Consider the following 108,388-nt stretch of genomic DNA (forward strand, 5'->3'; position numbering starts at 1 on the left):
CATGTCGTTGATTGGCTATTTCCGTTTTGTTCTCAATGAACTTTGAATGAAGCAAGTTGAAAATGAAAGCATCCAAATCCAACACTCAATTGGAAGACTCGGCCTGCGAAACTGGAAAAAGCTTGCTGGACATGAACAAGCTTATTGATTGAGGCCCAAACTTACCATGGGTTGTAGCGCTGCCTTGCCTTTTTGCGCCTGTGACCCTCAGGCCTATTCTAATCGCAAATTCCCGGGGAATGGTTTCGTTTCGGAAGGACTCCCAAAATGCACAAAATTTTGTTTCCATTTGGCTTTAACCAAAAGGCAACAGTTCAAGCTAAAAGAGAGTGACATTTTGGGAACTTTTCAGTTTCGATCCCTTCTCCCGAAAACATTTCACCGAGAGTTTTTGTTTATTATAGGCCCGATACTAGTATGTAAATCCAACAGCGACTTGGTTAGTGTGTTTTTTTTTCACAATCAAAATTGCATATCAGGAAAAATGTTGTAGAAGGAGAGAAAAGGCCTTAGTTTGGAGACGGTTATGGTTGTTCCTCGAAATAGCAAAAATTTTTGTAAGACTTAAATTTTTTCGAGGAGAAAGATCATCACCCGTTGGTATCGGTTTTTTATGAATGACCATATCAGATCCTGTTGAATTCCTCAAGTAAATAATGCGCCTTCCTTTTCCTCAGAAGTTATTAACGAGATCTTTGGCGGTACTGTTGTCGCAGAAGCTAGTTTGCTCCTGAAGCCTCCTGGGCCCCTTATTACAATGTTCACACAAATAGAATTGAAAGTGTCCAAAAGAAATTCATTAAGTTTTACCTTCGATTTCTTCCTCGGTCAAATTTAATTGAATGGCCTTCCTACCCTCAGAACTTAATTCTCTTGAATATCCCATCCCTTTCTGCTCATAGAGAGTTTTTACAGCTTTGCTTCATCGTTGGATTAATGAATGGATCTATTTGATCATTCTCAGTTTTGGGTCGTTTGAGCTTTAACGCGGCCCGTGTCGGGTTAAGAACTAGATTGCCAATACGTCTCAGTTTTAGCAGATCGAACTATGGGTCTAACAGTCCGATTAATCAGTTGATTAATATTTTCAATAAACATTATAACTTAATTGACTCTGTTAACGTAAATTTGAAATCAAAACAGTTTAAAATTAGATTTTTCGTTAATTTTGTAAATTAGAAATTTAATTGTGTTATCTTTTTTTTATATACATACATTCATTTTTTATTATTATTGTTATTTATATTTATTTATATTTATAATTACCTGTAACGTTAGGATTTTAACGTGCTCAATAAATCGATTTGCTAGAAATGAAGCGACTGCATTCGCTGGATGGGTAAACCTACATTCCCTGGAAATTCACACAAGTATAAGAGTTATATTACCCTCGACATCGAGATCCTAACAGTCCCGATTAAAAGTAAGAAGATCTAGATGCAACATATAAACATTTTTTTTTTTAACATTAAAATGTTCTATTCTCATCAAAGTTTTGTTATTTTGGTCGCATCTTCATTTCTGATTATTTTGTAATCCTACATTTTCAGAACTAAAAGAACTACCTACTCAAATTGATCAACTTCAAAAAATATCTCTATGGAGTTTTTTTTTCTGCTTGGACAATGCTAGAGAACTATTTCTTTAAAAACTTAATGGTAAGCAAAGAAGGTCGTTTGTTTGGAACTTATTGAATCCATATCATCAAAAAGTGAATCTTTGCTTAGCCGTTTGGACTCGGCGGTAAATTGTAGGTACCTTCCATTCTTACAAATTAATTACATGCACTCATGAATGGTTGAGAGTTTGCTAGTCTCTATGCCTGGCTCTTTATGGAATTTCGTGCTACAAACTATTATTTAATCATATTGGACAAAAGAATAAAAAAAAATTTTCTTGACATCGAGAATTTTAATGTCTTAAATGCCTTTTCAATTCGTCCATGGACTTATTTGTTATAATCCTATCTCTTCATGTTTTGGAAGATGAAAGAGTACAATATTCAACGGGGTAGATAAAATTCTCAAAGGAATTGAATCTGTTATTTCGGTGTTACCATATCTGTGTCAATAAGTTAAAAGAGCTTAAGTCAATTTTTATCATTTTTCAGTATTAGCAAATGAAATTTGTGGACATGATTTTTTTGTACTTTTTTTGTGATTACTTTTAAACTCTTGCCGTTAGACTAACAATTTTTTTTAGGATATAGGCTTGTTATACCCTTAATATCCATATGTATAGTTTTTCTTGAAAACGTTCGGGACGACCGTTACAATTGAAAAAAAAAATTACTTTGACTTAAGTATACAATTTGGCGGACATTTCAAGGCACAAAACAACTTATGTTACTTAAGCTGTTTTGCAAAATTGGTTTTGGTTCAAAATGCAATTTTTTAAAATGGCTTAAGTCGACATAAGAACACAAATGGTTCACTCGACCACAAGTTTAAAATAGCTTATGTTGACCTAAGCGATGAATATATTTGAATTCAAATTGTCATAAAAGCTTATGTGACGACTTAAGCTGATTTAAAAAAATTTATTCAAATGCAGTTTTTGTTCAAAAAGACTTCATCTACTATGATTTTTTTTAAATTTAACGGTTTATATTTTGCGTAGAGAAATGAGACCCAGACTAAAACAAAGCTGAACAAAAGGTGAACATGTCAAGCAAATAAAATCGATTTTCACTTATGTCGACATAAGCTCTTTTAACTTATTACCACAGTATAGTGCTTGGTAATCTGATAGTTGGATTCCTTAAGCTTTGAGACGCTACAAGACAAGTACTAGAAACTTAAATGTGTAACTCAAGTGCTAACAGCTGAAAAAAGTAAACATATAACAAGCAATTATCGTTTCTGTAAATTCTGTAAGATTAAGTATTTACGTGTATAATACCCTCCTAAAAACACCAATAAACTTTCAATGTATTCAATAGGTTAAGAGATATTAGCTTAAATGGCTAAGTAAAAACTGGCTTCCATTCTTAAACCATTGTATCTATTTTTCTATTGTATAATATTTCTATTTCATTGTATATATCTTTTGGTAGATCTGCATTTCAATTTCCTGCAAAAGCTTCAAATATAAACTAGCGATCTCACCGGTGGTGGCCACGCAAAACAGAAAATTCTACTTCATGAGAGGAGTAATATAGGAATATATACAGCTGTGTTCAAAATAATAGTAGTGCCTGCATCAAAATAACATTTTTTATAATTACGGTGCTTCTACGGTTAAAAATTTAGTTTCTTTGATGTCAAAGTTTGTAACGGTCAATTACTAATAAATGTATCATAGTTTTAAAATGAAAAAGAAGGTTCCAAATAATTTTTCATTGACTTTTGGTTGTTCTTTCTAATTTGACCTGCTCAAAATAATAGTAGTTAAAGTTATTTTTGAAGAATTTTGTTACGGCAGCCTCTGCATCAAAATAAAATTTCGCTAAAAATATTTCTAAATGAATTCAAACGTCCGAGATTCGAGAAGACATAACTCCCTTGTGGTATTAATTTTTTGTAAGGAAACTCAACAAAATAATAATAGATGTATAACACCCCGAAAGGCAAGAAGATGAATTGCTCGCCGTTCCTTGGGCACCTTGAGTTCTTTGAATAGTATGATAAAAGAGGGAATGTGACTGAACTTATTCAAAAATTAGAAACAAGAGAGATGATACAAGATTTGTTCTTCTGCGTATTACCTTCTTTTTCTCGGGATAGCCGGTGGGTTGGGTAAAGATTGTTTGGCATTCGGAGAGCGCCACTCTTGATTTTTGGCGACCTTACATACTTACTGTCTCAGAAGATTCAATGGCGTTGCATTGGAATTGTTTTATTTTGGTTCGATCGGCCTACGGAAGCCCTGGTTTGTGTAGCATATAATGCACCAATCCACAGGACTGTTACACACCAGTTGCTCGTCATTAATTTTCCGACATGAGAAGTGTCTTTGGGACAAGTTTACAAGTTCCATGTGGGCAGGACAACGTGCCGATACTCAAACTCGTCATCGTAGTATTCGTCGGAATAATATATCTCCTTAGGATTTATCTTTGAGCAGCGTCTTGCTAATTCCTGTTCAAGGATAAGCCGACACGTTCTTTTTTGTGTTGTTGCGAATCGGACAAAAACAAAAATAAAACGCAGGTTGTTCAATTGATTTGATAAGTTATTGTGCGGTTTTTTTTAAGGACTTTGGTTCTTTATTACTTATTTTATTTTGTTTCCAAACTAATTAATTAATTTATAAAGGAGAAATAAAAGTATGATTAAAAGGAAATAAAACAACGCTTCGCATCTGTTCAAGTTAATTTTTTTATTTATTCCCAATTAACTGAGAGATGTTTTGACAGATGGAGTTGGAATCAAAAAGTCCGAATGACTCCGAATCGAATGGAAGCATTCAGATTCGAACATGTTTAAGTGGTGGGGATATGAGCTACTTTTGGGGGATACACACAATAAAACAATATTTGTAGGCAATGCTATCCGCAACGGGGGGTTACGTTAAGGGACGGCTCCTACTAAATCGAGGTGCCTCTATACCAACGGAGTTCATGTACGTTACCTGAACAAAGGAATAGTGGTGGTTTTGGTACGTTTAGGTAGCGGTAGGAATGCGAACCAGAAGTACTAGGCATAGTTGCAAACAGATAGTCGGAGTGTCAAAATCAAGTCGTTGAGAGTAAATTGTAAGATACTAGATTTTTTTTAAATTAAAGTTTTCAGTGCTGTAAGTTTATTTTATTTTAGTGTTCTGTACAGGCGGAAAATTCGAAGAAACTTTCGTAAAAAGTTAAGAAACAAAATTCAAAATTGTGTGGTGAGTCCTAAATATTAAGAATTTAAATAAGATAGAGCTATAACCGATAAAAATATAGGGTTCGGGTCAAAGAGGCAGGACGACGACGACGACAGCGTCGCCCGGATGAAGAAGCAACATAAAGGGCACAAAACAAACGTTGAGTCAGGTGCACGAGAAGCTGTAACAAAAAATTAAGTGATGAGTACCTAGAAATAAGTTTAAAAATAAAAAGTGCAAACTCCTAATCTTTTAAAAAAAATATAAAACTAGAAGTAATTGTGAATAATCACTCTATAACAAAACCTAATTTGAACTCCGAAAAAGCCGAGACCGAACCCCACATTTAAAAATTCAAACATTAGTGCGAAAATTCGAAAGTCGAAAGTTCACTTCGAATCGAAATATAAAAACTTAATTCGAAAGCTTTTGGCATCGAGGGCACGAACCCAAAATTACCAAAATCGCCAACCGGATGCCCAGAAGAGCGGCCATCATTGAAAAACGCAACTAGACGTTTAATTTGAATTATTTATTTTGAGCGTTGGCATAATTTTTATTTTAAATTGTTTTTATTTAATGTTTTATTGTTTAAATTTTTTACTTAAGTGATAAGAAACCAAAAGGGTGTTGCGGGTAGGGCGTGACGTCGTCGTACGGGAGCGACAAGGGCGAACCAGTTTCATCCGACGATAGTAGTTTGTTTTTATCACCCCAATTGAGGTGCAAACCCCCCTAAAAAGCGCTTTATAGGTAGGGTAATTAAAATTTGGTGCAAAATTGCAAAGTTGAAAGTTCGGGCGAGGCTGGGCTCGAAACATAGACCCTAAAATTATTGTGTCGCTGAAGTGCGAAGGGGAGAGTGACACTTCTCTGGCTGAATTTAAACTCCAGAGACGTCGACAGCCCCAGTGTGGATGCAAAGGTCCACCGACGAGAGAGTCGACTTGCATCACATCTTGGTAGTTCTTAAAATCTTTTAAATCTTTATATTTAAATCATATTTTCATTTTAAATTGTTTATTTTTGGTCAAATACGTAATTATTGTTGTGATTTTACCTTTTTACCTGTTTTTTTGTTGCATTTAGTGTATACTCAAATGGAGTTACACGGGTGCAAGTCATACTGTACAAATTATATTACTTATTGTTTCTTGTTTTAAATAAAAATGTTTATTATTGTGAGCCACGCCACGTACCGTTTTTGAATGGGACCAAAAGGTTCTAAAATGCTTTGCTAAATAGAAAATTTTACAGGAGGAGTGGAGGGGCCCGCTAAGAATGGACGGTATAGTATGATGGGGTAGCGGTTGATCGGTCCAAGGGGAATCGGACCAAAATGGCCAAACCGATTCCAGGTGTGGTGGGGGAACGGCCCGTCTGCCCCGACATCTGCAGACACCCTCAGAGCCGCAACTATCGTTATGAGATAAAAAGAAAGTTGGCATGATGTTTGTTTTTGTAACGAGGTGAGGCGTACCGGCAAGACAAGATCCCCCCCTAATCCGGCGAGCTTAGCCGTGCTCCGCCAGCATGCCATGGTCTCGTCCGTTGCGCATTCCTATTCCTATCCTATTTCCTTTCAAAAATCCCTATCCTTATCCGATCCGGTCTTCCTTTTTCCCAATCCTTATCCCAAATTCTCATCCTGTTGCCTTGTTACAAATGGCGCCCAACGTAAAGTTCGAAGTTAGTCCTTGTGATTTGTCCTTTGTCCAGTCAAGTCTAGGGGTAGTCACTGACACCATCGAAACATCTTGTAAGTCTTGATTCAGAAAGCTCCAAGCATACTGGATCGAATGCGACAAGATGTTTCGAAGATGTCAATGAAAATCAATAGAATTGACAATGTTAAGTGTTTAAATGCACTTGTTACCGGATTGAAGGTTTCGTATGTCATTGACGGGAAGGTCACAGACGGACCTATCAAATTGTGACGAAAACTTTAATCCGATAGCAAGGGTAGTTAATGTCCTGTGTATGTTTCATTTGCGGTTGCAATCTGAGTCGGAAGGAAACGTAAGTCTTGATCGAGATAGCTTTTGAGAACGCTCGATCAATTGCGACGAAGAATTTCGGTTCAGATGGCAACATCAAATGGAACGTGTGTGTATATATGTCGTTTTTTATGTGTTTTTTTTAAGTTGCGAATACTGAGGGAAAGTTAAAAGAAAAAAGTACACTGCTACTTCACATCATACAACACATCGTCGAAACCAAATGAATACCGTCCAGAGCCGCCCCAAAGCTCCTCCCAAAATTAATGGAAAAACAAAATAATAATAAAATAATAAATTTTTATAAAAATTTTAAACTTTTTAAAAAAATTTTTGTGTGGGTATCGAGTCTTTTGTTCGTATTTCGAGTATTAGTCTATAGAGACTTAATAAATTTCATATAAGTTTTTGGTCATACTAAAATCCAGAAGCAAACTTTGAAAAGAGTTTAATTTTTTTGATAAAATACAAAGAGTGAATTTTGAAGTCCGAAGAAATCGTTTCAGTACCGTTAAGGAATCGTTAAAGAAAAGTCGAAAGTTTAATTTTGCATATTTAACGTTTTTTTTTTTATATTTCAAATTTTAGTTCAATTTTATTTTTTGTTTACGGTGTTGGGTATAGTTAAGTCAAGTTATTTTTGTTGTTAGATTTAGGTGTTCATATATAAAAAAAAAAAAAAAAATAAATAAAAATTTAAAAATACATAAAACAAAACAAAAAAAAAAAAAAAAAAAAAAAAATTTAGAGTTAGAGTTATAGATACTATAGATTCACATTTAGATACTTAGATATAATTTTGGTTTAAGAGTAAATTCTACAAAAAAAAATAAAATTTTAGATATAATTTACATAGGTTAGTTCTTAGGTGTAAGTTTTCTTAAATTATTTACAGATTAATAGTTTTTTTAAGATATATATAAATACATAGCTTTTTTCAAATAATATAGTTTTTTTTATAGTTCTTTTTGTTGTTTTAAAATTGTTAGTGTTGATTGTAGAGCAAAGTTGAGTCGGTTTGTTAAGTTCATGTGGTAATGAGCTCTGAAAAAGAAAAAAGAGATCAGTTAATATACCAGCAAAATCGTGCGACCACTCGCTCTCAGTTAAAAAAATTAGAAAGCAATACTGAAAGAATGCCTATTACTCATTCTCCACCAAAAACAGCCGACCCTAAGTTGAGTGGACAAACAGGGGAAGGGAATCAAGTTCCGATAATGTTTTCCGTACCACCTCCACCAATTCCACTGTCAGGTAGCCAAACGGGCAGTACGGCAGAGACAGTAGTTTCACCAGCCTTCAGTGAGTTGACCATCAACAATGCCAACTCAGGGGGGGGTAACAAACGAGCAAAGGGTGAACACAACTGGGTCCGAAAAGGATTCTGGGAATCAGGGTGATAGGGAAACAGTGTCAAATGAGGGTAATCAAGGGGGCGCAAACGTCAATAACACCGGCGTACCACCCGATTTTATAGCAGCAATAAACCAAGCGGTCATGAGTGCTTGCGAGCGATACACTACCTCAATAAGAAGTGAGTTATCACAGTCTCTGATGGTAGAAATGAGAAAAAACTTTGAAGAGCTAAGTGGTAGGGGTAGTAATACCGCGAGTATGAGAGAGGAAGTAAGAGCTAGTGGTCACGATCAGAATGAATTACCTGCAGCGCAGCCAAATACAGTAGCGAATCCTACGCAATTAAATCCTGCTTCTAGACCTTTTGTTCCGGTAGGAAATCCTAGAGGGGGAAATCAACGGTCTTTCCGCGACACTAGGTCCGAACCTGACTTCCAGGAAGGTGTTGGAGGTATACCACCGCCTCATGGTGGGTACTATCCACCGCCACCATGTAGTTCACACCATCATTTCTGTAGTATGCATGAAAAAAAGTATAGAACGTTAGACAAATGGGGAGTAAATTTTAGTGGAGATTTAGAAAAACTCACGGTAGAAGAATTCATTTTCCAGGTAGAGATGCTCCAGAGTTTTTACGCATGTCCATGGACCGAGGTTCTAAGGGAATTCCGTCTACTTTTATCCGGTGATGCGAAAGAGTGGTATTGGCAATTCCAGCGTGGCTTTTATCGTCCCGATTGGCCACAGCTTCGTGACGCCTTGATGCGCCAATACAAAAATTCGAGATCCGATTATGAGTTAGTTAGGGATATGATGGATCGGAAGCATGGCTCTTCAGAGACATGTGACCAGTACTTCGCCGCAGTAAACCGAATCAGATCTCAGCTCAGAGTACCGATTCCTGAAATAGAGCTGGTACAGATCTTAAAGCGCAACCTGAATAAGAAGTTGAGAGTGCTGGTTTACCCGCAAGCCTTATTCACGCTCGATCAGTTGAGGACTGCGTGTAAGGACGCAGAATATGCGTTTTCCGATATTGATCGGGTCGAAAAAGAAGCTCCGAGGAACCATCGACCACAGGGTCGTTACATGGCCAATGAGCTAGAGTTTGACGATGAGGATGGTTCTCATCAGGATGAACATTTGGCAGCGTTTAAACATCCGGGATCTAGACCGAACACATCTCGTGGGCCAAGCGATTCCAAATCCTTGGATTGTTGGAATTGCAAACAGCTAGGCCACAAATTTAAAAATTGTTTGTCTTCCAATTGGAAGGTGTTCTGCTTCGGGTGTGGAAAAGAGGGAGTAATTTCTCCCAAATGTCCAGTGTGTCATCCGGGAAACCCGTTCAGGAATGCGAGGACGATGGGGGAGTCGTGTTCCACGCAAACAGCCCCATCCAAAGATTAGACACTACGAAAGAAAAACAAATAACAATATTAGATAGAAAGCCTGAAAAGGAGAAACAAATTAATAAAGAAAAAGTCAAACTAAGTGTAATAAAACCTTTACATGTTAGGATAAGAGAATACGAGTTAGCGAGAAATAGAATTTTTAACGGAGATGGTCCAAAGGTTTCGAAAAGAGTACAGAGAACAAGAGATAGGTATAAATTAAGGAAAGATACGCAGAGAAGGATTTCGTCTACCGTTTTGGACATTAATACCGATCCAAGGCCATATGCCAGAGTGACGATAGGAGGTAAGGAGATGCTAGGCTTGCTCGATAGTGGAGCCAGCGTTAGCATTCTCGGAAAAGGATGTAAGGAATTAGTTGAAGCGGCTGGATTTTCGATTCTTCCATATAAGGCAGGGGTCAAAACAGCGGATGGCAAGAATCAAGCCATAGTAGGGAAAGTCCAAACTCAAGTCTCCTATAAAAATATAATTAAAACCGTTACTTTCTTTTTGGTACCAAATTTAGAACAAGAATTGTATCTGGGAGTAGATTTTTGGAAGATTTTCCAGATTGCTCCAAACATCGTCAGTTCTGTTTCGGTTCCGGTAGAAGAAGCAGACAATGTAGATACCCATCCTCTAACACCAGAGCAACGTTTACAATTGGAGACGGTCAAGCAGAAATTTCTTGACTATGACCGTCACGGTCTCGGGAAAACGTCTTTAATGGAACACGTCATCGATACGGGAAATGCTGAGCCTGTCAAGCAGCGTCACTATCCTGTTTCGCCAGCGGTGCAAACCTTATTGTACCAAGAAATAGACCGAATGCTTAAGCTCGGCGTTATAGAGGAAAGTGAGAGTCCTTGGTGCTCGCCTGTTGTCCTTATTAAGAAACCTGGAGTTGACGGTACCATAAAGTATCGTTTTTGTCTGGATTCTCGTAAGGTCAACGAGTTAAGCAAAAAGGACGCAAACCCACTTCCTCATATCGAGGGGCTTATCAGTCGGCTACCCAATACTTATTACATAAGTAGTGTAGATCTCAAGGATGCTTTTTGGCAAATACCGCTGGAGAAAGAGAGTAGGGAGAAAACTGCGTTTGCGGTACCGGGGAGAACCTTATACCAGTTCAAAGTAATGCCTTTTGGGTTGTGCAACGCAGCTCAAAGACTTTGCCGCTTGATGGATAAGGTGATTCCTGCACGACTCAGGGACAACGTTTTCGTGTATTTAGACGACTTATTGATTATTGCACCGGATTTTGAGACTCATGTCACCATGCTGGAAGAAGTAGCTGAATGTTTAAGGAAGGCAAATCTCACCATCAACTTAAAAAAGTCAAAGTTCTGTTTCAAAGAACTAAAGTACTTGGGCTTTATAGTTGGTGGTGGGAAGTTGAAAACCGACCCAGCGAAGGTCGAAGCGGTTGTAAATTTTCCGATGCCGAAAAATCAGAGACAAGTTCGCCGGCTACTTGGACTAGCAGGGTGGTATAGGCGGTTCATAAAAGATTTTTCCAGCTTGACCGCGCCCCTAACTGATACACTGAAAAATAAAAAAGCGAAATTTAAAATGACGGATGAGGCAATTCTGGCATTTGAAGAGCTGAAAAGGGTTTTAACCGAGGCTCCGGTTCTGACTCACCCAGATTTTAAAAAAAGGTTCTACATCCAATGCGATGCTTCTGATACTGGAATCGGAGCAGTTCTGTTTCAGAAAAACGACGAAGAGGGAGAAGTACCTATAGCATATTTCTCACAGAAATTGAATTCGTGTCAGCGGAACTACAGTGTGACCGAGAGGGAATGTATGGCAGCGGTAATGGCGATAAAAAAGTTCCGGCCCTATGTCGAAGGCATGGACTTTACAGTCATTACCGACCACTCAAGCCTCAAATGGTTAATGACCATGAAAGACTTGAGTGGGAGGTTGGCCAGATGGAGTTTGGAGTTGCAGGGTTATGTCTTCGACATAGAGCACCGGAAAGGAACATTAAATGTCGTTCCAGATACACTCTCTCGGGCACACGTAGACAGTATTGAGATTGGAGAGATTGCTCCTTTGGTTGACCTTGATTCAGAAGAATTCGAGTCAGAGGAGTATAAGGATTTGATTCAAGCGATTCGAGATAATCAGGACCAGTTGCCAGATCTTAAAATAGAAGACAATTTTGTTTATAAGCGTTCTTTTGCGGCATGGGTAGAAGAACCGACTTATGAACACAATTGGAGATTATGGGTACCATCGGGATTAACCGATGGAATAGTAAGAAGAGCCCATGATCCACCTCAAGCTTCGCATGGAGGAATCGCGAAAACTCTTTATCGCATTAGGCAATATTTTTACTGGCCAAACATGACCATTCAAATTAAGGATTATGTCTCTAAATGTTCTATATGTAAACAGTGCAAGCCAACTAGTCAAATTTTACGTCCACCTATTACTAGTACCTTCAGTGTAGATCGTCCATTTCAAAAATTGTATGTTGATTTTTTGGGTCCTTACCCAAGATCTAAGTCAGGAAATGCGTATGTGTTTGTAGTGTTAGAACATTTCACGAAATTTGTATTTTTAAAAGCATTACAGTCAGCGAATACCACGAGCATCATTAAATTTCTTCGAAATGAAATATTCAATACGTTCGGGGTACCACAGATCATACACTCCGATAATGGCAAGCAATTTCTTGCTAAAGATTTTCAAAATCTCTTGGAAAAATACGGCATTCGACATTTTCGTACCGCAAATTATGCACCGCAATCTAACGCCTCTGAAAGAGTAAACAGAACCTTGTTAGCAGCTATACGCTCGTATTTAAAAGATGACCAACGCGATTGGGATTTACATCTTAGCGACATCGCCGGAGCGTTGAGGAGTTCAGTTCATTCAGCGACCGGTGTGTCACCATATTTTGCCCTATTTGGAATAAATATGATGACTCACGGAAGCGGATATGAACTGACTCAAAAACTCAGTGTAGTCGACGATGGTGAGTTGTTGATTCTACCAAGACAAAATCGACTACAGTGTATACGCGACAAAATAAAAGAAGGCATCCTTAAAGCGAAAGAAAAGAGTGATAAAGTTTATAATATGCGTACTCGAAATGTTAAATATATTCCTGGTCAAGAAGTCTTCAGACGTAATTTTGTCCTAAGTGACACGTCCAAGTATTTGTCCGCTAAGCTATGTCCCAAGTTTGTTAAATGTCGGATAGTTAAAGCAGTAGGGAAAAATAGTTACGAACTAGAAAATTTAGCAGGAAAAAAGATTGGTATTTTCCATGCCAAGGATATCAAACAATAATAACAACTATAGATCTGTGATATAAATGTATTGTCCAGAGTCTGTTACCCCGATTAGTAAATCCTAAGTGTTATTTATTTAAATTATTTTCAGAGTTTATTAGAGTTATTTATTTATTTCAGATTTTATTAGAGTTATTTATTAATTGTCAGTCTATTATTGCATGCTATTTGTTAATTTATTTAAACAGTGAAGTCCCTCAGACAACCTGTGATATATTTGTTAATTTATTAAAACAGTGAAGTCCCTCAGACAACCTGTGATATCTTTGTTAATTTATAGTAGGTTAAGAAGGCAATAATAGGTTTTAGATAGTAATAAGTATAGTATATAGTAAGTTTTATTTAGTTTTGAATTCATTTGATAGTTTATGTTAATTTATTTTATTGTTAGTTTTATTTATTATTGATTGTTTTGTTAGTTGTATCAATTAGTGTTTTTTTTTAATTTATCATATCTTTTTTTGTTCAGTGTTTTCCCAATTAGGTAAATTTTATTAAGTTAGTTTTTTTTTCGTTCAGTGTAGACGAGATCAAATTGTTTTTATCTTCATACTCCCTAATTGTACTTAAATGTTGTTCAGGATAATATAGATTTTTTTTTGAAAAATGTATGTTTATCATTAGGTTATCATAGTTTTTGTCAAGTGGGTTTATGCTTATACATTCGTTATTAGTGGTTTTGTAAGATGTAAAATGAGTCTTTCACTGTACCCTGTTTTTTTTTGAAAAATTAATTATTAAGATCGACATCCAATACGGGGTTTACGTCATCTATGCCCTAAGTTAAATTTTGTGGCGAAGTACAAACCTCCCACATATTTCAAAATCAACCCGAAAATAACGAATGTGCAATAACCTATAGTGCAATAAAACCTAATTAACCCTGTGATATCTATGTTGTCCACTGTGTATGTTTATATTCGTTTCTGTCTTTATGAAATTTCAAACAGAAAATCAAAACGTAAAGTCACACAGACCACAAACTGCATTTAAAAAAAGACTCGATCCACTCTTCACACGAAATTCGGATAGCGAAGTCTATTGAGTTCAGGGAACTGGAAAATTTAATGAGATCTGAGACTAGCATAGATAAAGTTTTTAAGTTTTAGCGTGAAGCACTAAAGGATTGTGAAAAAGCAAGCTAAAGGGCCAAAGTGGCAAAATACTATACTGATGATAGCAAACGCAACGATTTTATAGCCCGGCTTGGGGTTAAGTGGGTTCATTCCCCACGTTGTTTAATGTTTTACTAAAAAGGCAGCCTGTCACCGTTTACGTAAAGCTCCCGGAGCTCTACCTATCCGGAGGTTTGTTACGGCAGCCTCTGCATCAAAATAAAATTTCGCTAAAAATATTTCTAAATGAATTCAAACGTCCGAGATTCGAGAAGACATAACTCCCTTGTGGTATTAATTTTTTGTAAGGAAACTCAACAAAATAATAATAGATGTATAACACCCCGAAAGGCAAGAAGATGAATTGCTCGCCGTTCCTTGGGCACCTTGAGTTCTTTGAATAGTATGATAAAAGAGGGAATGTGACTGAACTTATTCAAAAATTAGAAACAAGAGAGATGATACAAGATTTGTTCTTCTGCGTATTACCTTCTTTTTCTCGGGATAGCCGGTGGGTTGGGTAAAGATTGTTTGGCATTCGGAGAGCGCCACTCTTGATTTTTGGCGACCTTACATACTTACTGTCTCAGAAGATTCAATGGCGTTGCATTGGAATTGTTTTATTTTGGTTCGATCGGCCTACGGAAGCCCTGGTTTGTGTAGCATATAATGCACCAATCCACAGGACTGTTACACACCAGTTGCTCGTCATTAATTTTCCGACATGAGAAGTGTCTTTGGGACAAGTTTACAAGTTCCATGTGGGCAGGACAACGTGCCGATACTCAAACTCGTCATCGTAGTATTCGTCGGAATAATATATCTCCTTAGGATTTATCTTTGAGCAGCGTCTTGCTAATTCCTGTTCAAGGATAAGCCGACACGTTCTTTTTTGTGTTGTTGCGAATCGGACAAAAACAAAAATAAAACGCAGGTTGTTCAATTGATTTGATAAGTTATTGTGCGATTTTTTTTAAGGACTTTGGTTCTTTATTACTTATTTTATTTTGTTTCCAAACTAATTAATTAATTTATAAAGGAGAAATAAAAGTATGATTAAAAGGAAATAAAACAACGCTTCGCATCTGTTCAAGTTAATTTTTTTATTTATTCCCAATTAACTGAGAGATGTTTTGACAGATGGAGTTGGAATCAAAAAGTCCGAATGACTCCGAATCGAATGGAAGCATTCAGATTCGAACATGTTTAAGTGGTGGGGATATGAGCTACTTTTGGGGGATACACACAATAAAACAATATTTGTAGGCAATGCTATCCGCAACGGGGGGTTACGTTAAGGGACGGCTCCTACTAAATCGAGGTGCCTCTATACCAACGGAGTTCATGTACGTTACCTGAACAAAGGAATAGTGGTGGTTTTGGTACGTTTAGGTAGCGGTAGGAATGCGAACCAGAAGTACTAGGCATAGTTGCAAACAGATAGTCGGAGTGTCAAAATCAAGTCGTTGAGAGTAAATTGTAAGATACTAGATTTTTTTTAAATTAAAGTTTTCAGTGCTGTAAGTTTATTTTATTTTAGTGTTCTGTACAGGCGGAAAATTCGAAGAAACTTTCGTAAAAAGTTAAGAAACAAAATTCAAAATTGTGTGGTGAGTCCTAAATATTAAGAATTTAAATAAGATAGAGCTATAACCGATAAAAATATAGGGTTCGGGTCAAAGAGGCAGGACGACGACGACGACAGCGTCGCCCGGATGAAGAAGCAACATAAAGGGCACAAAACAAACGTTGAGTCAGGTGCACGAGAAGCTGTAACAAAAAATTAAGTGATGAGTACCTAGAAATAAGTTTAAAAATAAAAAGTGCAAACTCCTAATCTTTTAAAAAAAATATAAAACTAGAAGTAATTGTGAATAATCACTCTATAACAAAACCTAATTTGAACTCCGAAAAAGCCGAGACCGAACCCCACATTTAAAAATTCAAACATTAGTGCGAAAATTCGAAAGTCGAAAGTTCACTTCGAATCGAAATATAAAAACTTAATTCGAAAGCTTTTGGCATCGAGGGCACGAACCCAAAATTACCAAAATCGCCAACCGGATGCCCAGAAGAGCGGCCATCATTGAAAAACGCAACTAGACGTTTAATTTGAATTATTTATTTTGAGCGTTGGCATAATTTTTATTTTAAATTGTTTTTATTTAATGTTTTATTGTTTAAATTTTTTACTTAAGTGATAAGAAACCAAAAGGGTGTTGCGGGTAGGGCGTGACGTCGTCGTACGGGAGCGACAAGGGCGAACCAGTTTCATCCGACGATAGTAGTTTGTTTTTATCACCCCAATTGAGGTGCAAACCCCCCTAAAAAGCGCTTTATAGGTAGGGTAATTAAAATTTGGTGCAAAATTGCAAAGTTGAAAGTTCGGGCGAGGCTGGGCTCGAAACATAGACCCTAAAATTATTGTGTCGCTGAAGTGCGAAGGGGAGAGTGACACTTCTCTGGCTGAATTTAAACTCCAGAGACGTCGACAGCCCCAGTGTGGATGCAAAGGTCCACCGACGAGAGAGTCGACTTGCATCACATCTTGGTAGTTCTTAAAATCTTTTAAATCTTTATATTTAAATCATATTTTCATTTTAAATTGTTTATTTTTGGTCAAATACGTAATTATTGTTGTGATTTTACCTTTTTACCTGTTTTTTTGTTGCATTTAGTGTATACTCAAATGGAGTTACACGGGTGCAAGTCATACTGTACAAATTATATTACTTATTGTTTCTTGTTTTAAATAAAAATGTTTATTATTGTGAGCCACGCCACGTACCGTTTTTGAATGGGACCAAAAGGTTCTAAAATGCTTTGCTAAATAGAAAATTTTACAGGAGGAGTGGAGGGGCCCGCTAAGAATGGACGGTATAGTATGATGGGGTAGCGGTTGATCGGTCCAAGGGGAATCGGACCAAAATGGCCAAACCGATTCCAGGTGTGGTGGGGGAACGGCCCGTCTGCCCCGACATCTGCAGACACCCTCAGAGCCGCAACTATCGTTATGAGATAAAAAGAAAGTTGGCATGATGTTTGTTTTTGTAACGAGGTGAGGCGTACCGGCAAGACAAGATCCCCCCCTAATCCGGCGAGCTTAGCCGTGCTCCGCCAGCATGCCATGGTCTCGTCCGTTGCGCATTCCTATTCCTATCCTATTTCCTTTCAAAAATCCCTATCCTTATCCGATCCGGTCTTCCTTTTTCCCAATCCTTATCCCAAATTCTCATCCTGTTGCCTTGTTACAATTTAAAAGCGGTTTATAACATAGAATATTTATTTTTGGTACTTTTAAGTAAGTACTCATATAATAGGAACAATTTTTCAACAAAAAACGATTTGTTTCGGTTTTAATCTATTTAAAGTTCGAAGAGCAAAACACTGCAGTTCGGATAGCGGAAACTTTTACGAAAGCTGCTTGAAGAAGGGAAAACCTACTTGGAAATTCAAGGTTTTATGAGAATGCTCCCCTGCAATGGTAGCCAATGCAATAAACTCAACGAAAAACCACAAACGCGCGGTAGAAAAAGAAAAAAGACCGTCGTAGATGACAGGCGTACTGTCCAGATGAGCAAAGCTGAGCCTTCAGCATCGTCGTTTCGAATCCAGAAGGCTTTAAGCCTGGATTGCAGTGCAGTGAACATTCGGAGGCGACTGTTAGAGACTAATTTGTACGCTTGAAGTCCACGAAAAGTTCTGTGAAACATGTTAAAAAGCGTATCCAGTTTGTAAAAGATTACATAAACTGGCCAGCGAAGTAATAGCGTAACATATTGTTTACTGATGCGAGCAAATTTGTCCTCTTTGGTGGTACTGGATCTCCAGAATACGTCCGACGTCCACCCAATACGGAATATGTTCCAAAGTATACGACGGAAAAAGTTAAACATGGAGGGTCGAAAATTTTAGTATTTTAACATATTTCTTTGTTAACAGCGGTACTTTATGTGAACTTCAAGCGTACAAATTAGTCTCTAACAGTCGCCTCCGAATGTTCACTGCACTGCAATCCAGGCTTAAAGCCTTCTGGATTTGAAACGACGATGCAGAAGGCTCAACTTTGCTCATCTGGACAATACGCCTGTCATCTACGACGGTCTTTTTTCTTTTTCTACCGCACGTTTCGGGTTTTTCGTTGAGTTTATTGCATTGGCTACCATTGTAGGGGAGCATCCTTATATAACCTTGAATTTCCAAGTAGGTTTTCCCTTCTTCAAGCAGCTTTCGTAAAAGTTTCCGTTATCCGAACTGCAGTGTTTTGCTCTTCGAACTTTAAATAGATTAAAACCGAAACAAATCGTTTTTTGTTGAAAAATTGTTCATATTATATGAGTACTTACTTTTAAACCAAAAATAAATATTCTATATTATAAACCGCTTTTAAATTCTTCAAAAATAACTTTAACTAGGTACTATTATTTTGAACAGGTCAAATTAGAAAGAACAACCAAAAGTCAATGAAAAATTATTTGGAACCTTCTTTTTCATTTTGAAACTATGATACATTTATCAGTAATTGACCGTTACAAACTTTGACATCAAAGAAACTAAATTTTTAACCGTAGAAGCACCGTAATTATAAAAAATGTTTTTTTGATGCAGCCACTACTATTATTTTGAACACAACTGTACATATATACAATGTTTAAACAATGATGTTTTATTAAAGACAAAAAAAAAAACAAATTATAAATGGAACATAATGTATACATAATTATAATAATCTATTTTTTTTTTTTAATCACAAAACTTAATTATTATTGAATTGACTAATTTAATTATAAGTCATATATCTAGGCGTTGCACTAAACTTAGCATAACTCTTAATAACCTTATTAACTGCTTCCAAAAAGTCCTTCTCTGTGGCAACTTTTCGCCTTGCACGTATAGCAAACATACCAGCTTCAGTGCAAACCGATCTAATTTCAGCTCCAGTTGAATTGGGGCACAAACGTGCCAACAATTCAAAACGTATATCACGCTCTACGGACATTGATCGAGCATGAATTCTAAATATATGAGTTCGTCCTTCTAAATCGGGCAAACCAAATTCAACCTTACGATCCAAACGACCAGGACGCATTAGTGCCGGATCGAGAGTATCGGGTCTATTCGTTGCCATCAATACTTTAATGTTTCCCCTTGGATCGAATCCATCCAATTGATTAATTAGTTCCAACATTGTTCTTTGGACTTCATTATCCCCACCCGCTCCATCATCGAATCGAGCTCCTCCAATGGCATCAATTTCATCGAAAAATATCAAACAGGCTTTCTTGGATCTGGCCATTTCGAAGAGCTCTCGCACCATTCGAGCTCCTTCACCAACATACTTTTGCACCAACTCGGAGCCAATGACACGGATGAAGCAAGCATCTGTGCGATTGGCTACAGCTCTGGCGCACAGTGTTTTACCTGTTCCCGGGGGACCGAAAAGGAGCACCCCTCATTCATTTTGTAGAGTTTGTTTGTCAGCAGCTAAATCCCAGAGCGCTGGAGGAGCTAATCCTGTATCACTCTCTTTGATGCCAGTTAACTCATTTACCTGTTTGATTGCTTTATGAATGTCTTCCTCGATAGTTTTGATGGATTTGTGATACTGACTTTGACCGTAGGTTTTTAGTAGTTCAATGTCACCTTCATCTAAGGATTTGATTTCTTTTTCTTCTTTTTCGTCGCCTTTGACACGGCGTTGATCTGAACCGAGATAGTCTGGCATTTTAGAGGGAATTTAAATAAAGTTGAATAAACAATGGAATTTATGTAGTTTTGTTATTTGTTTATAAAGAAATACCGAAATCAAATTTTGCAATGTCAGAAAAGTACGTAGCGAAGTTTGAAAGAGTTGAAACATTTCTGACATTTTAACTTCAAATGTTTTTATAGGGTATATTCGGTAGGTTGGAGGACAGGAACGTCAACATTCAATTGTATATTTTTTTTTCATACTGCCCGTCCCGCAATCGCATACCTTTCCGGTGCGGTCATTCCTTAAGTGCCTGGCTACACAGTGATTTTTCAATCGATTGAAAAATCACATGCGGTGGCTACACACTGTTGTGCCCAATCACGTTCCACTTTTACATTTTCTAGGAACAAACGTCAAAAAGAGGAAAAATTTAGCAATGGAACTGTACTTCCCTCAGAAAATTCAGTTCCCTTCGTGAGCATCTTCCCCCTTCACTTCTCATCCCTCTTGCCTACAAACTCACTGCTTAGGCGATTGAAAAATCACCGTGTAGCCAGGCACTAACGCATCTGTGCCACCAACCAACTGCAACGATGAGAAATCAATAGCAAAGGCTCTTCCAAACCTTTGACGACGTCGACAAAAATTTAAAATAGGTGCCCAACATTGTGGTGGTATTTCAAGCAGCAAGCGGTATTGCTTGTATCGTTACCCGTATAGCTAATGTGCCTATGTGTTGTGAGAGCTGCCGACAGCGTTGTTTGTGTATGAAAAAAATTCAAAAACGGAACGTTGACGTTCGTGTGTATTTTTTTGTATACAAAACTCTGTTGGAGGCATATTTTTGTCGTCGATCGTCGTTGGTTTAGGTGTAAGATGCTGTATAGCTGCACTCCCAAACTAACAACGGCCAACGAAAAAACGCTGACGACAGCGTTTTTGTTTTTAAAAATTTCCTTTTGTCGTCGCTCATCGTTTGTAAGCGGAACAGTCGTAAATTTTAAACTTGAATGCAACATTGTCATGACTTCAGAAACGCATTGGTTTCAACAGGGCATCAAAGGTTCTCCTAAGCCAATGACGTTAGAACGACAAACAACGCTATCGGAAGCGTTTTTCATTTGAAAACGCTATCAGCAGCACAAGTGAGATAATAGCTGCGTTCCTTTGGAAATATTTATCTACTTTTTAGTACTTAAAGCTGCTTTGAACTACTTTTTCAGTATAGCAAAGTAGATCAAAGTAGTTTTAAGTACTAAAAAGTAGATAAATATTTCCAAAGGAACGCAGCTAATTTCGGAAATTATTATCCAAAAGTGTTTTCATTGCAAATTATTTCATCTCATTCAACAGCTGCTTATAGCCTGTTTTCACTATAGCCCAAATGAGATAATAGGTCCGTTCCACACTCAGTTTGAAACTGCCGAATTTAGTAATATTTGGTTATTTTTGGTCAGAGTCTGTTCCCAACTTCAAAAATTGTGTAGAAGAGAGCGCTCACGAGAGAGTAAAAAATTTCCCCTCCCTGACAAATTTAGCCCAAAGAATTTCTTCCGGCAGAAATATGAGTTCTGTCAAATGAAAAGTTGACGTATGTCAAACAAATAAATAAAAAAGAAAAAAAATCAAATTGTAGTGATTTTTAAATTGAAGCGCATTTACGTGTTTTTTGCATTTAAAAAGTGTTAATGATTATCGATTTAAGCATAAAATATGAAATTGTGTTGAATAATGGTGTTCAACTTGTTCCAGACTTTTTGGCAGTCTTTCGTAGTTTTATTTCCTTCTGAGAGAATTCTCTCCCAACTCTCATTAATTTGACAGACTGCCTTATTTAGTGCACAAAAAGTCTGGAACAGACCTAATTTCGCAACATTTCAAATGTAAAATCGTATAGAAAAAATTAAATTTGAAATTTTGAACTGATCTAATTTGCGAAATTATCTCATTTGGGCTGTAGTCAAAACAAGATTATTATATGTAATTTGCGAAATTATCTCATTTGGGATCTCGTGGAGTCAGGGCTCAAATTATTTGTCATACGATAAAGTTTTGACTAGTGCTGTCTCTATTTAATAAGTAGAAAAAGAAAGTGGCGTATAACGTCAATGTTTTTGTATGATCGTAAATCGAATAACGTAATTATTGGCCCTTGGCCCCAGGGCCAAGGCTATTTATGAGTCTCACACCAAGAAAAACGCTAATAAAAGACGTGAAAAAGAAATAAAAACAGTGTAAGCTCAGCCTTATATGTATAATTTTCCTGAATGCTTTCATTCTGACGTGTAGTTAAAAAAATTATGTGTCAAAAAAAATCTACTGTCAAAAACAAATTAATGTCGTTTTCCAAAATTCAAGGAGTGACACTCCTAGCTATATAATCACTCCAAAAGGAGTGATTTCAAATTCCAAAATTGAAAAAGGAGTGAATTTTTGGAGTAAATTCTTCGCTCCCAAAATTTTGAAGGAGTGACGGAGTGATTACCAATACTTCTACATTTGACTTCATGGACTGCTTGTCAAATTGTTGGGTGGTTGTTTTAACTTTTTTTTGTGAAGGAAATTATATTTATTTACAAAAAAAAATCAATAAAGTATTGTAAAAAATCACTAAAAGTGAATTTAAAAAATTGTGTTATTATTTTATTGATTATTTCGTATTACAAACACATGTAAAGCAAACGTCAAATCACTCCACTTGTCAAATTCTTCGTGAACAAATTCCAAAATTGCACGAAAAAAGAGTGATTCACTCCCATAATTTTGGAAAACGACATAAAAAAAAATTTCTCATGTAATTTTTTCAATTTTTCTCTCGTCGTAAATCCTTTTCCATGAAAATCCAATAATATCAAAATAAAATTTATTAAATTCTTAAATTAAACACTTTTTTTCGTCACAATATTCAAAAAGTTGACGAAATTTCAATTTTGTTAACTCCACTTCTTTGTTAAACCAAAAAAAAAAAGTAAGTAAATAATATTTTTTGTATGTTAAATTAGCACGCATATCACGATCCAAAGTCATATAAATTTTTTCGGGGTTTTCTCATGGATCAATGGAATTATAATTATTAATTTTCTAAACATTTTTGTATAAAGCTAATACCGTGTGGTAGTAATATATCAAAATGGACGGAAATAAAGATGAAGCAAATCGTTGTATTGATATTGCAATAACTGCACTTACCGAGGGAAAAATTGAAAAAGCTGAAAAATTTTTACATAAAGCTGAAAAATTATATCCCTCCCAGAGGGCTAAGGGTAATTTTATAATAATAATGATCTAATCTATATTTGGAATGAATCAGTAATAACGTGGATTTTTTTTCATTTTTTTTAAAAGATGTTCTTTCTAAAGTAAAGAGCTTCCCAACAAATGGAAGGAAAAATTCTTCAGCTGATGCTCAGGCAGAAGGTGTTCGCAAGCGCAAGCTTTCCGACTCTAAGCCTGCCGAGCCGGAATATTCGAATGAACAATTGGAAGCAGTGAAAAAAATCAAAAAGTAATGAATTTTCTTGGTAGGGACGGAAAACCTTTTTTTAATTATTTTTCTTTTATTTTCTGTCATCCTTCAGATGCAAAGACTATTATCAAGTTCTAGGTGTTACCAAAGAATCAACCGATTCAGAAATTAAAAAAGCTTACAAAAAACTTGCACTCCAGCTGCATCCGGATAAAAATAAGGCTCCCGGAGCCGTTGAAGCATTTAAAGCTGTTGGTAATGCAGCTGCTGTTTTAACTGATGTAGAAAAACGTAAAGCTTACGATTTGCATGGCATCAATGAACCTTTTAATCCACACGGAGGTGGCAATAATACACCAGCCGGCATGAATCGAACATATTATACAAATGATTTTGGATATTCTCGTAATTTCCAAGGCGATGTTACAGCTGAAGAATTGTTTAATATGTTCTTTGGTGGGGGCATACCACAACAGAATATGTATAGACAAAGACGTCAGCGGGCTGAAACGCAAAGAGGTGAAAGAGAGGTAAGTTGTTCATAGTTTTTAACTATGCATCTTGTGAAGTTGCACTTTGGCAAGCAAATCATCTGAAACTTATTTGTTGCAAATTAAATTTCTTCATTCCCAAATCTCGTCAGCAACATATTAGAAAAATACGATTGATCTTAAAAACTTAGCACTTGAATATACAAAAATAAATCAACAACATTTCATTGATCACTCCTGCTCAAAATTAAAGCACACCTCTTTTCTTTTTTAGTTAGACCCCCAAATCTTCCTTTAAGTAGCTTTAAAATTCTGTTTCCTTTTTATGTGCTTGCTTATTGTATAGCAAGTGGGTAAAATTCTAATTGACATCGCATGATGTTCCAGTATCTTTGGGCTCTTAACGCAGGTCTACGAAAGCCGACTAACTCCGTACGTGTGTTAAAAAAGATTCTACCAGAGAAAAATATCTGATCCATCTCTAATAGGTTGACAGATAGACAGACTTTAACAAATCCCCAACCAAATCATTTCCAAAGAAATTTCATTCCATCCCTCGAGTTTAAGTTTATTGTTGAATCATCTGAGAAAGAAACGATGATAGTAAGATATAAAGTACTCGTAATAATACTTTATTCTGTGGGTGCGTTAAATTTGAGCAGGAGAGTCTTAATGATGTCAGAATTAAATATTCAACCTCTTTCAATAGTTTCCCTCATTGTGGAGGAAACGGTCTTCCATTTTCTATGCTAATGTCCTGCCCTCGCTAGGAATAGAGCACTTTCTCTGGGGAGTGCATTTTTTAATGACATACATAACATCTCAGAATCAAAGATCAAAGACTTGATCTCGTTCCTCAACCCAACAAAGTCGATTTAGGACTGCCTAAACACTTATTTTTCCTCTTAAAATCAATCTAAAATCTATCTTTAAATAAATCCATTTATCACTAATAGGTTCCATGAGTTTTGGTATCAAAACGGCGCATTCTGCGCTAATTGGGTCATCAACTCGGTTGCTTTGACCGCCATCTCTACCTACCTACCAACCTTTCCTCCCTGTATGACAAATTAAATGAATTCGAAAAAAAGCGAAAGACATCGAATAAACAACAATTCACTTTTTTTTAAAGTAAAGCCGATAAATTACATTAATTATTAATCTGGGTTTGAATTTATAATGGTGTTAGCAGAAAAGGAGTTCGATAACCGGTTTGATCACCTTGAATTTATATAACTGTAACACATAGTTTTGTTCCATCTAAACCTTCATTATAAACTGATTTACAGGCACTTTAACATTTATTATGTTAAAAAGGTTCAGGATCTCTAGTGCAGTTGTAAAAAAAACATATCTGTTTAAAACTAAATAAGTGAACCTGATCGAAAAAAAGATGAATCTACAATTACAATCCTTATTTGTTTAGTAAAACTGTTTATTAAATAAATTGTTTTCACGTCAATTCATTCGAGAAACACCTACAATAGTAAAATATTCAAGATAATAGAAATTATCAAAAATATTTACGCTGTAATTCCAGATTTTTGGTTACAAATAAGATACTATTTCCCTTGATTATTGATTCATTGAATGTACAAGAAAACAAGAAAACAAAAAATTGTATCTAGAATAAGCAAAAAAAAAACGCATTGTGTAATCAAAAACGTATACAAAATATCAATATTAATCAATAGAAATAAAAATGGGGTCATGGTTTTCCTTAAAGACAACATCATGAATCAAAATTAAATTTCAAATGATTATCACTTTTTACATTTCGAACTTTAAGAATCTCATCGCTTCATAAACTTCATTCATTGAATTGCAAAGTCCGTATTGTTAAATACTCTGGAGAAACATTGTTTCTTGATTTTGAATTTTAAAGCTACTGTAAGCACAAATTTAAAAATTCCTGCATGTTTAGTCGTCACGCCTAAGTAGAATTCGAATTGCTTCATTCTATAATGTCTGCAATTTTCCTTTTTTAACACTTACAGGTTTGCTGTAGAAAGTGCAATAACAGTGACTTATTTTAGATAAATATATTTAAACTTTGATAATATAAATTATAATGAGAATCGAAATATATTTATTTCATCAAGCTTTAAGATAATACGTGCCTTTTTTTTTAAATAAATAAAAATAATATTTCATAAATTTTGTTAAATAATTTTATAATAAATGGAATATTAACAACTTCACTGTCCCTATACAAACTGGTAAAATAAAGTAGCTACGCTCATAATTTTGTATCAGAAAAACAGGCATTTTCCTTACGTCCCATGAATAACATTTGATACATAGAAGTTTTCTGCACTGTATTTCCAGCGTCCATGAATCATATATGATCATAAATATGAAAAATATTCTACGTCCCTACATAAATTGATTCAAAATCTTCTCTACGTCCAAACTTTTTTTTTGGTAGAAAGTATTGCAACTGATTCAGATATCAGGCAAAATGCTTTTTTTACCATTAATAATTTTGTTGCTTTGTTAAAAAAAAAGTTTACTTTGTGTTTACATATGATTCATGGACGTAGCAAGTGTTCATATTATATGAACACGTCCTATGAATCAAATATGATTATTGACAAAAACGATAAAAGATGATTGTTATAGTTGGTCTCATTAAAAATGATTATACACTCTAAGAACATGTAAAAAAAGACTCAATTTAGATTAGTCTAGAATAATCTCATGTCCGCAACTCGCGATTTTCCAGGTCAAAGCGCGAAATGGAGAGGATGGTATTATATACACATATGATACATGATATCATCTGTCAACCCGTATTATTATAACAGTTGCTAACTTACTACCGAAAAACCCTTAAAAGTTAACCAAATTTTATATCCATTATCATTAACCCTCTGTCGGCACACGGGTGCGAATTTGGCAGGACAATAATTTAAAGTGGTCACAAAAAAGTGTCTTTATAAGGGAGAAAATAATTTTTTTTTTTAATTGTGAATACAATATTCGAATTCCTCGGAATATTCTACATCAATTTCATATATGATTTCCTATAAAATAGTAAGATCGAAAAAAGTTATAGCGACATGAAAAAGTATAAACCAAATTCGCAAAAAAGAGGTGTGCTTACAGAGGGTTAAAAATCAAAACAATGCAATGCAAAAAAAACATTCATATCTATGACAAAATTGTATTTTTTGAGAAAAGGGGAAATTTTGGGATATGCACTAAAAAACATCTTGGTACAATCTTGGAATTAGTGCTATTAGGCTAATTTTTTGGTTTCTATCTTTGTTTGGATAATCTATAACTTATGTCAAAAATCTAAAAAATCTCATATCTGCAAGTCCTAATTTTCCTAGAATCCTGCGGTCACACCAGGAAACTATGGCCGAACTTCGACGAGAAAAAATCAAACAAGATCTTACTACTTAGTAAACCTTCCTTAAGATCCCTAATAGGCATCTTAACGGGACATAACCTACTAGGATACCACAAAAAGAAAATGGGGCTTAGTACGGATGATCTATGCAGAGGCTGCGGTAATGAGGACGAACAGGAAAACACTGTTCACTTCCTCTGTCACTGCCCAGCACTCTGTCGCACTAGGAAAAAATTCTTAGGAAACTACTTCTTTAATGAATTAGAAGAACTTTCGGAACTTTCAGGCAATAGCCTACTGAACTTTGTAAAGTCCTCCAAATGGCTCGAACAACCATAGCATTCATAGGTTATCACTTTTTCATGAAGTTACAATACTTCAGGGTATCACAAGGGATCTACATTGATCTAAGTGTGACGGTAACAAGATCAACTGTCAGCCCATTTAACCTAAACTAACCTAAGTCCTAATTTTCCTGGATTGAAGATATGGTGCAGATTTTAAATAATTGAAAACTACACTTCAGATATTTGTGTCAGATCAACATGAATGAGGTGCATTGCTTTTCAGGGATGCGTAGATTGATTTGTTTGTGGGTTTTGTTGGAATCAGCGTTAAAAAATACCTTGAAATCATATGGGTTATGTTGGTTTGAAAAAAAAAAATGACTTTTCTTAAATATATTTCAATTTTTACTGCAGTCATATTTAGGGGCTGTATAAACCTACAAAAGGATATTAAAATGATTCCTCTGATTTTTTGTATAAAATATATCCATTATTAAAAATACATGTTCATGAATCACATATGCTTCATGGACGCTGTAAACGCGGTACAAAAATTAATTTATGTTCAAATGTGATTCATAGGACATGATATTGCTGTTTTTTTTCCAAGCAAGAACGTAGAGATGTTTTTCTACAAGTTTATATGGGGACGTAGAATAATATTCGTTTAGTAGTAATGTTGAATCTTATATGATTCATGAACGTAGGAAACATGGAAAAAATACTATTCATGAATCACAAATGATTCATTGGACAGTGAAGTTGTTAAAACATTGTTGTACAATATTTAGAAGCTCTCGAAACTACATTATTTGAAAATGTGCCAACAAAATTTATATGGCCATAAATAAATAACCCTTTCTGATTATCGATTATTTTATGCATCGGAAAGAGGTTGCATATTTCTCTATTGCACATATAACTTTAAATAAAATTATAAAAAAAATAATAACTTAAATCTAAAAATGAAATTAAAATACATACATACATAGTTAATTGAAGCAAAAATAAACAAATCTCAAGAAAATATTGTAAGGTGTAATGTAAAGAGCCTTTTAAAGTTTTAATAAATAAAGCTGAAATGTTCGGAAAACTTGTTCTTTAATCGTTGGTAAAACCAACAATAATTGTTTTTATTAGTAAATCTCAAAATGTTATCATTATATTGAGGATATTCAAAACCGTTTGCTCAAAAGAAAAAGGACTTGGCGATCATCCACAATTACGACGTCACTGTATCATTAAAAAATTTCATATTAGCATATTCTGTTACCTGTTCACATACCAAAAAAAGCTACAAATCTAATCTATAACGATCTAAAACCAATGGGTAAATAAACTCATAAACCCGTTTCCGAAAAATTAATTTTTAAAAATACAAAAATTCAATATTTTAAGCCCAAAAATTTTGTTTTGAAAATTTTATTTGAAAGAAAATGAAAAGTGTTTAGAATTAGTTAACTTACGAGTAATTAGCTGAGTTTTTCCCTTCTGTGTTTTTTGGGGCATGGGAAATTACGCCCTTAAAAATGTTGTTAATATTTAAATATTTGATAACACCACACAATACCAAATTCAAATTTGAACTTTCTTTTCACTTCAATGAAAAATGAGGTCTGTACCAAACACATAAAAAAGAACTTTATTTATTGGAATTAAAAAAAAAACCAAATTTATCTAACTTTATTTGTTTACCAACAGAACCAATCTAGTTCGTCGGCGTTGATCAATCTTCTACCCATTTTGTTGTTAATTGGACTAAGCATGATGTCTTCATTTTTCATATCAGATCCGATCTACAGTCTTCAACAATCACAGTAAGAATTTTTTAATAATAAATTATACACAATAAATATAGTACTCATATTTTTCAAACAGCAAATATTCAGTAAAACGTGAAACAAATGCCTTAAAAATTGCTTACTATGTAAAAGACAACTTCTATTCGGAGTACCAAGGTTCGGTTGGACGTTTAGAGGCATCTGTTGAAGAAGATTTTCTCAATCATCTTAAACATTCGTGTAGTAGGGAACGAAATTATAGTAAGTCTTAAAATTACCCATTTCAAATGTATGAACGAAAATACTATTTTTTTCTTTTTAACTTTTAGGGGACGGAATGTTGGCCAAAGCAAGAGCATTTGGAGATCGTGATTTATTTAGAAAAGCGCAAAGCATTAATACACCATCTTGTGAAAATTTACAAAAATATCTAAACGCGTAGCTTGGTTTAAAACATTCGACACTTTAAGCTGTTTTTAAATAAAAAAAAAAGAATATTATATCACTCTGAATGAAATCTTAGAAAAATTATAGCAAATGAAAACAGTAAAAAAAACAGTTATACTATATACAAAATAATTATATTTCTTATTAAACCATCTTGAGTTTAGACGTGTCTTGTGTTTGAAAGTGTATTTTTGTTATTTTGTTTGCTTATTTACAATAATGTTGTATACATTTATGTATTTTTTTTTTTAATTTTTTACATTAAATTTAATTTGAGTGCACTGCTCTATTAATATTGGGATAGCAAAGTGGAAGTATTATTATTTGTTGTTTATTTGATTACTCTTATTATTACATTTTAGAAAAAAATCAAAAGAAAAAAAACAATTATTCAATGTTAAGACAAAGACCTATGAAAATGTTGAAAACACAAAATCTATAATTGAAGCCTAATGGAATGTTTAACTTAATAAAAATGGTAAATTGTTCAAGATAAAAGGTTTTTTGTTCTATAAACTATAATTGGTATCCCTTAATGCACCTTAAATAGGGTCCACTTTTCTCAAGAACTTAGGACAATCAAAAATCACCACAGCAGAAAATCACTCAACTGAAGTCGTTGCAGTGCCATGAAAAAGGTTTTCATATAATTGGTCGCCCTAAAAGAAAGAGGGACAATGTTTAGCCTTGACAAAAAGGATTAACAAAAGAAAATAATTTTAAGTTCTCATCGGACTTTCTCAATAAGAGAGAAGCACAAGCTAGTTGCTATAATCTACGTAGTGCACAATGACGAGTGAAGTATGTATTTTTGAATATTTTCCACCAACCGGTGGAAAAGCTTAATGGCTGAATCTTTACAAGCTAATATTACAACTCATTAATGTAATAAGAGAATTTCCATAAGAACAAAAGGATTTTTGCAGCAAAAGCAAAATATACAAAACATTGAAAAAAGATGATCTCTTTGTTCATCTGGCAGCCCTTAAAAAAAAAATAAATAATGACCAAGTCGATGTCGCTGTAAAGCCCGTATAGCTCGTGGTTCCATCTTTTCTCCAATCTCTGCCGATGCACACTGAACGGAACATTACTCAATAATCTTTTTCACACCCAGAAGGTCCGATGTCCTGTAAGAATATTGAAGGTTCTTCCACTCAAAAAGAAACTCAAGTAAGTGAGAGCAAAAATAAATTCTGAAAACACAAGCTTTTCATCCAACAAATTTTATATTTTTTATAAAAGAATTAATAAAATTAGAGAAACTAAACAAGAAACGAATAAAAATACGAAAAACATTTAAAATTCAGGTTGATCATCTTCATCATCGTCATCGATAACAGCAATACGTCGACGTTTGGGCTCTTCACCCAATTTGGTCTTTGTAGAAGGCAGATTTTTTCTCTTAATAAATAATTCATCGTCATCATCACTATCATTAAGATTTTTTGAGGTTGATTCGTTATTGGGATCATTTTCCTCATCACTAGAACGAGGACGTTTTCTTCCACCACTGCTTTCATTTTTATTCTGCGCAGTTTCTTCCTCCGAATCAGAATCAATTCTATTATGACGAATACGTGATCTATTTGATGTGTTTGTGTTTTCAATAACTGTTGCATTGGCCTCGTTATCGGATTCAGAATCACTGGATGCAAGTTCAGCTAAGCGTTTGCGATAGTTTTCAGAATTAAAATTGCCTTCATCATCAGATTTATCATCATTCTCCTCATTGCTTTTAACCATATCAAAGAGGTTTTCAGCTTGATCTTTTTTAGAAGATGTATTTTTATCTTTGGATCTTTTTGAAGAAGTCTTCTTTTTAGGAGTTAATGGAGCACGTTGTTCATCTTCATTGTCACTTTTGTTGTAGATTAAACTGTTCATTTGTTCGCGTTTTTTGGACATGAACGTATCAAGGTAGTCCTCCTCACTTTCTTCGCCAGATTCACCACCACCTTCATTATCTTGTTCATTATCGTTTTCATCGTCTTCCTCTTCTTCATCGCCCAAATTCAATTCATTTTCATCAATTTCTTCGCATCCAAGTATTCTTTCACGTAATTTCAAATCAGATGCATTTAAATACGTCGGAATGCGCCAGTAGTTTTCCATTGATTCCAGTGGAGGTTGTGCACCTAAAGCCAATAGTAGTTTCTTAAAGTTATCATCTTCCATGGCTTCTTTTTGGATTTCTAACAAAGGAAGCAATGGAACTCCATCATCTTCTTCTGAAGGAGTTTCACTATCTTCAGCTGCATCGGCAAATGATTCTTTCAACCATTCGAGAGCGTCAGCAAAATTTGAATCAACATTTTCCATCAAAGACCGAATAGTTCCTACGTCTAGAGGTGTTCGAATTATTGTTCGATTCGGTTGCTTTTGAGGTGATTTTTTTGACTTTGATGATGTTTTGGATCTGTGTCCTTCTTCTTCACCTTCAACATTCGATTTTGATTTCTTCTTTTTCGTCGTCTTCGCTGGAAGTATTTCAGATTTATCAGCTATCAAATGTAACTGTATCATTCGCTTAATAATGTGATTCTTTGAACGCCGTTCACCAAATACATCCATAATTTTTTGCAAACAATCTTCATCCAAACGATGTTCATCAAAAAGTCCCTTCAATTCATCATCTTCTTCTCTCTGCCACAAATCCTTATTCGCCATTGCTGCTGTTGATTTCTTAGTCGGAGCCTTAAATTGAAGTCCCATTTCTCGTAACTTCTTAAGAACCCCACGACGAGTCCTAGTTTTATCAATAAGATTCTCTAAAATCCAATCAATAACATCTTGATCTGTTTGAGGATTATTTTGATTTTCTTCAAAAAGAAAACGCAATTCGCTTTCTTGTTCTTCTGTCCACGTGCCTTTTGTACCAGATTCATAAACATCACAATAACCAGTTTCCAATTCATTGGCATCCCTAATCGATTTGTAAAAGAATAATTCGGCATAGATTTTTGGATTTTTTGGTGCAGTTTCGACAAATTTTCGAATAACATAAATACCAAGACGACGTAACTCCTCCCAATGAGGATCTCGAGGGGCATCGAATACTTGTTGGAAAATTCTAAAAAGATAGGCTTGATAGAGCATTGCTGGACACTTACATCCATATGCAATGCGATATAAAATGGTTACAATGCTTTTTAATGATTTGGTTGATATCTTTTCCCAATCAGCTAGGACAATACTGCAAGCCCGAATGATTTTCGGATTTAGAAGTCTCTTTTCAAAATCTTCAAACTTGAATGTTTTCTCTACAACATTCGAATTCCCTCCTTCTTCATATTCTTCTTCGTCATAAGAGTCTTCTTCATTCTCATCAGGTTGTGTTTGTTCATCCGAACCAATATTATAGAGAAAGATCTCTCTCAAAAGTAACAATTCATCCTCTGGAGCTGCTGTCATTGCTCCAAAGCAATCATTTTCAGGCCAAACTTCTCTAGCCGAACGCATCAATGAAATTGCATGTTCCAACTTCTCTTCTCTAAGTAATTTATGAATTCTAACCATGCAATCTTCTTTTTGATCATCAATACTTTTATCAGAAGCTGCATCGAAGGGAATTGGTTGATCTTCTTCGGGAATATTCAATTCATTTGATAGAATCTCAGACAATTGAGAAGCTATTTCAACCCATTTATTCTCCAATTGTTCTTCAGTTTCTTGAGGAGTTGGCTTTTGTGATTTCTTTTTGGATGCTTTTTTATTCTTCCGACGATGCTTATCCTGAACTACCACAGAATCCTTACAAAATTTCTCCATCATCTTTAAAAAGATATTGGCTGTTTCAATAACATCCCGAAGATATATCTTGGTGCTATGTGCCTCATTGTAATTCATCAATAGATGCAATATTGTTTCTCTATATTCCAGAACATAACAGACATTATTAAGCAACATATCAAATAGAGCCTTTGCTTTATCATCCTGTAACTTTTGCAATGCCAACAAACTGAAGATCAACTCTCTAAAGGTCTGCAAAGCAACATGCAATCTCTTAGCCCAAAGACGGGCCTGCTTTTTATCAGTAGTCATCATGTCCATGTCATGTTGCATTCGAGTTAGAACCCAATGAAAACACTGGACACTCAATGATTCACTAACCAAATGCATTTGAAGCCCACTTAGGCGATTGAATTCCATGAAAAATTTAACTGCCCAAAGTAAATAAGAATCATCATGACTTGTGGAGCCAGAGTTTCTCTCTAAGACACGTCTAACTTGACGGACAAGAGTATTGTATGCCGATCGTAGAACTTCAATGCAGAATTCTCTCAGACACAATCGCACAGAGAATGCACTTCGACGTACACTCTGACTCTCTTCTTTAATTATTCGATGTGATTTTTTCTGACGTTCTTTTTCACGATCGAAATCAATGGCAACTGCACGTTCCAAAGATTGATGGCATATTGCATCTTTATCCGATACAGATCGGAAATTCTGAATTACATAAGTGCCACCGAAGCGGGAATGACGACCAGCCGGCGGTCTAGCAACTAGCTTCTGTTTTTCACGACGACGAGCAGCTATAAGCTCTTGCTCATCGCGTTGCTTTTCACTTGCACTTCTTTGCAATGAAGCATCAGCTAATGATTCAGCTGTTTGTTCACGGAAAAGCAAACACAGAATCTCTAAACCATGGAGATGGTATTGATTCTCGTCAGGTGAACTGACAACATAGAGAACCAAGTCAAGAATGCCAGATTGATGAAGAGCCCAGATAACTTGATCATGCAAACTGGCATCATTGTCAGCTCGACATTCGGCCTCAGGATTAGCAGGGACTTGTAAAACATTACGAATTAAAACTAAAACCCTTTCAATCATCAAACCCTGCTCTTCACTTCGTAAAGCCCAATCAATTTCAAGAGACTTCTGAGTCTTTAAAGTCAAGGCCGCCCAAGTTTTACTCGAAGTGAATGCAGATTTATAACCTTGCAAAATATCAATTAATTCCATGAATACCTTTCTTCCATGATTATCTTTAGGTGCACCATCTCGATACAAGAGCAAAGTGGGATTTGTTAAAATAACCAATAAACGAATGAGAACATCAGCAAATTCATCATCTTCAATATAATCGGGTAGCATTGGTACCAAATCAGTTTGCAGGACTTTGGCTCTACCCAAATGTCGACGATATTCATGATTGTCCAAGTCACGACGGAGAATCCATATTATGTGTTTTAATCCTTGAATGGCATCGGGTTCGGCTAAATATTTGTTGCCATCGCTGTAGCCTAATGCAGCACATGTTGCATCAATGTCAGCTAGTAAAATTGACATTGTTAGTAGTCACTAAATAAATTAAATCAAATAGAAATAAAAGTTAAAACAAATAATTAAAAATGTGTGTAAAATTTTTGCAAATTACCAAACTGGCGCGAAAAATATTTGAAAAATCAAGTATAAACAAAACGAAAATGACGATACATGACAGATTTGTGAGTTTCGAGAAAAAAAATGTAATGAGTTCTGGACGCGACCAATGAACGCGTTTCAAGAACAACAACTTCAGCGAGCATGAAAAACAAGGTGTTTTTTTGCAAGAGCATTTGGCTCAAAGAGTGAAAAGAAAAACTACAAAAGTTTTTCCCATAAACAAAAAATACCAAGACTGGAAACTCGGCGGTCAACTGACGTTTGCCTACAAGCTGCGCGGTGTGGTGAATGTCGTGAACCTATCGTTGTGTTCGTGTCCGATGTGTGGTGAATGTCGTGAATCTATAAATGTGTGCGTGTTAACGTCATTTATCAACGTGGTGGCTTTCACATATATTCACAGACAGCACTGCCACAAAAGGGTTTTGGGGGGAAAGACGTACGAAAGTTTCCAGTCTTGGTATTTTTTGTTTATGGTTTTTCCTACTGGAAGATTAAAAAAAAATTATGCAAAAAGCTGTTTTTGGCTTTAAAAACAATTTTTATATGTACAAATGGTGGTAGAGAGAAAAAAGTGACTAGGTATACCTTAATAGCCTGTTTTCACTAGAGCCCAAATGAGATAATTTTGCAAATTATTTCATTTTGAATGTCAAATCGTACTATTACTTAAAAAAAAAATGTATTTAAAACAAAGTCTCAATAAACTTTGAATTGAATTATTTAATTTGAAATTCAAACTGACCCAAATTTTGAAATTTCGACAGCAGTAAAAACAGTAGGGACATTCATGCGACGGTGTTAACCTGGTAAAATGAGAAATCTGGTAAGCAAACCCATACTTAATTTTGACAAATTTACCACAGTGAATTTCTCAATTTATCCCATTTCGAATGTCAAAATGGAATAATTTTCAATACGAAATGAGATAATTTGTGAAATTATCTCAGTGTATTGAAAATAGGCTACAAGGCCTGACAAAAAAACCCTGCCGACAGCGTTTCTGTATGAAAAATACCACACACGAATGTCGTCGTTCCGGCTTCGATTTTTTTCCATACAGCGGCACCGTTATTTTGCCCCCCTTAACTAGTTGTCGTAATTTTGATTTTGTCGCTCATTGTTTATATATATAAATTCGATGTTTTTTTTTTAACTTGAAATCAACTTTACGAAACATCTAACATTTTTACATTACATTTACATTTTTACTTGCGATATAGGTACTATATATCAAGTTATGCATTCGTAAAAAATTCAAATGGTAGTTTTAAGCTGAGGTCTATCTTTCAATGAAAAATTTTTTTTTTGAAAATCATTATTAACGGTACCTGCCATAGAACCGTTTTTTTCAAACCCGATTATCTTCGAAACCGCTTATTCGATTTCAACGAAACTTTTTGTGAAGAAGCATTTATATAATTTAAATATAAACCAAAAATAAAATTTCCACAAAAATAACTTTTGGATTTTTTAAAAAATTTAAAAAATTTTGAAAATTTTTTTGAAATTTTGTTTTTAGATGTTGATTAGTGATTTCTACAAAATGGCATACCAGTTTTATTTTAAAACTTTTTTTGCAAAAAATTATTTATAAAAAATTAGTTTTTTTAAAAAACGGCTCTAACGATTTTGAAAATTTTTTTTCTAAAAATGCATGTTAATATATCAATCAAAACTGCATACTTGTTTTGGAGGGCAATTTAATTTCAGATTTTATTTTTTTTTAAAACGAATTTTATTTTTTTTTTTCCAAATTTCTATATAAAAAGTCTTTAAAATTTAGGCAACTTTAACTCTAAGAGCAAGTTCGTGCGACCCAGTCGTGCATTTTATTTTTTTTTTAATTGGGTATGTGGACACATATGCTGCTAATTCTTCGTTGATCAGTTGCTCTGATTTGAATTTTGGTGCTCATTCTTTTCATTAAATATACGATTTGTTGCTAATTTTTGACGCCAAAGATTTGACAAAGATTTCCGAATAAAAGAAGACGAAATCATGGTGAGTTTTGATGTAACGTCATTGTTCACAAACGTTCCTATCAAAGAGTCTGGATGTAATAAAATCAAAACTACCAAATTCCCAAAATGATATCAAACTGCTAGAATTGATCGATTTGTGTCTAACTTCCGGTTATTTCATTTATAATGAAAAATATTATCTGCAAATTGATGGGGTTGCAATGGGATCTCCCATAGCACCGGTAATAGCTGATATATGGATGCAGTATTTTGAGGAACTTGCGTTAGATACATCACCAGTTAAACCAACAATCTGGAAACGATATGTAGATGATACTTTTTGTATCATTAAAGAAAATCATGTAGATAGTTTTTTAAATCATCTGAACTCGATACATGAAAAGGTTAAATTTACAATAGAGAAAGAAAAAGAAAATTGTTTGGCTTTTTTAGATGTGAAATTAATAAAAAGACATGATGGTTCCATCGGACACACAGTATACAGAAAAGACACTCACACAGACAGATATCTCCATGCTACGTCTCATCACAATCCTTCTAATTTCACCTCTGTAGTTTCGGCACTAGTAAATCGTGCACACAAAATATGTGATCCTGATCACTTATAAGAGGAATTAAAGTACGTAGACATGACTTTAAAAAAGAATGGTTACAGCTCAAGACAAAGAGCATGGAAACCCAAATCAAATGAAGAACAAAACACGCCATTCCAATTAGAAAAGCGAGCTTTTCTTCCCTACATTAAAGAGATTTCGGGTGGAATTGCAAGAATTTTAGGAAAATTCGGGATAAAATCTATTTTTAAACCACCCGCCAAAGTTCGACAGTTCTTAAGAACACCAAAAGACACAATTCCTCTCCAAAATCCTGGAGTTTATTTGGTTCCTTGCAGTTGTGGTTCATCGTATATCGGAGAAACAAAAAGAGCGATCAAAACAAGATTAAATGAACACGTTAAAGCTATTCAAAACAATGCAGTCACAAAATCTGCAATATGTGAACACATTGCTTATAACGATGATCATTTTATTAGGTTTGATAAAGCTAAATCGATTGCCGCAGAAAAGTTTTATGTTCCTAGGATAGTAAGAGAAGCTATAGAAATAAAAAAACACAAAAACTTCAACCGCGATTCTAGCTTCAAACTATCAACAACATGGGACCCACTGATAAGCAAGCTTAAACCAACAAGAACGAACATACAAGTAGCTGACGTCGTCGTGAGCGTTGTGTGTACACAAAATTACACAAGTTCAATTCAAGAAGAACCAAACCCGTCATCACCCACTGCAATAGAAAATGCACCAACAACTGCGCACAGGTACAACTTGCGTGCGCGAACGAGAACAAACAACAACAATTAACAACATCCATCAAACCCACTGTAATCCCGTGACCACGAAGTTTGCAAGTTCTTCGAAACGTCGGGACGAAGAAATAATTTAATATTTCTTATAAATACGCGGTGAGTTTCGTAAAATATTTAATTAAAATTACACTAAATGTTGGCTAGCATCCAAACACTGTTCCAACATACGGGTGGAGGCAGGGTAACGTCTCGAGGACTTTTCTTGGTGTGAGAATTACAGAACGTATAGACACAGGATGAGCAGACGGCCATGCCACTTCAAAGAATTTTGTATAAGGATTTGAATTTACTTCCTTGTAGGATTACTAATTTTGGATAAATCTGTTTGGCAGCGGTTTTGAAGTTAGAGTTAGGAACCATTTTGCTTTGCATAGGGCAAGATATTCGGCCCAAGCGATGTATCCATTGGAGCGGAAACTTGTCCGATTTTATAAGAATCGGAGAGTTTTTACCTGTCGGAAGCTCACTTCCAAGCATCATTAGTATGAAATCGTAGAATTTTCCGCTTCGACGGATACTAAGCTAGGGTCGATTATGTACGTTTAAGAATTCGGTCTATATTCTTACTTAAGCTTCCGTAATCACATTTGTGAGCCTGTACTTACTCATATACATATTTCATATTTCTCTTCTAAGAAAAATTTTCTTAAAAAAATATTTTTAAAAAAGTGCAGGCATTCACTTTATTACGTTTCCACTATTATTTTTTTTTCTATTTAACAAAAACAATACATTTTAAGTTACAATTTGTGTTTTAATAATTTTTTTTTTTGTATTTCCATTTATAAATTTACCTTAAATATTTCGGAATACTCTTGAAGAACATTAAATGACAAAGAAAAAAAAAAGTAATTCTTATTAACTATCCAAACTCAGTTGCTTATTGTGTTTCTATTCATTTTAACTCGATGAAAAAAGAATATTTTTTTTTTTCATAATAAGTGAATAGAAATATCGGGACCATTGTGCTCACAAGAAAGGAGCAAACTTTTTTTTATAATTACGTTAAGACTTTTTATATCAAATCTTCAAACTTAAAAGAGTCAAAAAATATTGACTAAATGCAAGTTAATTAATTACTGTGTCTCTTTATCATTTACCTGATCCATTTCATCGTGCGAAAGTTTTGCGTAGAAAATTAATTTAAATATTATAAGGATGGAACGAAATACAGTTATAGCGCTTGTAACTAAACTAAATTAAATGTAAAGTTGTTTTTATATTTTTTAAGGAGCTTCTTCTATCTTTTTTTTTTTTGTTTGAAAGTTTGTTTTTGTGATAGTTTGCCGTCTCTCACTCTTTAATTAGAAAAAAAAAAACTAAATTCCTTTTTTTTTACTTTCGTGTTCGCTTGCCCTTAACAACGACTGGTCGGTTCTTTATATAACCTTTCCTCCTCTTGGAATTCTACAAAAATACAAAATTGTATATATACAATTTGAATATCTCATGAATGTAATAGGTTTACCTTTCGGGAAACATAGTTGCCAGAGGAAACAGCTCTATCTGTGGTCTTAATCGCGGGACGATTAAACTCATGTGGTTTCTTCACCCGATAGATGCGGACCAACCAATGTTCGGACGTGTATGCTTCCTCTAGATAAGTGAGATCAAAATCTTTGTTGCCAATCACAGCATTTCGAGTTCTATCATAACCTGCTGGGCCTCTGTAAAAATTCAATCAAACAATCATTTCAAGTAAATCAATTAAATTGCAATAGAAACAAACCTATAATCTAATTTCAACTCTCCAAATCTGTAGTAGCTCAATTTGTACATTAGACAATTAAGTAGGGCTGGGGCACCTTCAGCATCAACACGGAACTCTCCACGATCGGTAAAATAGTCACTTTCTCTGATATCCTTGGGATGTTCACCTTCAGCAATACGAACCATCCATAAGAACTTATTGATATCATCACCAGAATAACCAATTACACCACCGAATATAACCAAAACATAGTCCACATCAAGAGAAGTCATGATTTCGTAAGACTTCTCTTCGGTAGATGACATTGCCTTGCCAACCAATGCTATGTGACTATTATTCCAAGTATTATTGTCCACCAGTGTCGTTCGATTTGCCATTCCCGCTATCTGATAACCATAATCCCACCAAGACATAATGCGAGCGTCGTCAGCTGTGTTTTGAGATAGCCAGTAGTAAGCCTCACGGAAATCATCGAGAATGTTGCGAGATCTATGAATAAAATAGACAAAAAAAAAAAAGGAATTTTTGAATCAGGACCAAATATTAATCTCAAACAGAAGAGAAAGATGGAATATGCTTTCTTGGTGGTCGTTGAAAGCCTCACTTTCTTCCTAACTTCCTCTATTTACTAATTGAAAGGCATACATAAAGGTTTTGTTTGTCAAATTCTGTCAGTGGTTAAATTGGAGTTCAAATCATTAGAACGATTTGTTTGCTCAATGTTATTGAAAACTTTCACTTAGCTGACAAGAAAAACTAATTTGCACCCGAAACATAAATAAATACATTTTTTAACAAAAAATAAATTAAGTAATCACTTGATCAAATAAGTCCTCACAAAAACTAATTGATGATTCGGAAATTTATCTTTATCAATAATTGTTTTGAGTAGTTTGTCATTTATAAAATTATTTGTGTCTCAAATCTAATCAAAACATCGTAAGAATCAATTTAGATAAATTTTCCTGATATATATAACAGGTCTCACACCCTCATGCACTGAGAGATTTTTTTCTTTTTACACGTTTTGATGATAATTTGATGCAAAGACATATTTTTATCACATCAAGATAAATAATACAAAACATGAAAACCTTAGATAACAGGGGTATAATGTTTGCATTCCGATTAATGTTATCTTATGTTTAAATTGAAGCGAGCATGCGGCCAAATGAAGCGGCCGGATCATTCTTTTTCATTACTTTGTAATTGTAATGCACTTTTAGTTTTCAAAGTAATTTACAAAAATAAACATTAAAAACAAAAAAAAAAAAAAGAATTGAAAAAGGAGAAAGGGCATTTTGGTCGTTCGGCGGCCATCAATTAAATTGGTATAGAAAGAAAGAACAAGTATAACTTAGGAAAAGTTTTTAGTATGGACGTTTCGCTGTACTGCATTAAGAATGTTAACTACTGCAATAGTAGTATAGTTAAGTGTGAAGGATAAATTGAACTACATTTATATTTTAAAAATAGAATATGATGCATTTTGTCTAAGTTTGAAGACTTCAATCTTGAATATCCGACAATTTTCTACAAAGAAATGATCAAGACCAGAAACTTTAACTGAAAAAGAATCAAGTTTTTTTTATTTAGGCCCAATTTATTCACTCTCCATTATTTTTAAAGGCTCCATTAAAAATTATAAAACTGTCAAATCGCATACAAATTTTAAAATTTCCCTTTTTTAATGGCGACTTTAAATTTAATGGAGTGTGAATAAATTGGACCTTAGAACGTTTTTCTATTTAATGACCGATATCTTAGTTTTTTTTTGTGCCAAACGCAAACAAAGGAGAACTTTGAAATTTTATTTTCTTGTGTGGTTTAAACGCCCCCTAAATGAAATACACATTTCTGATTTTTGCTTTCAATATGTTTCATTTTTGTTACTCTCATTCATGGTGGTAGATTAAAAATTAATATTTATTAGTTTGTTAAAACTTTCTTATTTGTATTTATTATTTTCATGAATTTGCAGTAGATCGAACTGCGAAAACTGCATTTTTCTTAATAAAGAGGAAAAGTTATTAAAATGTTTAGAAGCGAAGGAAACCATGGCGATTGTTCTTAAAACATAAGAGGAAGACAAAGAAAAACTGTGGAAACTATTGATTGGCTGAAGTCAAGGTCAAAATGTTAAGACCCACCCCGTTAACCTAAATAAAAATGGACTTTTGGTTGAATTTAATAGTCTCAACAATAAAAGATATGAATCCTAGGGTCTTTTTTAATTAGTGTACCATACTTCAGGAAATGATAAATGGACAATTTGAATACAATTTATTGACCTCATTTTCCGCGTATTTAGAGAGAAGCCTAAGAAAGGTGTTAATTTTCTAATTACAATAACTATGTTAATTGAACTCATAACTCATGTCTTTGTTTTTGTAATTTTTATTTTGCTCGCATAGAACAAAAATGAAACATTAACAGTTTTAAGGCCCATGGCATACATTTTCTGATATTTTTTTTATAATACATATTTTGTACTTTGAAACATTTTTTTTGTTCATTTTGGTTGGTAAGTTTTGTGAATGCTGGGACTTTTCCAAACTGATTACCTAGATCCAGTGTTGCCAGAAAATTTTAAAGGCAAGGAGCCGAATTTTTGAAGTCTTGGAGCCAAAAATCCCCGATTTCAAAAATTGTTCATAAAAACTCATAATAATGCATTTTGTACCATTTTTTTTTTCATCATTTTTTTCCAACTTCAAATTAACTTAGATAAACAAAAAATTAAAAAAAAAAAAAATAAAAAAGAAATAATACTCTGTATTAAATTTATCAGAATTCAAGTTATATGAGGCGTTCAGAATAATAATGGGTCAAGTCCATTTGAAATTTGTGCATTATTCTGAACTTTGAGAAGCATTTTCTCAGAAACTAAAGAAACTTTTGAAGTAAATGTATCACAGATCGATACCTCTATAGTATCTCCAAAATGTCTTTCTTTTATTTTATTTGACATAAAACAAAACCCTTTATTTTTAAGACTTTAAAACGTTCAACCTAAAGAGAAGTGGAATTGACCCATTATAATTCTGAACGACTCATATATGAATGAAAACGGAAGTAGGTACATTCACAATTGCGCTTTTAAGTAAGACGTCAGATTCTACTTCGAAGAAGTTTAGTTCTACTTCGAAGACGTGATCATAATAATCAAGTTCTTTAATTATAAAAGTTTTTAATTTTGAAGGAGCCAAAAATCGCCAAATTGAAAACTTAAGGAGCCAAATTTTGATAAATCGGAAATCAGAATTTGAAGGAGTCGGAGAAAACTTGAAGGAGCCGGTTTGGCTATAAAAAGCCGGTATTGGCAACACTGCCTAGATCCGCGTCTGATTGACATATTTTATATTAAGTGTTAAACGCAAAAATGCATTTTATCCGTTGAAGAATTATATCATAAGGATACAACTTTTATGAAAAACTAAATTGTACAATGTACATACAAAATTTTTTCATTTTCCTTTAGGAGTGGTTTTAGAAAAAAAAACTAGTTTTCAGAAGTTGCAGAATGTCAGATTTTGTTAATTTTCTTATAAAATATCAGGCTTAAAAAAAAGTTGAAAGCCAACCCCTTTTATATCGAGGGACCTCAGGGCCTTTAATTTTTATTAATAAACAAAATAGTAAAAAAATGAATTTGAATTGATTTATCAATACTTTGTTATTTACTACTAAAAACTTACTTACTAAAGATTACATATATCGGTTGATATAAGCTAACTTTTGTTAAACTCGTTTTAAACTGAGAGAAGATTGCCTCTTTTTAAAATGTAATTGGTTAATTGTTTTTTTGTTTTCAATAGATTTTTTTAAAAATTTAAATCTTTCCTAACACAGATTTTGTGTGTGTTTTAGAAGTGGTTTAACTTTTACGGACAATATTCGTATATCGTCCCCTTTCTGCGTTAGTGACGCAAAGTAAATTATTTTTCAGTTTCCAAAAGAAATTTTAGTTTTTCTGAAAACCAGACGCAGAAAGGTGACGATATATCTAATTAAGGAATCTAACAATATGTCCAGTATATCATTATTCATTACCACAAGGATTCTCTAATCCAGATTGCTAAGTTTCAAGTTTATGAATTCTTTTATTTACTCTAATCTTAAGTGGGAAAATAAATGCTTTTTAGGCTACATAAAACCCACTTTCCAATAAAAGTTGTTTGATTTTTGAAAATAAAAACAGCAAAAAGAAATTACTCACCCATCTTGACTATTATGGAATGCCAACACAATAGAAGGACTTGAATATGCATTACTAGTAACCCATGTACAATGAACAGCAAACATCATAAGAAGCATCAATATAGCTAAAATAACTACACTCTTTAAATTGGCACCAATACCAGCAGCTCCTTCATGAGCTGAATCATGTTTTGGTCTATGTTTTAATTTTCCAGCCTAAAAAAAAGAAAACATACAAGAAATACCCATAAGATATCCAAAAACATCCAACTTACCTTATCATACATATTTTTCTTTTCCACCGAAGTATCTTCAGTTTCATCAGTAGCTTTATTCGGTGAACTATCTTCTTTCAAAAACACCTCCAACAGGCAAGAGAATGCAATACCAGCCAACATACAAACAACTGGAGTCAATGTCAACATCAATCGAACCATAACTCCAGCAAAGTAAACTGCACTTATGGCATAAAGAACAACAAAGACCCTCTCATCGTTGATTTTTTTGATGCAATACCATAATCCAACTGGGAATGCACAAACTAATATATGCAAATCGAAGAAAAACGAAAACCACGTTGTCGGTTGATGTTCCGATACCGATGCAATAATTGGAATATGAATTTTTGCATACCCAGTGTCCCATAGAGAGTAGAATCGTCCACTCCATGGTGCCACAACACCCATCATTGTGAGTAGAACGACTGCCATAAAGACTACTGCAGCTGCTATCAGAGCACCCACGATGAATAGCCTCTTGAACTCTGTTTTAGAGAGGATAGTCTGCAAATGCTTCAACACACCAACAGCCAGAAGAAGTACAAACACTCCCATCGCTGCCATGTGTTCGCTTGTTCGAATCGGTTGGAAGCCAACAAAAGGAATTTGCATCGAGAATAACAGACCCAAGATGTAAAAAGTTGTGTAACTGGTTAATAACCTTGGCGAATATCTTCCCATCAAAAGCAACACAAAAACGTGCAATGGAATCAGATTGATAATAAACACATAGCCACCCCAAGCTGAAACCATGTAGAAGTAGGATAAAGCTGCCATTGATGACCAGAATACCGAACCCGTCTTAACTGACTTCACCCACAAATAGTAAGTGAATTGCAGAGCAAAAATAGCAATTCCTTCGTTATCATAAGACCCTGCTACCGATCGACTAATATAACCCGGTACTATCGCAATAAAACTGGCAGCAAATAAACCAGCTCCAGGAGACCATAACTCTTTGGTCAACAAATATGTAGAAATCGATGTAAGGCCACTAAAGACAGGCGCCAAGAACACACAAATATCTCGAATATGTACCGGAATATTCAAAGCATGTAAAATATAATGAATACCTCCTGAGGTAATCATCAATCCAGGGTACACAGTACCACCAACAATCCGTCCCAATGGATACCAAGCGCGCTCATCGAACCAATTCAAAAACTTGTAATAACCATGTTCGACCATGAAGGCGGTGGCACGATAATTGAACCATGGATCGAATTCATGGATAATGCTTTCGAAACGAATGACAGCAAATAAACGTGAGGCAAATCCAGCTAACCAAGCTATAAGGAGTACGGCAAATGTGATGAGACTGCTATAGCCAGCTGCTTTGCGATTGAGCAGTTTTGCAGGGCGATTCATTTTTTCTCAAAATTGGATTTTTTCTTTTTCCTCCTAAATTTTGATTTTGATATCGTCGGAAGGGGGGAAAAAAGGTTTAAGTTTTTTGATTTTTTTTTTGTTTAAATACTTGTATTGCTTATAGATAACATTCGTCGTTGTCTACCCTTTTGGGGTGTTTTATTTTTTTTCTTTAAATACAAATTTTTTGGTGAGATTTTTTTCTTCGTGATGGAACGAAAAAAAAATTTCAATTTGACTTTTTACAACACCACCACCGACCGAAAAGAACAAATGACACGTCGCCCAACAAAAACACCGGCCGATCAGGTTAGGCAACTTGAGAAATATTATAAATGCATGATAAAAACAAAGTGATGCCAAGATGGTAGGAAATTAAATGACACGACACAGAGTAGTGTTATCGTGGATGAAGAAAATTAGGTGTGTTCGTTTTGAAGAGTATATCTAATTGAAAAAATTAGTGTGTTACTTTTGATATTTCAAAGTACTTTTTAGTAGTTAAGGGGTTGCATTAAATTTTACATTACATAGATCGCACTTACATCCATATTATTCACTAGTTTAAAAAATACATCTGGATGCAAATATGTCAAATGCCAAAAATAAATCCACATCCAAAATAGTTATCCCGATTTTAACTATGAAAATAGTTAAAATATAGTTAAAAATTACTATTTTTTTCTCTGTGCGATAGTGAATATTATGGATTTGGATTTATTTTTGAAATTTCAATTTCTTTACATCCAGATGTATTTTTTAAACTAGGACGTTAGTTTAAGCTGACGTTTTTTTTCGGTTTCTTCAATTTTTTTGTATGCGCTGTTGGAAAAGAAATTTCGATTTTATAGATAAAGCTGCGCACAAACTCACCTAAAATGTTTTATTGAATTTTATATCGCCTCAGTTTTGGAGAGAATTTTGTATGGGAGCTAAAATTTAGCTCCATTTTTTTTTCGAAACTCCAATTCTACAACTAAAATGATAACTAAAAAATTACATGCAGAATTCTGTCAAGCTTTTCATTCAAAATTCTGTCCAAAATAAAGCCTAGTACGCTGCTGATTCGAAAGGAAAAATTTTCAAGTCTCCAAAGCTTAGAGGATATAATATATGGAGTGCTTGTGCTGTTAGTTCCGTGAAGCTTTTATAGAGGGCTCTAGTTTCTTTAAGTTTTTCGATGAGTGCATACCTCCATTTTATTTTCATTAGATGGCTGTCATCAACAGGCGTGTTTATTTACAGCTTCGGAACCGGACTCGCACTGAAAAACGAAAGCAGCGACCCCTATCCATGTATATGGCGTTACAATGTATTAGGTATAGGAACAAGCACTCCATATATTATATCCTCTAAGCTCCAAAGTCGACAACGAAAATGCTAACGAAAAAATATCATCGGGAATTCTGTCAAAGTCAAAATAAAAAATTCAAAATTAATTTAAAATCAAGAAAAATCAACAGAAAATAATTTTTAAAACAAGAAATAAATAAATTAAAAGTGAAAAAAAACATCAACACGAAATTTTGTATGGAAAATTTCTTTTCGCTTCAGCAGCGTACTAGGCTTAAAGCCGAACATTTATGTATACAAGAATTTCACTTATGTATGTTTTATGTTGCTTTATTTCCCAACTTCATTAAGCTTTTTTATTCCATCATTTATTTTGATTATTCAATTTCTGCATAAAAACACGCGGAGAAACAACATACAATTTTCCTATGCCTTGTAATATATTATGTGATCAAAAATAACAATTAATAAGACAATTTCAAAACAAAAAAGAAATATGAACAGATCTTATAACTTGAGTATAAATCACAAAAGGGGTATTCGCGATCCGGTGCAATAAAAAGGTGTAAAATTGCTAAATTTAGTTTTTCTGCTACTACAACCACAGCAGACAAATTTTGCACCATTGTATTTTATTTTTGCAATAGGGTATAGCAAAAGTGTAAAAGTGCAAAAAATTGTAGTCTGCATATTTGGTTGTTTTATTTTAAGAAAATGTTACACTTTTGCACTTTTACAACGATACAAGACCATTTGCATCGAATCGTGAATACCCCTAAAGTTAAGTTTTTTGTGTAGCATACCTATTTGGTACGTTTACCAAGGTCAATAATGGTGTTTTCGTTTGGTAAAAAAAACAATTTATTTTTTTTATCTAAATCAGTCAAAAAAACAATTTTTGATCTGTTCAACTACAATTAAGTAGTCACAACAGTTTTTTGACAGATTTAGATCAAAAAATAAATTGATTTTTTACCAAACGAAAACACCATAACACTTAATCATGACATCTGCCCAATCAGAGCCTCTTAAAATTCAGATTTTAGGTCTGTTTGGGTACTGTCTAAAACAGAAATATTTCTACTTTTTTTAAAACTGTTTTCACCCAATTCCTGTTTGGGTACTCTGATGGCCAGTTGTACAAACGCGGTTCAGTCTCGGAGCAGGAATTTAACTTGCCGATTTCGGCGGATTAGCAGTGGATCAACTTTGGTTCAAGGATGAATTTAGCTATTTCAACATATATGAACCTAACCAGTGCTAAAACTTATAATATTACCACCGAATTCAGAAGATAAAAGTTGCTGAAAACCGCGGATTAAATATTTGCCCTGAAACTGTGAATTTTTGTTTTTACAAAAAAGATAGTAGCGATCGCGGTGGTGGTGAAGTTTAATGTGCGCATCATCTTATTTTAAGGTGCTCTTTTTTTCTTCGTGTAGCAGACAATTTTGTCCTAAAACTGTTTGGGTACTTTTAGAAGCAAACCTATTAAGTATGGTGGCCTGCGTTGAAAGCGGGAATTTTCATTTCCACTTGTATCTGTCACAATTTAAAAGAAAAAGAAATTTTAAACCAAAGAAATCTTTTCATTTCGAGTTAAATTTTAGCTCGCATATAAAATTTCCTACAAAATTGAGCCGCGATAAAATTTGATAAAACAAAGTTAAGAAAAAGGGAAAAAATCAGTTACCTAACTAATGATAAAAATAAATTAATAATAATATATAATATAGGAATAAATAATTTTGCCGAGTAAAATTTATTTGAGAATTTCAGCCGAGATAAAGATCGCTCAGCTTAAGCCCGTATGAAATTTTTTTTTCCTTATTTTAAATAATTTAAAAAAGAAAATATAGCAGTTCCACATGTTTCGAATACAAAAATACACGAAGTGTGAGCGCGTACACAAAATAAACAAAAAGCCAAAGATGTTAGGGTCAATGTGGGTAAATGTAAACAGGGGTAAATGAAAACATGGCTCATAACAAGCTTTAGTTAAATCTCTTTGATGCATACATAAGTACAAATCGCGGACGCATGTATCTTTTAACATATACGTCAAGCTCATTCGACGAGCGTGTTTTCCGTGAAAGATAATTTTTTAAAGTGCCAAACAAGTCGTTAGTCTTTCAGAAAAATTAAATATTTTTGCAGATTCAATTAACTCAGTATAATTTGCAAATACTTTTTTGTTTTTAATTTTGATGTAGATTCTATGTGATACATCAAATTTTAAAATACAGGACATTTATGTCGATTTGCATGTGTTTACATTTACCCCAGAATATTTTTCATAATGGGTAAATGTAAACAACGTATTCTGGGCTTAAATATAAACATACATTTGTGCTGAAATTATTGGTTTTAATAAAAATAACGTATTTTAAGTCAATTACTATTGCTAAAGTGCCGCGGAGTCACATTTTAAAGTAGCTGCTCAGGATGCATATTGGGCGCCTATATAAAGAATCAAAGGAAGAAAACAAAAACTTTTATTGGAATTTGAAAAAGTTTTTGTCAAATACCTTCTTGAACGTTTTACAATTTGTTATCCATATGATAAAAAGGAAATTCTAAATTTTAAACCACCGTTTACATTTACCCCAAATTTGTAAAAAAACACAAACATGGTGGGGTATTTGTAAACATGCCATATTTGACAGTAATGTAAACAATTTGGGAAATATTTGTTTATATTTATAAAGAAGAATTGCCATCATTTCATATTTGCATTTGAAGATACCATTCAAGTTGTTCCGTGAAAACATATAAAAATCTAAGGTCGAAAGAAAAAAAAGACATGAAATCGTTTACATTTACCCACATTGACCCTATAAAAAAAAGTACTAAAATATGTTCTAAAAAAGAAAATGAAACGTCTTTGTTTCAAAGATGAACTACTTTGATTTATGTGACTTTAAGATACGAAACCATCAAAAATTAACCTTTCTTCCACGTTGATTTTAAAATGTTCATCTTCAACGCAAAATCATTCTGAATAATAGTTAAATCAATGTGGTTTTCATTGATTTTATTTTGTTTAATGGTGGCTTTTCCCTGAGTGTAGATATTTAGGCAACGTCATTTTCTGAACGGAAATTTGAGTAAATTGACTAAATAAGTTTGGATGTGATGTTATTGTCAAATTTCGAAATTTATTTAGGAATTTTACCGGTCGCATGGGTAAGACACCAAACTTCACTTAACTGTAATGAATAAATAAAATTAATTATAACCGATAATGCACTTTTTAGTTGTTTTTCACACAAATAAATTTAATTTTGCTAAATTAATTCTTTAATTAAAAACAATCTGCTTTAATGTTGACAAGAAAAACTTTCCTAAATTTTTAGGGAACATTTTCTTGCCTAACTTTCCAGTTAGCTTTCCAATAAAATTACCTAAATTGGAAAGATTTTTTTTGACAGCTGACCAATCAGAGACCGAGAAATTACCTAAGTATTTAGTGCCTAACGTTTCTGAACCTGCCCAATAAGTTTGCTTTTTTCAGTAATATTTCATTTTTTTTTCGACGTGAATTGAAAAATCAAAATAAGTTTTTTATTTGTCATTTCGTCGGTCTCATGAGCAAACCTCGTAACTCCAAAAATCAAAATTTTACAGGAGAGACGAAAGAGTAAACAAACAACAGAGTAGTTGGGAAGAAACGCGCTGTGCAAAATTTGATCTTAAGTCTATTTAGAGTTTTCGGAATGACCCCAAATTTTCTGGGTTGCTCCGCTGACATATTTTCTACAGAATGGCATTCAAAAGTCATTTTTGAAAAAAAAAGTAGAGTTACGAGGTTTTCTCATGAGACCGACGATTTGATTTTCTATAAAATATTTGGATTTGTTTATAAAATAGACAATCCTATTTTAATTCTGTTTGTGAATTTAAATATTATAAATTTAAATATTTCTTGCGTTTTGCATAATATTAAAAATATATTTTTTGCTTCAATTGACTTTTGTTTGTTGTTTTATTTTTTAATCGACATTTGAGAGTGCACGAGCGTATCTGTTTCGTTAGAAAAAAACGTTCTGTCTTTTTCACCATCAGATTTATTTGATTAAAAATGTAAAAAAAGAAGTATCATACGGGCTTTTTTTTTCGTATTTTTAATACAACAAAATGTGATGATTGTGTGAAGAAGAAAGGAAGCTTTTTTTTTTACCGAAACAAATACACTTTTTTTATCCTCACATTGTCACATTTCAAATAATTATCAAAATCAATTAAAATCAACAAACAAAATGTCAATTAAAGAAAAAAAAAACATTTTCGTTCTTACACAAAATATAGCTTAACTTCTGTTTTCCTTTTTGAAAATCGCAAGAAACAAGATTTAAATTCACCACGCACCGAATTTAACTTTTTTTTTATCTATTTTTATAAACAGATCCAAGTATCATACGGGCTCCAGTTCATACAACTATCCGTACCGCTACGGCCTTTTCGATGTGGTCATTCTTTTAGACTTTAAAAAAATAAAGTTACCTTAGTTCTTGTTTAAAATTTCTATTTTTGTTCATTTTTAAATTCAGTCCCATAAAGTCAATATATAAAAAAAACAGCACGTATACGCCACAGTGCACGTGGACATAAATTGACAATTTTTCAAGTGAAAGAGTTTACTTCTTTTTGTGCATATCACCCGAGGTTATGTCAATAAAATGATCCAAGGTAAAAGTGTAGACCTTTTAATAATTTACAACTCTTACAAATATTTTTTTTGATAGGGGGTTCTTTTACCATCAGATCAGAAATTGTTAAAAATACCGTTTTTCATCCCCACTCCGCTTCAATCGATTTTTAAACAAGAAAACCAACCCAAGACCGTTGCAAATACAAAAAGTTAAAAAATATATTTGCTCTAAGCAAAAAGCTGTACGACCGCAGAAAGCAGTCGTAAGAACAAACGAGAATTGTTTTATCAAAAACGATTATCTTAACACGTAATCGCAATTGAGCTATAACGACGAGTGTTGAACGATTATCGTAATTCGTATTACTGCCCCAGAACTGATTTTTCGTAGAAAAAAACTTAACATAGCTTATTGTGCCACTGTGTTTACTCTGTGTAAGAGTGTAAGTACCTATTAGATTTTTTATGAATGAATCTCAAAATTTCACGGAAACATGGATGTTACTTAACTTCAGGATATAAACAAAACGAAATGAGTATTTATGGGGTTTGGGGATAGCTTCCTATTGCCTTACGGAAATAAATACTGATGCAACACGTGTTGAATGCCAATGACATTGAACCCATATTAGACAGATATAAAACTTAATGTCTTGAAAAAAAAAAACAAAAAAAAAAAACAAAATAAAAACATTCAAATACAAGAGAATTCGAATAGAGTAAAAGCTTTCGAAGTCGAAATTTTTCCCCAGGAAACTTAATTTATGGTTCTCTTAAGAATGTCCTTACCTCCTACCTCTCTAAAAGAGTAAAAAGTTGTAAACATGTTGCATTGTTATAAAAACAAGTGAATGCATAGTTCAGACTTCGGATTCACTTGTTCTCAATATTTTGATAACAGTTACAGTATCCCGTGGGCTATATAACGGTTCGGGTGTAATTCAAATTTACTCCACATAAATCGTATTTCATAGGACCATAGTGACGATTCGTAGACAAAATTATATTGTGTCTTCGATCAAGGACATTTTTCTTTTATAGACCTCCACAACCTGAAGCAATTTATTTTTATTTTTGTTGTTGTTGTTGGTGTATTAAAATGCCCTGTCAATTTTATTTACTGAATGTTATCTTTTGTTGGTTTTGTTTTCTTATGCCAATGCCAAGTGCTGAGTCGCAATATGATGTGATACACTTTACGACAGAACAAAATGAAAAGAAAGTGCTTGAATTCCTCATGGTAACGGAAGTAAACTGTGGAGAAACGCAGACGATGGTAGATGTGTGCTTTAAGAATCTACCTCCACATTTAATGGAATTCCTACAGAAGACGAAAATAGCAGTAAATAAGGATGAAATTGCTTCTAAGTGCACGTAAGGCTATAAGACGTAGCTATACCAAGTAATACCTAACGTATAGAGTTTTTTTTGATTGTGTATTAACTGGGGTTTTAACAATTTTGTACACAATGACATATGACAGGAGCACAAGGTCGCTTATGGGAAGGCAAAACATTTTTCAATGGAATTCCAGTTAAAAACGTCGTCTACTTGCGTTATTGAATTTGATTCTAGGAAAAAATTATTATTTTCAAAATGTAATTTTACCTGGATTCACAAAGAGAATATATTAGCTCAAAAGGCAACGACGCGACGTATGAAAAACGCCAACGGAAAGAAGTGTGGGGCACTGATCTTTATAACACACTAGATATAGTGGATTTTCTACAAAATATATTTCTTGCGAGAAATTGACAAATGCTGGAAGAGTATCTATCATTGTCATGAAAAAGTACATCTTTGCTTAGCCATATTAAGTTAGTAAGTTGACAGACGAAATTCTTCATTCTATTCAGCTTTTTACCCGACTACGAATATACCAAGAGGACGGTTATGTGTTTGACCGGTTTGTATGTTTGTATTAATGTTCATCTGTTAGATCGTAGATTTTTAAAGTACTTATTGTAATTTGACAATTGAGGTATCTTGGGAACCGTTTTGAGCATTTGACAGTTGTGTGATAAAAGTTGGCCTCAGAAACGGAACAATACAAAACCGGGAGGCTTACCGCCGATTTCTGAGGTCAACCCGGCGAACCCCACAGGCGGATCACTAGTGTGAAGCAGTAACGTGGAAAGGTTATGATCCCCTCGACATCGAGATCATAACAGCGCCGAGAAAAAGGAAGAAGAAGACAGTTGTGTGATAAAATTACTTGCAAGTTGTACGTCCATTTCCCCAGCCCGGACCTATCGCAAATTTTTAAAAAAAGTATGCCAAAGTTTTGTACAAGTTTTGTACAGTTTTGTACAAGCAAAGCCGAGTTTTGTACAAGCTTACAACGAAAGTTATAGCCAATTGAAAGTACCGGGCTGGGGAAACGTTTCCTCAGCCCGGACATTTTTTAAAATTGTATCAAAATTTAAAAAAAATTCTAAAATTATCTACGAGTTTTGTACAGTTTTGTACAGGCTTAGTTAAATAATTAGAGCTAATTTAAGTTTACACTGGGTACATGCGTACCAAGCCAGCTATATCCAAAACTTAAATGCAAATTCCATCAAAGAGTTATGTACAGTAGGTATTGTACAGATAAAATGGAAAATCTAATTTAATTACTGATATTAATTTAATTGATTCGTTCTTAAATAATAACAAAAATCTACATTTTGTGTCCTTGAAACCTAATTAGAATATTACATACAGATTTCCCAAAAGTATACTACTAATTTTCACTTATGAATAAATCTTCCAAAGGTATGCAACGCATTATTTCAAAGCCGAGATATGTAACTTCCAAAGGTATGCAAGTTATTTAAAATTTTAAAGTTTTTTTGTTTTGCATTTAATGCCCTGTATGAAGTAGGAAGTAGCACTTGTAGTCGATACATAAATCAACTACCATTTTGCTTTTTTTTTTTTCAAATAAATAAATTCATGGCCTGTTTTCACTACAGCCCAAATTTTAAATTAAATTGGTAGATTTGACATTCGAAATGACATAATTTGCGAAATATATCAATAACAATTTTAATAGCCTGAGGAGTAAAATAAAATAAAAAAAAAAAACAAAAAAAAAAAACAACATCATTATAAACATCACTATATACCTACACTTCCAATTTAACCCATTTCCGGCTAACGTTGCGTTTTCGCAACGTCATGTTTAAAGACTTCTGGAACATAACTGATTATATTTTGAAATAAACTAAAAAATTATTTGGAAAGATAGTCAAATTATCTAATCGACCTGTTTTTTGAGCTTTTTTGGGGCTATGAAAATTCGAGCTTTTGTAAAATTTGAGGTAAAATTTTTGAACTTTTGAAAAATATAGTCAAAATTATAATTTTACTAAATAGTCTCAACTACAGGTAAATAAGGGTTCAAATTATATTCTAAAATAGTGCTGAAATAATTTATTTGAGTTGCCTGCTTGTCAGGAAAGATGAAAGCATTACGTTGCGTTTTCGCAACGCTCGCCCCGAAGGGGTATCAACATTTTTGAAATAATGTTTTTTTTACATGGAGTAGGTATGAATAAATTTTATTTGAGTATTTTTATGAAGAAATGAACCAAATAAAGATACACTGGGTAATGAAAGATTGTTGAAAATAAAATAACAAAATTTGTAATAAGTTATACATTATATTTGGTAATTTTATGCTTCCACAGAATGGGATTTTGTGCGGTATTCGTCGAAGTATTTTTGATGAATCGGGATCAGCAATTAAATTAGATTTTCCATTTTATCTGTACAATACTATACATAACTCTTTGATGGAATTTGCATTTAAGTTTTGGATATAGTTGGCTAGGTATGTACGTACCCAGTGTAAAATTAAATTAGCTCTAATTATTTAACTAAGCCTGTACAAAACTCGATTTTTGTTGTACAAAACTGTACAAAACTCGTAGATAATTTTAGAATTTTTTTTTAAATTTTGATACAATTTTAAAAAATGTCCGGGCTGAGGAAACGTTTCCCCAGCCCGGTACTTTCAATTGGCTATAACTTTCGTTGTAAGCTTGTACAAAACTCGGGTTTGCTTGTACAAAACTGTACAAAACTTGTACAAAACTTTGGCATACTTTTTTTTTTAAATTTGCGATAGGTCCGGGCTGGGGAAATGGACGTGCAAGTTGTCACTAGTGTAAATGGTGCATAACTCAATCAAACTTCAGAAGTCTTAATGCAAATGAAACTATTTTTTAGTACCAACATTTGCCAATTTTGGTACAGTTTTTGATATAATTTTGTTAGTATGTACACTGAGGAAAAAACGACTGAAAATCAACGAAAACCACGTTAGTTAAACTATTTTTCGGAATAATTTTGCGTTGAAGATGATAATTTTGAAACAATAGTGAAGTAGAATTGGTTGAATAAAAAATTAAGGATTTTGGGTGATTCCTTATAGAGGGAACATTTTTTTTTTAAATCAAAATTAGAGGTACTAATAACCAAAGTGAAAAAGTAGTTTTTTCTCAAGAACGGCTCAAACGATTTTGGTTAAAATGTGTAATGTGGGACAAAAGATACCACTTTTGAAAAAAAAAAATTCAAACCAATTATGTATATGCCACAATACCGTTTTTTTTGTAATTTCCAATAACTTTCTTGTAAACAACTTAACCGATTTCAACTCAAAATTTTTAAAAACAACTCTCAAAATTAATGTAAAAATTAAATTTAACTTATTCTATAAAAAGATTTAGCCTTCTTTATCATAAGAAAGAGCAAGTACACTAGGGTGGACCAAAAAAATTATTTTTCATTATTTTGATTTGCTCTACCGATAACTTGTTTTCTCGGCAAAAAATAGTGCTACCCTCATTTTTTTCAGAATTTTGCAATGATGTTTAGGGGTTGCGCGCACCACTTTATTAAAAAAAATAAGCTCTTTTAGTTTTTAAATAAATAATTTTTTAATCGAAAAGCTGTTTGAGTAAAAAGTATTGAGTATCAATAGATCTACTTACCTCAATTTTTCTTAAAAAAAAAAAAATATTTTTGACTGATTCCCAGGCTTTAGAAGTTGAAATTAGTGATAAATGCTGTGAAAAAAGCCTTAAAACTATGTTTTACTGTTTTTTTTTATAACGGTTAAAATTATTTTTATCGTATTCCTCATCAAATTTACTATAAAACCGTGCTTTTATATTGCTCAATTCTTCTTTAATTGATAAAAGAAAAATAATTTTTAAAAAAGATCGTATCAAAACAAGTGAAGGAAAAATGGGGGAGGGTACTATATCTTGGGCGCCTAGATTTGATAACGGTATTTTGTAGAGGAGTTAAATACGATCATTTTTTACTATGGGAGGGGTGGTCTATCTGCCTCTGTTTAGACGGGAATGACAATTTTTTAAAAAATGACTTAAAATAATAAAAAAAAATATTAAAAAAAAAATGGAAACACTTACAGTTATGAATGATACCTTTTTCAAAAGCTAGAACTGTACACTTTATTCTAAATTTGAAGTAAAGTTATTTCAATCAATTGTTTTTGAAATAATCGATTTAGCCCTGATTTTTCAATCGTCAGTTAGACTATCAGAAGAATAAATGTCAATATAAAAAAAACTTTTATTCCTAGGATTAAGCTCTATCTTAGGTTTATCTGACTATTGAAAAATTGGCCCTTAAAAGAAAAAAATTGTGAAAAATAGTTTAAAAAACACTTAAATACTATTTTTGTCAAGAATGTGGATTACAATACAAAAAATGGCTGATAAAATAAAGTGTCATAATTGATTCCTTATCAAATACTGAAGTCCATATGTTTAAATACTTTCTAGGTTTTGAGAAAATTGAAAAATAAAAAAGCGAATTCTTTACCAACGTGCTATCTCAATGTTGAAAATTAGAGTGATAAAATGCAACAAAAGCTAAAGGCCGACAAAAATAAAAAAATTTCTTACGTTGTTTCAATTTTATTGTGAAGAAGTTTCATGTTAATTTTTTCAACATTAAATCAACGTTGGACATTTTACATTTTACGTTGCGTTTTTTCCCTCAGTGTAAGTGAAAGGTGAAACTCAGTCGTGTATTTTATTTTCCTAATTTCATATCCAGGATTTCTTCTTTAAAACACCAACTTTTTTCTTTATTATTTTTTCTCAATTTTATTTTGTTATTTATTTATTTCGTAATCTTCTTAAACATTTTAATTTCGAAAAATACCTCTTTTTGTTTTTCAATTTTCTCAGATGAGAAGCATCAGTTGGTAATACTGATACGAAGTTTTTTTAAAAACTGTACCTTATTGCATCCTGCAGGATAATCATTTATTTAAGACTTTTGAAACTGTTTTTTTTTTTTTTTTTTAACAGAATCTTCTAAGCAAGGTAAATCCTAAAAATTAAGAGATACCTAAAATAAATTGCCATTATCCCTTTTTAGGCTCATTTAATGTTACGAGTATTTATTAAGAGATACAGTTTCTGGGTGTCACATGGCAGTTTATTTTGTTTATATGTTAGAAGTTTTTAATACTGTTCCGAATAAAACAAATCTGAAATGAGATAATTTTTGCCCTCATTTGGATGAAATGAGCTAGGAAATGAAGTGATACAAAAAAGTATTGGGTGCTTTCGTTGGTATGTAATTACTTTTAATCCTAGCTCATTTCGTCAGAAATAAGATAGAAATTATCTTAGTTTATATTTTAAATTTTAATAAGAATTTATGTCATTTGCACTGGTAATTTTCGTAAATCTTTAGGAAGTTATTTTTTTTTTTAAATATTTAGTCGACGTTTCCGGAATCATGCGAAATAGAATAAATTAATAAATACATATATAACACTTAAAAAAACGGTTTTATTTTATGTATTAATTTAGGAGATTTAAAATTAACCGTAAAAATAGTTAAGAACCCAACGTGCTTCTCTCGTTAAAAATAACTTCTAAGCAAAAAATAACTTCCCTCCCTCCCTTCAATGCAGTTTTCTGAACCTAGCTAACGCTTGTGTTTTATTTAAAATCATTCCTCCATGTACGTACATTTATGTATCTTTAAGTCAAATCATTATTATAGTTATAGTGTTGGATAGAAAGACAAAAAAAAAATGTTCACTATGGCGGATGCGTACTTTTTATGTTAGTGAGTTGAAAACTTAATTTATTTAATTAAAAAAAAAATTGAGGTTCCAATCAAAATTAAAATAACGAGGAAAAAGGAATCCAAAAAAATTGTATATTTTAACTACAAGAGCAAGTTAATATTTTAATAGGATATTTTAATAGAATGCGTTATTTTGCTTAAAATTAGTTTTTTATAAATAATTTAAAAATAAAGTTGGTATGTCATTTTGTAGCAATCGATATTAAACATCTTAAAACAAAAAAATCCGAAAATCAATATTTTTCGTTTTCGAAAAATTGGTTTTACAAAACAAAAAAAAAAAAAACATTTTTTTATCCTTAGAACTATTTTCTGAAAACTTGGATTTTTTTTTTCTAAAATAACATAAAAACCTTTGTATGATATTAAAAAAAATACTTTTTCCACTTAAAGATATTTGTTTTTTTTTTTTTTTAATAACAAGTTATGTTTACATAATTTTTTATAATAATCCAAACAAAACGGGGTTCTGAATTTTGGTTAAAATTGTGAATGCAAAAAATAACACAAAAATGAAAATAACCAATAATGACAACAAATTTTATGGCTAATTGTATTCTGGACGTGATTTAGTCTGTTTTTGCTAGTCTAAGACAGGAATTTATGCCCAAATATTCCTAAAATTAAATCTATTGCGTAGGTTCTTAAAAAAAATAAAAAAGCCTAAAGCAAGGAAACCGATCTATTTAAAGAACAAAAAAAATTAAGTCTTAGATCTTAGTGGAGTAACTAGGTAAAGCAAATTATTAGGGAACCCGGCCGAACAGCTCTGATTTTGACGATTTTTTTTTCAAACGTAGGTAATTAAAAATACTTTAAAGCAAAAGTATTGTTTTTTAAAATTAAAAATAAGTTTTTTTTCAACAAAACCATTTTTTTTTGCCTAAATTTCTTAAAACAAATGATAGCAAAATATTCTCTAGGTAATTTAAGGAAAAACAATATAAGGGAGTAAGTGACAATCATCCATCGTTTAAGCGATAAATGCAATTTTCTCACAATCTGACTTCAAACAAAAAAAAATATTTTGAAAACAACGGCAACACCTACAATATTTTAAAATACATTTTTAAAAAGCCAGAAGCTCATTGTTATCTCTTTAATTTAAATCCACTAAATTTAATTAAGAGTTTTTGAAAAAATGGTCCTCAAACTCAGAATTAAAAAAAAAAAAATGTTATTAAAAAAAAAGTTAAAATGACTTTTTTCCAAACTTTTTCGAATAAAATATGAATTTATATAAAAAAAATTTTTGGCCATAAATATTGTAAGTTGAATTCCGAAAGAAAAAAGATTATATTATATCACACTTTTGCAAAAAAAAAATTAAAAATTACTTCAATTTCAATGGGGTTTTTTTTGATAAAAACTGAATTTTTGCATTGAAATATTGATTTTCTCAAAGATTTTGGTAAATAAGAACTTCAAACTTTTGCTATTTAACTTTCAATAGTAAGGGCTATTAAATAAATAAAAAATAACTTTATATTTAAATGTTGAACTTAAAAAAAAGGGTAAATTTTTTTTTCAAAACTTCTATTAAAAAAAGTTCTTCGAAATTGAAATACTTTTTAATTTTTTTCATATACTGTAATACATATTGACATTTCCTTTTATAATTTCAAATCATAATAAATGTGGCCTAAAAAAATTGAAAAATAAATGTATTTTATGTTACGAAAAAGTTTTAAAAACGACATGTCAAAATTTTGTCAATAATTTGGTTTTTCAAAAATCTAAGTTCAATTTCCATTCTTTCAAAAGCCCTTTATTCAATTTTCTTAATTTTAATTTTATAAATAAGAAAAAGCTTCTAGCTTTTTAAAAATGTATATTTAAATATTGTAGGTGTTGAAGTTGTGTTCAAATATTTTTTTTTTGTGTTTGAAGTCAATTAAAATGAAAATTGCATCTATCGCTTGAACGGTGGATTGTCCCTCAATTCTATATTTTTTTTTCTTTGAATTTCCTAGACAATCTTTCGGCATCAATTAATTTATGAAATTGAAGAAAAATTTTTGAAACAAAATTTTTTTTGTTCACAAAAATCTTCAATTAAATTTAAAAAATTTAAAACGGCAACAGCGGCAATTTTTAATCTATAAAGTATTTTTAATTACCGACGTTTGAAAAAAAAAGATCATCAAAATCTAAGCTGTTCGGCCGGGTTCCCTAATATTGCCAATTTTTGAGCTTTAGTTACTCTACTATATTCATTAATAAACTCAAATATACATAGGTACCTAAAAATCAATAAATTAACTTCAAAAATTTGTTCTTCTTCTCATTTACACAACGAAATACACATCTCTAGTAAAGCATCTTCTTCCTAGCAATTGTTGTATAATCTGTCAAAAAAGAATAAATTGCATAATATTCGTCTACCACGCATGATAGGCAAGACACCGAATCAAAAAATGATACAGGGTTATGACATAATATTGCGTAGGCGAAAGTACAGATTTTTCATGAAGAGAATTCAAATGAAATTGTTATTATTGAATATTTTATTTTAAGCCATAAGCAATAAAAATACCAAAATAATTTTCTTCTGTTACTATAATATTTGTATGGGCAAAATATGCACTTTGGCATACAGGATACAGCAAACAAAGGGTGCATTCAATTGTTTTTTTTGTGAAAGCCTTTACAAAACTTTGAAATGTATCCTCTTGTATCCTCATATTCGTGATTTCCTGCGAACGTAAATCAATAATGTTTTACTTGCTCTATAGGGCAAGTATTGGTTTCTGGTCAAAAAAAAATTCGAGGTTTTCATCAAAACTAACATTACGATAATGGAGAAGTCCGAAAAAGTGATTTTCGTCATGACGTCTGTCGGTCTGTGCGTCGCACAGTGGGGCAGAAATACCTTATGAACTGCGATAATTATAAATGTTTTTGTGCGTTAAAATAAAATATATTTTTCGAAAGGTTTTTGATGTGTTGAGTTCAAATTCAAGAAAAAACATCCATTTAAAACATTTCTACATAATTTTTTAGTCAATTATTCATATAGAGTTGAAGTTTTTTAAGGCTTTGAACAGCATCATTTTGATTGAAGATAAAGCAGATTTAATTATTTAAACAAAAAGGTTAAAAATGTTTTGCATGTATATAAATATGTGTTTGTATGTGTATATATATGTATATATAGATATATATATGTATGTATGCAAATACATTTATATATATGTAAATGTATGTTAGGGTAGGTAAAAAAAAAATATCTTTTTTTATTTTATACTTCGAAAAATCTATTCCTAGACACCTCTAGAATGAACTTACCAAATATGAACTCTTAATATTAATGGGAAAATCCTCCGCTTCATAGATTTTCATTTTTACAACAGTCTTATATTAAAAAAAAAAAAAAAAATTTTTAACAATCGATTTCTAAACGGTTAAAGCAATCGATTTCAAATAAAAACCTTTTTAGAGCGTTTGAGCCCCTACAAGAAAACATCTTGCTAATTTGAAAATAATAAATTCTCAGTAAACCAGAAAATTTAAAAAATATAAAAAATTTCTTAAATTTTTTTTTTTTAAGTTTGACCTTGAATATCTTTCAAATGGTAAGATTAATGAAAAAAGTACGAAAAACCTTTTTTGTAGAGTAATCCAATTCCTACAAGAATATGTCTTGCCCGTTTGATTATTAAAGTTTTCCAATTTTTTATAAAATTAAGAACAAAAAACGAATTTTTAATGATTTTCTAAAACTTTGGACCTCGAATTTATTTTAAACGGTTCGATAAACAAATAGTGTGAAGGTCCGTTTTGGTAGATTGTTCAATTTCCTACAAGAATATGTAAAGATATTTTCTAAAAAGTCGATTGAAAAAAAAAAAAAATGGAAAATTGCGAGGCGGAGGATATTTTGGAGGTGTATAGCAATCGATTTTTCGAAATATTTCTATTAAAAATGACTCAACATCTTCAAAATTTTTGTCAATACTTTTAAATTGACTATTGAAAAAGATTTTGCATAGTTCCTGCCTTTTGCAGGGGAAAAATTCCATGTTGAGACCTTAAATACGACGAAACTAAATAAATCGAACCATACTTAGGAACACAAAAAAATAAAAAAAAAAAAATATTTTAGGCAGACATTCCGTGCTTTTTTTTACTCAGTTTCGGGAAAAGAAGATATTAAACTAAGAAAAACACTTTAAATTCGGTCGGAATGTTTGCCTAATCAAAAAGTACCGTTATTTAATAAAAAATTGACCCTCTGTCCTTGAACTATTTTTTTTTTACTTGCTCTATAGGGCAAGTATTGGTTTAGTGCAGAAAAAAAATTGAGGTTTTAATCAAAACCAACATTACGATGATGGAGAAGATCAAAAAAGTGGTTTTCGTCATGCCGTCCGTCGGTCTGTGCGTCTGTGCGTCCATCTGTACATCGAGCTAGGGCCTAAACGGGTGGATGGATTTGCTTAAAACTTGGTACAGATGATTTTTGCGTAATTTCCTAGGTCTGTTTTTTTTTTTATTTTTTTAATATCTCCTTTTTAACGCATACCTCCCATATACCGTTTTCGACGTATTGCACTTTTCTCGAAAACGGCTCTAACGATTTCGATAACATTTTATATACGTAATGGTCTTATAGATTCTAACAAAACTGCGTTTTTAGTTTTTCTTAAAAACTTCGGAGAACGGAAATATGGTGTTGCCATTTTCCAAAAATTGTCATATATTTTAGGTTCATATATTTAATCGAAGCATAAGCTAACTTAGTTCAAAATTTACAGACAACTAATTCTTTTCATTTTGAAATAAAAAAATTTTTTTTTAGGTTAAAAAAAAAAAATTGAAAAATTTAATTTTGTTAACATTCGATTTTTAAAAATTTTTTTTCTCGAAACTTAACAAAATCTTAAATTTACAATAGATATTTAAGATAAAGACACTTTGAACTACAAGTACGTGCGACCCAGTCGTGCATTTTATTTTTTGATTTTACTTAATAATCGAGTAAAATTGGCAGTAATGGACGAAACGTAAATTAATGAATTTAGCACAGTCCACAATTTTAGCAAAACTTTCAACTTTGATGCCGAACTGTAAAGTGATAGAAACAATAATTAAAAAAAAAGCTACTGAATCATATGAAGCATATTATCAGCTTATCAGAACAGTTATTTTTTTTGCAGTTTGTTACATATAAAAAAAATGACTTATCGCCGCTCTTGCCTATGGAGCTGCCCCACAGTGCGTCGGTGCGTCTGTGCGTCGTCAAAAAAAAGCTGTACAAGAAGCTGCAGCCTAAACGGGTGGACGAATTTTCTTGAAATTTGGTACAGATGATTTTTTTGTAATTTCCAAGGTTGTTTTTTTTTTTTTTGTTTTTTAATATCTCGCTTAGTACATATACCTCCCATACAAAGTGTTCGAGGTATTGCAATTTTCTCGAAATCAGTTCTAACGATTTTGATTAAATTTGAACCAGGTAATGTTGCACGTAAATCTAACATAACTGCATTTTTGGTTTTTCTCAAAAAATACGGATAATGGAAATATGAAATTAAATTTTTTAAAAAATCAAATTCTAACTTATTCAAAATATTTTTCCTAAAAAGCTGTGACATAAAAGCTACTTTTATCATAAGAGCAAGTACGTGCGACTCCAGTCGGGCATTTTATTTTCTATACCTGTGTTCCAAAATTGGAATTTTTCAATTCAATTCACTCAAAGGTTGTTTTTCATTGGAAAAAAAAAACTTTTTAGATGAATGGAAATATTAACATTCACCTGTGATGCTATAAACATTTTGGTTTACCTAAGTGGGATCATTTATACAAAAAAAAAAATTTTAGAGAGCAAATTACATTTTTCGTATGGGGTTATCATGTTTCTCCCAAAATATGATGTTTATATTTTCCATTTAGTATCTATCATTCCAAAATAGAACGTTTGAATTTCTTTTATTCTGGGAAAAATCTAAATCACATAATAGCTGCTAGCTTGAATTGGCCTTGTCAAAATACAAAACCCAAAAAGCTGATTTATGATAATTAAATTCGGCATTTAGTATTTTGCTCCTTCGTATAAATCAAGTAGATATTTTGATTTGTCGGGCACAATAATGGATATATGTATTTTCGACGCCCAGGATTTAGGACCAACTTTTTCCATCGATCCCTTAGCCTCTAGTGAATTATATTTCATCGACCTTTCTCTTAATTTGATGAATTGATTTTGTGTGTTGTTTTGTGAATTGTACTATAAAGTTGTTCAAGGATATTGTTTCTCCTACAATACTGCATAGAAGCAGTGGTGATTTATTTTGTTTTTGTTTTTTCATCTTCTTTCCTTTCAAAATTATTCTTTCTTTGTACACTTTTGTTTTTTTTTTAAATATTTTTTGTGAATTTTTGTTCAATATTTAAATACAATTGGGTCTTGAATTTTTATGATTGAAATCGTAGAGGAACAATTTGACTCTCAATAGGGGGTTCGAAATCCCCCAAAATCAAACTGGATAATTTATGTTGATACAATCATGCCATAGGAAATGTGATTTTAGGGTATTTTTTAAGTGCGCTGGATGGAATGAGACTAAAGATAACTCGATACGATTACTAACCGAAAAAGATTTAAATGAATTTGTTACCCACTCGAAAAACCGAATGAACAATAGGGTAACATGGGATACCCATATTATAAATTCTGTTATCTCAAAAATGTATGTTTATTTATTTGCTACTTAATCAACTCAGTTACAAGTTTGTAGGACATAACATTGTTTTTTCAAAACAGTAGGTACTGATGTTTTTGAGATTGAAACGAAAAACTCGTTTTTGTGACATTTGACCTACTATAACGAGTCTAGCGGACAGAGAACACTCCTGGTTTTTTCACAGATTATAAACCATTTCAATACCAACCTGTTATACCAGCATTTGAGGTTGAACAAAATCCCATAAATTATATGGCGCAAAATTTAGGGGAAACTTTCATATCATATAATTGGCCGCATGCACGAAAAAGTGTGACTCATGCAAATTGTAATTTTACCTAAAATTTTTTAAAATTCAATCATTAAATAGTGTAAATAGATGTAAAATGACATGGTAAAAAAATTATTTTCTAAATAGTTGAAGTGAGTTGAATTCTTTTTTAAGTCGATAGATTTATTTTTTATTTGACTTTTTTGAGAAAAACTAAAAATGCAGTTTTATTGCAATTGCTTTGATATTACGTCTGCAATGTTTAATCAGAAGCGTTAGAGTCGTTTTCGAGTTATTTGGTATAGCTTCAAAAATTTGTATGGGAGGAACACTTTCAAAGTGAGATATATATATAAAAAAAAAAACAACTTTCAGAATTCTCTAAAAATCATCTGTACCAAATTTGAAGAAAATCCGTCCATGCGTTTAGGCTGTGGAAATGTGTTAAGATGGACGCACAGACCACAGTGGGGAAAAGGCGGAAAAAACCCAACTTTCGGAAGTACGATTTATTTTGATACTGCACGTGTTTCTAACAGTAAATTAGTTGAAGAATCAGAAAATGAAAACTGTTTTTCAAAAAAAAAATTGTGGTCCTGGAGATTATCGCTCAAAGTTGAAAAACAGTGAAAACTGATAAAAATACAAGTAGTTTCAAAATGATCTATTTTCCTTAAAATTTAAAGGTTTGAACCAATTTTTTTGTAAATAGGCTTAAAATAAATTGACAAACAATATGGTACATTAGTTTAGCGAAAAAGAATTGAATACAATTTAAAAAAAAAAAAAAACATTCAATTTTAGTGACTTTTTAGGTTCAAATTAGGTTTTAACTACTGCCTCCGTCTGCCTCTGTTGGCGGATAGGTTTTCCTAGATAGTATTGAATCTCAGCAATAGTTTAAAAAAAAAATCTCACCCGAAGACGTCCGTATTCGGTTTTTATAGCAATTTCAATCTGAAAAAGTCATTCAAAAAACCAAAAAAAAAAATAAGGCAAACAAGAAATATGCAGCTATTTTCGCCAGACAAATCTTTCTAAATGTATTTTGGTATGCTGAATCTGAATGTGAAGTCCGTTTTGCTAAACAGCCCAAAATTTTTGATAAGATTCCAAAAAAAATTTTAAACCCACAATTTTAAAGTTTTTCCCAATTTAGTCGCTGTTGGGATCAGGAGTTTGTGTTAATGAAACCAGCATTGCACATTTACCTATTAAAACAAATGTTTTTTTTCACGAAGCCACTTTTTTGACTTTATTTATAACTATCGGAATCGGAATACAGTAAAACTGGTTATTTGAAGATTCTCTTATCTTTAGTTCCACTTGTTTCCAAAAAAAGGATGGAATGATTTGATGGGATGTTCCGCTAATTGAAGGAAAAGTTTAGGCTTGGTAGCCGTTTAAATTTTAGAACTAACCAAGGAAAAAAAAGTTTCCAAGAAAGTTAAATTTTGAAAAAAATGCCATACCTAGCGTTTTTGGATATTTTTCCTTTTTTGAAAATTTTTGATTTTTTTTTATTTATGTAAAATTTAAACGGTATTTATTAATAAAATGTTCAAATAAACTAAAAAAAATTTGATTTTTCTAAAAAAGCGATTGGAAGTAAGTCATTTACAGCTGCAAAAACTTGATTTCTGATTTTTTAATATAATTTTTTTCTGAGTGGGCAATGGTTGGTCATTGGTGTAGATTTGTCTTGCTATTAGCTACCTTTCCTGCAAATTTCATGAAAATTGGTTCAGTAGTTTAGTTTTAATTGAGTTTTTTCCGGTCTCCCATACAAGTTGCCCCACAGTGAGACGCACGAATGGAATTGCGAGACCCACTTTTTCATCTTCTCTTCTCCATCCTCGTAATGTTGGTTTTGATTAAAACCTCGAATTTTTTTTCGACACGAAACCAATACGCGCCCTATAGCAAGTAAAAAGTTAATTGAAGAAAAAAGTTGGTTTTTTTTGTTGTTGTTTTTTTTTTTTTTTATAAAAACTGATGGTATTAAAAAAATTCCATTTTTTTCAGTAGATATTGTACAGACTTAATGGTGGTAATAATTTTTAGCTGATGTAATTATAAGCTTTCAGGTGGTATAAAGTTTTTAGTAAAATGACATGTAAACAAATTAACAAAATGGAGAACAAAAAATTATTTTTCATTTTGCTTTTGTCACAAAATCAAGCCAAGTTCTTTAGCAAGTTTGGCACCACAACCTTCTTTACAGGAAACAACTCAGGCCATTTTCAACTCCTCTCTAACTTCCACACCAAAGATTCTAGAAATTTCAAACTCGCTACATTCGTTGAGCTGGACAGCTTCTTACGATGAGTAATTCCTGAGATATAGGGCTTCAAAAATCGCAAAAATCGTAACTGACTCAGTGACAGATCATCAAAATTATGGAGAACTTCCGGCTATCGTCGAAAATTTGAGATTTTCAATTCAGGGGGCGTGGCATCCGCCCATTTCCGCTGAATTTTCATCAAATATTATAGAGCACTTCTGACTATCGTAGAATCTTGATATTTGGTAGAATGGTAAAGATGGTAGTTTATACAAAGGAAAAAATTAAAATTTGAGAATTTTAGCCAGGGGGCGTGGCAACCACCCATTTACGCTGAATTTTCATCAAATATAGAGATTTTCAATTCTACAGCAATATCAAAAAGTAGTGAAATCACAACAAAAACATTACTGTTAAAAAAAGAGCTAAGTTCTCCTATGTTGAAATTATGCTGGCACAAAAAGTACTGAGATGTAAAAGTGTACCAAGTTCTAAAGTTTGGGTTCAAATTCGTATCAATAAAATTTTGATTGTTTACTTAACAATTTTTGAAATAACTTTAAAAATCGGTAATTAAAAGAAAAATTGTCAAGAGAACAATCAAATTTCTTATTGATACGAATTTGATCATCTATCACAGAATTTATGTGCTTCAAATCTGAATCCTTATTTTGTATACTACACAATAAACTGTTGGTGTCACATCTTTTGACATGACATGAGTAACATTATGATTTTGCCACTATAGAGTCAACAATAAATCAACCCAATTAACAAGATGAACAATCAACAATAAATCAACGCAATAAACAAATTACACAATACAGTAAACAATATTGGGTCAACCACTGTGAAGGAATTCTGCAATGTCAACAGTAAACAGCTATTCAAATGAATCAATCAAACAACTGGATCGCCCAATAATACGGCGATAGTTTCTGTCGCAGCAACACTTGGACGGATGACTATATGAATTAATTTTGTTATTTCATTTCTGTATAATTAACATAATAAACCATTGATTGTTTCATCCGTAGTCGGTTTTCCATATCTATTATTATTTTATTTGAATGCTGCTCATTATAACCATCAAAACTAGGACTCGTGTTGAGTTAATGCATCGTGAATCCGGAAATCTGAATAAATGCACCGCCATCAAGGACATAAATATTATTATCCTGATTATGACCACATGTGGTGTTTCATTTGAGTGCACATTGTTGTCCATATAAAGAAGTCTCTGAAGTTGAATATTCATTGCTAAAATATTCTATAGCATTATCATCTTGTGAGGCAATGAGAAACAAGAAAGCATTTATTAAGTTTAATATCATAAATTGATCGTTATAGTGCTTTTCATGGTTTGACTTGATTTACACTGTCTGTTATTCTGATAAATATGTTCCATATGCCTTGTTTTGTGGGACTTAAAAAAATATGTAGGTACTTTGAAAAATCCAATAAAATAGTAAGTATACGCCCAAGTGAACACATTATGATATCTACCTAAGAATATTAGCTTCTTAATTTTTGTTCTAATTTTCTATATTACAAAATATAGCTTATGTATTATTGTTTATGTCATAAAACATAAACCATCTTACTGGCTTACAACATGTGTACTTCTTTCAAAACAGTTACAAGTGCATTTTATGATATTTTTAGAAATTGTTATTAAAATGGAGTTTTTTTTGCCTACTAAGTCACTTTTTGCATTGTTTAAACAAAAACTTACTAAATAGTTATCATATACCGATTTAATCGTATTTATTTTTTTTAATCACTGAAGGAGCAATAAAGAAGTTTATTTACTGCAATTTCGCTTTCAAAAAAACTTTACCCCTTAAATAATAATTATTTTTATGCTAGATTTATTGGTTTTTTTTTATGAGTGACCTCGACTCTCATAATTAAGTGCACATTTATTCTTTTACTTTTACTAGCTGACCCGGCGGACTTCGTTCCGCCATTTTTTGTATTTATTTTTAATTTTCGACTCTACAATTAGTTAACATTTTAAATGAAAAAGAGAATCAAAACTTGAAAAGTTCGTAAAAAAAGTTTAAAAAAAACTTTTAGCAAAAGTGGCCTATGTAAAATATGGCCTATGTTAAAAACGGCCAAAAAACTTGGGACAAAAAAAATTGTTTTTCCCGTTATTCGGTCAAAAATCATTTTAAAAATTCAAAAGTTTGTACAATGTACATGCATCCTGCGCATGATTAAAACCTATATTTCCTTTAAATTTGAGATTTTTTGCAGACTTTTAAAAATTCCAAAAAAATAAAAGACTACTCAAAAATGTATCTAAAAATTAGGTTGTTTTTCAAAAATTTTTATTTCAAAATACAGGGCCTATGAAAAAAATCCGTTTTAGACCCCTAATTTTTTTTTTAAATATCTTTCTCATGGTGTAACTCAAATTTCTGTGCAAAATTTTGCGTACCTGTAATTAGTCTTTTGTCGAAGGTCTATGACTGCAAAAAAAACTTCACAACTTGGTTTTGAATTTTTTTTGAATTTTTTTCAATACCTTTTTTAACTATTGAATAAATTTGTCTATCATTTTAAAAAAAAGTCAACTCTTTACGACTTACCGTTTAGAAAATAGCCTCTTTTTTCAATGTCGTGTTACCCCTATTTACCCTATAAAATCTTAATTTTTTTTTTGCCTTAAACCTTCTACTCTTATACCTCTTTGATTAAAAAAAAAAAAAAAATTAAGAAAATAAGTCAGCCGGTGTGGCCGGTTAGCGAACGTACACAAAACCAAACTTTAATATATGTAATAGATATGTATACTTCCACTTTTAAAACCATTTTGTATGTATATAATATCCTGTAACTTAATGTACACCTGTTTTCTTTATTCAATAAATATAAAATGTCTCTGATATTTATAGATACCAAATATAATTACACATGCACACAGAACTTCCCACTTTAATATGAATCTGAATATTATTTGACAGAACTATGACCTATGCGATTTCATGTTTCATGCCAGGTGGTTAAAAATAAATAAAAAAAAAATAACACAAATTTTTTCACTGTTTCAATTTACTTTGCTACCTTTACCGGAAATTCTCACAAAAATTTGTATCGTATTCTTATATTTATTTCAAACAGGAAAAATAAAAATAACGTAAGATACATATGTAGATTGCATGGTTTGCCTTGTCAAAGAGGGAATCATTGCGGCTTTGGTAATATACCATACATATACAAATACATATATGACGTAGGTATGTATATATTTTTTTAACTTTATCCTTGCATGATTGATATATATTTTATTTTACTTCATCAAAAAATGTCATATTTTTTCATTTTGATGTGTTGAAAGAAGTATCTCAGAATAAAAATACAACATTGCATGATTCTTACTTGCTACTTTAGTGGGCAAGTTTAGGATTTGTTAAAAAATCGAACTCGACATATCAATGATAGAAACTCGAGCCGCAGCCGTAGCGACTGAAGTGATTTTTATAATACCAAAATTGTTGTTTTTTTTTTATCAAAAATCACTCAAAAGTTTTTTATTAATCAAAATACGTGTACTGTTGCAAAAACGTTCGTATTTTTAAATAAAAACAATATTTTTTGAATCGTTTTTACCATTAGGTACTTGGTATGGAACAGTTTTTTTTTGAATTCTGACTTCCTCATAAACGAATTATCCGATTTCAAATGAAAATTTTTGATCCAAAACCTCTTAATCACCTTAATTTTAAAACAAAAATTTTTTGGATCTAATAGTAAAGTAACTAAAGATAAAAAAAATGACAATATTAGGGAATCCGGCAGAACAGCTTTTGATGATCTTTTTTTTCAAACGTCGGTAGTTATTGAAATAATTTTTTTTTTATTCTGAGTTTAAGGACCTTTTTTTCAAAAACTATTTATTAAATTTTGTGGATTTAAATTTTATTGATAGGAATGAGCTTTTGTCTTTTTTGAAATGTATTTTTTCAATATTGTAGGTGTTGCCGTTGTGTTCAAAATATTTTTTGTTTGTGTTTGAAGTCAGTTTGTGAGAAAATTGCATTTATAGCTTATAAACGATGGAAGATTGTCTTTTACTTCCATAGGTATATATTTTTTCATTAAATTACCTTCCTAGAGAATTTTTTGGTATAATTTATTTTATGAAATCTAAGCAAACAAAATGGTTTTGTTCAAAAAAATTTAATTTTAATTAAAAAAAAAACAATACGGCAAAATTGGCAATTTTTAACCTATAGTATTTTTAATTACCGACGTTTGAAAAAAAAAGATCATCAAAATCAGAGCTATTCGACTGGGTTCCCTAATAACACTGGTCGGCAACGAAAATGGAGCTTGAACCAAACCATACTTTTCTATAGGACTTTTGTGTGCTGATTCCGAATCTGAAGTCAAAATTTCACTGGCACGTCAAGTTTTCGAAAGATTTAAATATTTTTCGCAAAACTACATATGCAATATTTAAAAGCTATATTTTATCGTACGTTTATTTTTATTTTCAAAATTATTTTTTTCTAAAAGATATTTGGTATAGAAATGTATGATATCTCAAAATCTTGGTGGTTAAGGTAACTTATGGTTTTTGAAGCAGATTTCAGTTTTCGACTCCAGATTCCGTTGAAAAAATAGCAAAATATTACGGAAAAATAATAGTTGTAGATCAAATGTCAAAAAACATTTAATTTAAAATTAGTTTTTGGGACTTTATAGCTAAAATTGTGATGAGCAGAGCTCAAAAACTAGACGTGATGGAAAAAATCTGTAAACTGTTTTGAATTCAGCACACAAGTTTATTAAAATCACCTTACAGAGTTCTTGCTCCCGCCTTTTTTTGTTTTTTTTGCCGACCAGTGTAATTTGCTTAAGTTACTCCACAATAAAACAAAATTCAATTTTGTTTTATTCAATTACAATTATTGTGACTAATGACTAATGATTTTTTTTTTGAAATTTTTCTTTTTATATTTTCTTAAAATATCGTACCAATTTTTTTTTTTTTTAAATCTTTAGATATGTATATAAAAATCATTTTTTTTTAAACGGCTCTTAAATATTAAAATCAAATTATTTTTAAAAATTTTAATAAACTGCTAATAAAACTAAATTAAAAATATGCTTAACTATTTTTTTAAATAAAAAGCTGGCAATTTTTACTTCAAGTGCAAGTACGTGCGCCCCTGTCATGCATTTTATTTCTATTGAAAAGATATATATGAATTTAGGTGAAAATATTCTTCACACATGGCTTGGATAGATTTTTATTAGGAAGGAAATACAAAATTTTCATATCGGTACGATTTTATACAAATACCAACTTACAATCCTTCTCCCATTTTGTTATATTTTTGAAATGATTTCGCTTTTTTTTAATTCGCTTTCTATTATTTCATTTTTCACCCAATTATTTTTGGTTAGTTCGCAATTCCGTAATTGGTGTTTCTCTAACTTTGTATTTTATTTGTTTCGAATTTCCATTAGGTACAAGTGCAATGAGTTATTTTGCTTAAGTTAACTTCGATTTTTGTTTACTTTGGTTATTCAGGTTATTTCGTTTTCAGTTTTATGAATTGTTTGGATTTTTGACGAAGTTTCGTTTAATGTTAAGCAATTTGTTGAAATTTAAAAGTTTTGTTACACTAAATTAGATATTTTCTCTTTTCCTTGAATCGCCGAAAACCTAAGCGATACAAATTATGGGACTTTATGTCTATTGCATTGTTGGCTATTCACAAAATTTCCGTACAATATTATTGGACACCTGAAATAATTAAATACATTAAAACGCAAAAACAAATTAAAGGGATTTTTTAAATGCAAAATTTAAATAAGCGTTATTAACCTGATTTCAAAAACGCTCTTAAAAACAGGGGCTGAAGAAATAAATAAAGACAAGCAGACATATTTATTTGATTGGCAAATAATATTCTGTCATCTTTCCTTCCTTAATTAAAAGCTTTTCACAGAAAATAAATCAGATGTATTTGATAGTTAAAAAATATCTACTGTTTAAAATTTCCCCTGTTAGTTATCTAAAAAATTACTCTTCTTTCTTTACAAATTTGATTCAAACGATATCTTCCACCTAATTAGCAAATCTTTCCTTTAAGTTTAATTTTTTAAATCATGTTCGTTCGATATCTCTTTAAGCTTATTAATATAATTTTTAACTGTTCTTTTAATTCATTCATTTATTGTCTTGTACAGCAGCCCCCACATCTTGCTTCATCGACGACTTTTCATATCCGTATTATTCCCAATAAATTAAATTATAATAAAATAATTAATGATATCCCATACATTTCATTAAACAACTGAATTAAAAGTGGATACAAAAAAAATTCACTTTTAATTGATTTGGTTATTAAAAGAAATGCAAATTCTGACTGAAAGTAATAATATCCATCTCTTCGTAGGCGGCAGTATTTCTTTCATTGGTACTAATTAATTTTATTGAGAGCAATTTATTAAAAACAGAACTTCTCCATATCCTTAAAAGAATTGTTTACCTTAATAAAATAAATTGATAAAATTAAAGGTTAATGCTATATAAATATTGAGCAGTTTGTAAATGATGAAAGAAAGATGAATTAATGTGGTGTACACTAGTAGAATTTACTTTGAATTTCGTTATTTTTAAGCACCATCCTTCGCGCTCATTAATGAGATGGCCAGGGGCGTACACTCCCTTGGGGCAAGCGAGGCTGTGCCTCGGGGCCCCCGATCGACCCCAGGGCCCCCACTGGAGACAATGCAGAGAACGAAACTGTTAGCATAAATTGAGTTACGAAGTAACCAAGGAGACAAAATATGTCATTCAGTGTAATGTATAATGCATTGGTAGCCACACAATATATATTGATTTAAAAAAAAGGTTACCCTAGGGGCCCCAAAAAAAAAAACTGCTTTTTTAAAAGAAAAATTATAATTTTATCTTTGGGCCCCAAAAAATATTACTTGAAAAATCTTTGCCACCACAAATAATACATTAGGGGCCATAAAAAAGCAAAAAAAAATTTAAATGAGGATCATCAAAAGTGGTTCAAAGCAATCAAATGGAAAATTAAATATCAATTCAGGGGCCCCAACATAAATACATCAGGGCCCAAAATAAAAACATTACGTTATTGGTGGCATTCCGAATATTACTTCAGAACAGAGGCCTTAATACCTAATAATTCTTGGCTCCAAAAAAATTACATTATATTTTAGGGGCCTCTAAGCACTTAATTTTGAGACTCTAAAAATAATTTTTCAGGGGCCCCAAAATAAAAAAATTATGTCTGATGATGGAAAATCAAATATGTACCTATTTATTACTTCAGAATTCAGAATTCAAAATTTTATTTTAGGGGTTTCAAATATTTAATTTTGGGGGCCCCTATAGTACAAGTGTTTACTACTTTTATGATAGACATTTTAAGTAAGTATAGCAAAGTGCATTACGAACATATTAAAACATTAAAATAAACCTAAAAGTAAATAAGCCATACAAAAAAAAAACCTATTGCGTATACGTACTTTTTTTTGTATCTAAGGGGCCCCCAAATATTAAAGGAGCCCCAAAATTTAGTCTTACCCCGGGACACAATGGGCCCAAAGGACAATTTGCGTCTCAAAAATGGTTTTTATGAAATTTTAATTTTTGGTAATTTCTTTACGGAAATGAATCAAGGGAAAGTCAATCTATATGTTTTCATTGAAATTTGATTTTCAAAATGAGTTTCTCTATTACAAAATTGTATCTGAAGTCTCCACTTGAAAATACTTTGTTTGAGTAACAAAATAAAGCAAATGTTCCCGATACGTTTTCAAAACTATATTTGAATAAATTATATAAGTGTTGTATGTCGTTCGAAAGCTTATTTTAACTGCTATTTATATTGCTGAAAAAAAAATTTTTTAAAATATATTTTTAATTAATATTATTTTTTTTCACACAATAAGCTTTTATTTGCAGTTTTTTAATTTCGAATTGAGTTTTAAATGTTTCCGCTGTCTTCCGCTGTCTACTTTTTTTCACAATTTTGTTCTTTGGTTTATGTACTAAAAGATACAAAAAGAATTGGCTGCTTTTATCTGCTTTTCTTTGATAGAGAACGATATATCTGTCGAAAGACAAAGTACAAAAAAACGTATTTTGGTGCATCCTGACCTGTTTCAATACATATCTTGAGTTCTATTGATCGCACTGTCAAGATTGATGTCTTCAGGCTTTGGGGGAATGACAGAGCATCAGTCCTTATATTTAGAATGTGATTTTGTGTTAATTTAGCCTACTCACATTAATTGGAAAACTCCCGATATTTAACCCCTCGGAAACCATATAAAGCTGCGATTTAAAGCTGCCAGACTTTTGAATTCGTTATTAAAACGCATAGGGCTATAAAACTGCATACTCACATTTTGGTTATACCTCCACTCTCAAAATTTGCTGTGGGCTGTTAGACTTAGTATATGCACCCGAAATTGAAGATATTTGTACTATTAGAAAAAGTCCAAGGTAGCAGAAAAATGTTAGAATTTAATATTGTAATTGTTGAAAAAAATTTCATCTATGGAAAAAGTTACATAGAGATTTTATTTACTGATTTTGATTTTACTCGAAGATTTTCAAAATTAATTAAGAAGGATTTTCGTGAAAATTGACAACCAGTTTTTTTTTTGTGATTTCTTTTTTTTGCTCTTTTCTCAAAAGCGTAGTTTTTCGACTATTTCACTTTGCCTTACAAACGATTTTATTTAAAATGAGTATAATCAATATTTTTCTTATAATTTTTCAATAAAATAACGTAACACAAACAAACTACATTGAAATGTATTTTTTCTTTATTTTATACTCATAAAAATAATTGAGTAATTTTAAGACACGAAAGGAAGGCCTTTATAAAATTAAGAAACCAGTTTTATCTTATTTTGCAATATTTGAGAAAATAATCTTTTAAGATACAAAAGTTACAGATTTTTGAGACGTTCTAGCCTAGTCAAAATCGTATTTTTTTTAGCTTTCAATAAACGTTTAATACTTAAATAAAATTATTAGCTAAAAAAACAGTGTGTCAAATAATTTATTAAACATTTCAGGTAATATATTCCTAATTTGAGTTTATTATTTTCAGACTCGAAGAAATGACAGATTTTGGAACGCCATAATCGAGCCAAAATTGTACTTTTTGAACTTTGCCTAACTTTTCAAAGCTCAAAAATAATTTGCATTTAAAAAAAAACTACGCTCAATGATTTCTGATACATTAAAGATTATATGTTCCAAATTTGGTTTAATTATATCAGGAGACAAAAAAGTTACAGATATTTTTAAATACCCAAATCAAGCGAAAATCGTACTTTTTGAACTTTGACTAATTTTTAAAAGCTTAAAATCAATTTTAATTTCAAAAAAAAGTAAGTTGAATGATTCGTTATATATCAAAGGCATTATATACCAAATTTGAAGCAATTATCACAAAAGACAACAAAGTTACAGATTTTTGAGACGCCTAAGGCCATATGGGCCCACTGTGCGGGGCCCCGGCGACTCAACGTACGCCACTGGAGATGGCATATCAATATCATACATATTTAAGGAAATTATGAACTTTGTGATAGAATTTGTTTCTACTTGTTAATTATATAGACTACATTTTTAGAAATAATGTATTAAGAAGCTTATCAGTTATCACGAACAAAACATGTATTTTGAAAAAAAAAAAAATTAAAACCTTTTTAATTAATTTCCTGGTTTGATTTTCAATAGCTTTGTTTTTTTTTTTTTTTTTTAATGAGTATAATTTATTAATCCACTTTTAATTAACCTTGTTATTTAAATAAAGGTACCTATGTAGTAATCCTCTATGGACTGAAAATGAAACAACCTTTATTTTTCTAATTAAAATAAATCTCCTCGTGCACAGACGGTAGAACGTTTATAAATTGATTCTAATGAGTACTAATTGAATGCAAAGAGTACTTTTCATTATAAACTTAAAACAATTTTATATTTGCCTGAATTAGCCAAGTGGTGTTTTTTTTTTGCAAAACAAATAAACAATCAACAGACAGATTAATTTACATCATTTTTATAAACAACAAACAAGTATTTTTATAACAAATTAAAAAGCTATTGAATACAAATTTCATAGGTCAGAGGGGGCTAAAATAGAAAAAAATAATCAGCAACACTGAAGGTTTTAGTTGACCGTCTGCTCTTTAGATTTTTGCCTCCCCCATGAAATAAGCCCTAAAAAATTGTATTAAAAACAAATATAAACTTCCCACGTCAAAATACTCTCACTCATAAAAATTCACAAATTTTATTTATACTAACTGGAAGCTCTAATTTTCCACTTTGAGGGCAGTAAGCCTTTGACCCAAGGTCTATATACATATTATATCCCCCATCTTCTTTTATAAGTTTCGATCAAATTGCTCATTGTCTGGCACTTGTGAATATTTATTTTCATTTATTGATTTATTCTAAACATTTAAATTTTTTTAACACACAAAATACTAAACAAAAATGTTAACCGCTTCATCAAAAACATAAACATCAAGATACACTTCAATCAATGTTGAGTTTTGTATGCAACTTTGTTTCATTGTAACCTCACAAAACTAGTTTTTAATCAACCAAGTGTAGCAATCAATCAATCACTCATCAAGCACTTGTGTTCCTTCATACAAAGCTAAGGATTTGAATGAAATCAGCAAAAGTACATACCTACGTCAAGCCTTAGCTATGAAATTCCCTTTGTTTAGCCAATGAAAAAGAATTTCTTTTAAATTGGTACTTTTTTCACATCACCTCGGAGGTTAAATACTAAAAATGCGTTTTCATAAACAAAAATTTAGATGAAAGGGTGTTTTTTTCGAAGAGACAGTAAAATCTGTAATTTGTCCCAAAAAGCCAATGATTCGTGTAAAACGTCTAAGAATTTAAGTATAAACGTTTAATTTGTCATCAAATTATGAATGAATTACACTGGTCAACAAAATTAAACTTTTTTTTTGTTACAGAAACAAAGGTATACTTTTCTATAGGATTTTGGTGTGCTGATCTCGAATCCGAAGTCAAAAAAAATCTATCACATCAGGTTTTTGAGATAATCCCGTTAGAAAATCGAAAATACCGCTTTTTACCAGTTTTCGAGATTATTTCATAGCTTTTGGTTATTTGTTTTAAATAAATTTGTATAGGTTTCTAATAGAACTTAATCTTGTCTTTCTAAATCCGTTTAAATCTTTTAAATATCTCTTTTCTTCTTTGAGAAATCTGAAATTGAAATCAACGTGTTTGGTATATCTCATGTTTATTTGCTTTTAATAGCAAATCTCGAAATGTTCTTTGCCAATCGCTTTCAAATTTTGACACAACGTTGCATTTACATTCCAGTAAGTTCTTATTTTGTTTTTAACAAGAAAAAAATTATATTTTTCTCACTAGTAATTATTTAGTATAACTATCTGACACGGTCACGCTTTGATGTATCTCACCGCGATTCACCACCTTCGCAAATATAAAAACTTGCGAGATTCTAAATGGAACGTTGTGTCAAAATTTGAAAGCGATTGGCAAAGAACATTTTGAGATTTGCTATTAAAAGCAAATAAACATTAGATATACCAAACACGTTGATTTCAATTTCAGATTTCTCAAAGAAGAAAAGAGATATTTAAAAGATTTAAACGGATTTAGAAAGACCAGATGTAGTTCTATTAGAAACCCTTACAAATTTATTTCAAAAAAAAAAAAACCAAAAGCTATGAAATAATCTCGAAAACTGGTAAAAAGCGGTATTTTCGATTTTCTAACGGGATTATCTCAAAAACCTGATGTGATAGAATTGTTCTGACTTCGGATTCGAGCTCAGCACCCAAAAAACCTATAGAAAAGTATATCTTGGCGTCTGTAACAAAAACCTTGTTGACCAGTGTTATTAGCTTTTTGGGACGAATTACAGATTTTACTGTCTCTTCGAAAAAAACACCCTTTCACCTAAATTTTTTTATGAAAACTCTTTATTCTTGCTTTCTATCCCAAATTCAATGTTTTCACCAAATTTCGTTAGGGTGACCCATCATTTTTATTTTCACTAAAAAAAACAACCTTTTTACCATGATATTTTAATAGACACTTTAGATTCTTGTTTCTTATCTTTAAAGTAACATAATTGCTTTTTCAAATATATAAATATTTTCTCTAAACAAAAAAAAAACACCCTTTCAGATGAAAAACATTTATGGTTTTACTTTATTCGTAATTCCCATGGAAAAGACGGGGATTTATGCCGGTAGCAAGCGTACACTTATGAATTTTCTTGTTTTTGCTTATTATGCTTTTTTATGGTTTAAAAATTTATAAATAAATCTTATTTTTATTGCTAGACATATTTATTAAAGTCGGCCACTATATGTTAACGTAATTTTAAGCAAATGTACTGATTTTTATATGTCTTAATAAATTTGAATTGAATTAAATTGACCATGGAAAAGACAACATTTTTAATACATTTCGTAAGGTAACTTTTTTACCATTGATTTTATCGGACTAATCGCGGATTTTCCCTATTTTCCAAAAAAAAACACACCTTTTAACCTAAAATATATTTATAGACTGTTTGGGTTCTTGGTTACTGTTATAAATGAAATATTTTTACCAATTTTTATTGGTGTAACCATTTTTTCCTAGTTTTTGTGGTTAGAATTTCGAATTTCATCATTTCTTAAAAAAAAAAACACCCTTTCACTTTAAATAATTTTGTACACTACATATTTAGATTCTTAATTCTTATACCAACCAAAACTTTTTTACCACGTTTTAAAAATTAATAAAATATATGTCAGCTGTTATTGGGACTTATTGGAAATGGTTAATCTAAAAAGTGTCGAGCGCTTTGTTCAAACTTTATAAAACTACACGCAACAAAATAGCGCTCTACGCTTTTTGATCTAACCATTTCCAATAAGTCAATTAAATTATTTTATAGTTTTTAGTGTGTGATACAAGCGTATTTTTAGTTTTTTAAACTATATACTTATCTGAGATAATTGGAAGTAAGCTAATTTTGATTTATGGTGTTTCGACCCCCAATGCCCCTCCGCAGGGCCCGGACCTCAAAACCATTGTAAAGTCATCTGAGCTACATATATGTATAAAGTTTCATTTCGATACGATAATTGGAAGAAGGATTAAATTGATTTGGGGTGTTTAGACCCCCCCAATGCCCCTCCCCAGGGTCCGAAAAACCAAAATAGTGTGTTGTCATCGGAACTACATATATATGTACCTACCTACAAAGTTTCAGTTCCATACGATAAGTGAAAGTGGGTCAAAACTTAGTTACAAGATTTTATTACATTGTTAGTTAGTTAGTTATTTACAAGCGAACCTAATAAGAGTATTAAAAAGTCTATTTTTACTGTACTATTATCTAGCAGGCGAGCAAGACGCTTCCAAAGATGCTGCGCTGGTCAAATTGTTATAAGTGGTTCAGAAGAATGATATCACATATAACCATATACATACGTAGGTACATACCGTCCTTTTGGTTTCACCGTAGTCAGGCCAAAAAAAAAGGAGTTCCCCAGCGACCGAAAACCATATCTACCTAAACTTTAAACCATCATTTCTGCCATTCTACCACGAAGAATTTAAGCCTAAGCTAAGTTTTATTATTATCTTGTCAGAGTCAATGGGAAAGTATTTGCAAAAGTTGTAAAACTCTTTAATCAATTTAATTTAGTCTTAATTATTTATTATTTTCAATATCAATTACTTATCATTACCCTCCTTCTTTTGCCCAAGCATAGGTATTTTGTGACAATTTTTTCCATTAATTCAGTTATGTCAATAAATAAATCAGCTCTCAAAATGATGGTTTTAGATCAGTTCTCAGAATTTTTGTTGACTATAAATAAGAGTTTCAATGGTTAATTTTATCGACTTACCTTAATTAATAAGCAAAATGTAAACGAATTTCTTAGAAAGAATTATTCAATTATTAAGACATTTAAAAAATGTAATTAAATAATATCCCTAATATTAAAATTGATAATAAATGAAAGGTGGTATAACATTGTCATATTTATGAGGCAAATATGGTTAGAAAAAATGCATTCCAAAAGTGCCATCGAAATAATCTGATCTTAAGCTTTCTTATACTTAGATATGGCTCATAATAATCATCAAAACAGATATTTTACCAATAAAATTTATTAATCACATGTTGGCAGTGAAAAAACCTCTATAAACATGAAACACACTATAATGATGTTGACAAGTATTTGCCTTCTTATTAAAAACAATTTTTGACGTGATAACGTCTTATAAATCGATGAACCATGGCAGCCACCACAAAAAAGTGACGCCATTTTCTAGCGTTACACTCTCGCACTTTCGCAGTGCGGCAAAAAAAATTCAATTAAAAATTAAAAATAAACTATTAGAGATACAAAAATCTTCTATAGCTTATTTGAAAGATAATAACCTAAAGCTTAATCCAAATGAAGGATTTTTTAAAAATTCCGTCATTTAATAGGGTAAACATGGGTAAAACGGAAAGATGAAATTTGGGCTAAAATCTAAACGCGAAGTCGTAGAGAGTTGATTTTTTTGCTATAGATAGATGAGATTAATTTAAGAATAACTGCATTCAAGAAAAAATTCTAAAAAAATTTTTAAACTAACGAACGTTTTGTTTGAACGTTGTACACGTGTTGGGGCTATGACAAAATGATGATTTTTAGTAATGGAAATTTTTTTTGACAATTCTAAAGATGCCAGGTGAAAGATGAGGGAAAAAAAAATTAGGCGTCTGATACGGATTTTTTTCCAACACTCTGCGTTTCGAAATATGAATTTTTGAAAAACACCTTGTTTTTTAGGGGTATTTTTGGGTAATTTTTGATTTTTAGCTTTTTTTTGGAGCGTTAAAAAAATCTCAAACTTATAGGGCATGTAGGTTTTGGCCTTATGCATACATGTGCAAAATTGGAAACGTTTAGTGAGTTTTGATTAAATAACGGAAGAAAGAAGTTTTTAAAAAACACGTTTTTTTACCGTTTTTAACCGATTTTCATCGTTTTTTATTTTTATCTTTTTTTCTTTAATAGATACAGGAATAAAGTATATGGAGTAATGATAGACCATGACTACGACTATATGTGTACGAAGTTTCAATCATTTCCGTAAACACAATTTTGAGATAACGGTAAAATAAAATTTTAGAATTCAACAGGTTATAACTTTTGACAAAGAGCAGATAGAAATTTTATTAAACTTTTATGAGCATTCTGATACAATTACCTTTCATTTGGTATATCACACATAACGGTAGACTAACTACAAGCTACACAATGTTAAATCAAGAAACTTGTGAAAAACCTCAAAACACCAGTGTGGGAAGTACCGTAATCTCAGTCTGGAATTTCGACATGGTTGACTTTAAAAAATTCTAACTTCTCTTGTATTCATCTTTGAAATGAGATTGATACGTCATTTGAAAGGTGAAATAATAAGCTTTCACATGGTAATTTTTTTTTTATAGATTTTCAAACAAAAAAATTGATTCCATAGCCTGAGAACATAAAAATAAATGTTTTTTTTTTGCTTTTTTTAATGAAATTTGATCGAGTTCAAAAAATTCTAGCTCTTTTTGTAGATGTCTCATAGATCTGATCGATATATATATTTTGAGTTAAGATATTAAGCTTTCAGATGGTATAAAATTTTTTAGGAAAAAAAATGGAATTAATGACGTGAGAAGATAAAAATTCATGTTTTCTTTGCTTTTTTTTGATGAAAATGATTGTTTCCAATAAATTATTTTTATACTTTTTGCGCATTGTAAAAAATTTAAAAATGGTTTTATTCTTAAGAAGAAATACTTGGCTTTTAAATTGCATAATTTTTTTTTGTAAGCAATAAAAAAATTAATATAATGAGAAAATAAAAAAGGTATTTTTTTTTTAGCTTTTTCTTGTAAATAATGATTGTTTGAAAAAAGTAAACGCTTCAATTGACTCATTTTAAACAAAAGTACACAACCTGTTTTCTGATGACGTTATCACGTAAACCGGCTTTACAGACAACCTCTTTTTAAAGATTTAATAGTGTTGTTTCTGTAAGCCTTTATAAGAGCAAAAAGAGCAAAACCTTCATATTGGAAGGTCTTTGTATTTAAGTTAATTTAATTCGCGCTTTTTTTGTGTAAAGTTGTAGGTAAAATTTTAAATTTTGGTGAAAATTAAGGAAGTCGCAAAGTTTTTACAAAAAAAAAAAAAAAACGATCACCCATGAAATTTCGCGGATTCATTCCAATTGTTTCAGTTTTTTCCTAGAGTTTTTAGTAGTCCGCACGCGATTTTATTAGAACGTCATTTTAGAACGCCTTTAAGAACTGATAGAAGGGTTAGGAATAAAAATTTGAAAAAAATTGATTTGGAACCAATCTAGAGGGCGGGCGTCCTAAAATTTTTTTTTTCTAGGGACCACCCTAATGTATTATACAAAAAAAATAATAAGTATTCTCTGGTACACTTATAGGAACGAATAACACTATCGATTCTTGATAAGAATGGTAATCGGAGTTTTAAAAGGTACTTCTTGAAATGCAATAAGAGTGACTTTGGAGTTTTAAAGGAATTTTACATGGGTAAAATTAATCAAATGGATCATTATAAAAGCGAAATTGTTAGTTCCATAGGTACCTATGTACATATTAGGGTGTCCGTTATTTCCCAAAGTGATGTTTTCGGGGGAGACACCCCCCAGATCGAAAGTCTAGGACCTAAGTAAAGGGAATTTTTTTTGGAGGTCATTAACCCGTGCCTCTAGGTTCATACTTTCCCCATACAAATTTGTATGGGAAATTTTTAACTTTTGCATAAAATTTTTTTTCTCTCGAGTTAAACCATCTATTTTCAAAATGTTTGTTGATTCTGGTTAGAAAATAGTTCCTTTAAAAGATCACATATTTTAAAATTGACCAAGGATTTAAGAAATAGATGGTTTGTCATGCTAACTTTATACGATATGAGGTCAAAAACAGTTTTTAATTTTTTTTGAAAAAAACCAAAAGCGCGGCAATATTTTTGAGTTTACAGTTTTTATATTAACCCAATGCGGCAATTAATTGGCCAAAAAATTTTAAAAATTGACCAAGGATTTAAGAGATACAGGGTGTGTCATGCTAACTTTATATGGAATAGGGTTAACAAAAAATAGATTTTATTTTTTTTTTGAGAAAACCAAAAGAGATATATTATTTTTGATTTCACGGCATAATTACGGCAATTAAAATTTAAATAATTAGCGAAAAAAAAATTGAAATTGATCAAAAATTAAAAGTTGTCATGCTAACTTTATATAAAGTTAGCATGACAAACCTTGGTTTACCGATTCTGACTAAACTAAGCGCGCGGCAATTTTTTTGACTTCACGGCATAAACACGCCAATTATGTGGCAGTTACTGAGCCAAAAAAAATTAACTTTTCAAAAGTTGTCATGCTAAGTTTATACGGGTGAAACTTTTTGTAAAAAAAGCATTTATACAATTTTAATATTAAGCCAAAAATAAAATTTTGAGAAAAATCAGCATACTTGTTGTTAACCTTAAGAAATAAAAATAGTAAATAAAGTAATTCAGTCTTAGGACCACATTCAAACCATTTGTTTCATTTATTTATTATAACCAAAAATAAAATTTTGAGAAAAATTGATTTTTGGATTAAAAATTTTTTTTTTTTTGAAAACTTGAAATTTTGGTTTTACATGTTGATTAGTGATTTCTACAAAAGGGCATACCAATTTTATTTTAAAATTTTTTTTCAAAAAAATTATTCATAGAAAATTAGTTTAAAAAAAAACGGATCTAACGATTTTGAAATTTTTTTTCTAAAAATGCATCTTAATAAAACAAATGAAATTGCATTCTTGCAAATTGGGCAATTTGAATAATTTTTTCTATTAAAAGTCCTACAAATTCTAGCAACTTGAAACCCTAAGAGCAAGTTCGTGCGACCCAGCCGTGCATTTTATTTTCATTTGCAAAAAACATTTTATTTTTTAATTTGTAAATGAAACGCAAATGCAATTGAAAAGAAATACTTTTTTAAAGCCCTGATTCCATGACACTTAATCTCAAGGTTTTCATATGTAATTTGTTATACCTAATCTACTTGATATTATTTATCTCATTATTTCGTTTTTCTGGCCTAAATACATTCCTTGGGAATTGGTTTTTTCTTCTGTTAAGATATTTGAAATAAAATAAATTCTTGGGTTTGGTGAAAGCTATACTAACCAAAATTAAGAGATAAAGAATCACCCCAGTAGGAATCATAATGACCCAAACAAAGAATAGGATATATTTTTTTTTGTTATTATTTTTATTATTAATTTTTTTTTGCTCAAGGTCAGTTGAGGATTTATTTCGAGGAAAATGTATAATAATGAGTTCGTAATTACATTTTAATTAGAAATCGTGTGGTGGAATAAAATTTTGTGGAAAAATTATACAACGCCATGCAAAAATAGTCAATCTAATTAAATTTTATTTCTGGTGTATAGTTTTCTGGGAAATATATTTTCAATTACATATGTTGTTGCAAATATACGAGTTTAAACTGAATGTTAAAATTGGTTGAAATAAAAATCATGTCACAAGCATGAAATTTCTATCTATATATTTTGCCTTATGCAGTCTTTTATAATCTACTTTAAGTTGCTTAATTAGCTTTTGAAGAGATTGAGCCGTTCTTGAAAGTTAATTCATCCACAAAGTTGCTGGGACATCTTCCGTAATAGCTCACGGTGGTCCTGAAAACGCGGCAGGGTTTATAAAAATGGATCCCAAAAGTAATGATGCAGATTTGTTCGAAATGATCTCAGGATTCCAAATTTGTAAATTTTAAAATCGTACCTGATCCCTTTTTTGAGTTACAAGCATTATACATATATGTAAATACATTTGATTTAGAATGGGGGAAAAAAAATTAAACAAAAAACAATAGCACATTATAATGTCCTATACTTTTTTGGAAAGCTAAAATATACTCCTTGAATTTGATGTTTATTTGAAGTTGATTGAGTAAATAGTTTTTGAGAAATTTAATTTTAAAGATATTATTAAAAAAAAAAAAATTTTTTTTCTTTAAGTTTATTTTATTCATTTGTTTTTAATAAAGGGTAATTTTTTTTACACAAATCAATGCTCTCATTGATTTTAAGTCAAAAACGAAAAACCGCATGTTTAAAAGTATCTTAGTTTTTAAGATTTAAGGAAAAATGTATCTTTTCTCCAAATTTTTTTTAGCTATTTTTAAATTTTTTTTCAAATAAAAAAAGAATTAGCCTCAAATCAATTGGAAAAAAAGGCCACTGTAACACGCTGCTGATCAGGACGTCTTCTGGATTCATGGAAAATGGCTCTTACGATGAAAATCGAGAAACGGTTTTGTGGTCCCTGAGGACCTTAGCTGTCGTGAAATCTATGTTATGTGGAATATTTTTCTGATATACGTAATATATAACTCTTACATTTCAAAAATAGTCCTGAAATATTCAGAAAGTTGTTAAAATAATTTAAAAAAATATAAAAATAAAAAAAATAAAAAACTCTAAAAATGGCAAAAAAAAAAACATTAAAAAAAAACACCAAAAATGAACAAAAAAAACCTCAAAAAAGGAGCCAAAATACCACTACGTTCTTGGGGTTGATTCTGAGTCACACTAAGTGTGATTAGAACTTACAAATCTGTTGATTAAATAACCATTATACAATTTTTTCCTTAGGAACAAATAAAACAAATATAAAAGTGCCTATCTATTTTTTCCATTTTTGAAAAACTAGAATAGTTTTTTGCATTTATTTTTAAGGATTTGACTAAGAACTAAATAGAACAGTCAATTTAAAAAAAAAACTTGCTACAAGGTTCAAATTTAAAAAAAATTAACTTAAATACAAAAAATTATTTTCTTTTTTTAAATTTTGACTTTGAAATTAAATTTCTCAAAAACTATTTACTCAATTAACTTCAAATAAACATCAAATTCAAGGAGTATATTCTAGCTTTCCAAAAAGGTATAGGACATTATAATGTGCTTTTGTTTTTTGTTAAATTTTTTTCCCCCATTCTGAGTCAAATGTATATATATGTATAATGCCTATTACTCAAAAAAGGGATCAGGTACGATTTTGAAATTTACAAATTTGGAATCCTGAGATCATTTCGAACAAATCTGCATCATTACTTTTGGGATCCATTTTTATAAAACCTGCCGCGTTTTCAAGACCACAGTGAGCTGTATTCTATTGGATAAGTAGCTGAGTTGGTCGTCTTTCATAAAGAGTGTTGCTACTAAAAAGGGTCTGCAATTTTGTCTGTTCAGATTCTTTGAATGCAGACTTTAGTCAGGACATCTGTTTCGAGGTTTCCAACAAGCAGAAATGCTTAGTGATATCAAAAGTAGGTAGGTACTTGCGCTTTTAAGCAAGCCCTGACCTATGTCAGGGCTCTCCTTTCAGAATGGTGGCCACTTCTATAGACATTTTGCCAATTACTTTTTCTGGGATTTTTGTTTAGTGTCAGACATTGTGTTGGTGTATAAGATCTGTTGTGGGTTGTGGAATTATAATAATAATTGTGAAATACCTACAAAAGTATAGACAGGCAACGTCTAGAGCGTGTCATTTGTCAAAAGTCCAAAATGATGTGTTATTGAGAAATTGTTGACAACTTTCTTCATAATTCAGAGGCAACACACTGAAACTCTATCCTCAACATTTTTTTATTTTTATCTTATAATAGAAATTCCGAAAAAATGTATCTTCGATGAGAGTAGAAAAATCATATCGAAAAACATCGATGCAATTGTGATTTAAATTGTGAACAATTCATGGAAATAAGAAGAAGAGTAATTCCATGAAGAAATGGGCTTAGATCTGAAACAAATTATGCAAGCTGTTTTTACTTTTTTTTTCAATATCAAATCTTTAGTTACAATGGGGCAAGATAGCCCAAAGTGGCTTTCTTGAGGCACAATTTTCAAATTCGGTGATCGAATGCACGAATAATTTTTTTAAACATGCGAGGAGCTTAGAGTAGAATCCTAATAATGAAAGATTCCTTATCTTTATCATGGTTGTAAAAAAATAATTTTTTTGAATGCATTTGCTTTCCATTTATGATTTAAATAAAATTTGAATGCAAAATGTGTGCATTAAATATTTTTCGAATCCCAATCAAATACTTGAATATATGTAATTGTTAATGCAAATATAATCGGCTTTGTTAAAAATGTATTTGACATTCAAAGCAGATAATGACTCAGGCAGAGGTTTTAAAATTGATAAATTAAATATTATAAATGTTAATGATAAATTCTTTGACAAAGGATTTTCATCTTCAAAAGTTGCATTATTAAACTCATTATGAACATGAATTAACTTAATTAAATATTCATGTACAATAATAGCATTTATAATTGGGAGAAATCCTGTAAAGCCCCAGTTAGGCATTTAAACTTGGTATAGTTTGCAATAATATGAAAAAAGTTAGGACTTGCTATCTTCACTTTCGTTAAAAACAAAAAAAAAACAATTTTAGGGTTTAAATTCTGATTAAATTGAAACATAAAATTTTTTAGGCAGGTACTAATTTTTGATTAACTTTATTTGATTATTTCAGAGTTTTTAAACGTGGAATGGAATGCTTTGATCGTTATACGGAGCGCTGTTTACCTAAAGATAAAGTTTTTCATTTTCAAAATAATGTGGCTGGTGCAAGGAAATTTTTGAGTAAATTTTGTGATGATCATAAATTTCAAAAAGGTGAGATGAATCTTTAAATTCCTTTATAAGAATTAGGTACAAATATGGTAATTTGTACTCTTAAATTGTTTTTTTTTTTTTCTATTTTTTATTCGTATATTTTATTTGAATTTTTTTTTTCGATTTAAATTTGTATTTATTTTATTTATTTTTGCTTTGAAGTATATTTGAAAAAAAAAAAAAAAATAATGTGTGCAATTCACATGTGGTAGAAGTGAAACCTTAAATAAACATTTTTCTTGCAAAAAAAAAAAAAAAATAGAAAAAATCTACCTTTTTTTATTCTATCACCTTTAAATCGGTTTTTTATATGACAACCTATATAAATTTTATATCATCTGAAAGCTTATTATTTCAGCTCAAAATATTTGTATCGACCATGTCTATACAACATCTACAAAAAGAGCTAGATTTTTTTTGAACCAAATCACTTTTCATCAAAAAAGCAAAATATCATTCATTTTTCTCTTCTAACACCATTAAATATATTTTTTTTAAATTACTACCAATGATAAATTTTATATCATCTAAAAGCTTATTTCACCTTTTATATGACGTATCAATCATGTTTCTACTATGCCTACAAAAAATGTAAGAATTTTTTAAAGCCAACTATGTCGAAATTTCAAACTGAGATTACGGTACTGCCTACACTGACTAATGGCTGGTTGCCGATGAACAGATCTCTACACGTGTTTTGACGTATTTTTCAAGTTTTTCAGTTCAAGATTGTGTAACGTGTAGAGCACTTACCGTTATGTGTGATATATAAAATGCAACGTAATATTAACAGCATGCGTATTAAAGTGTGTGTTTGTGTGCTCTATATCAAAAGTGTTTTGAAAAAGAACATCTTTTTACCGTTATCTCAGGATATTGAATATGAAATTGAAATTTTGCACAATTATAGTTTATTTCATTTATCTTTCTATTAAAACAAAAAAGTTATAATCAATTCATTTTTCCTGTCGCTTTTTCGTTTCATCTTCTTTCAAATCACTACGATACTAAAAAAGTTATCACTTCAAAAAGAAATCATGTCTAACTACAATTTTTTAAATTGCATTTCTTGGAAATGTATACATGAACTTGATCCCCTTTCTGACTTTTTCATCCTCTCCAATTAATGCATCTACAACTTCTATTTCATCTTCATCGAAAAATCTAGAAGGATCCAATATGAAAGGAGTAGACTATTCAATATTCATCTCTAATAAGTTGTTTGACTCACAACTCACAAGTCGTGTTTGCTTTATTTATTGGATAGGACATGTTGGCAAGAAAATATAAATATCATTCGCAAACTGGCATATACACAATTAATGCTCCTTTTGGCAATAAATTGACAAGACCATCAAACACTCGTCGGAACTGATTTATATATCACACGAAAACGTATTTAATAACTAGGAACTATTTTTAATTATTAATTAGTACAATGTATTTGGACGTGACAGGTATTACGATCCGAATATTGACATCATTATTGCTATTGAATCGTATTTTCTGTCTCCGCAAGTCAATGTTACTGTATGAACCAATTAGTAGTTCTTATGTAAATAATCAAGATGATTCTATTCTATAGCAGTTACGTAACTATACTTTGTCCAATTGAAATTGTCAGCAAAGAGATTTTAGAAAGTTGCATAATATCTGTTAATCTGAACGTAGTAAATGAAATTTTTAACGGTAAATAGATTTGAAGTTGATATAATTTTTTTTGAAGTTATACTTCTTATGGGAGGGTGAGTATGAAAATTTACTTTTTGACAAGAATGTCAAAGGGATTATGACGCGATCACCCTGGGTAGCAGGGCTGTCGTTTCACCTTTAGAGTAGGCAGTACTTTAGTATTTAAAAATGCACTACGCCGCAGTACGGCAAACATAAAACACACAACACGTTGCAAGTTACATGTTTCATGTGCATGTGGCAAGTTGCATGTGGCAAGTTGTATGTGGCAAGTTGCATGTGGCAAGTTGCATGTGGCAAGTTGTATGTGGCAAGTTGCGTGTGGCAAGTTGCATGTGGCAAGCTGCGTGTGGCAAGTTCTAGTGGGAAGTTGCATGTGACAAGTTGCATGTGGTAATTTCCATGTGGCAAGTTGCCAGGGTTGCAAAAAGCTCACATTTCAGCTCAGCTCACAGCTCAGCTCAAATTTGAGCTAGCTCACTTTTGAGCTAGGTACCATAGCTCAGCTCATTTGAGCTGAGCTGAAAGTGAGCGCCCCAACTTCCAACGCCTATATCTCGGAATTTTGAAGAAAATGGAAAAAAAATGTTTTGATGCCAAGGTAGCGGGGACTCTAACATACATTTGGGTACAACTCTCATCCCTGTAGGTCCACGCGTTCTCAAACCGGGAGAACTTAAAAGTAAAAAAAAAATAGGCACGATTCTGAAAAAATAGGCATGATGTGGCGGTTTAACATGGAAGGCGATTTTTTAAAAGTCTGACAATGTGCAAAGCGTAGGCCCATGACACAAGCTATCATTTGGCATCACTCCCAAAAATTGCTCTCAAACGGTTTAGCTTCCAGGAGCGTTCAAAGATTCGGGGATTTTTCGAAACAAAATTTTACCCCAACTTTCAAAGGCGATTTTCTCGGAATTTTGAAAAAAATCGAAAAACCGGATTATACCACTATCGGGTAGCTGAGAATATAAGCTTTCATATGGCACCACTCCCCTGTCTCTAGATCAAAGCGTTTCAACGCCTATATCGCGGAATTTTGAAGAAAATGAAAAAAATTTTTGTGATGCCAAAATTTAGCGGGGACTCTAACCTACATTTGGGTACAACTCCCATCCCTGTAGGTCCACGCGTTCTCAAACCGGGAGAACTTAAAAGTAAAAAAAAAAATAGGCACGATTCTGATAAAATAGGCATGATGTGGCGGTTTAACATGGAAGGCGATTTTTTTTAAATCTGATAATGTGCAAAGCGTAGGCCCATGACACAAGCTATCATTTGGCATCACTCCCAAAAATTGCTCTCAAGCGGTTTAGCTTCTAGGAGCGTTCAAAGATTCGGGGATTTTTCGAAAAAAAATTTTACCCCCACTTTCAAAAGCGATTTTCTCAGAATTTTGAAAAAATCGAAAAACGGGATTATACCACTATCGGGTAGCTGAGAATATAAGCTTTCATATGGCACCACTCCCCTGTCTCTAGATCAAAGCGTTTCAACGCCTATATCGCGGAATTTTGAAGAAAATGAAAATAAAATTTTTGTTGCCAAAAGGTAGCGGGGACTCTAACCTACACTTGGGTAAAAATCCCATCCCTGTAGGTCCAGGCGTTCTCAAACCGGGAGAGCTTAAAAGTAAAAAAAAAAATAGGCACGATTCTGAAAAAATAGGCATGATGTGGCGGTTTAACATGGAAGGCGATTTTTTAAAAATCTGACAATGTGCAAAGCGTAGGCCCATGACACAAGCTATCATTTGGCATCACTCCCAAAAATTGCTCTCAAGCGGTTTAGCTTCTAGGAGCGTTCAAAGATTCAGGGATTTTTCGAAAAAAAATTTTACCCCAACTTTCAAAGGCGATTTTCTTGGAATTTTGAAAAGAAAAAAAACAAAAACCGGATTATACCACTATCGGGTATCTGAGAATATAAGCTTTCATATAGCACCACTCCCCTGTCTCTAGATCAAAACGTTCAGCTCCCAGAAGTTTTTTCGCGCCTCAACTTCCAACGCCTATATCGCGGAATTATGAAGAAAATGAAAATAAAATTTTTGATGCCAAAAGGTAGCAGGGACTCTAACCTACATTTGGGTACAACTCCCATCCCTGTAGGTCCAAGCGTTCTCAAACCGGGAGAACTTAAAATTAAAAAGAAATAGGCACGATTCTGAAAAAAAGGCATGATGTGGTGGTTTAACATGGAAGGCGATTTTTTAAAAATCTGATAATGTGCAAAGCGTAGGCCCATGACACAAGCTATCATTTGGCATCACTCCCAAAAATTGCTCTCAAGCGGTTTAGCTTCCAGGAGCGTTCAAGATTCGGGGATTTTTCGAAAAAAAAAAAAAAAATTACCCCAACTTTCAAACGCGATTTTCTCGGAATTTTGAAAAAAGTCGAAAAACCGGATTATACCGGAATTCAAATGAGCAAGTTCCATATTGCTACTACTTGTGCTGAAGCACACACAATTCTCATAAAATTACCATATCGCACATTTTATGCGCAATTCATTTACTTTCGTTAACCATCAACCGTACGTTCTGAACCGCACAACATGAGTAAATTTCACAGAATAAATTGAAAACTAAATATACGCAAGGAGGATGAAAGAATTAATTTACTGTTCACTTGATAAAAATGTAAAAAAAACTAAGTGTGGATAATTTACTTCATAATAGAAATTAAAAATATCAAATAAAATTCATTTACATAATACTGAATGAGAAGTATAACTTCAGTCGCGTGTACATGTGTACACTAGAGTGACCGCAACTCCCATAGAAAAAAATTTTTGTCGAATTTTTTCCGGGGGAACCCCATAAAATGTTCCGCCTTTGCAGATTTTTAGATAGCCAAAATTTAAGCTCGATTGGATAAGTCTAAATGGTGCCGACACTCGCTCAAAGTATCAAAAATCTCTGTTTTTTCACTGTTTTTCGAAGAAAATTAGCTCTAGCTCCCAAACAGATGGGGTTATTTTCACTTTTTATATATTAAATGAAAGGTAGTGTTATTACACATAATTCAGATTCAAAATTTGTTTAGTTTTACAAAAAAAAAAAAATATTGTCATCAATTTAAATTTTCAGTACTTACCTCAAAAAGAGCTGAAGTGCAAACTCGATTTAAAATAAAACTTTCTATGTTATAGATTGATGTTACCTATCTAATTGAAGTGCTTCTCGTATTATATATAATAATATATAATAATTTTATCAATTATAGAAGCACAGAGTAAAATTGACTGAAAAAAAAAACAAAACAAAAAGGGCACCCAGTGGGGGTTGAACCTTCTATGCCTGGAATGATAGGCGAGCGCTTTAACATCGGGCTAACTCAATGTTCACAATTGTCGTGACAAACTAAAACAAATCTTAAGATATTCAACGAAGTGTTATGGAATTTTCAGGATTTAAGCTTTTAATAGAAAAAAAATTAAATTTTAGAGAAATAATTTTTCTGTTTATTTACGTTTTTTTTATAGAAAAAAAATAAAATGCAGTTGTAAAATACATATTTGTTGTTTTTTTATGAAGTTTAAGCTTCACGAGTCGTTTCGTTGGTAGTTCAATAATTTTATTAAGATAAACTCTCGCTTTTTGCTAATTTTCCTTTGTATATAAAATAAATTAACTTAAAATAAAATGTGAGTATTAATTCTGTTGCGTTTTTGTTTTAAGATTAAAAGAAGTTTTAAGAATTGTTAGTGTTTTCCAGATATATTTTGTGTTCGTTGATATGGCATTGGCAGCAAACACCCGAGAAAAAATTTTTCTTGTAGGCTATCCGTCTCATCAAATTACAGGGTGTAAATTACCCTCAAATCGTCAAGTTTTGTCAACACTATTTTTTAATTTGCGAATTGTAAAATTAAATTTAAAGGAATCTGCAAGACTTGTCATTCGAGAGGTACATATTTTTTGGGAAAAAGCCAGAATTCAAACAAAATATGAAAAAGATGCCATTGTTAAATTAGAAAAACTTTACAATGAGTGGAGAAATCACCAACGAAATAAAAACAAAACGCTTGAAAGCACCAAAAATAAAATAAAAGAATTTGCGTTGAAAATGGACGATCTCTTTGATATAGCACATCGAGATGCCTTGACCATTAATGAAAAATAACGCAGAATTGAAGAATTCAGATTTGATATTGGTAAGCTTTAGTATTATTATCATTTTAATTAGATCTTTGCTAATGTTGACTGATTTTAAAAGATACTGAAGATGACGCGGAAACACAGGGGACGGAGGAGGAAGCTCAAGAAGAAGTATATAGCCAGAATTCTGCGGATTGGGATAGAATGGATGTTTCTCTATCTCAGGCAACCTCTGGGCCATCGGGTAGCAGGAAAATGAGGTATAGTCGTGGGGTGAAAGAGCTGTTAACAATGAAACTTTCTATGTTATTAGATCGATGTAAGGTATCTGATAGAAATGCTTCTCGCATAATTATTGCTACGATAGAAGCACTAGGGCAAAATCCAATTGAGTCAAGTTAATAACCGATTTTAATAATCTTTTAACTAAAGATGAGGAACAAAAACAATATGTACTTCAGGTAGTCAGTGAGTGCCGAAAATTATATCCTGATGCTTCCAAAACTACTTTAAGTAAGTCACTTGATTAAATTTTTTAGTATTTACTTCAATAATTATGTATAAGAAATTTAACACGATGTTAAGTATTTTGTTTTTTAGAAATCTGTTAAATGTTTCGATTTTTTTTTTAAATAAAACAGTAAAAAAAAAGTTTCATTTTCAATCGAGTTTGCACTTCAGCTCTTTTTGAGGTAAGTACTGAAAATTTAAATTGATGACAATATTCTTTTTTTTTTGTAAAACTAAACAAATTTTGAATCTGAATTATGTGTAATAACACTACCTTTCATTTAATATATAAAAAGTGAAAATAACCCCATCTGTTTGGGAGCTAGAGCTAATTTTCTTCGAAAAACAGTGAAAAAACAGAGATTTTTGATACTTTGAGCGAGTGTCGGCACCATTTAGACTTATCCAATCGAGCTTAAATTTTGGCTATCTAAAAATCTGCAAAGGCGGAACATTTTATGGGGTTCCCCCGACCAAATTTCGAAAATCGATTTCTTGCGGACACTCTAGTGTACACACACTCTTTTTTTCTTTAGAAATAAAAATTTATGCTGAGAATAAAAATTATCACTAACAACAGAATTTTTAATTTCTTTAATTCATTAAAAAACACAACAATCAACGCGCCCCAAAATATCAGTACACTAACTGCACTCTAAGAGAATCTGTGCAGATAAATTGTTTCCAAAAGTAATTTTTCATTTCCTTACAGTCTTGGCTAAAAGTACTTTTAAAATATGAAATAGTTCTGCAAGAAATAAAGTGCACCAGTGGGGTCGCACGTACTTGCTCTTATGTTAAAAGTAACTCTAATGTTAAAGCTTTTAACTATACAAAATAAGGGAAAACTTAAAATTTTATATTTATAATTAACAAGCTAGCCCCCACCCGCTTCGCTGAGTGTACTTTTTATAAAAATAGAACCTGTTTGAAAATACATTTAAACCGAAAAAAACTGGTTTATTGTAATGAACATTAACCAATTTGTTGTAATTTATGCAGTTAATGGAATAGCGGCACTTGATTCGGAAGGCCGAATTACACTTCAAAACAAATAAAAATGTTTCTGAAATCAATGCAACAATTTTAAACTATATAAATGCACAATGTTTTGCCTACAAATCGGTTGACCCTGTCACAAATGAAAGCAATGTATCAAATTACCAAACGGAGTTTTTGAATTCATTGGATATACCAGGACTATAATGTATCAAAAAGCCTTGCCATATTATTAGGTCCAAGCGAAAACATATAATTTTTTGGTTCATGCTGCTGAATTTTTAAAGTTTTTGTCGAAATGTCTTTAATTTTTTTTATCCCATTTACCTGCCCTTATCATGTAGATACGGATTGCCTTAAAAAAAAGTCAAAGAATTCATACTTTTTGATACAAAATAACGTACATAAGGGATAAGCTCCAAAAGACGTTTCCTATGGAATTCATGCCGGGAGAATTATCAGACCGGTCCAATACTTGAATTTGTATATCGAGAAATAACGTGACATTCTTAACTTTATGGCAAGGACCCAGTCTTGCATAGATATAGATGCTTCGAGTCTCGAGCCTATTCTGAAATCGTAAAATCAAAACGTTCCCAAGCTCCTTTTGTTTTGGTCTGGAGCTATGGCGTTTTCCTTTCCCTGAAATAGCAGCACAGCCAATAATGATCAGACTATGTTTTTTTATTTGATTAACGTACTTGTCTGGTCTTATACGAAAAAAAAAACTACTCGAAATCTAAGAAAATTACGTACTATCCAGACGATCAGAGCTTCTATGTTTATGCGAAATGCCATCCTTGCCATAACGCATGTCACGTTATTCCTCGGTACAAATTTTATTTTCAGATCGTATTTATGCTAAAAGTAATGATATCAAAAATGTTTTTCCCGTACCATCGGGTGCATCTAAGAAATACAAACCACAACTATGATTGATGACACCTTGCATAATAGTGTCATACTTCGGGAATTGGTTTGCACAAATATTCTTAATTCAACGCAATTGTATTGCCTTCCGCGTAGTATTTCTTGATCAAGAACATCTTGCTCTTCACGATTTGGAGCAACCAATCTAATCCGCAATCATCAAACAAAACACGTGTCCTAAATAAAGATCACAACTTGATTATACATTTTTTCATTTGAGTAATCCAAATGTGGATTTAATGTCACACTGCGCATTCCGTGTATCTAATCCTCATCACATCTAATCCTAATCTAAAGTTCGAGTGGATTTGAAGGATAAGATGTGATTATATTTACTGAGAACAATATGATGTGGCGAAGACAAAACAGATGCACCAGGAAGCGTTGAGTCCCAATGAGTGTCTGCTTCAAGCAAATTCAAACGTTGACAGGCATCACAGACTATAAACGATAATTATTATTTTGAAAGCCTGTCTTAATATATTTTTTTACAAATAAAGCTTAGTTAAACTTTTTAAAAAGCAAGAGTGTTTTTTCACTCGTACAAATTGACAGCTATGTGAAAGTGGGAGAAAAGGTATTATTTTTTTTTATACAAACCATCTACATATTAATACCTTTCAAACAAACAAAAAATTACCAAAATCGGACCAGCCAAACGCGAGTTTATCGGCCACACACACTTAACGAACTCATTTTTATATATAAGATTTCATAAATATCTTCTGCTAAAAAAAATAAAATCTGGTTTATGATTAATTAAACACCGTTTTAAATGATCTTTTTTTTTGATTTCTTGCATAAAAGGGCATTTAAAAAAAAAACCAATTTGAAAATCCTTAAAAAAAATTGATAGGTATGCCATTTTTAAGAAAATATTATTCAAAAATATAAAACGAATTAATCCGTTTTCAAAAAAATTAATTTTTCAAAAAAAAAAAAATTGAAAAATTTTTTTAAAAATTCAAAAAATGTGTTTTTTTATATAATGATTGTTTTAATTTTTCCGCATTATAAATTTTGGTCGAAATCAGCTTCGTCATTTACGAGAAAATTCATATACCTACATATAAAAAAAATCCCTTCTATGGCAGGTACCGTTAACTACCGATATTTTTTTTTTTATTTCCAAAGGAAGCTTTTATGTGTTACAACACACACAAAAATTTTAATCAAAATCGTTAAAGCCGTTTTTGAAAAAAAAAATTACTTTTTATTCCGTTATATGACATGACAGGTGCCGTTAGTTTTAGTTCTAAAACAATTTTCAATTTGTCCTCTAGGGAATCAACCAAAACTATTAACTACCAAGTTCGAAGAAAATCGCTCCATTAGTTTAGGCTGTAGCTCACATAGACGGACAGAATTGCCGGACCCACTTTTTTGGCATTCTCCATCATCCTAATGTCATGTAAAATTGTTATCTCGAGTTCGATTTTTTTTCCGAATCCTAAACTTGCTCTATTGTGCTATTGTACATACCTATATCGCAAGTAAAAAGTAAGGAAACAAAAAATGTATAAATGCAGTTCACATTAAATTTAATTATAGAATAATATCGTTAAGAGTTGCCAGATTAGAAATCAGCTACTGTCTTATTATTTTTTGTTCTTACCATCGCCGTTTATGTGGATTGTCGGAAATTTCAAAACTATATGAAGACATTTTTTTTTTTTTAATATTAAGTTTTGATATAGAATTCAAATGAGCATGTATTTACTAAAAGTCGTTCAGCTTTGATTCCAGAACTTTGATTGTAAAATCTGAAAAGATCTTCTTCTGAAACACACGATGGTTTACCTTTCACCTGTATGCTGTTGGGGTACCTTCCGTTGATTGCAATTGCAATGTGATGGATTTGATTGAAAGTTCGGATTAAGTACACCGACAAAAAAAAACAATATCAATTTAACATTTTTTAAATATCAAATTAACATTTTTAAAATATCAGCCACAAATGCTCTATAAAATGTGTTTTATGATATTTAAAAAGTTTAAAACAACATTTTTATTATCAGGATGATATTTAAATGTCACATTTTGGAATTTGTTTTTGATATTTTATTATCATTTTTTCATATCAATTTCTCATTCCAAATTGAACCATTTATTTTCAAAACATGATAAGTCCACTTTTTTTCAAAATTCATTTTTTTGACTAAATTTGTACTCCAGGGATAACCACGTCTGTCTTCAAAATATGAAGTATCTACTCCATCTATATCCGATTTTACAGCTACGCGAAATATTTTTTCAGTATCAAAAACAGAATAAGTCCCGGACTTATCATCTTTTGAAAATAAACAACAGCTTCTTTTTGTGTAAATGCTATATTCGACTAATGATTGAAAATCTTAAGTTTAAAGCTACTTTAAAGTTAAATAAGTAGTCCGGACCTCCGGACATTGTATTTTAATCTCTAATACAATTGTTTGATAGACTGGGGCTAAAAGCAAAATTGTATATCCATTTTAAAACTAATTTCACATCCGTTTATTTTCAAAGTATGATAAGTCCAAAAGCGTTTTTATTTTTTATCTTTTGAACTATCGCTCCAAAAATTAAAAACGAAACGGTATTTTGTAGCTGGGCAAGAGTCCTACAGAATATATTTTTTATACATTTTGTTACGCATATCAAAAGAAAATGGAACGTTTTTTTCTTCTCCTGAAGAATTAAAAATCATGGACTTATCATGTTTTGCAAATAAATGATTCAATTATTGAAAAATATTAAATAAAAAATTCTAAATGTGTACTAATTTAAAGGCGCTTTGTGTTTTTTCGAAGTAAAATGTATGATTTACAGAGAAAATTTGATCGGCAATAAGATTTTACTTCACATAGTTTGAGAGAAAATAACAAAACAATTATATCACCTACAATAGAAAAAATAATATCACCACTATTTTGTAAAGAATATTCACTTTCAGTAATGTTTTGAAAAAAGAAAAAAAAAATACTTTTATTAATAAAAATAATAAAAAAGAAAAAGAAAGAAATAGTTTTCATTATAATAAACTAAAACGTAAAATCTAGTCAACATTGATATTTTAACTGTCAAAGTGAAATTTTCACTATCCACTTAAACCTAAAAAATGTCAAAATGATATTTTAATTGTCAAAGTGAAATTTTCACTATCCCATCTGAAATTTAAAAATGTCAAAATGATATGATAAAATATCAAAATTGATATTTTAATTGTTGGACGACTTTTGTCACTGAAAAATGTTAATTTGATAGCTGTTATTATCAAATTTTTTTTCGGTGTACCTATGTTTTTTGGTGTCGAGAAGGAGGAGTACCATTTCCCTGCTTTTGTAGCAGCTCGTTGTAATCAATATTTGTAAATGTTTTCCTAATGCTGATAAGAACTTGGCACCAATGCACTAGTGGCTGATGACATGAGAGCCGATAATTTGGTCACACTTGGCTTGAAGTAGAGATTTCCTCGATTTGGGACTGGAAATCAGCTAGGTTTAAAGATTTTATATGGTAACATCATATTCTTGACATCTGATATTTGACAGTTTCCATAATTAATGTAGCAAGCCCTTACCTTTCTTGTCCTATTTTTTCCAACGAGGGCTGTCAGCTGTCACCTATCCCAAAAGGGGTTTTGGTTTTGTGGTCGGCTTGTGAATCGGGTTCTTCAGAACGATATCTAACCTTTTGCCTTTACGTCATGAAAAAGTAACTCAAGTCTCAAAGTTACGGGATCCTATGAATTTAACATTTATCTTACATACTTAACCTTTCAGTTATATGTTATTACACCAGGTGGAGGTGATATAAAATACACTTTTTTCCACCAACATTAAAAAAATATTCAAAATAGCTGATACCACTAGCAGACTGTGGTTTTTTGTATTTAATTTAACGAAAATTAAATGTGTACAAAGTTTCAGCCTTGTAACTAGTAGGTAAGCCAATGTGGCTGCCACCTCTTTTACATCATGTTTCCATTAACCACCAAGCACAACTAACCCCAAAGTTCCAACTCCTCCATCTTCACCCACTGAACGATGAGTTTTGAAGACTGCAATAGTCCCTTATTCCATAACAATACAAAATACTTAACATATAGAAAAGTTCTTCCTTTACCAAGAAAGAGTGAAGGGAAATTTTTTCTTCGTCTAAAAAGAACCTAGTGAGAAGGTATCATTTTCTGTTGTGGTTGTTGTAGGTAAAATGCATCTTTCTAAAACATTTTGCTTTTGATAATTTTAATTAGTCTCCTTCAAAAGGAGCTTAAGATGTACATATTTTTAAAGCAGCCATATACTAATAATGCAAACATTTAAAGATTCTGAGAAATGTTGTACCCTTTTTATTCTTTCTTGTCTGCTTTTTCGTTTGCTTAATTACTGAAATATTTTTTGAGGGCAACGAATTGCGATGACTTATAAATGCATATTCGGACTGTTACATTATTGGGGGATTTTGTTTGCTAGCACAAATTTAATCCTTTTCAAGAAGCTTAACCACACAAATTCTCTGGGTTTATAGAAATTTGGGTTAAAACCCTCATTCATTCAGTTTAATGCAAACTACAAATATTATTGAATATAACTTGAAACTAAAATGCTTTCATCAAGATGCATAGAGAGGAAAATTTAGCACAGAGTAATTTGGTGAAAATCGAAACACTTATCATTAAAACTATGTAAATATGTGAGTAATCGGTTTATTGAGATAAAAGGAACGGTAGATTGGCTGATAAAAAAAGGAAAGATAATAGGATTGTTCCAAAAAAGACCCCGAAGAGCAAAATAATTAAATTAGAATCAAACAGAATCCAAATTCAGAAGTTGAGTACTACCAAAATGTGAGTAGAGGTATGCAGTTTTGTAGGTTTAATAATAAGTATCCTGGTGGTATTAAGTTCAAAAGTTTCAAAACTTTTTCCTAAAGGGTGAATTAACTTAAGTTGAAGTTTTTAGGTTCTATGTAGTTCAGGCTTATGGCAAATCAATCGTTCTGTTCAAAATTTTTCGTTAAAATCAGTTGAGTCGTTTAAGATTTTAAGAGAAATTGAGAAATTCTAGAAAAATGTTCTGTGATAGGTGCCGTGTTAATTAAAAGAAATGTTCTTTTTATTTCAAAAGTTTTACCTTACCTTTTTCAAATATTTTTAATGTTAATGTTTTTCTTATTGGAATTGGCCTTAAATGTTATTTTATATCTTATAATACATTAAAAAGTTTGACTGAAAAAAATTTTCGAGTTAATTAAAAAAAAATTGGATTAATTTAATTGAATTGAAATGTTTACTTGCGATATAGGTACTATATATCAAGTTATGCATTCGTACAAAAAAAAAGTTAAGATAACATTTTTCCATGACATTACGATGGTAGACAATGCCAAAAAAGTGGGTCCCGGAAGTCCGTCTGTCTGTCTGTCTGTCTGTCTGTCTGTCTGTATAAGGAGCTACAGCCTAAACGGATGGACCGATTAATGTCAAACTTGGTGTGTAGCGTTATTTGGCGACTCTCCAGAGGGGTTTTTGGAATTAATTTTTTTGGACCAAAAATAACGGTACTTGTCATATACCGATTTTAGTAAAGTTGAAATTGCTCAAAAACGGCTCCAACGATTTTGTTTAAAAAATTCAAATGTAAGTTTTAAGACAAGGTCTATCTTCTAATGAAAATTTTTTTTTTGAAAATCATTATTAACGGTACCTGCCATAGAACCGTTTTTTTTTAAATCCGATTATCTCCGAAAGTGCTTATTCTATTTCAACGAAACTTTTTGTGATGAAGAATTTATATAATTTAAATATAAGCCAAAAGCAAAATTTTGAAAAAAATACTTTTTGGATTTTTAAAAAAATTTTGAAAATTTTTTTTTGAAAAATCCAATCACAACAAAAACATTACTGTTAAAAAAGGAGCCAAGTTCTCCTATGTTGAAATTATGCTGGCACAAAAAGTACTGAGATGTAAAAGTGTACCAAGTTCTAAAGTTTGGGTTCAAATTCGTATCAATAAAATTTTGATTGTTCTCTTGACAATTTTTCTTTTAATTACCGATTTTTAAAGTTATTTCAAAAATTGCCAAGTAAACAATCAAAATTTTATTGATACGAATTTGAACCCAAACTTTAGAACTTGGTACACTTTTACATCTCAGTACTTTTTGTGCCAGCATAATTTCAACATAGGAGAACTTGGCTCCTTTTTTAACAGTAATGTTTTTGTTGTGATTTCACTACTTTTTGCAAGGTATGGCTGTAGAATTGAAAATCTCTATATTTGATGAAAATTTAGTGAAAATGGGCGGTTGCCACGCCCCCTGGCTGAAATTCTCAAACTTTAAATTTTTTCCTTTGTATAAACTACCATCTCTACCATTCTACCAAATTTCAAGATTCTACGATAATCAGAAATGCTCTATTATATTTAATGAAAATTCAGCGGAAATGGGCGGATGGCACGCCCCCTGGCTGAAATTCTCAAATTTTAAATTTTTTCCTTTGTACAAACTACCAGCTCTACCTACCATTCTACCAAATTTCAAGATTCTACGATAATCAGAAGTGCTCTATAATATTTGATGATAATTCAGCGGAAATGGGCGGATGCCACGCCCCCTGAATTGAAAATCTCAAATTTTCGATTTTTCCCTTTGTATGCACCACAAGCCCTATCACCGTGTAAAATTTCAAGTTTCTACGTTAACGGGAAGTTCTCCATAATTTTGATGATCTGTCAGTGAGTGAGTGAGTGAATCAGTCAGTCAGTTACGGTTTTTGCGATTTTTGAAGCCCTATATCTCAGAAACTACTCATCGTAAAAGGCTTAAATTTTGTGAGGAGTTTCGTTTTGACAAGTTCAATAAATGTAGCGAGTTTGAAATTTCTAGCATCTTTGGTGTGGAAGTTAGAGGGGGGTCGAAAATGGCCTGAGTTGTTTCCTGTAAATAAGGGTGTAGTGCCAAAGTTGCTAGAGAACTTGGCTGGGCACTACCGTGCCCCTTGATTTTCGAAAACGGGACATTAAATTTTTTTGAAATTTTGTGTTTAGATGTTGATCAGTGATTTCTACAAAATGGCATACCAATTTTATTTTAAAACTTTTTTTCCAAGAAATTATTTATAAAAAATTAGTTTTTTAAAAAACGGCTCTAACGATTTCGCAAGTACGTGCGACCCCAGTCGTGCAATTTATTTCTTTTAAAAACAATGAAAAATGTGTGTTTTATGATTTGTTTTTAAAGTAAGACGAAATGGTCTTATTGTTTTGTCCATCACTGTAGTTTCAATAAAATATATGTAAATTTCTGTATTAACATAAATTACATACCTTGACCTTGGAAATGCATCAAAAATTTTTCACAATTATCACAAATCGCAATAAAAAAAAACAGACTGCAGTGTTAATGATTAGAAAACAAAATTAGTTTTGGGTTAGGGGGTCAACAGTTATTATTTGAAACCGGTTTTAGTAAGCATGGGTATTGAGGAATGTAAAAGCAAAAAAAAAAATATAACGGGTCGATTGCAATTTTTTTTTTTCACTTATGACCGGATTTTGGGGTCGAATACTCCTCTGTGTCGTGCCTACAGATATTTAAAACAAAATCGTTTGAACCGTTTTTGAGAAAAGCTCGTTTAATTATTCCAGTTATACAGCTGATATCTCTCTACAGATTCACTCAAATCGATTAATTTGAAGCAAATCGATTTCGTAGTTTTGGCTATAGCTTAAAATAGAGATAGACGGACAGAAATGCGGGATCAGTTGTTTTTTAAATTTATCTTTTTTAACAAATACCCCGAATACAAAGTTTTCCGCAGCTATTGCAATTTCCTCGAACACTGTACAAACGATTTCGATTAAATTTGGTGTACGTTAAAGTCTTACTGGTTTAAAAAATAACTGTTTTTACTTGCTCTATAGGGCAAGTATTGGTTTCGTGTCAAAAAAAAATTCGAGGTTTTAATCAAAACTAACATTACGATAGTATAGAAATCCGAAAAAGTGGTTTTCGTCATGACGTCCGTCGGTCGGTGCGTCTGTGCGTCGTAAAAAAAAGCTGTACAAGAAAGTGCAGCCTAAACGGGTGGACGAATTTTCTTGAAATTTGGTACAGATGATTTTTTTGTAATTTCCAAGGTTGGTTTTTTTTTTTGTTTTTTAATATCTTGCTTAGAACATATACCTCCCATACAAAGTGTTGGAGGTATTGCAATTTTCTCGAAAACGGCTCTAACAATTCTTATTAAATTTGACCCAGGTAATGCTGTACGTAAATCTAACATAACTGCGTTTTTAGTTTTTTCTCAAAAAATGCGGATAATGGAAATATGGCGAAAGAAATTACAAACAAGTTAACATACTCGTATATTTACGTTTCTTATGAAATTCCTTAAAAAATCAAATCATAACTAATTTAAAATATTTTTCCTTAAAAGCTTCGACATATCATAAGAGCAAGTACGTGCGGCCCAAGTCGTGCATTTTATCTTATTTTTTATTAAACTGGTATATTGGGAAAAATTGTTTAAAATTGATTAATTTGTTTTATTTTTATTAATTGCATAATAGATCAAAAAGTCCTATAAACACCCAATAAATTAACACCGCTTAAAATGTCCTATTTTGTCCATTTTTTAATTGCCACGTTCGCAAAGATTTTAATGAATAATAAATATTCTTTGCTTTATTTATAGAATACTTAAAACACAAAGAGTGTTTCTACCATATTCAAGAGGATTGGAAACGATGCACAAAAGAATTTCAAAGTATTCTATTAAATGAGCTTCGCGGACACAACACAATGAATATAACAAACAAATATATGCAATTTTGTTGGTAAGTTGGATGTGTTTTTGTTATTTTTAAAAATTGTTTTGAATTTTTTTATAAAGTGAAAAACTAAATTATTATTATTTACCAATAAGTTTAGATTGAAAGCTTAAGGATTTTACAAAAGGGACGGAAAGATTTTGTCAGCTCATGGCTCTCTCTTTACCAGTCCCATATTTTGAAATTCTTTATAGAAGTTTTATACATACATACAGATTTTTATTTTGACGCTAGATGGCGCCCAAAGAGGGTTAAAGTTTTTTCTCATTTGAAATAAGTATATGTTGACTTATAAGGCCTAAATGTAAATTTTTTTGATGAGGTTCTATTCTATATTAAACACCCTTTTCAAAAAGGTATAAACCATTGTTCTAGGACTAGGAGTTTAGTCAGGATATGTATAAGTATGTCTCATCAAAAACTTTTATATTTATGCTTTATCTAAAAAAAACGGCCTTATAAGTCAACATATACCTATTTCAAATGAGAAAAAAACTTTAGCCCTCTTGGGGCGCCATCTAGCGTCAAAATAAAAATCTGAACAAATTAGGGGATTTTTTTGTTGTTATTTAGAAACAATTTTTCCACTTACTAACTTGATTCCCGAAAAAAACCTAAATAACGAACGCCCTAATACATACACTTATTATAAAAGTTTATTTTAATTTTAATTGCAGTGCTCGACATGCTTATGAAACATGCATATACAACAGTGCTCGTTTCAAATGCTTCCAGAATGCAACGAAATTCTCAACTGAAACGGCCAAAATGTTATCGGAGGAAAAACTTTTCAGCAATTGCCGACAATATGAGAACTTGGTGTGTGCTGCACCTAGAATTTCTGTCAAAGAACAAACTTTTAGCTTGGTTTTTCTATTAATTTGCTTATTTACAGCAGTGATTTGAAGAAACATTTGTTTATAAATAAGACACAAATAAATAATAATAAAAAAAAAAAAAACAAAAAACAAAATAAGAAATGAGAACAGATATAATATAAAATACAATCTCAATTTTCAATATCTCAATATTATTTTATTTTTTTTTTCAACTTATCTACATAACTACTTTTACATGTAATTTCAATTAAAACCATTTGAATCAATTTCATTCAAAATGAATAAGTTTGATGATACGCTGATTTAACAGAGTCAGCTTTTTATTGTCTCTTAATTTTTTAAAAAATAAGACAGTTCAATAATTATTTTTAATAAAAATAAATATGTCATATCAAAAAAAAAAAACGATTTCATTTTTACTTTATTTAATTCATTGACCAAACATTAGAAACTAAACATTAGAAAAATTTAAGATCCCAACTGAGGATCGTGCAAAACACCACATTTAACAATAAATTAACTTTTACCGCACAGCGCGCAATAT

General features: G+C 31.8%; 6 protein-coding genes across 6 annotated transcripts; 2 read left to right on the plus strand and 4 right to left on the minus strand.

Annotated features, from left to right (window-relative positions):
* Positions 1-18,688: 18,688 nt before the first annotated feature.
* Positions 18,689-19,431, minus strand: LOC129914963 (26S proteasome regulatory subunit 7; the record flags this gene model as incomplete). The annotated part of the gene is made up of 1 exon (XM_055994415.1): positions 18,689-19,431. A coding segment is annotated over one exon (669 nt), but the record flags the coding sequence as incomplete, so codon positions are not given.
* On the minus strand, positions 19,429-19,754 carry LOC129917134 (26S proteasome regulatory subunit 7-like). The gene has a single exon (XM_055997501.1). It carries the CDS (start codon positions 19,705-19,707, stop codon positions 19,435-19,437), a length of 273 nt encoding a protein of 90 aa, XP_055853476.1. The 5' UTR covers positions 19,708-19,754; the 3' UTR covers positions 19,429-19,434.
* Positions 19,755-22,778: 3,024 nt separating this feature from the next.
* On the plus strand, positions 22,779-29,815 carry LOC129917131 (dnaJ homolog subfamily B member 12). The gene is made up of 6 exons (XM_055997497.1): positions 22,779-22,940; positions 23,023-23,182; positions 23,256-23,673; positions 28,981-29,096; positions 29,158-29,321; positions 29,390-29,815. Exons 1-6 carry the CDS (start codon positions 22,808-22,810, stop codon positions 29,500-29,502), a joined length of 1,104 nt encoding a protein of 367 aa, XP_055853472.1. The 5' UTR covers positions 22,779-22,807; the 3' UTR covers positions 29,503-29,815.
* Positions 29,816-30,804: 989 nt separating this feature from the next.
* LOC129915486 (protein timeless homolog) lies at positions 30,805-34,983 on the minus strand. Its single transcript, XM_055995034.1, has 2 exons — positions 34,894-34,983; positions 30,805-34,817 (listed from the first exon to the last, which is right to left on the minus strand). Exon 2 carries the CDS (start codon positions 34,803-34,805, stop codon positions 30,807-30,809), a length of 3,999 nt encoding a protein of 1,332 aa, XP_055851009.1. The 5' UTR covers positions 34,806-34,817; positions 34,894-34,983; the 3' UTR covers positions 30,805-30,806.
* Positions 34,984-39,143: 4,160 nt separating this feature from the next.
* Positions 39,144-46,107, minus strand: LOC129915832 (dolichyl-diphosphooligosaccharide--protein glycosyltransferase subunit STT3B). Its single transcript, XM_055995523.1, has 5 exons — positions 44,442-46,107; positions 44,186-44,382; positions 39,985-40,455; positions 39,724-39,922; positions 39,144-39,662 (listed from the first exon to the last, which is right to left on the minus strand). The coding sequence occupies exons 1-5, from the start codon at positions 45,810-45,812 to the stop codon at positions 39,591-39,593; spliced, it is 2,310 nt and encodes a 769-aa protein (XP_055851498.1). The 5' UTR covers positions 45,813-46,107; the 3' UTR covers positions 39,144-39,590.
* Positions 46,108-52,650: 6,543 nt separating this feature from the next.
* LOC129915836 (uncharacterized) lies at positions 52,651-107,949 on the plus strand. Its single transcript, XM_055995528.1, has 4 exons — positions 52,651-53,130; positions 89,814-89,956; positions 106,870-107,011; positions 107,683-107,949. The coding sequence occupies exons 1-4, from the start codon at positions 52,856-52,858 to the stop codon at positions 107,909-107,911; spliced, it is 789 nt and encodes a 262-aa protein (XP_055851503.1). The 5' UTR covers positions 52,651-52,855; the 3' UTR covers positions 107,912-107,949.
* Positions 107,950-108,388: the final 439 nt, after the last annotated feature.

This window comes from Episyrphus balteatus, chromosome 3 (genome assembly GCF_945859705.1).
Source record: "Episyrphus balteatus chromosome 3, idEpiBalt1.1, whole genome shotgun sequence".
NCBI lineage: Eukaryota > Metazoa > Arthropoda > Insecta > Diptera > Syrphidae > Episyrphus > Episyrphus balteatus.

What these genes read in the sequence shown, in the direction of transcription:
- LOC129917134 (XM_055997501.1), bottom strand. Translation starts at nt 19,707, where the DNA reads ATGCCAGACTATCTCGGTTCAGATCAACGCCGTGTCAAAGGCGACGAA.
- LOC129917131 (XM_055997497.1), top strand. Translation starts at nt 22,808, where the DNA reads ATGGACGGAAATAAAGATGAAGCAAATCGTTGTATTGATATTGCAATA. An exon ending in TACAGTCTTCAACAATCACA is followed by an intron (nt 29,097 to 29,157) that starts GTAAGAATTTTT and finishes TTTTTCAAACAG; the next exon opens with CAAATATTCAGTAAAACGTG. An exon ending in TAGTAGGGAACGAAATTATA is followed by an intron (nt 29,322 to 29,389) that starts GTAAGTCTTAAA and finishes TTTAACTTTTAG; the next exon opens with GGGACGGAATGTTGGCCAAA.
- LOC129915486 (XM_055995034.1), bottom strand. Translation starts at nt 34,805, where the DNA reads ATGTCAATTTTACTAGCTGACATTGATGCAACATGTGCTGCATTAGGC.
- LOC129915832 (XM_055995523.1), bottom strand. Translation starts at nt 45,812, where the DNA reads ATGAATCGCCCTGCAAAACTGCTCAATCGCAAAGCAGCTGGCTATAGC. An exon ending in GAGTTGAAATTAGATTATAG is followed by an intron (nt 39,923 to 39,984) that starts GTTTGTTTCTAT and finishes GAATTTTTACAG; the next exon opens with AGGCCCAGCAGGTTATGATA. An exon ending in GCAACTATGTTTCCCGAAAG is followed by an intron (nt 39,663 to 39,723) that starts GTAAACCTATTA and finishes GTATTTTTGTAG; the next exon opens with AATTCCAAGAGGAGGAAAGG.
- LOC129915836 (XM_055995528.1), top strand. Translation starts at nt 52,856, where the DNA reads ATGCCCTGTCAATTTTATTTACTGAATGTTATCTTTTGTTGGTTTTGT. An exon ending in GAAATTGCTTCTAAGTGCAC is followed by an intron (nt 53,131 to 89,813) that starts GTAAGGCTATAA and finishes TGATTATTTCAG; the next exon opens with AGTTTTTAAACGTGGAATGG. An exon ending in AAATATATGCAATTTTGTTG is followed by an intron (nt 107,012 to 107,682) that starts GTAAGTTGGATG and finishes TTTTAATTGCAG; the next exon opens with TGCTCGACATGCTTATGAAA.